The sequence below is a fragment of the Hippocampus bargibanti genome, linkage group LG17 (genome assembly GCF_051943395.1).
Source record: "Hippocampus bargibanti isolate YZ-2025 linkage group LG17, ASM5194339v1, whole genome shotgun sequence".
In the NCBI taxonomy this organism is placed as follows: Eukaryota; Metazoa; Chordata; class Actinopteri; order Syngnathiformes; family Syngnathidae; genus Hippocampus; species Hippocampus bargibanti.
This window is the reverse complement of record NC_142750.1, coordinates 14,949,033-15,093,211: the sequence shown is the minus strand read 5'-3', so window position 1 is coordinate 15,093,211 and position 144,179 is coordinate 14,949,033. Positions and strand designations below refer to the sequence as shown.

The window sequence follows — 144,179 nt, the reverse complement described above, 5'->3', positions numbered from 1 at the left end:
CTCTTCCCTTTCCTGTTGTTGCGCAAAAGGGGGCACTTCTTTTTTTGAGGCAACTCAACAAAACGTGTTTTATCTATTGAGTGTGGCTCACATCTAGAGAGGTGACAATATAAACACACACCATGATGAAAGAAATATTGCGGACATGAGTTCTTTGTGCCTTTTTTGTTCTTTTTATCTTGCGCCAACTATTCATCTCCATACCCAAACACCTCATCCGGTTTGGCTCTTTTATTTAAACTATTTGCTGAAGAACAAAGACTATATGATCCATTGGTTATCTGATCTGCTCACAAGGGTCGCGGATGTAATGGTGACTTTCCCAGCTTGTAGTAGGCAGGGTACAACTGTTTTACAGCCAATCAGTAGGTCCACATAGACAAAGAACTATTTTCACACAGTCACACTGAGGGACAATTAAGACTGTACCATTAAACTGCCATGCGTGTTTTTGCAATGTGGGAGAAGACTCAAGTACCCAAAGAAAACCCACAGGGGCACGCAGAGAACAATCTCTTAGACTTCAGAACCTCAAATAGCCTCTGCTCCACAGACCTGAGGCACTGGCAGTGTCACGTTTCTGGTCGGCGAACAACGGGTGGCACTGTCGGCCCCGCCTGCAGGTGCACAGGTGTTGGTCGTTTCAATCAGTGGCAGTTAAAAGAACTCCCGGCACGACCATTCGGGGGTTGGGTCATTATGTTTGTTGCACCCTGTTGGATTTGTATCATCTAGGCAGATTTTTACTCATGGTTTTCTTTGATAGTTTGTACTCTTCTGTTCTGATGACTTTGATGTTTTAGATTTTGTTCCTGCTGACTTTAATACAATTTGTCAAATACACACTGCCGCTCCCTCCTGCCTGCTTTTTTGGGATCCAACACCATCACCACCTCACAAACCGTGACAGGCAGGTGCATAGTGGTTGGGGAGCTCAAAAGAGATAAGATGGGATTGGATTGGATTGGATTGGATTGGATTTGCCTTTATTAGTCGCACAGTGGAGAAATTTACATTTCACAGCAGCAAAGTGATGAAAGGAATGAAAGTAGAAAAACAAAATACATGAGCTGCTGGAAAGGCAGCCACTCTCGGGGCGCCGTCTTGAAGTCAAAAGAACAAAAAAAAACTAAATAACAAATAATATATGGGTCATATGGGGGATATAACACCCTATATGACCCCAATGAGACTAAAGCGGTCTGGAAAATGGATGGATGGATGGATGGATGGATGGATGGATGGATGGATGGATGGATGGATGGATGGATGGATGGATGGATGGATGGAATAAGATTTAAGCCATGGAAATGAATAATAGAAGTCAAAAGTACTGGGAGCCAGTGAAGGGACGTCAGAGTAGGTATCATGTGCTTCCTCTTATATTAGTACTAGTAAACAGGGGAGCAGCAGCATTTGGGACCCACTGGAGGTGCTTGATGGCTGATTGGATGACTACAAAATGAATGAGAGTATTTCAACAAACGTGATGAAGGCATGGTTTACCGTTTCGAAGTGCTCTTGAGGAAGGAAACGCGAAGCCATCTGACTGGAATAAAAATAACACACACATAAAAAAGGCGGAATGTACAAAGAACAATTTGGCCAATTCAGCAGGGTGGAATCTACATGATAACTTCCATTTTCTTTTCATTGAAATTAAAAAAAAATATATTCAATTCAAGAATATGAACTGCCATACAGAAGATCGAAAGGAAGGCCTCGGGGGAGGTTTGTGGATGTTGTGAAAGAGGACATGAAGGTACTGGTGTGAGAAAAGAGGATGCACAAAACATGGTTAGATAGAGGACACTGATTCGCTGTGGCAACCCCTGAAGGGAAAAGCCAAAAGGAAAAGAAGATATTGAATTCAAGAATGGTGAATGATAAATGATGGGAACAGCAAAATTTACTGATGCACACACTGCTGGGAATGTGTATCAAATTAAAAAAAAATCTCACCTCATTAATTCCAATACTATCATAAAAAGGAGGAATGCTGTATCCCATCGGTGTGCCCGTTTCCATTCTGCATATGAACCTTTTAAATATGTACAGCAGTGACGTGCGGTGAGGTTCATGGCTGGTGAGGCACTGACGTCATCACAGTCAGATTTACAAACATGAACTCCATAGAGTAGCTTTTTACCATTTGATTGGTAACAGTTAACGTGTTTTGTTTAAAATGAAATGTCAGCATTCTTTATATAATGTATACAAACTGTAGCATAGAAAAAAGAATTGAAAAAATATTATATATACAGTAAAGTCTCGTTATATCGATATTCAAGGGAGTCCGAAAAAATATCGATATAATCGGGACTATCGATATATCCGACCCTGTTTGCATGTAATTTTCTCCGTGCGTGCATCGGAATAGTATCGATATAACCGGGACTATCGATATATCCGATATCGATATAACGAGACTTTACTGTATATCGTGTTACCTTTACTAATAAATGAAGTCCATGCGCCGCTCCTTCTGAAGAAAGGCACCGATAAATTCTTTGAAGAAGCCTTCCTTATCTTTCTTCAGTTTGAAAAGTCTCTGTCTGAATGGAGATCACTGCCAGTGAAGAAAGTCGTCCTTGATCAGTCCTGTTTCGACTGTATGTTTTCAGTCTTTTCAGTGCTGAGAATGACTGCTCCACTTACGCTGTAGTAGCTGGAACAGTGAGCACGAGCTGGAGCAACTTTGTCGCTTCAGGAATAGTTTCAATGAGGTCCTTCTAGGCCAAAAAGCTGAGAAGCTGTCCAGGAGATTTGCATTCATCCCTCACCGTTTGTGAGCTGTACAGTCCAGTGTTGGTCTTCCTTTAATTATTATATCCTGCTTTGATAGAAAGTCCGGTTTAGAAAATTCTTTCAATTTGGGAAATGTAATCCTCCATTAAAATAAGGCCCAGCAACACGAAAAAATGACTGGATGGTTGCACTTAAGTTTCTAACTGTTTACTGTAGCTTGCTGTCACTAATTCTATTATTATGCAGCCGAGGAGTCGCAAGAAGAATCTCTGGAATCACCAGCGCCCCCTGTCATGAGGCAAGAGAACTGTGTGCCTCACCTACGCATACAGTTTTGACAAAATAAAATCAAATAAACACTGTAGTACAGTGTTTATAATGTACAGTAACTGTACATTATATACACCAGCTAAACTGTAGAAATGTGGTTCATATACTAAAAGCTTTTGAACACTAATAGAGATATGCAGACTGACAGCAATGCGGTCTCGCTGCAGAGCAAGCCAGCACAGTTAGCATAGTCATTGCGCAATCCATCGTGAGGCTAAGCCGGCTGCTGCCTCACAGCTCGTCTCTACTTCGTATTTGAACGGTAGATGTGCAAATTCAGCGATCCAAAAAAAAAATCCAAAAATGGTGACGTTAAATAGAAAAGAACTTAAAAGTACAAATCACTAAATAAATATAACTGTTTAATTTATTTTTTCATTTGATATTTCCATGATGCCTCACCTGCCTCTCCTGACTATATCATGATCTGGTTGGTGACCACCAGGTGGCGCTGTTGGCCCCACCTGCACCTGCACAGGTGCTGGTCGTCCCGATCAGTGGCAGACTGCCACGTTCGGATTGGCGACCAATGGGTAGCGCTGTCAGCCTTGCCTGCTGCCTCGCAGGTGCTGGTCGTTCCCAATCAGTGACACTCAAAAGTACTCCCGGCACGATCATTCGCTGCCAGGTCATTGTTGAATGCAATTGTATGCTTTGTATGCAATTGTATGCATTGTGCATTGTGTATGCATTGTATGCTGTGCATGTGTTTGTTTCACATTGGCGGACGTTTAATCTTGGTTTTCTTTTGATACTTTTTTCCGTTCATATGACTTTGATGTTTTACATTTTGTTCCCGTTGACTTTATTTTAATACAATTTGACAAACACAACCTCCTGCTCCCTCCTGCCAGCTGTTGGGGATCCGCAACCGCCATCACCACCTTGCAAAACGTGACAGACTGCACGTCATTGATGTACAGTATGTAAATATTGGACTATTGTATAGTGCCATAGGTTATGGTTTGTGTTGGCTTTTATTTGACTTTATTGTACTGTACTGCCAAATATTTTGTTGATGTTTTAATTGGAATCGTAGAAGTCATTAAAATTAGGAAAAACAGATTTTCGAGCTGGGTGGTGGCAGCCTCAGGCTGTGGGATTATTTTTTTTTCTTCAGCTGCAACCGGGGTCGTAGTCAAGGCGCAAGGAATTATGAACAGTTCCAAATACCAGTCAGTGTTAGCGCAAAACTTTCATACCTCTGCTCGAAAGCAAACAATTCGGAGGCAGTTGAAAAGGTGGCTGGTGCTTGCTGACTCCCGTTTTATGTGAATTTGAATGTGCTTGCTTGATTCGGAAAACACAGCCACATCCCATTTGTAGTAGGTACATACAATTGTTCAATCACACAAACACAGTTGTTTGCTTGTATTTTGACTTTGTTTCTCTCAAAGCTCAATTTTGTTTCAATTGGGTGATGCAGATTAGAGATCACATGAACAGTGGAAAGCGATTTTAAAAGGATTTTGTGATTGGTCTGTGTAGGCTTTTTATGTTCATTGTGGGGAGGATAGAGACATGAAGTGATAGTTAGGCTCATAATATGCAAAGTTATTGCAAAAATATATGGAGGCAGTGAGAATATTAACCAAGGAAATTTAAATCATATTATTTGGGGGCAGCATAGCAAAATGACAGCATGGTCGTGTCTCAACCCAGGCGTTGGTGGCTCGAACTCCACCCATCGCTCCCATGCCGATGTATCCTTGAGCAAGACTGCAAACCCCCGAATTGCTCTTGATCTGACGCTGTGCCATCTGTCGGTGAATGTGGTAAAAGTGAAATGCACTTTGAGTACTGGAGGGAGAATAGAGCTGTTTAAGTGATATCCCTTTCACCCATTTTACAACATTTTATACTATTTTAGCAGAGGAACTGCCAACATAAAGTAAGATGGAAGTACGGGTCACCAGAGCAGTCTTGGTTTGAGAAAAAACACACTTTAGCAAAGAATGCAGCAGCAAAGGAACACAAGATATTGCAAAAGAAAAGGCAGGGAAGTGGCTGTTTGCTCGAAACAATTTGATTCAATTTTCCGCTCAATAAAATACAGCCATCAGTTCTGCATCTCTCTCTCACACACACACACACACACACACACACACACACACACACACACACACACACACACACACAGACGCACACACACGCACACACGGAGAGGGGACAAGAGAAAGTCTGTCTCTTGAGAGGGGTTTTAATTGAAGCAGGTTACGGTGGTCTCGTGATGAAATTGAAAAACTTAATCAGCTGTAAAATGGTGTCGTTTTTCCTTCTGGCCTTCCTGCTATCGCTCGCCTTCACTTGCTCTATATCAGTCTAATATTAGATGAAACACAGGATAATTTGTAGCAGTGGGTGTGGGTTGGTTTGTTTACTGTGTGTTAATTACAAATATTTGCATTTAATATGATCGATGAAAAGGTTTCTTCAGCCTTCATCTGTACTTTTTTGAAGGTGTCGGATGTTTCGCTTCTTATCCAAGATGCTTCTTCAGCGAACTAAAGTCTTACTGGTAGTATCGGCCCTTTATATATATCACTAATGTCCAGACATGGTGGCGCCGGACACTGCTATGATAGGTAGGCACCTATCATAGCAGGTTGGGGGGAGCAGAGGACCACTCCCTGCGGCCCCACCGATAGTTCCTACATTCCTGACTAACGACTGGCCTGATTGCCCCACTCCCTCCCATATCACCTCATCAACATTACTAATGTTGCCTAACCTATGTTGCCTCAGCAGGCTATTGTACAAACGATCCAAATTGAACCTCTTCCCACCATATCGGTTTAATGAAGGATTTAGCTTTTTTCATGTAAATTGCTTCTTTTACTCCCCTTTCAAACCATCTATGTTATTTCGCTAAGATTTTAACCTCATTGTCATCAAATGAGTGGTTGCTAGCTTTTAGGTGCATATGTATTGCCGATTGAGGCCCACTAGTATTATCGCTGCGATGTTGATAGTCTTTTTTTGAGAATTTGTTTAGTCTCCCCAATGTATTGCTCTTTACAATTTTCATTCTTACAATGTATTGAATAAACTACATTACTACAATACATTGTAAGAATGAAAATTGTAAAGAGCAATACATTGGGGAGACTAAACAAATTGAATAAACTACATGACTTCAATACCTCGCCAGTTGGGACCATACGACAGAACACTGGATTTGGACCCTTGCTAAAGGTGGCTAGGCTACTTAGGAAGGACATCAAGAGGGGTGAGGCCTAGAAACACATGGAAAAGAACTCCGTCTTCAGTTTCACCTCAGAAGAGACTTTCACATCAGTAGAGACACTATTATGATTTAAGTATTGGAAGAGACGCTATTCTAGCCTTTGTTGCTTGTGAATTCCCCCTGAAACCCTTTATTAAAACCTTTGTTTACATTCAAACTTGTCGCCCATTGCGCTCCTTGTCCTGTCCCGCTCGTGACATTACAATATATACAGTAAAGTCCCGTTATATCGATATCGGATATATCGATAGTCCCGGTTATATCGATACTATTTCTATGCACGCACGGAGAAAATTATATGCAAACAGGGTCGGATATATCGATAGTCCCGGTTATATCGATATTTTTTGGGACTCCCTTGAATATCGATATAACGAGACTTTACTGTATATATATATATATATATATATATATATATATATATATATATATATATATATATATATATATATATATATATATATATATATATATATATATATATATATATATATATATATATATATATATATATATATATATATATATATATATATATATAGGTGATATATATGTGTGTATGTATGTATATATATATATATATATATATATATATATATATATGGCCATGAATGTATATATGTGAGCATATCATATTAGTAGATTGTGAGCTATCGGTAGCTCACAATATACCCATTAGATTCCTATTGGGAACTGCTATATTGAGGGAATGGCATTTTATTGGGTTTCACACAGGTATAATATTGTTATAGCTTCAAAAGACTTGCAGAAAGCAGACTCTCTGAACATAAACTAAAATCATATCCTGTGAGAATTTATTGATGTATTTATGCATTTTGCATGCAGCCAGAATAAATAATTTCACGCTGTTTGGTTTGTCCTGCTCTGTAGCAACATTGCCACCGCTGTATGGAGAAGTACAGTGTTTGAAACAATGTTTTTATCTGACACTGTCTTTCTTTTGCATACAATAAAACAACTAAATAGGCAACAAACAAGGCCCAGGTGGAGAAAAGCAGATTGGCCACCTATTTGAGATTAAATCACATCAGCAACAGCAAATGAAAATGGAAAGAAAGGAAGATAGGAAAGGAAGGAAAAACAAACGATAAGCAGCGAGTGACTGGGAGAAAGGAGAGAACAGAGATGAGCTCAACTGTGTCCGCATCTCATTTTCAATCTCGACCCAATTAATTGGTCTGAATTAATCTCACAGTAGGCCTTGCGCATGCACACCGCGCACACGCAAAGACACTCGAGACCTTAACATAAACACAAGCGCTTGCCCTCACATGTTTGGAAACACACAGACACCCATGTGAATGAGCAGACAGACACAAACGAAGCCTGCTGTGAACAAAGTGGCAGGTTGCACAGTTGGACATGAAATACTGTCCAATAGCATCATCCATCTGCTTTCTTTACCCCTCCTCTGCCTCCTTTTCTCATTCGCTCTCCATCATCCATCCCTCTATCATTATACTGTCATCGCTTTCTCCCTTGTCTTCTCATTAGAGGTTCCCTTCATTTCACCCCAACCGACAACCTCCCACTCTCGACCTCCACCCTCACCCGCACCCCCTCAATTGTCCTTCATGGAAACACAGTACGTCTCCAAGAAAACAAATCTTGCATTTGCAGATTCAATGATGTAGATTGAATCATACTAAAGTACTGGATATGCTTCATGTGTCTTAATTTTGTGTTTAGCACACCAAAGATTTTCTACCCTTGTGTGCATTAGTGGGTGGATGGATGGATGGATGGATGGATGGATGGATGGATGGATGGATGGATGGATGGATGGATGGATGGATGGATGGAGGTGCATTTTCTCCACTAGGTATTTACAATACACTGCAACAAAGTACTTAATTTGATCCCGTAATTTAATTCACGTGATTAAAATGTGGTTAAAGTGCCAGAATTTCCCCCTGCTCTCCTTGAAAATGTAATGTAATTTCATATTTTAATCCTGTACCATAGCACCTAATAAATAACGTCAAAATACTTGTTTTCTAGTGTGTATTTTATTTATTAGAATTTATAATTGCATCCTTAAAAGACAACCGACGTCTCGGGACAAGTTGTGTCCATAATTTGTAAAATGGCTTCAAATGACTTCTACTGAGCCTATTTTACAAAGATTCCACCGCATATAGCTATACTTTACGTTTTAAGACTCGCACTGAATATTCCGGAAGTCTTGTTGTTGAGTTGGTGACGAGTCCTTACCCTACGTCACTGAAGGAACGCCCCTGACCGAAAAAAAGGACACATTGTAGCAGTCCTTCCATCATGTCAATGCATTGTGCTGTACTGGTCTGAAAACCTCGTGTTGGACCAAAAAGAGTCAGAAGAGGGCGACAAAGCTCCGTGTAAGGAACCAACCAGCCCGTGTAAATGGGCTGATTAATTCCTTACACGCAGCCCCGCCGCCATTCTCCGCCTCCCCTCTGGTGCTACATCGCCCCCCCCCTATTGCCTCAAAATGGCACGGAATAAATTCTTTAATCGATTGCAAACATGTATGCTTTCCTCTTCAGAACTAGTTGAATCATATTCATAACTGGATGAATAACAAGAAGGCATATTCTCCGAATCTGAAACGATTGTTTTGATTCCACAGCAAGGCAAGGCGTCTTGGCGTGACATCACGAACAAGGGGGCGGGACCTTCTGAAACTGGCCACTTCCGGGTTCATTTTTTTGCAGATTTAGGACACTTTAAGTCATTTTCATTGGTGTTTTGCATTTGACTAAAAATATCATACTGCGTGTTTTGGGTATTTTAGATGCTATAAAATGTTTTCTGATGTCAGTTAGGAAACAAAAGAAGTGATGTCGGTTGTCCTTTAAGTAGTGTATATGAAATATGTGTGCACTGACTGAAGTGAATCAAATGGTCCTCTCAGTTGAAGAACAGTCAAAATTAAATGACGATTGATTATTTATATTTCTAATTAATGTACGGTGTTGGTGGACCATGTAACATTTTATTTCTGTGCAAGTGTTTTTATGTGTTCTTTCATTACTGTCCCAAACCATTACATTTAGTTGCCTAGCAACAAGTTGCCATCAATTTTTCATCGCCGAAAGTACCAGCACAATACAGTCCGATAGACCTTTTCGTTAATAGACTCCACTTTGTTAAAGAGTCCACATCAAAGTACAAGTTTTGAGAACATTCATGTTGATTTGCTTGTTTGTTTGTTTGTTTGTTGTTTATTGAAGATAGATAATATAATAATAATACAGTTACAAGTCTAAATCTTAAATCAGGAAAAGAAAAGAAAACTGGCATCATACAGCATACTTACATGTTCACAGGAGTAAGAAGAATTCAGAAATGTATTTAATATAATTTAATAATAGATTTTTCAGAATTTTATTAATTGTTATATGTGTATTGTATTTATCTGTTTTTACACACACACACATATATATATATATATATATATATATATATATATATATATATATATATATATATATATATATATATATATATATATATATACACACACACACACACACACAGTCAAGCGCATTTGTTTTACGATTTTCTCATTCATAAAAGATATGTCATGTCATTACTACAATAATAAATTCATCATTGTAATTCTGGTATAATATTATATTTTTCGAAAATATCAAATTTGTCATCTTAATTATGATTTATGTCATTTATTTTATACTTGTCTCTTGTATTTGTTTTTAATTTGCTCCAGATACCAAACTTTTTTAAAACTGGTATTTTTCTTACTTTTTACGTTTCTATAACTTAAATGACACATTTTAAATGTGTTATAATAGTATTATATACTAGTGTTGAGCTTTCTCTACAAGAATAGTAAAAATTTGACATCATACACTTTGATTTGTTTTAGCATAATGATGTAATTTGGGGGTTCAGATTAAAATGGGTGTTCTCTTATATTACATTACCTTCATGAGACGATTAAATTATAATAAACTTTCGAACGAATAGCATTAAATTTGACTGTTATGCAAATGCCTGAAGACCAAAATGTCAAAACAGATCAACCTGAAAACTGCTATTGTATTTACATTATTTTATTTGTTTTCAAGGACTCTCTTCTTCGGTTTTATCGAAACCAATCCAGTACGTATATAAACAAACATGATTGAGTTTCTCACCCTGATATTAAATGACTACATATTAATATCAGAGCAGAATATTGTTGTCACACAATGCAACAGAACAAGTACGTCGCAGCATGACAGACGCCACTATCCCAGTGTGGAAATTCCATTTTTGTGATTCTGATGCCACCTGCTGGACAAGGGTCCTCTGACATCACCTCAAGTCATCAACAATGTACATCGTGGGCCATGTTTTCAAAGATAGGAACTATACTACACCTCGTTCGGACGTGACAGAATACATCGGCCAACATGAATCCCGCCGATGGAGACACGTTCACGTCCGCATTGTAACATCAAACGGACAGCTTGAACCAGCTGGTACAAGAGATCGCGGAGCTCTGCGGTACAATGTCCATGCTGGCTCACCACCTTGAAGAGGTTGAGACACGCGCCGCGACTGTGACGGGGCCCCCCGCCCCCTCAGTCAGCCATTGCGGTCCTCCCCTACCACACCCAGCACGTTACGGAGGTGAGCCCGGGCGCTGCGCCCATTTTCTCATGCAGTGCTCGTTGGTGTTCGACCAACAACCCTCCGCGTACGCCAACAACAAGGCCAAGGTGGGGTTCATCACCAGCCTGCTCACGGACCAGGCAGAGTCCTGGGTGCTGGCGGTCGGGAGTCCCAACCCGAATTCTGCACGTCATACCCGGACTTCGTGGCCGAGCTCCGCCAGGTGTTTATATATACAGAGAGACCTCAACTTACGAACACCTTATATTACGAACTTTTCATCTTACGAACGCCAAATTTATGAAAATTAAAACTTATAATAAGCACTATTTTCATATTACACAACCACCACATATATATATATATATATATATATATATATATATATATATATATATATATATATACAGTAAAGTCTCGTTATATCGATATGGGATATATCGATAGTCCCGGTTATATCGATACTATTTCTATGCACGCACGGAGAAAATTACATGCAAACAGGGTCGGATATATCGATAGTCCTGGTTATATCGATATTTTTTCGGACTCCCTTGAATATCGATATAACGAGACTTTACTGTATATATATATATATATATATATATATATATATATCACTTTGTATGCAGCAATGACCGTTTCAACATGCTCTATGAGTAGATTCTACAGAACTGGAACCATGTGTCATCGGACTGTATGAAGCAGAAAACCCAGAGTGAACCCACATAGGCACAGGGAGAACTTGCCGCCTCCACACAGGAAAGCCAGAGCGCTAATATAATACTATACGTTTAAAATACAATAACATTTGTCTATCATGTAAAACTTTTCTCCCTGTGTGCTTCTCTCCTTTTTCTGAATTTCTCTTTGTCAGTCTTGTCATCGACCTTTTGAACTCATGACCGGCTGGTAGAATTACTTGCATGCACACACACACAGACACACACAAACATCCACACAGACACAATCTTTGTCCAGGGTGGTCATTCAGTGATCATTTGACATACGGACACATACGCATGGATCCAAAACCCTGAGGTGAGGTCAGTGGCTGGCCACAGCGTCTGTCAAACGACTATGGTAACCAAGGCAAGAGTCACATCACGGTCAAACAATTGTTCTCAATTCACTTGATCAGTATGTCTATATAATACATGCACAGGTTTTTTTTGTTCTTTTGACTTCAAGACGGCGCCGCGAGAGTGGCTGCCTTTCCAGCAGCTCATGTATTTTGTTTTTCTACTTTCATTCCTTTCATCACTTTGCTGCTGTGAAATGTAAATTTCTCCACTGTGAGACTAATAAAGGCATATCCAATCCAATCCAGATAGGCGCATTATGTTAAGCAGATATGTAGTCGGCAAATTTATTGCACTTCATTGTATATAGTATGATGTATTTTACGGTGCATGCAAAGTGCCACTGCTCTTTCGATAAATTACTTTATGTACAGTATTCTGTATTACTGTTGTTGTTTACCCTTTACTTGCAACAAATTGGAAATCATAGCATACATATTTGTGGGTGTGTGGCTGTCTGCCTTTTTTTAACAATGATGTCTCGTACTTGTATTTGTCATTTTTAAGACTTGATCAAAGGGCAGCAGTGTGAATGCCTTCTTGGGAGTCATGAGTCGTGGTGTTTATGATTACTCTTCCTGTATTTTCTGGTGACCTTGATAAGCCTGAAAACTCACTCACTCACCCACACTCACTTAGACGCACCTAGAATAGATGAATGTTAGAAAACACTTCTATCCATCATGACGGGACACAGAAATAATTTTGGGGGGGTAGAAAATTCCAAAGATTGTGCTGAAAGAAAATTCCAAAATCTACTTGAAATGCTAAATTGCCGGGCTTTTTTTCCGATGCCATCTAATGTGGGCTTCAAAATTTTGAGGATTCGTCATGATTGGAGCTATAATTGTGCTTTTTTCTCCTCACAGGGCACATGGTTCGAAAAATGCAGGAATCGCTGCACTCACCAAAGTGAATCCACCACAGTGACCTGGCCTTCACCTCACCTCTGCTTTGGGGTAATGACCCAGTCTTCAACCCTGAACTTTGACCCCAGTTAGGTTCAGCCAGGGGTCGTCTTTCTCGCATGCATAGTTCAAAACGGGGTCAGATTGAAGCAATTCAATTGCCATGAGATCCACGAACCTTTTTGTCCATCTCACACACTCCTTGACCTTTAATATCTTTTGAGTTGGAAGTGATTTGTCCAAAGAATTACATTACATCGGACCACATTGGAGGGTTTTTACACTAGTGTATACAAATTAGTTTCGCATATGAGATTGATACTGTCAATCGATCTTCCAATGTTATTGATAATGCAGCAAACATAGTATGGCGTACCAATTAAGTATTTATCACCTCTTGAGTGGACACAAGCATGTTGGAAATTGTGACAATTATAATTTCAAATGTTGTGTGTTTGTTTGCATTGACATTCCCTTTATTGCAGATATGAGCTACACATATACGTAGTAACTCGCTGCATTGCAATATTGTCCAAGAGTTTATACATTTACTCTGCGCACTTTTGGAATTCCATTGATGCGCATGTTAGCATGTGCAATAAAATTACCCAAAAGCCATTGAAATGTGGCTTTTGTTCATTTCTATTATGCCTTGTCAAATGCAAATGGTCTACTATTATAAATAAATCTTAAAAAAGTGATGGAGAGTTTACAGATACAGGCAAGAGCATCACACACACACACACACACACACACACACACACACAGCATACGCAATTTGTTCATACAAAAGAAACAAAATTAAAAGATAAATGTTTTGAAATTATGGAATGTTTACTATTTTTAATGTTATCAATATTATTGACAAGATGCATGTGTGCAATCGTATGTCCTATTAGTTATTTTTACATTAATCCAAACAGTTAAACAAGAGGTTTCTGATCATCAATTGCTGCTGTGGACTGCAAATTTCCTCATTGTGGGACGAATAATGGTTTTCTGATTCTGATTCTGATTCTGATTCTGATTACATTGTTGAATTTATTGATATGAACAGCAAAATATTTCTATTCAATGCTTTCACAAAAAAACTTGAGTTTGATCCATTAATTTCATGCAACATGAAAGGACATTTTCATTGACTACATTTGAACAAAGACAACTCGACAGACAAAACAAGTGCATTATCTACCTCTCTTTCAAGCAAAGGCTTTAAAATTGTGCTTTGGCAAGTGGTCGGCGCAGGGAGGCATTACAATACAACAGGAAGCATGGGAAAGAACAATAGCACAGCAATGGAATTGTACATCTGCCCACTCTTGGAAAGAATTTGGGTGGAAGAACATCATTAGATTTTTTAGAGTTCCGGCTCAAGGGCATGCGCAAGGATTAAGTACAGCTTGCTGGAGATCCTGTGGCAACAACAAAGCTTCGCATTATTATGTTTTTTGAGAATGCCCGGTCATCTCCAAATACTGGAAAGAAACAAGAATGACGGTGGGTAGGACTGTGGGAAAAGTGGTTCCTCCAACCTTCGAAGCCCTGGATCTGGGTCTGGAATCTGATTTAATTCTTAATTCTGCCCCGAAATACATATACAACATCGTGCTGTTAGCATGCAAGAAAGCAATCACGAGGAGATGGCGAACAAAAGAACCCCCCAACAGTCAAAGACTGGATTAAGGTGGTGGGTGAAATTTATGAAATGGAAAAGATTACTTTCATTGTCCGAGGCGAGCGAGAGAAATTTGAGAGACTATGGGATACCTGGGAAATTTTTACAGCAACCTAAGTGCTTATAAAGATATTTAAGTTAACCAATGAACCCCAATCCACTCAAGATCAAAATTGTTAATGATTGCTATTATAATTACTATTACTCATTATTTTTATTTTTATTACTATTATTTGTTTCTGATTTTTTTTTTTTTTTCATTCATTTGTTTTACTTTTCTTTCTTATACGGCACAGTGAACAGGAGATTGCATCAGCAGAATTGCAAGAAATGTAAAACGTCTTATTGAGATGGTCATGTGATCTATGTTTTGTTTTGATGTCTTGACCAGATGATGCTCAATGTGACCATGTTCTCCCTCTTCTAACTGTTCAAAAAAAAATCAATTAAAAAAACCAAATGTGCTTTGGTTTGTGTTTTTAAAAATAAAAATAAAACTACACGTTTTCATCACACTATTTCAGATAACAAACATGATGAAAAAAGACACACTCGCGCCCCTGTGTATTTCCTGTCTTCTTTTAATTTATTTGGATGCTTAGAATTGAAAATGTTCCAGGGGAAAGAAGCACTATATATCCGAACTGAGAGATGAAGGGCGGCATGCATTGTTGGTGGGTTCAGCAACAGGGTAACGACTCCCTGCCTATTTTCCATCTTGGACACATAACTTGAGGGCAGAGTTTCACTTAAGGTCTGTGGGGAATATAGCTCCCAAAATGAGCGAGCTGAGCAACAACAACAAAAATCTGTCAGAATCAAGTTTAGTATTTTGTAAGACACAAAGCACATTTTTATTTTTCTACCACGGTCTGACACCCTCTCTCTTATTCTTTGTTACTCTTGATCTCCCTCCATACTTTGCCGGGTCATTTTTAGGTCAGAAGTAAAAATGAGACTGCTGGCACTAATGATATTTCGGTCTTTCTGTTTGCTGGCCCCTCACGTCATACAATTACAATTATCTGCAATTTACACATTCTTCACAACAATCTTACAATCCTCATTAAAACTATCCTTTTGAGATTGCAAGTGTGCCAGCATTTACTTAAGTAGCCATAATTATTGTGAATAGTAGAAGTACAGTAGTTAGTACTTGTAGTAATAAAAGTTTCTTGAAGAATTACACAAAATGGTAAAAGCAAATGGTAGCGGTATATCTGCGGGGCTCTGCAATTAATAGTAAACCATATTACAATCAGTTCATGAAGCGTTTATTTTTGTCATGGTTGTATTTTTTTTTATTTCCAGTAGGTGGGAGTGCAGGACTCTTTATAGCAGGGGTCCCCAAACCTTTTCCTGTGAGGGCCACATAACTTTTCCCTTCTCTGATGGGGGGCCGGTGTCGGTTTGTAACAGAAAAAGTGAGACGATCGTAGGAGAGCTTAAAAAATGTATTGTTTTCCAGAAAGCCACACATAACCAAATATCCCTTTCCAGGTTTTTCACAGAAAAAAAGTCAGGAAACAAACAATAACACTATTAATGAAATAAATAATAACTAAATAACTTTCTCTGGGTTCTTCATAAAAAAAAACAGGAAATAGATAACACTATATGAAATAAATAATAACTAAATAACTCTCGCTGGGTTCTTCATAGAAAAAAAGCCATGGAACATTAAGTTTGTGTTATGCCATGCACAATCTTAACAAATAAAAGTTCGCTCAGTTGTCAGAGCAGAATCTCTCTGACACATATGAGCAGTCTCTTAAAGTTGTTGTGTTCCTTCCTTATAATCCTTTTGTAGGTTCCAGTAGGCTTGTAGACACCGCTGTTTGCAGCTCTCTCTCATCAACTTCCCTGTGAAAACCACAAAGGAAGCAGGTTGACAAAGTCAACTAAGTGATACAGCACCTACACCGCACAATACATTTCACTACCAGTATGGCTGTAAAGATGGATTTTATCCCACTAGATTTTATTATGATTATATTTGTTCATGCTCAGAATGACTCATTCAAGTCAGAAAAGTGAATTTGTTTTACTTTTCTTTCTTATATGGCATAGTGAACAGGAGATTGCATCAGCAGAATTGCAAGAAATGTAAAACGTCTTATTGAGATGGTCATGTGATCTATGTTTTGTTTTGATGTCTTGACCAGATGATGCTCAATGTGACCATGTTCTCCCTTTTTAACTGTTCAAAAAAAAATTCAATAAAAAAAAACAAATGTGCCTTGTTTTGTGTTTTTAAAAATAAAAATAAAACTACACGTTTTCATCACACGATTTCAGATAACAAACATGATGAAAAAAGACACACTCGCGCCCCTGTGTATTTCCTGCCTTCTTTTAATTTATTTGGATGCTTAGAATTGAAAATGTTCCAGGGGAAAGAAGCTCTATATATCCGAACTGAGAGATGAAGGGCGGCATGCATTGTTGGTGGGTTCAGCAACAGGGTAACGACTCCCTGCCTATTTTCCATCTTGGACACATAACTTGAGGGCAGAGTTTCACTTAAGGTCTGTGGGGAATATAGCTCCCAAAATGAGCGAGCTGAGCAACAACAACAAAAATCTGTCAGAATCAAGTTTAGTATTTTGTAAGACACAAAGCACATTTTTATTTTTCTACCACGGTCTGACACCCTCTCTCTTATTCTTTGTTACTCTTGATCTCCCTCCATACTTTGCCGGGTCATTTTTAGGTCAGAAGTAAAAATGAGACTGCTGGCACTAATGATATTTCGGTCTTTCTGTTTGCTGGCCCCTCACGTCATACAATTACAATTATCTGCAATTTACACATTCTTCACAACAATCTTACAATCCTCATTAAAACTATCCTTTTGAGATTGCAAGTGTGCCAGCATTTACTTAAGTAGCCATAATTATTGTGAATAGTAGAAGTACAGTAGTTAGTACTTGTAGTAATAAAGGTTTCTTGAAGAATTACACAATGACAATGATAATAGCGTGTAAACATAGGTAACAGTAAAAGCGAATGGTAGCGGTATATCTGCGGGGCTCTGCAATTAATAGTAAACCATATTACAATCAGTTCATGAAGCGTTTATTTTTGTCATGGTTGTATTTTTTTTATTTCCAGTAGGTGGGAGTGCAGGACTCTTTATAGCAGGGGTCCCCAAACCTTTTCCTGTGAGGGCCACATAACTTTTCCCTTCTCTAATGGGGGGCCGGTGTCAGTTTGTAACAGAAAAAGTGTGACGATTGTAGGGGAGCTTAAAAAATTTATTGTTTTCCAGAAAGCCACACATAACCAAATAACCCTTTCCAGTTTTTTTACAGAAGAAAGTCAGGAAACAAACAATAACACTATTAATGAAATAAATAATAACTAAATAACTTTCTCTGGGTTCTTCATAGAAAAAAAACAGGAAATAGATAACACTATTTATGAAATAAATAATAACTAAATAACTCTCGCTGGGTTCTTCATAGAAAAAAAGCCATGGAACATTAAGTTTGTGTTATGCCATGCACAATCTTAACAGATAAAAGTTCGCTCAGTTGTCAGAGCAGAATCTCTCTGACACATATGAGCAGTCTCTTAAAGTTGTTGTGTTCCTTCCTCATAATCCTTTTGTAGGTTCCAGTAGGCTTGTAGACACCGCTGTTTGCAGCTCTCTCTCATCAACTTCCCGGTGAAAACCACAAAGGAAGCAGGTTGACAAAGTCAACTAAGTGATACAGCACCTACACCGCACAATACATTTCACTACCAGTATGGCTGTAAAGATGATTTTATCCCACTAGATTTTATTATGATTATACAGTAAAGTCTCGTTATATCGATATTCAAGGGAGTCGGAAAAAATATCGATATAACCGGGACTATCGATATATCCGACCCTGTTTGCATGTAATTTTCTCCGTGCGTGCATAGAAATAGTATCGATATAACCGGGACTATCGATATATCCGATATCGATATAACGAGACTTTACTGTATTTGTTCATGCTCAGAATGACTCATTCAAGTCAGAAAAGTCAGCTTACCTATGTCTGTTCATCAGTGTGAACTGTGGCTCTGCATCTGGTTGGTGAGAAGTTGAAGATCAGGTTCCATTCTAGTTACAGCCAGTCTCAAGCACCGATGCAAATGTTCTTCTGTCAATCTTGATCTCATCAGAGATTTCAGCAGTTTCATGCGAGATAAGCTTTTGTCGCAGATATACGTTCTGCCAAAAACTGTGGACATTTTCATTGCGTGTTTTTTGATGTTTGGATATGTGTCGTTTGGGAGGGCGGCATAGAAGTCAATGAGACTGTTGGGCTTGAATGCGTCTTTCAGAACATCACAGTTCTGTAACTCAGGTCCAACTTCTCCATGGTTTGGTACACTTGGTCCAAAATATCCTCTCCTGTTGTAGTCCCTTTGAGACTTTGGAGGGCTGCCAGCTCCTCGCTTATCTCAAAGTTTGTGCTAACTCCACAAATAAAAATGAGCAGTTGCGCTGTGTCTTGCACGTCCGTGCTCTCATCCAGTGCTAATGAAAAAAAGTCAAATGCTTTCATCTTCTGCTGCAGCTGGGCATATACATTACTCCCAATTTCTTCAGCGCGTCTGGTGATTGTACTCCCCGACAGACCTACGGCATCATATGCATCTTTCTTCTCGGGACACAACTCCTCCGTGACAGCATCCATACATTTCTTAACAAACTCTCCGTCCGTGAAAGGCTTACCGCTGCTTGCTATCAGCTTAGCAACAGAAAGCTGGCCCGAACGGATGCCTTCTTCAGCTGAGCTTGGCGTACAAATGTATTCTGCTGAAATAGTCGTACACTTTTTAGCTTTGAGAGTTGTCTGCTCGTATTTGGCCTTGCAAGCTATGGTACTTGTCTTTGTCACGGGATTCATAGTGTCGGTGAAGATTGTATTCTGAGAATACCGCCACCGCCTCTTGCCGCCACCGCCTCTTGACAGATGAGACAAACAGCCTTTTCTTTGCATTGAACAAAAAAATTAATCGTTTGTCCACTGCAGGTTAAATACCCTGCATTCTGAATCTATTTTTCTCTTACCTAACCTTTTCGCCATTATTCAGTTCTCTGTTTGACAAGAAGGTTTACAAGAGAAAAAGGGTTCAGGACCAAACTGAGCGCCAAACCGAGTGAACCTGAATGTACCAGTGGACTCCCCTGCACTTCCTCATACGTCACTTTCTTGTGTCGTGTCACATTGTGACCAACTCCTTTAGCGTTCTATTGTGAGCAGGCGGGTTTGTATTGTTCAATCACGATCATAAACAACATACATTGATTACATTGATTAAAATAGGAACAGATAAGGATCGAAAACCGACATTTGACTTGTAAAATGTTTTTTTTTTTCTGGAGGCCAAACAAGAAAAAAAGCTGATAGCATCTCTGGGATTGTTAGGAGACCGGGCCAAACGTGCTGACGGGCCGGATACGGCCCGCGGGCCGTAGTTTTGTGACCACTGCTTTATAGCATTCCGTGACTCTTTCAATGCCATTACAGGTGTATTTGTCAGCTGATATGAGAGAACTGCCGGGCCATTTTGAAAAACATATTGGAAAGCTATATCCCGATTTATTGTTGATCATATGGACACTGATTATTTTACTGGGGAAAAAACGTTTGGTTTCTTCAATAACAATGAAAAGCACATTATACAAGTTTTTATTTTCTTCTTTTCCTTTCGGCTTTTCCTCTCAGGGATCGCCACAGCGAATCAATGTCCTCCATCTATCCCGGTTTTGTGCATCCTCTTCTCTCACACCAACTACCTTCATGTCCTCTTTGACCACATCCATAAACCTCCTCTTCGGTCTTCCTCTCGGTCTCCTGCCTGGCAGTTCAAGGCTCAGCAACCTTCTCCCGATATAGTCACTCTCTCTCCTCTGGACATGTCCAAACCCTCTCAGTCTGGCCTCTCTGACTTTTTCTCCATAGCCTGTAATATGAGTTGTCCCTCTAATGAACTCATTCCTGATCCTATCCAACCTGGTCACTCCCAAAGAAAACCTCAACATGTTCAGCTCTGCTACCTCCAGCTCTGCTTCCTGTCTTTTCTTCAGTGGCACTGTCTCCAGTCCAAACATCATGGCTGGTCTGACCACTGTTTTATATTACTTTTCCTTTCATCCTAGCTGAAACCCTTTTATCGCATATCACACCTGACATTTTTCTCCAGCCGCTCCAGCCTGCCTGGACACGCTTCTTCACCTCTTTTCCACACTCTCCATTGCTCTGGACAGTTGACCCCAAGTACTTAAAATCTTCCACCTTCTTTATCTCTTCTCCCTCTAGCATCACTCTTGCACTTGGATCCCTTTCATTCACACACATATATTCCGTCTTGCTGCGATTGATCTTCATTCCTCTCCTTTCCAGGGCTTATCTCCACATCTCTAGTTTCTCCGCCACCTGTTCCCTGTTCTCGCTACAGATCACAATGTCATCTGCAAACATCATGGTCCAAGGAGATTCTTGTCTAACATCGTCTGTCAGCCTGTCTATCACCATAACAAACAAGAAGGGGCTCAGAGCTGACCCCTGGTGGAGTCCCACCTCCACCTTGAATTCCTCAGTCATACCGACAGCACACCTCACAACTGTCTTACAGTCATGATACATGTCTTGTTCCGCTCTAACATACTTTTCCACTGCATCTGTCGTAATCTTTTTTGGCATGAAGCCTTAGTGCTGCACACAAATGTTCACTTCTGCTCTTAGTCTAGCTTCAACTACTCTTTCCCAGAGTTTCATTGTATGGCTCATCAACTTTATTCCTCTGTAGTTAGTACAACTCTGCACATCTCCTTTGTTCTTAAAAATGGGCACGAGTACACTTCGTCTCCATTCTTCAGGCATCTGTTCACCATCTAAGATCTTGTTGAATAACCCAGTCAGGAACACCACCGCCACCTCTCCAAGACACTTCCATACCTCGATTGGTAAATCATCAGGCCCAAGTGCCTTTGCCCCCTTCATCCTCTTCAGCGCCCTCCTCACTTCATCCTTGCTAATGCTTGCTACGGCTTGGTCCACAACAGTCACGTCTTCTACTCTTTGTTCCTTCTCATTTTCCTCATTCATCAATTCTTCAAAGTACTCTTTCAATCTTGCCATCATACTACTGGCACCTGTTAATACATTGCCATCTCTATCCTTAATTACCCGAACCTTTCTCTCTCTGTCTCGCCAGCCTGTAAAGATCAGTCTCACCTTCCTTGCTGTCCAGCCGAGCATACAAGTCATCATAGACCTCTTGTTTGGCCTTTGCCACCTTTACTTTAACCGTGCGCTGCATCTCCTTGTACTGCTGTCTACTCTCGTCCGTCCTCTCAGTGTCCCACTTCTTCTTTGCTAACCTCTTTCTCTGTATACACACCCTATGTTCCTGTCTCTTCTGAAAGAAAGTATTAACAATAGCCATTTCCATTCTCTTAGCAAAGTCAACCACCATCTGTCCTTCAGCGTTCCTCATCTGGAGTCCAAACCTGCCCATCACCTCCTCATCATCTTTGTTTCCTGCGCCAACATGTCCATTGAAGTCTCCACCAATTACTACCCTCTCACTTCTCGGGATGTTCTGTATGACTTCATCAAAGTCCAACCAAAATTTCTCCTTCTCCGCCGGCTCACATCCTACTTGTGGGGCAAACCCACAAACAACGTTGAACATCACGCCTTCAATTTCTAGCTTCAGACTCATCATTCTATCTGATACTCCTTTTACTTCTAAGACATTCCGAATAAACTCCTCTTTTAAGATAACCCCAACTCCATATCTCTTTCTGTCTTCACCATGACAGAACAATTTAAACCCTGACCCTAAGCTTCTAGCCTTGCTCCCTTTCCACCTGGTCTCCTGGACACACAGTATGTCGCCCAATCCTGCCGCCCCACCGACCGTATGACTGTGCCATTGAACTGCAGCCAGGGGCTCCACTGCCGGACTCCAGACTTTTTCATATCTCTCAACCGGAACGAGAAGCTTATATAGACACTTATATAGACTCCTCCCTTGCGGCGGGACTCATTCGTCCGTCACGTTCTCCTCTGGGCGCAGGGTTATTTTTTATTGATAAGAAAGACGGATCCCTGCGCCCGTGTGTCGACTATCGGGGTCTGAACGACATCACCATACGTAACAAATACCCTCTCCCCCTCATGGACTCAGCCTTTGCGCCCCTTCAATCAGCTACATTTTTTTCTAAATTGGACCTCCGTAGAGCATACCACCTGGTCCGTATCCGTGAGGGGGATGAATGGAAAACAGCGCTCAAGACGCCATTAGGGCATTTTGAATACCTGGTGATGCCGTTTGGAATCACGAACGCGCCCGCCGTCTTCCAAAATCTAATCAATGATGTGCTCAGAGACTTCCTCAATGTTTTTGTGTTTGTATACTTAGATGACATTCTCATTCTTTTTCGATCCACAGAGGAGCACCGGCAACACGTCCGATGGGTACTGGCGCGGCTCCTGCAAAGCCGGCTCTACGTGAAGGCAGAGAAGTGCGAGTTCCATGTCCACCCTCAACATGTTCAGCTCTGCTACCTCCAGCTCTGCTTCCTGTCTTTTCTTCAGTGGCACTGTCTCCAGTCCAAACATCATGGCTGGTCTGACCACTGTTTTATATTACTTTTCCTTTCATCCTAGCTGAAACCCTTTTATCGCATATCACACCTGACATTTTTCTCCAGCCGCTCCAGCCTGCCTGGACACGCTTCTTCACCTCTTTTCCACACTCTCCATTGCTCTGGACAGTTGACCCCAAGTACTTAAAATCTTCCACCTTCTTTATCTCTTCTCCCTCTAGCATCACTCTTGCACTTGGATCCCTTTCATTCACACACATATATTCCGTCTTGCTGCGATTGATCTTCATTCCTCTCCTTTCCAGGGCTTATCTCCACATCTCTAGTTTCTCCGCCACCTGTTCCCTGTTCTCGCTACAGATCACAATGTCATCTGCAAACATCATGGTCCAAGGAGATTCTTGTCTAACATCGTCTGTCAGCCTGTCTATCACCATAACAAACAAGAAGGGGCTCAGAGCTGACCCCTGGTGGAGTCCCACCTCCACCTTGAATTCCTCAGTCATACCGACAGCACACCTCACAACTGTCTTACAGTCATGATACATGTCTTGTTCCGCTCTAACATACTTTTCCACTGCATCTGTCGTAATCTTTTTTGGCATGAAGCCTTAGTGCTGCACACAAATGTTCACTTCTGCTCTTAGTCTAGCTTCAACTACTCTTTCCCAGAGTTTCATTGTATGGCTCATCAACTTTATTCCTCTGTAGTTAGTACAACTCTGCACATCTCCTTTGTTCTTAAAAATGGGCACGAGTACACTTCGTCTCCATTCTTCAGGCATCTGTTCACCATCTAAGATCTTGTTGAATAACCCAGTCAGGAACACCACCGCCACCTCTCCAAGACACTTCCATACCTCGATTGGTAAATCATCAGGCCCAAGTGCCTTTGCCCCCTTCATCCTCTTCAGCGCCCTCCTCACTTCATCCTTGCTAATGCTTGCTACGGCTTGGTCCACAACAGTCACGTCTTCTACTCTTTGTTCCTTCTCATTTTCCTCATTCATCAATTCTTCAAAGTACTCTTTCAATCTTGCCATCATACTACTGGCACCTGTTAATACATTGCCATCTCTATCCTTAATTACCCGAACCTTTCTCTCTCTGTCTCGCCAGCCTGTAAAGATCAGTCTCACCTTCCTTGCTGTCCAGCCGAGCATACAAGTCATCATAGGCCTCTTGTTTGGCCTTTGCCACCTTTACTTTAACCGTGCGCTGCATCTCCTTGTACTGCTGTCTACTCTCGTCCGTCCTCTCAGTGTCCCACTTCTTCTTTGCTCACCTCTTTCTCTGTATACACACCCTATGTTCCTGTCTCTTCTGAAAGAAAGTATTAACAATAGCCATTTCCATTCTCTTAGCAAAGTCAACCACCATCTGTCCTTCAGCGTTCCTCATCTGGAGTCCAAACCTGCCCATCACCTCCTCATCATCTTTGTTTCCTGCGCCAACATGTCCATTGAAGTCTCCACCAATTACAACCCTCTCACTTCTCGGGATGTTCTATATGACTTCATCAAAGTCCAACCAAAATTTCTCCTTCTCCGCCGGCTCACATCCTACTTGTGGGGCAAACCCACAAACAACGTTGAACATCACGCCTTCAATTTCTAGCTTCAGACTCATCATTCTATCTGATACTCCTTTTACTTCTAAGACATTCCGAACAAACTCCTCTTTTAAGATAACCCCAACTCCATATCTCTTTCTGTCTTCACCATGACAGAACAATTTAAACCCTGACCCGAAGCTTCTAGCCTTGCTCCCTTTCCACCTGGTCTCCTGGACACACAGTATCAGAATCAGAATCAGAATCAGAATCAGAATCAGAATCAGAATCATCTTTATTGGCAAGTATGTAGGACACACAAGGAATTTGTTTCCGGTAGAACACGCTGCACTAGTATCGTTGTCAAAAAAACTGCTAAGTGGCACTATACAGTTCCATTGCCTCTCACATGAAGTTATGCCCTTCCGTTATGCCCTTCCGGAACGTGCCGTTGGTATTGGGCCTCCCTTGGCTCAGTACCCATACCCGTCGATTTCCTGGGAGGGCCCCATCATTCAGGGCTGGAGCCCCTACTGCTACGCCAACTACCTGCGGTCGGCGACTGCAGGGCGAGACGTCTCCCACGGTGGACCGCCCGAGGCCATCTGCCTCAAGGGCATGCCGCATACCACGACCTGCGGGAGGTGTTCAGCAAGGACAACGCCCAATCCTGCCGCCCCACCGACCGTATGACTGTGCCATTGAACTGCAGCCAGGGGCTCCACTGCCGGACTCCAGACTTTTTCATATCTCTCAACCGGAACGAGAAGCTTATATAGACACTTATATAGACTCCTCCCTTGCGGCGGGACTCATTCGTCCGTCACGTTCTCCTCTGGGCGCAGGGTTATTTTTTATTGATAAGAAAGACGGATCCCTGCGCCCGTGTGTCGACTATCGGGGTCTGAACGACATCACCATACGTAACAAATACCCTCTCCCCCTCATGGACTCAGCCTTTGCGCCCCTTCAATCAGCTACATTTTTTTCTAAATTGGACCTCCGTAGAGCATACCACCTGGTCCTTATCCGTGAGGGGGATGAATGGAAAACAGCGCTCAAGACGCCATTAGGGCATTTTGAATACCTGGTGATGCCGTTTGGAATCACGAACGCGCCCGCCGTCTTCCAAAATCTAATCAATGATGTGCTCAGAGACTTCCTCAATGTTTTTGTGTTTGTATACTTAGATGACATTCTCATTCTTTTTCGATCCACAGAGGAGCACCGGCAACACGTCCGATGGGTACTGGCGCGGCTCCTGCAAAACCGGCTCTACGTGAAGGCAGAGAAGTGCGAGTTCCATGTCCACTCTCCGTCTTTTCTGGGGTTCGTCGTGGAGCAGGGGCAGCTCAGGGCTGACCCCGCCAAAACTAAAGCGGTGGTAGAATGGCCTTCCCCGAAGACGCGTAAGCAGCTCCAGCGGTTTCTGGGGTTTGCCAACTTCTACCGCCGCTTCATTCGCGGTTATTGTCAGAAGGCACTCCCCCTCACTAACCTCACGTCCACTAAGGTTCCCTTTAGGTGGACGCCCGACGCTGAGGGGGCGTTCAATCGCCTCCGACTAGCCTTCACTAACTCCCCTGTCCTGCGTCATCCCGACCCAGACCTCACGTTAACGGTTGAGGTTGACGCATCCGAGTCCGAAGTAGGGCCGTCCTGTCCCAGCGCTCTCCCACTGACCAGAAGCTACGCGCATACGCCTTCCTCTCCCGCCGGCTCAGCCCCGCCGAAGCCAACTATGACGTCGGCAACCGGGAACTGCTGGCGGTCGTCCTGGCTCTGCAGGAATGAAGACACTGGCTTGAGGGAGCAAAACACCCCTTCTCCGTCTACACGGATCATAAAAACCTGGCGGCCATCCGGTCTGCCAAGAGACTAAACTCACGACAGGCTCGATTGTCACTCTTCCTCAACCGTTTCAACTTTTCTCTCACCTACTGCCCAGGGTCGCAGAACACCAAGCCTGATACCCTATCCCGCATTCATGAGCCGGCAGAAAGGGAGGAGATCACCGCCAACATCCTGCCGGCCCAACGCATCCTGGGCGCCCTGCGATGGGAGGTTGAGAGGAAAGTTCAGCAAGCCCAGGGGACGGACCCCATCCCCAGGGGCTGCCCCGCGCATCGCCTGTTCGTCCCCCCTCCTCTACACACTGAGGTGCTCATCTGGGGGCACACCTGCAAGATAGCATGTCACCCGGGGGTCAACAGGATGATCCAACTCATCGCCCAACAGTTCTGGTGGCCGGGGTTCAGGAGGGACATCACCCTCTTCGTGAAGGCCTGCCGGCCTGCGCCCGTGGGAAAGCCTCTACCGGTACCGTCCAGACCCTGGTCCCACATCTCCGTCGACTTCGTGACAGGCCTCCCCCCCTCCCGTGGCAAGACGGTCGTCCTCACCATAGTGGACCGATTCTCCAAGTCGGCCCACTTCGTCCCATTAACCAGGTTGCCGTCCGCCATCGAGACGGCTCAAATCCTGGTTAACCACGTCATCCGTCTCCACGGATTCCGACGAACATCGTGTCGGACCGGGGACCGCAGTTCGTGTCCAAGGTATGGAAGCGTTTCTGTCGGTCCCGAGGGGCATCGACGAGCCTGTCGTCTGGATACCATCCCCAGACCAATGGACAGACGGAGAGGAAGAACCAGGACCTGGAGGCGGCCCTCCGGTGCGTGTGCCTCCACAGTCCTGCGTCGTGGGCCCTCCACTTACCCTGGGTGGAGTACACCCACAACTCCCTGGTCTCCACAGCCACAGGTCGGTCCCCGTTCATGTCCGCCTGTGGCTATCAGCCGCCTCTGTTTCCCACCCAGGAGGGCCAGGTGGAGGTCCCGTCGATCGAACATCACCTCAGATGGGCCCACCGAGTCTGGAAGGAGACCAGGGCCGCCCTGTCACGCACGGCGTCCCGGAACCAGCTGGTCGCAGACCATCGTCGTCGCCAGGAACCCGGCTACCAGGTCGGGCAGGAGGTGTGGCTGTCCACGAGGGACCTTTGGCTAGCGGGGACTTCAGCCAAACTGGGCCCATGCTTCACGGGTCCCTTCCCCATCGAGGCCATCCTCAGTCCGGTCTCGGTGAGGCTCCGGCTGCCATCCATCCCATATTCCACATTTTTTTCCCTCCTCAAGCCAGTGGAAACCAGCTACTTAGCCCCCACGCCCACCCCCACCCCCCCCCCCACCTCCCCCCAGGATGTTGGACGACGGACCGGTCTACACCGTGCGGGAGATACTGGACTCCAGGCGCATGGGCAGGGGAGTGCAGTACCTGGTCAACTGGGAGGGCCATTGAGGGGGGGCACTCGTCGCCGTCCTGGGCACGCCCCGCCCCTCCTCCTCCGCTGCTCTCTGGAGACGGCCCCTCCCATCATCACTCACCTGGCCTCCCACAGCTGTTTGTCATTTACTGATTGTGCCTTCTGACTATATATGCCGATCGCACATTACCGTCTCCGTCGGAGAATTCTGGAAGCTACCCTCGCGACTACCTCGCCGTCAGGTCGGTCCTTGTCAGTTATCCTCACTTACCTTCGCACTGTTTGTTATTTTGCATGTGTGTCTCAGTAAAGACTTTTTCCTGGAAATCTCTCTCGCCGTGTATTTCGGATCCAAACTGCCCCACCTTCCTTCGTCACTCGAGTCCTGCCTTCTCGCCTCGAGTGCCGTGACACACATGGGTTTCGTCTTGTGATTAACTGCGATATTGTCATGAAAATGCGCGTTAATCTAGACCATCAGAGAAATGCGACTCACCATAAGTCTCGTCCAAGTAGTTCTGAAAACTATGGGCGGGACTTAGTGCCACACTCTGTGCCGTTGCGTCACTTCCGTCATAATTTACTAATTTTAGTGCACAACTCTGTTACACATGTATTAATGACTTGTTCGTTTTGTGTGGTTTTGTGAATTGTATATTGATTTTTTTTCAATAAATATTTATTAAAAAAACAACATCCAACCCAGCTATGTCAGCGAAGTTGACCCCAAGTTAGTCCATTTGGGAGAAGAACTGTGATGGCTTAGGTGTTGAGCAGCAGGAGCAGTTATGGCAGGTACTGTAGGAATTCAATGACCTTTTTGCTCTCAGTGAGAATGAGATAGGCCTCATTCACTTGGTCGAGCACCACAGCGACACGGGTGATGCGTGACCAGTGAAGTTTCGGCCTTGACGTCTGTCTCTGGCCCAGCAGGAGGCCGCAGATCAAGAGATCTGTGCCATGCTCAAGGCAGGGATCATCGAGCCGGGGCATCTGGCGTGGTCATGGTCCCAAATAAAAAGAGCACTAAATCACGGTTTTGTGTGGACTACAGACCGCTAATAAGGTCACAAGGAACCACGCGTAGACAAGACCTTGGATCTGGTCTCGCGTTCTGCATGGTTCTCATCACTTGACCTGTGCAGTGGCTACTGGCAAGTCCCTCTCACCACAGAGTCCAGACCCACGACGTCATTATGCACCACCCGAGGACACTGCCAGTTTAAGGTCATGAGTTTTGGAATATGCAATGCACCAGGGACATTTGAGTGTTTGATGGACACGTTGCTCACGAACATTCCGAGGCAAACGTGCTTGGTGTATTTGGATGATGTCCTCGTCCATGGTAATTCTTTTGAAGCGGCAATGGAATCTCTGAGGCTGGTGGTGGGGAGGGTTGCAGCAGCTGGGCCGAAACTGCACCCAGGTAAGAGCCACTTGGGCCATCTAGTGGACGGTTAGGGCATTAGCATGCTGGAGGACAAAGTCCGCACAATCAAAGACTGGCCATTACCAAGGGAACAGAAGCAGTTAAAAAGTTTTTGGGGACTAGTCTAGTACTACAGGCAGTTTGTGAAAGGATTGTCTTGCATTGGACCACCCTTGTTCGTGCCCTTCACCATCAGGACAGATCACACCACACTGCACTTAATGTCGTTCAGGGAACCAGAAGGCCAAGTAGCACAGTGGCTCGAGGAGCTGCAAGCATAACACTTCACTGTGGTCCATCGGCCTCTCAACCCCGTGCGGCAGTGGGTCCAGAGTGGCAGGAGGCCGCCCTGAGAAGGCGTGATGGGACTCTCTGTTGCCTCCAAAGGCCTTTGGAGCAAGTTTGATGTGTTACGCATCAAAGATGGCGTGCTGCAGCGAGCCTGGAAATAATCTGCCACCGAGGAAGAGAGATGGCAGGTGGTCATGCCAAGAGCTCTTAGACTCTCTGCACCGTCTCTCTAATACTTACAGAGACGGGACTTATCATGGGGGCACGGGCTCGGTACGGGCGATGGGACGTAGAGGATGGGACGTAGAGGACTTCTGTCGGCGCTGTGACAAGTGCGGGGCCTACAAAGTGCGTGGCCTACAAAAGATCTCTAGCCGAATCGCACACACCACTTCAGCAACAAATGGTTGAGGGCGCCCATGGAGAGAGTTGCTGCGGACATCATGGGCCCTTTCCCTGTGACGGACAGATAGAATCGCTACGTGCGATGGACTATTTCACAAAGTGGCCTGAGGCATACGCACTGCCACACAAAGAGGCGGAAACAGTGGCTGATGCGCTACTGGAGGGCATGTTCTGCCGGTTACGAACTGCAGATATCATCCACAGCGACCAAGGCAGAAATTTTGAGTCCACTGTGTTTTCTGCTCTTTGTGAAAGCCTTGACATGCAGAAAACACTCACCACTCCTTTGCATCCACAGAGTGATGGATTGGTGGAATGATTCAACCGCACCATGCAACAGCAGCTCACCATCCTCACCTTCACACACCAACGTGACTGGCACAGGCACATCCCAATGGTGCTGATGGCCTATCGGTCAGCGGTTCAGAATACCACCAACTCCTCTGCTGATGCTGGGCCGGGAAATATTGACACCGGCATAAATGGCGTTTGGAAGACCCCCAGGCAGCCCAGAGGACCAGCCGGGGCTGGAGTATGCCCATAGACTGCAGGATCGGCTGAAGGCAGCGCCGCATTCGCACGAGACCAGCTGGAGAAAGCCGGTGCACGTCAAAAGCGGAATGGGGACATGCGGAGCAAGGGGCGGGAATTCCAGGTCGAGGAACTAGTTTGGGTGTATACAGTGAGACCTCGACTTACGAACTTAATTGGTTCCCAGACAGAGTGTGTAAGGAGAAAAGTGTGTATCTCCAAAAACATTTTCCCATAGGAAACCATTAAAATGGGAATAATCTGTTTCCGGGTTTCCATAAAATATACTTTTCAACTAAATAAGCCTTACACATCTGTGTAAGCTCTCAGTCGTACAGGAGTGGTCCATCGATGAGAAGGTTTCTTCAGCCGTCATCTGTACAAAAGTGAAGGTTTCGGATGTTTCTCCTCCTATCCAAGAGGCTTCGTCAGCGAACTAAAGTCTGACTGGTCGTATCGGACCCATTTGTATATCCCTAATGTCCAGACATGGTGGCGCCGGACACAGCTATGATAGGTCCCTACTCTCAGGTTGGGGGGGGGCAGAGGACCCCTCCCTGTGGCCCCACTGATTGTTCCTACATTCCTGACTAACGACTGGCCTATTACCCCCACTCCCCCCGGTATCACCTTATCAGCATAACGACCCTCATCAGCATTGCGAAAGTTGCCTAACCTGTTTTGCCTAAGCAGGCTATAGTATGAACGATCCAAATTGAACCTCACCCCACCAGACCGGTTTAATGAAGGATTTTGTTGTTTTATAAGAATCGCTTCTTTTACCCCCCTTTCAAACCATCTATGTTCTTTCGCTAAGATTTTAACCTCATTGTGGTCAAATGAGTGGTTGCTAGCTTTTAGGTGCAGATGTACTGCCGATTGAGGTCCACTTGTATTATCCCTGCGATGTTGATAAAGTCTTTTTTTGAGAATTTGTTGAGTCTCCCCAATGTACTGCTCTTTACAATTTTTATTCTTACAATGTATGGAATAAACTACATTGCTTTGTTTTTCATTTGGTAGCCTATCTTTTGGATGCACTAATTTTTGCCTTAACGTGTTTATCGGTTTGAAATAAGTAGGAATTTTATGTTGCCAAAGGACTCTTTGTAATTTTTCAGAAACTCCTGCAATGTACGGTACTGCTACTCCTCTCCTTTTTGTATCTTGAGAATTATTGGTTTCATTCGCTATTCTTTCTTTCTGACATTTGTTGAATGACCACTGAGGGTACCCACAGTTAGTGAGTGCTCTCCTGATATGTTTTGACTCCTTTTCTCTACCTTCAGTGCTAGTTGGTATTAGTTTAGCCCTATGCTGGAGGGTTCTGATAACTCTTAGTTTATGTTGTAAAGGGTGGTTAGAGTCAAAAAGTAAGTATTGGTCAGTGTGAAAACTGACTGTAAAACTACACACAACATACCTTTTTATATGTATAATAAATGTGCTATTGTATTGTAATGAAAGAAATACACTGCATTGTATCATAAAGTCACTTTATTTACATTTATAGAATGGCGTTGGAGATCTGAGGTCATAGGGAATTGCTGTTTGGAAAGAGTTACATTCCATAAGGACTGTAATTAAAGAAATAAACTGTGCTATAAAATAAAGTTGTTTTATTTACCTTTATGATGGTCATTGATGGCTTGATGGAATGGTGTTGGAGGACGAAGGTCAAAGGGAATTGCTGTTTGGAAAGAGATGCACATTACATGAGGAGTGTAATTAAAGAAATAAACTGTGCTGTAAAATAAAGTTTTATTTACCTTTTTGGTGGTCGTTGATGGCTTATGGAAGGAGAGTCACCTTCCATAAGGACTGTTGGTAAATTAACCTCTGGTGTGGCTTCTCTTCTTTTTTCTTTGGAGACTCCTCATCATTTTTGCTGATTAACACCTGTTGCTTTCTGACTTGTAAGGTGTTAGGAAGCTTAGGCATCACATTATTGTTCATCATGTTGATGATAGTCATAGCCACAGTCTTTTCTGAATGGAACTGTTCGGTAAAAGCCTGCACATCATTCCACTTTGCCAACATTGCCTTTATGAGCTCACTTGATGCTGCAGCCATCTCCTCCTCAGATGTTCTGTTATTGGCTTTAAAAACCTCAATAAGCGCCGAACTTCCAGGTTGGCGCATGGCGATATTAGCCATGATTTCTCGCATAAAATAGCTTTACTCACGCTGTCGCCGGATAGGTGCTTTTCCTTAATCCAAATTAACAGAAGTTTTTCAACTTCTTCGATTGCCCAAGACCGTCGCTTTGAGAGCACTGAAATACCTTTTGCAAAAGACGCACCTTTGATGGCTTCTCTGTTCCGGAGAATGGTAGCAATGGTTGACTTAGCGTAGCCGTGCTCGGCCCCTAAATCACACAAACGCACACCTCGTTCGTGTTTTTCAATTATCTCCTTCTTCTCAGCGATGGTGATTTTATTTTGTGTCTTCTTGGGCTGAACACGAGCCTGTGGTGTTTTTTTTACGGTCCCTTCATAGTAAAATTATCAGCAAAAAGCTCCAAGTAGGCGATCGACGTGTGCATTCAATGTGAGGGGGTGTGGAAAGTAGCGCCGGCTGGAGCGCTGTTCGGTCATGTGCTTCCGCCAAAGATCACTCCGCCAGATCCGAAGGTCGTTTGCTTTATGGACCAGCCATGGTGGGTATGTATTATGAAAATAGTGCTTATTATAAGTTTTAATTTTCATAAATTTGACGTTCGTAAGATGAAAAGTTCGTAATATAAGGTGTTCGTAAGTTGAGGTCTCACTGTAGAAAAAAAAAGAAAAAAAAGGTCACTGCTCCAAACTAGACAGCCACTGGGACGGCCCTTGTCGGGTACTCTAGTGGGTGGGGCAGGGTGTTTATCGGGTGGCAGACCCCCCCGGGGCAGGAAAGTTGCCCTACATCGGGACAGGTTAGCCCCCTACCGGGTCAGCAGTATTCCCTTATTTGAGGTGGGGTCTGCTTCGTCCACGTCAGAAAATGTGGTGGGCGCAGTTTCCCCATTCCCACCAGTTTTGCCCCGACCGAGCGCAGGGGGAATTGAACCAGAGCCACGTTGGCCACAGAGACAGAGGCAAAGACCACAACAACGAGAGGACTTGTCGAGGGATTGTGACGTCACGGAAAGAAGGGAGGACCCGACAACTAAGGAGTCCGCTAGCAGTCTGAGTGGATTGAACATGAGCGTGAGTTGTGGGTGTCAACAACCTCTGTATAAATGTGCTAACTGCTTTGTTTTTGTTTATTAAAAGACTGACCCGCTGACTGTGTGCATCATTTGGTAGAGAAAAGGAGTCAAAACAGATCAGGTGATCACTCACAAACTGTGGGTACCCTCAGTGGTCATTTAACAAATGTCAGAAAGAAAGAATAGGGAATGAGACCAAAAATTCTGAAGATACAAAAAGGAGAGGAGTAGTAGTACCTTACATTGCAGGAGTTTCTAAAAAACTAGAGAGTCCTTTGGCAACACAGAATTCCTACTTATTTCAAACCGATAAAAACACTTCAAGGCAAAAATTAGTGCATCCAAAAGATAGGCTGACAAATGAAAAAAAAAAGTAATGTAGTTTATTCAATACATTGTAAGAATGAAAATTGTAAAGAGCCGTACCTTGGGGAGACTAAACAAATTCTCAAAAAAAGACTTTATCAACATCGCAGCGATAATACTAGTGGGCCTCAATCGGCAATACATATGCACCTAAAATCTAGCAACCACTCATTTTACGACAATGAGGTCAAAATCTTAACGAAAGAACATAAATGTTTGAAAGGGGAGTAAAACAAGCAATTTTCATAAAACAACGAAATCCTTCATTAAACCGGTTTGGTGGGGAGAGGTTAAATTTGAATCGTTCATACAATAGCCTGCTTAGGCAACATAGAATTAGTAATACTGATGAGGTGCTACGGGTTGAAGTGGGGCAATCAGGCCAGTCGTTAGTCAGGACAATAGGAACAATCAGTGGAGCTGCAGGGAGTAGTCCTCTGCTCCCCCCCAACCTGAGAGCAGGGACCTATCATAGCAGAGTCCGGCACCGCCATGTCTGGACAGTAGGGATATATATATAAGGCCTAAACTACCAGTAAGATTTTAGTTTGCTGACGAAGTTTCTTGGATATGAAGCGAAACGTCGGACACCTTCATTAAACCGGTCTGGTGGTGTGAGGTTCAATTTGGATCGTTCATACAATAGCCTGCTTAAGCAACAGGTTAGGCAACATTTGTAATGCTGATGAGGTGATACCGGTGGGAGTGGGGCAAATAGGCCAGTCGTTGGTCAGGAATGTAGGAACAATCAGTGGGGCAACAGGGAGTGGTCTTCTGCTCCCCCCAACCTGAGAGTAGGGACCTATCATAGCTGTGTCTGGACATTTTCCTTATCAAGTCCTGCCTACCCTCTCTTCTCCCATTTATTTCAACCATTATTCATTCCTCATTATCAACTGGAATTGTTTCTATCCCACTCAAAACCGCAGCTGTCACTCCAATCCTGAAAAAACCTGGCTCAGACCCAAACGATTTCAATAACTTACGCACTATTTCCCACCTTCCATTCATCGCCAAAATCCTTGAAAAGAGAGTTGTGTCCCAGCTTCACTCTCACCTCACTCACAATAACCTCTACGAACAATTCCAGTCTGGTTTCCGCCCTCGCCACAGTACTGAATCGGCTCTCATAAAAATCACAAATGATCTTTTTATGGCAGCCGATGCCGGTTCACTCTCCATCCACATCCTACTTGACCTGACCTTTTGACACCAGCTTTTGACACCATTTCCCACCCTTTCCTGCTTGACAGACTTTCCACCCTAGGCATCACCCACACCCCACTTCGCTGGTTTCATTCCTATCTCTCTGATCGCTCACAATTCATCCAAATCAACTCGTTCACCTCACAGTCCTCTCCTGTATCCTCTGGTGTACCTCAACGGTCTGTCCTGGGGCCACTTCTCTTGATTATCTACCTACTTCCTCTTGGCAATATTTTCCGTAAGTTTGGCATTCATTTTCACTGCTTCGCGGATGACACCCAACTCTACCTCTCCAGCAAACCCGACGCCTCTCTTCCACCTTCATCCCTCTCACGTTGCCTCTCAGAAATTAAATCCTGGCTTTCCCATAACTTTCTCACGCTTAACAGTGAAAAAACTGAACTTCTCCTTGTCGGTACCAAATCCACCCTCCACAAAACTATAACAGTTTCTCTCTCACCATTGACAGTTCAACCGTGTCCCCCTCCCCTCAGGTCAAGAGCCTGGGTGTCATCCTCGATAGCTCACTATCTTTTCAGTCCCATATAAATAACATAACTCGGTCTGCTTATTTCCACCTCCGTAATATTAACCGTCTCCATCCTTCGCTCACCCCTCACACCACTGCCTTCCTTATCCACAGTCTCGTCACCTCCCGCATCGATTATTGTAACTTGCTTCTCTTTGGTATCAATCAGAAATTTCTCCATAAACTCCAACTCGTCCAAAATTCTTCAGCCCGGATCATCACTAGAACCCCCTCCTTTCACCACATCACCCCTGTCCTCCAGCAACTTCACTGGCTACCTGTCAAGCATCGAATCAAATTCAAAATACTTCTTTTTACATTTTTTACATTACATTACGCTTTGATCCTCTCCTCTTTCATCTAGAACTGCTTCATGTCATCACAAAGAGGGTACAGCAAGTCCTGAAGAATTAATGTCTCTCTGTGTCTTTGTTTTGTCATATTGTCTCTATGCTGTCATATTATTTGTTATTTAGTTTTTTTTTTGTTCTTTTGACTTCAAGACGGCACCCCGAGAGTGGCTGCCTTTCCAGCAGCTCATGTATTTTGTTTTTCTACTTTGATTCCTTTCATCACTTTGCTGCTGTGAAATGTAAATTTCTCCACTGTGAGACTAATAAAGGCAAATCCAATCCAATCCAAAGCCATCCATAACCTTGCCCCTCCCTATCTTTCTTACCTGCTTCAAATCTCTGTTCTCTCTCGGTCCCTCAGATCCTCATCCTCCCTTCACCTCCATGTGCCCTCTGCCCGTCTCACCACGATGGGATGCAGCGCTTTCAGCCGCTCTGCGCCCAAACTCTGGAATTCACTTCCACCCAACATCCGTAATATTGACTCCCTCCCTATTTTCAAGTCCCACCTCAAAACCCATTTGTTTAAAATTGCTTTCAATGTCTAATTCATTCTGCTATTTTATGTATCATTTTACTTATAGTTTTATTGTTATGTGCTTTGTTTTATTGTTTTTATTGTAAAGTGTCCTTGGGTGTTTTGAAAGGCGCTTGAAATAAAATGTATTATTATTTATTATTATTCGGGATATATAAATAGGGCCGATACGACCAGTAAGACTTTAGTTCGCTGACGAAGCCTCTTGGATAGGAGGCGAAACGTCCGACACCTTCAAAAAAGTACAGATGACGGCTGAAGAAACCTTCTCATCGATGGACCACTCCTGTACGACTGAGAGCTTACACAGACAAATATGGGAAGAAGTTGGAGTAGACAGAGAAAACCCATGCAGCCCCGGGGAGAACACACAAAGGCCATGCAGGAAGGCCAGGGCGGGATTCAAACCCACATGACCTGTGCCCAGTGTATGGAAAGCGATTTTTTTTATACGAGGAAACAATGCTTAATTGAAGAGATACATTGCTACATATAAACATGGAAAACAATAACAACTACAATAAACAGAACAACATCGACTGATTCAACAATCTGTATGGATTGGTTTCATGGAGGCCAAATCCTCAAAGAAATATTTTTAACTCATGCATGGGAAAAATGTGTTCCAATGTATTTGCGAGTACCTATTTTCATATTTGAACAATAATTGACGTAATGTGATAGATGACTTGACTTAACTAATAATCCATGAATTTGTTGTGAACAAGTAATAATGCAATGAGATGATATGCCATTTGTTATCACTTTCATAAATCCAAAGTGGCCATTAACATATATTTAACACCCCTGCATATTCTGATTTGTATTTACCTTTTGCTATGATTTATAGACGTTTTAATGATTTGAATTGTTCTGTATATAATTGTGTGATTACATTATGTTTTATGAAGCAAGATAAGATGGCGTGCTATTTTTTTCTCATTCTAAAACACTTTACTACATTTTTGTGAATTTTTAATGCTTGAATAATGAATAATTATAGTCTGTTTGAGGATTTACGTGTTCAACACTAAGTCGGACAGAGATCCAAGTGACACGTGCAAGATGGCGAACAAATCAACGTAATATTCAATCATCAACGAGGTACAGTTACGGAACATTACGACCAAGAGGAAGTCGTCCTTTCGTCATTTCCGGAATTGCTGTTGGCGGGTAGGCAGTTTGCTAGCTCCGCTGCAGAAGCTATTGTATTATTAAGTGTAGCCATTTGGATGGACAAAGAACCCAAACACCACTGAACCTTGAGTAGCTTTTTAGTTCCAACGGCTGGACCCAGGTCTGTTATTAGCTTGAAACAGTGCCGAAATCAACAATCGCTGGTTAACCCCACAAGAAGCTAATTTAAGATCACTGGAGTTTCCAACCCAGAGGTAAGGCTTTCTGCAAGAGAAACACGCCATCGCCATGTTGTTCCAGTTTGCAGGGTCTGGATGGCCCTTTTTTGGGAGTGGGAATAAAAGTTTGTCTCACATACCTGATGTAATTTTCCAAAGCTTATCTGTGTTTGGTGTTATTATGAAAATATACATAGCTGTTGTTGCAGTATGTGAAACTTGATCGCGGTAGTATATGCTTCCTGATTTAATGCAGCATTCGTACGACGCTAATTTCGTGTGATCTACATTTCAGTAACATTTAAAAACGTTTGTGCTGTACTCCCATTGTGTGTGTTTTCAAATGTGTAGGGTGAAATATCACAAAAATCTCACAATCGAGTCATACTCAACACATTGGTGTCGCACGCGCACAGCGACGTGAACATTCACGTGGTTTATCGATATCGAGTTCATTAATCTATTTATACTCTGTTAAAACTATTGTTTTAATACTCATTAAAGCAACTCCTTCATTAAAAAAACAATTCAAAGAAATTCTCTGGACGCGCCAACAAAATGTAACCCCCCATCCCCCAAGCAAATCCAATCTCACCGGAAACAGAATAAAGTGAAGTACTGCACAACTATTTTGTCAAATGTGCAGCTCACGGCACGGATGAAATGTCTTCCCTATCAAACCAACACGATGTTTTTTCAGATATTAAAACACTGTTTGGAATTTGTCATCATATTCAAAATTGTGGAAGTTGTGATATTTTAAAAGATTCAAAAAGCGGGCAAAAATGTCCCTGTTTCCCAATTCAAAACAATGGAATGACCAATGACCTCGCTCATTAAAGGTAAGAGCAAAGAGAAGCTTTCTGATTTGAGATCAGCATAGGGAGCGAGTATATGTGCCATGAGATCCATTTTTGCAGTGCGACCCTTGTCAGCCTGTCTTTTTGCTGCCAGATTCCCACAAGATCACTGCTAACCTTGTCTGCCTCCATTCTGTCTAGAACTGCCGCGGCTTGGAATTGAAACGGATTTACTTATTTAGATTTTGGTGTTGTTTTGAATTTAAGATAGCGCCACGAGTATTCCTTTACATCTTGTCTTATCTTTTGTTTTTCTCCTTCTTCCTTTCCTTTTCTCTTACTTTCATCACTTTGCTGCTGTAAAATGTAAATTCATTCACTCCGAGACTAATAAAGGCTAATCCAAATCACGGTTAAGTGACACAAAATGGCACTGTGACATTTTCTCCTGCATAGTACAAATTTGATGAGATTTTGTCAACAAATATGAAAATTACATTCGATAGGATATATAAAATGGATATGAAACCACAAGCTAACTCTCAGCGCTTTTGACTGGGGAAAGATGACTTATCCTGCCACACGCTCGATAAACATGAACATATTCTAGACCAATCGAGTACCTCAGATTTAAAATTTGATGTGGAAAGCATATAAACAATCTATAGTGCATTTTCCTGAGCAGCAAAATACCGATACAGTGACACCTCTATTTAAGAACCCCTTCAACTTTTTGGTTTACGAACATTAAAATTATGACAATTTTACCTTGGCATCCGAACTATTTTTCGGGATACATACAAAGCCGCCACAATGAGTGATGTGTTGTTTGCGAACGATCCCGTTCTCTTAACAAGAAAATGGAATCCAGCTTGTTTTGGTCCTCTATTCCCCGCCCCCAGTCATGGGTTAAAGCCACTTGATTGGTCAAGAGCGCAGCAATGGGGGGGTTACAGACAGAGATTGTGAAGCCGTTCTCCAAAAAGAAAATGGCTGCCGACTTTTTTTTGTCCTCTTTGATAGTTCAAAGGCAGAGGGTAGCTGCAAGGTTAAAATATCCCATCAATCAGGCTGCACAAACGACCCGCACAAGCCATCTGTACACTTGATGCAAAAAGCTATCAATTCAGCTAAACACAACACAATTGATGAGGAACTAGATACAATTATCACAGAGAAAGCACATACAAGGGATCATTCCTCAAGATGGTGAAAGAAGCCTATGTCATATCAAGTGTTTAATGCTGAGGAAACCGGCCACTTCATTGCATCAAACCATCAACGACCACCACAAAGGTAAATAAAACGACTTTATTATACAGCAGTTTATTTATTTAATTATAATACCATAGCGCATTATACACAAAATAAGGTATGTTTTGTGTAGTTTTAAGGCTTAGAAAATTAGAAAGTATAAAATTATGTTTTATGGGGACCTGGGAATGGATGATTCTTATTTTAATGGTTTCAGAATCATCTTTATTGCCGTAGAACGCACAAGGAATTTGTTTCCGGTAGAACACGCTGCACTAGTATCGTCGTCAAAATAAAATTGCTAAGTGGCACTATACAGTTCCATTTTGGCTACTGTTGAAAGAGTTCAAAGAGTTAATGGCTTGGGGGAAGAAGCTGTTTAAATGTCTGCTGGATTTGGTGCGCATGGATCAGTAGCGCCTGCCTGAGGGGAGTAGCTGGGTAGTAGTTGCGTAGGGTCCAGTAGGATTTTCCGCGCCCTAGTTTGGATTCTTGCAGTGTGCAAGTCCTCGAGAGTGGGTAGAGCGGTGCCAATGATTTTTTTCCGCCGTCCTAACTGTCCGTTGAAGTCGGATTTTGTCCATTTTTGTGGTGGCCCCGAACCAAACGGTGATGGAAGAACACAGGATGGATTCGATGACAGCCGTGTAGAAATGTTGCAGCACCTCCTGTGGCAGGCCATGCTTCTTTAGCAGCCTCTAGAAGTACATTCTCTGTTGGGCCTTTTTCAGGATAGAGTTGGTGTTGACCTCCCACTTCATGTCCTGGGAGACTGTGATTCCCAGGAACTTGAAGGTCTCAACGGTTGACACCAGGCAGTTGGATAGTGTGAGGGGTAGCTGTGGTGATGGATGTTTCCTGAAGTCCACGATCATCTCAACTGTCTTGAGCGTGTTCAGCTCCAGGTTGTGACGGCTGCACCAGAGCTCCAGCTGCTCCACTTGTTGTCGGTACGCAGACTCTTCGTCGTCTTTGATGAGACCGATGACCGTGGTGTCGTCTGCAAACTTTATGAATTTGACAGCTGGGTGCGTTGAGGTGAAGTCGTTCGTGTAGAGAGAGAAGAGCAATGGAGAGAGGACGCATCCCTGCGGGGCTCCAGTGCTCGTGGTTCGTGTTGTGGATGATATATTTCCCAGTCGGACCTGTTGTGTCCGTCCTGTCAGGAACCTGAGGGTACACTGGCAGATCGTGGGGGACACACCAAGCTGGAGAAGTTTGGGGATGAGGAATTCTGGGATGATGGTATTGAACGCGGAGCTGTAGTCCACAAACAGGATCCTTGCGTAGGTTCCTGTGGTGTCGAGTTGGTCGAGGATGTGGTGCAGTCCGATGTTGACTGCATCCTCCACAGACCTGTTTGCCCGGTAGGCAAACTGAAGAGGATCTAGCAGAGGTCCGGTGATGTTCTTTAGGTGGTTCAGCACGAGGCGTTCAAAGGACTTCATGACCACAGACGTCAGAGCGACAGGTCTATAGTCGTTCAATCCCGAGGGTGCTGGTTTCTTTGGAACTGGGACGATAGTAGACTGTTTGAAGCAGGATGGGACTTCACACTGCTCCAGGGATCTGTTGAAGATTTGTGTGAAGACCGGAGCCAGCTGGTCAGCGCAGACTCTCAGGCAGGAGGGGGACACTCTGTCAGGTCCTGCAGCTTTCTTGATCTTCTGCTGCTTGAAGAGCCGTCTAACGTCCAGTTCGTGGATCTGTAGGGCGGAGGTACGGTAGTTTCTGGTACCAATTAAGTTGGTAAGCCAAGGTATCACTATGTGTGGCATAATCACACAAAAATGTCATCACAAAGAATGTTGGAAACAAGTCAAATGTCACACGCAGACAGTTTCAGGCCAGCATTTGGATAAGTTACCCAGAATCAGGTGAATATACTCTTCTAAGGGTTGTACACAATCCATGACTCCCATCAACCAACAAATCATGCTTAAATAAAAATTTACGGCCAACCAACTGTAATTACTCCAATATTTAATATTAAAACACCAAAATAGCTTGTTTGTCTCATTCCAATCTGCGGGGTCCACTTCGACTGTTGGATGACCTGTCAGGTTTCCTCTCTTAGCAGCTTGATTGAAGAGTAAATCCAGCGCTTTAAAAAAGCGTCAGGCGAAGATAACCATGTCTTTTTTTAGTGCAGGTTATATCGTTTTAAAATGACTGCTTTTTGACCCGTCAATTCAATGGGCTTTTTACCCACGCTGTTTTTATTTTCTTTTTTTTTTCAATTGTCTCTTCCAATTTCTTTGGCTTAATCATAGGCTTCCTTTGATGCACCTTGAGATGGCAACCGCAGCAGTCAAGATAGGTAATACAGAAGAGGAGGGAGAGCAGACGCACCAGCAGCCGTCCGAGCTGCCCGAAACACCAACAGTAACCACTGAAGCGACAGCAACACCAGAGGAAGAGGAAGAGGAAGAATATGTGGTTGAGAAGGTTTTGGACCGAAGAGTGGTGAAGGGCAGAGTGGAATTTCTGCTTAAATGGAAAGGTTTCTCAAAGTGAGTCCAATATTATATTTCAAGAAAGGCAAAGATGTTGGGGTAATTTGCGATACAAACATCTCTAAACATCGCTTTAGAATCTTTGTTTACGTTTGGACTTCCTCATACGTCATATCCTGCCTTCCTTTACATGATGTCGCATCGACATTACGTCACATCCTATCGCGTCACACATTGTGCGCCACATAAATGCTCTCCCTTTCTAGTTCTGCGCTCTCTCTCGCCATGCTTCCTCCTTAGCCGACACCGCGATGTCTCCGCCCTCTTCAAAATTAAACCAACTTTCTGTTCTACACCTGGCTTCCTGATGATTTAACCATCCTCTTCCATCAACACCCGTAGAAGCAATGAACCAATGGCGAACGATCAAAATAAACCCGTCAAAACATGAGACGTAAACTTAGTTGATTACAAGAAAGAAATAAGACGAAACACATCAAAATATGTTTTGCTTCACATGAAACAGTTGACTAGATTGTAACTAGTTTAATTTGTCTTCGCTTGCCTGTTCAGTGAAGACAATACATGGGAGCCAGAGGACAACTTGGACTGCCCGGACCTCATCGCAGAATTCATGCGCAAGTACAAAGAAAAGGAGGATAAAAAGAAGGAGGGCAAGAGAAAAGTCATCAGTGATGGAGCAGGCGCACCGCAGGATAAGGGGGCCAAGAGGAAGAAGGAGGAGGTAAAGTTCTAACATTTTGATGCAGTATTTGGAGAGGTGTCAGTTTATCGCACCAATTGCGATCAATTAATTACAGCCCATTTAGTGTGTTCGTTTTTTTAGATTTCATTCATCTAAATTTTAATCTCTGCCATTATTGTTTCTGTGGGGAGGTTCTTTTTTTTCTAATAGCCCATTTTATGCGTTGGTTTCCTGTGTTTGAGTTGTACGGGGTTTCCTTACCACCGAAGCAGCTCTCATTTAGGCTACCACATGAATGCAAAGCACCTAGTCATGAGTGCAGCCACAGCTAACGTTTGCACAAAAAACGTTAGCGAGCGAGCAAGCCATACGTAGCAAAGCTCTTCTGCAAATTAAACTCGAGAACACCCCCGAACAAAACATAGATGAGCCCTCTGTACACTACTAGAAGTGATTGATGATTATTTCAGCACTTTTATTTTGTCACGATGAACAGTGTAATTTTTGAAATACAAACTTATAGCACCGTGATTTAAAGGTCTGTTTTAGTTACTGTTTACTTGCTGAATCGAGTTCAGTGTTGAGTGTTTGTATTGCTCAGAAAATTGGTCTTACTGTTTTTGATAAGTCAAACAAAGCACTTTTAAGGACCTGGTGTTCTATTTTATTTTTTAAATCTTTGGAGATTCATATAAACAAACAAAACAGTGATATTCCCCTTCATGGTCAAAGCTAAAGTTGCAGCTAGGTCTTTGACCACTCTCTAATACAACAGAAAGTAAATGACCTGGACTGTATCTGTCCAAGTCTGCACAATTAAAAATAGAGTAAAAATAGATTAATCGGATCACTTAATGAAAGACTTCATTTATTCGCACGAATCACCTGCTGGCAGCACCAAGTATTGGTGTCTATCGACCAATCGCGCTCATAGATAGTCGCGATCTGCGTCTGTCAGAGATATTCGATCGGACACTAAGGCTCGAACACAGGAAGATTGTCTTTTACTGCCGGCAGGGCACGCAGCCATTCAAGACAGACGCCCAAATTCTGCAGCCCTCTGCTAAACTATTCCTACAGAGTAAATGCAAATTTAAGTAATACATTAGTAAAACATGGTTTTCTTGATTTGAATACCGCACCCCTGGACGTCCCAAGCACCAACTGCTGTAAACAATAGAACATAGACCTTTTAATGTGTTGTCTTCCCCTGAATCGATACTTGCACTATGTACAGTTTTTTATGAAACAGTTTTGCACATTTACAGTATACACTTGACATTTTTATTTTGCTATGCATGGAATATCTTTTTCTCTATCCTTTCACCCCCCCACCCCATCCCCCTTTCAAATTGCTGCCGTGGACTGCAAATTTCCCCATTGTGGCATTGAATACTGGTTTTCTGATTCTGATAGACAGATGAATGAAGATGACAGGTTTCTGTGCTTTCATTGTGTACTCGAGTCAGCATATAACATATCAACATGAAACTTAAATATAACTTCTATTCTGTCTAATCTCTATCAGCATTTTAAAACCTTGATTTGAACATTCCAAATGCAAATTAAAGTTTAACGTTTTATGGTGGTGGTGTTTCGAGGTAATAAGTTGAGAACTGTTCATTATTTTAGATCAGAAAAGGTGCATGAAATTGCAAAGTGGTCCAAGATGTTCTATTGCAATGTAAAAGTGGATGTTTTATGTATTTGCTTTCCTTTTCTCCAGGGAGATAAAGTCCGAGGTTTTGGGCGAGGTCTACAGCCAGAGAGAATTATTGGCGCAACAGATTCGAGCGGCGAGCTTATGTTCCTGATGAAATGGTGGGCATGCTTTCATTTTGCCATTGATAAATACCCAAGTTATGCACTCGGCTTAAAAACAATGAGGGCTATGATTCCTAAAATAATTCGGCCTAATAGAATGAAGACATTTGGTTTTGAATCAAAAAACAAAACTGTCTGTCTGCCATCTTGTTGCTTTACTCACAGCATGCCTATCGTCATTTGACAACCGCATTGACAACTTTGGCCAAAGGTCAACTTTTCACGCAACTGATCGACCAGCTACCTCACGCGCATGTGCGCACATTCACATACACGCACGCCATCATGAGCAACAGTCATAATGGCTCAGAACACGAACAAAACAGAAAAAACAAAGTTTCTCACGAGAGTTTCTAAAAAGTAATCAGTGATTACCTTAGTCGAAACCTGACACGGCATCATGGGACGCACTTTGTCGTCGTCTTCAGTGCAACCTCACAATCGTAGTTGATATGTACCGTTTTAAAATCTTTCTCCTGGCGCTCACAATTCCCATTCTTGCCTGTGCCATCGCTGAATTGTGCATGAAACAAACTTTGAATGTGAAGAAATAAACGCCCACCCGCCTCGGCTTTCGCCTTGACCGGTGGACACCTCCCTCCGGTGCCATCACCCGGTCGTTTGCTGTGCGACAGTGAGAAACTGGCTGGCCAAAATGGCCGTTGCGGTGCCTGGCGTAGAATTAAAATTTGAAAAAAGTATCTGACTGTCGTGGTCGTAAGTCCTGGTGACCGTGAGTCACACCGGTCGTAACTCGGATGTTACCTGTATTACATATACAGTAAAGTCTCGTTATATCGATATCGGATATATCGATAGTCCCGGTTATATCGATATTTTTTCGGACTCCCTTGAATATCGATATAACGAGACTTTACTGTATATATATATATATACACAGTGATACCTCGGTTTACGAGCGTTACATTTATGAAAATGTTACCATGGCATACGAACTTTACCTTAGCATATGAACTTTTTTCCTTCACGGAGCTACCTCAATGAGTGATGTGTCGTTCGCGAACGAGCCCGTTCTTCTAACAACAAAATGGCTGCTGACTGTTTTTGTCCTCTATTCCCCGCCCCCAGTCTTCAGTTAAAGCCACGTGATTGGTCAAGAACGCAGTTGTGAGGGGGAGTGGTTTAAGCATTAAAGAGACAGGCAGACAACAGTGAGAGTTTCAACTTTGATAGTTCAAAGGGAGACTGTGGACTGCAAGGTTCAAATATCCCATCAATTATGCTCCACAAATAACCCGCATGAGCCATCTGTACACTTGATGCAAAAAGCTATCAACCCAGCTGAACAGAACGCAATTGATGAGGAACTAGATAAAATTATCACAGATAAAGCACCTACAAGGTATCATTCCTCAAGATGGTGAAAGAAGAAGGTTACGTTCCTCATCAAGTGTTTCATACTGAGGAAACCGGCCACTCCATTCCATCAAGCCATCAACGACCATCACAAAGGTCAATAAAACGACTTTATTGTACTGTACAGTTTATTTCTTTAATTATAATACCATAGCACATTTATTCTACATAAACCAGGGTATATTTTGTGTAGTTTTAAAGCTTAGAAAGTAGAAAATGTTTTATGGGGCACCTGGGAATTGATTATTCTCATTTTAATGGTTTCCTATGGGAAATTAAATTTTGGGATACACACTTTTCGCCTTACACACTCTGTCCTGGAGCCAATTAAGTTCGTAAGCCAAGGTATCACAATATATATATATATATATATATATATATATATATATATATATATATATATATATATATATATATATATATATATATATATAACTGACTGAAAGTTCTTTCACAATTTACATCCACGTTTTAACTTTCTCCTCCCCCTTGTTTTTTTTTCATAACAGGAAGAACTCTGATGAGGCCGACCTTGTCCCAGCCAAAGAAGCCAATGTCAATTGCCCCCAGGTGGTCATCTCGTTCTACGAGGAGCGTCTTACCTGGCATTCGTATCCCACAGAGGAGGAGGAGAAGAAAGAAGAGGAGAAAAAAAACTAGATAAGTGGATTTGGGAGGGGATGGGTGAAGGGTTTTAATTATCTTGTAGAGCTTTTAGTTTCTTTAACAGACATTTTGGCAAGTGTTTCAAGTCTAGAGAGTGGGTTAGTTTTTTGGTTGTTGTCGGTGGAGCGGTGGAAGTGGTAATTTCATGTGATATGAGGATCCAAATTTCCATTGATTGAAATATACTCCCAATGACGATGAATATTTTTCAAAGTCTCGCCCATTACATTGTTGAAAGTGTTCCGCTTTCTTGCCAGAAGTTTAGAATCGTTCAAAATTGTGATGCAGTGAAACAATCAAAGCTGTGACTCAATCTCACACCGTCTGTGCACAGCAATTAATTTGCATTTGCCGAGCGCTGCCAAACACATTCATTACTTGACTAAAGTTGTGTGTGAGACAAATGAAGATGGTCAACATATTCACGACGGCTGCGAAAGATGTGCATTTTCATGTCATACAGTATTTCCACCACCACTTGGCACCATTAAAAGTGTTGATTTTGAACAAATACATCTTAAGTATGCACGAGGTCGAAGATCGCTCCGCCTGACAGACTGATGTTGCGCCGAAATGCAGTTTACATGGAAGTCTGGTGTAACTGAGGGCAACATTATTTCTGAAAGGGCTTCATGGCAACGAAACGAATGACGACTTGAGGGTACCCGCCATGTTTGATTTTGAGCTGACCCAGAAACATAACATGGATACATTGGTAAATATTTCAATAAAGTACATTCCCGCTTGATTTTTGGCCTTGTGTTTTTAAAAACAAACTATAACATGCCTGCATGAGACATTTTTTTTAAGCTAGTGTTTTGCCATGTCTGCATCCACTAATATAGTGCGCCTTTGTGTGTAGGATCCATACAGAAATAGCACCTTCATCTTAATATGGTGCACCATATGGTCATGAAAATACAGTGAATCACCTTTGTCCCGTTGCCACCAGCTACCCTATCCACCACCACTTTTTTTATAAATGCCAAGGCCATGTAGTATGTCTTGTAACCTAAACACAGTGACAGCAATTTAGTTGCTGCGTGTTTGAGGCCATCGTTTCCAATGTGGTGACTCAAAGCTCATCTAGAAACATAATCGTATTTTTGGGATAATGAGTGAAGTTGGTTTTGGCCTGAGTCAAAACATACTCCAATATCGTTGCCGAACGTAAAGTCAAGTATTGTCCCCAAAGTCCTCCATTTTGAATAGATGAATCTCCCAAGGTTGAAGGATGTAATAATTTCCAGCCTTCCCCTTTTGAAAAGTCTGAAACACGGATATTCATAATGCACAGCTATACCAACATCTTTAAAAACTAATTGGTTGTACCTTTAAAGGGCACTCATTGGTAAGAGAAGACACTTTTTTCCAAATGTGTCTGTCAAGCCTCATTTTATCTTGTCACTATGTCATTATGAGAGCTTCAAATGCGATTTTAGTCAACATTTCTCATTTAATATTCGACAGGATGTTGAACGATGATATTTGATAGGCTTTAATATCGATAGGCTTTTTAGTTTAACGTCAAACTCCAGGTTGTTTTTCGATGAGACTACAACAAACCACATATCAAATGAAATTGACCCAAAAAAATCACACTTGATGCCTCTTCGCTCTGATTGTACGTTCACTCTAATTGTGTGTGCTTTTGAAATTTGTTTGAATACCGTTTTGTCATTTTGTGTCATTGCGCATCATTCCAACCGGAAAAACATTTTGAAATTCAGCTGTGTGTGTGACCAATTTTCCCTCACATAACGAGTGTTTATACTGTATGAGAAAAGACAAATGTGATGCTTCCACACTATTAAATGCAATTTACTTTCAAGCCACTCTAGTAAATACAAATAAGTGTTGTGTATGTGGACTTGTTGAAGCAGCACGCTGTCTGAAATAGCTAAGCCACTGATTGATTGTTGTTTAATCATTTCTCCAAATATAAGTGACATTCAGCTAAATTTGTGGACACCATTGTCAACAGCCATCAGTAGTTTGACCCCCATGGGAATCACATTGAAATAAACAAATCACATATGGACTTTAAGAAAAACGGTATTTGACCTTATAGTACGCCATTTGATTTTATTCCTTTTTTTGCACTGAAAAAGCTGTTTTCACATTTAGAAGATCGAGAGGCAACTCATAAAACTAATCACCCCCTGTGCAACTGTATTTTTCTGTGTATTTTTATACTTTCATTTTTTTTTAAATGCAAAATCTTTGTGAATCAGTGTTACTTCTGTATGGCTTTGATTCGTTTCTGTGGTCATTTTGCATATACCCCGTACAGTATATGTCTTGCATTGTCACCATTGACTGATCCACTTTCAAACAATAAAGTTTTTCATTTTCTGAACTGTGGATTGATTCATTTCAAGTTTATTTTACCCAAAATAATGAATCATTATTTATTTTTTGCTTTCCATAATTAGGTCTGTGTGAGCTCTCAGTCGTACAGGAGTGGTCCATCGATGAGAAGGTTTCTTCAGCCGTCATCTGTACAAAAGTGAAGGTTTCGGACGTTTCGCCTCCTATCCAAGAGGCTTCGTCGGCGAACTAAAGTATGACTGGTCGTATCGGCCCCATTTATATATCCCTAATGTCCGGACATGGCGGCGCCGGACACAGCTACGATAGGTCCCTACTCTCAGGTTGGGGGGAGCAGAGGACCACTCCCTGTGGCCCCACTGAATGTTCCTACATTCCTGACTAACGACTGGCCTATTTGCCCCACTCCCACCAGTATCACCTCATCAGCATTACGAATGTTGCCTACGTCCGAAACCTTCAAATTTGTACAAATGACGGCTGAAGAAACTTCGATTTCCATAATTAGGTAATTATTTTATGCCAGCTTTTCAAAAAACCAACAGTGGATTGGATGACTCTGGTCCAGACACATTGTTTTCAAGATATTCAAATCTGGATTACTCATGCTGGAAATGGGGCAAGGCATTTTAATGTGGACATTCTCCAAGATAAGAGATCAACAGGCGAAGAGCCTTCATGGAAGGCTTGAAGTGTTTTTGGTTTTGCGACAACACACAAAAGTAACCAACATTTCAGTTTGTAATTTCTTTAATAAACACACACCAAGCCACAGCAACAAATAAACATGAATTGGACATCTCCAAAAAAAAGGGCGGGGGGCTACATTTCCAAGACTATAAAATAAAGAGTTGTTTCTTGGAAATGACTAAAATAAATAAAAACTGAATATGAGATGGGCTCCAGCACCCCCGCGACCCTAATGAGGAATAAGCGGTACAGACAATGGATGGATGGATAGATGAATCATCTTGATTACTGGAATCTATCCAAAGGTTTGTTTCATGGGGATTAGATATATAAGTATATAAGATAAGTATACTGATGTTTTTTTTTCTTCTTGGGTATATTTTAAAGATTTATTTGCTTCATTACCGTAACAGTTGAACAAAAGTGCAAAATATAAATGTCAGTAAGTACCATAAATTGGATGGGTGAATGGATATTTTTATTTCTGAGACCAATTTATAAAGTTTGCAACATTTTATTCCAGAAATCCACCTTGATATACTCCGTTGGATCTGGATAATCCTCCCCACACAGACTTACTTTTTTTTTAAAGATATTGACCTACTGAAATATTTTGAACAACACAGACTGAAGATTTGATCCCTATTCAAACTGAAATCGTATTACATGAGCTAATTCTGTTTCGGAATACTTCTGTCCCTTTTGAGCAAGCCACTTTGAAGATACCACCCAATCCATGAACCACAATCTTGTCATGTTATTTTTGAACAAACACCCCCGATTTCAGACACATTGTGCCAAATGTAACCAAATCTTCCCCAGAACATAACAGGACAACCTCCATTAATTGCACAGGTGGGTCAGTGTTCTTTTCCATTTATGCCTTTTTTTTTTTTTGCAACAGCAAACACAGATCAGATGTGACTTGGCTCACTCTTGTTAATTTCAAGTTATTTCAGTGAACACAGACCATCAAAAATTAAAAACAATTCAAGTGGTCACTAAACTACAGGTGAAATACAAGTTGTTGAAACTGCCTCGAACATAGCTGGACGTTTCCTGTTATTTCAGTATGGACCATTTGATCTGCTCCTTGGCTGACTGCAGAACCTGGAAGAATTAAAAAGAAGACATTAGATGACATTATTCCGCATCATCGTAGACATTTCTGTTTGCCTATGGTGTATTTCTTGATACGCTACTTCGAGAGAAGTTTAAAGGACAACCGACGTCTCCGGACAAGTTGTGTCCATAATTTGTAAAATGGCTTCAAATGACTTCTACTGAGCGTATTTTAATAAGATTCCACTGCATATAGCGAGCTAGATGTGACCTTTTAAAACTCGCGCTGAACATTCAGGAAGTCTTGTTTTTGAGTTGGTGACGAGTCCGTACGTGACGTCAGAAAAGGACCGCCTCCTCACCGTAAAAAAGACGCATTGTAGCGTCTTTCTATCACGTCAATGTATTTTGCTGTACTGTTTTTTTTAAACCATGTGTTACACCCAAAAGCCGCCAGCAGAGGTAGGCAATCTCCATGGAAGGAATGTATCAGCCTGTGGAAACGGGCTGATTCATTCCTCACAGGAGCTCGTTGCCATTTTTCTGCCTCTTTTGTGGGACGTTACATTGCAGCCCAGATGCCTCAAAATGACACAGAAGGACTTCTTTAATCGATGGCAAACATGTATGCTTTCCTCTTCAGAACTATTTGAATCATATTCATAACTGGATGTGTAACAAGAAAGCATATTCTCCAAATCTGAAGCCATTGTTTGGATTCTCCAGCAATGCAAGACGTCTTGGACTGAGGGCGGGACTTTCTGAAAATGCCCATTTCGCAGCTCATTTTTTTTGCAGATTTTGGACACTTTAAGTCATTTTTATTGGTGTTTTGCATTTGACTAAAAATATCATACTGCTTGTTTTGGGTATTTTAGATGCTATAAAACGTTTTTCTGATGTCAGTTAAAAAACAAAAAAGTGACGTCGGTAGCCCTTTAAGCCTTTATGTATCCCCAAAACAAGGTCGAACCACAAGATGTAATTCACCAAGCAATGCCAAGGAAGAAGAACCAAAAGCGTACCATTTTAAATTAGTAGCAGTTACACACAAAAAAAACACCACAGCAAAAATATATCTGACTCAATCTCTCATTTGACTCAAGCCAATTTAATTTGCTTGGGAAAACCTCAACACACACATCCACACAATCTTTGACCAGTATGTTGGAGTAATTCACGATACAAACATCTCTAAACATCGCTTTAGAATACGTCTGTGTAAGCTCTCAGTCGTACAGGAGTGGTCCATCAATGAGAAGGTTTCTTCAGCCGTCATCTGTACAAATGTGAAGGTTTCGGACGTTTCGCCTCCTATCCAAGAGGCTTCGTCAGCTCTTGGATAGGAGGCGAAACGTCCGAAACCTTCACTTTTGTACAGATGACGGCTGAAGAAACCTTCTCATCGATCGCTTTAGAATGTTTGTTTACGTTTCCACTTCCTGATACGTCATATCCTGCCATCCTTTACATGATGTCACATCTACATACGTCACATCCTATCGCGTCACACCCTGTGCGCCACGTATAAATGCTCTCCCTTTCTAGTTATCTCTCTCTCGCCATGCAACAGGATTAAAACATAGTACATGAGCAGCAGTGTAGATTACTGTGAGGTGAGTCAAGACTTACATTAGTCGTCAGAGCCAATTTCTCAGTTAAGTGCTGACAGTTAGAGAAAACGGAAACACAAACAATCAATTTCAAAATATTATTCAGGCAAGAAAAATACAAACGCAACAAACAATGAAAATGTAGATTCCTGCTTTAAAGAAAACGGCTTCAGGCAGAAGCAATCAAGAACGAAATCATTCTAAAAGAGCGGAATGAAATCAAGCTATAGCATGCAATTATTTTGGCTTTTTTTAATGCTGTTATACGTGCAGTGTGATAATGACAAAAGGTGGTTCAAATTAGGAAGCAGGGCAAGAGTGATTAGTCAGCCTCTTGTGCACTTGATGACGCCAGGGCTGACTACATATCATGCTTTCAGCCATTAGTATTTGGTCAGTTGTTCAGCAAGACGAAGACTGTTGACCATGTTATCAAGTTATTTCAATGCATTATTTGTACTGATCGTTCGACGTACCAGACGCAAATGGATTGTGAAGGTTTTTTTGGGGAGCGACTGGCAGAATATTCTGTCGGAAGGTGTTTCAAATGCCACCTCTGACAGACCTTTTCCTGTATCACATTGCATCAGAGTGCATCATGTTCCGCGCCTGTCTTGTTGAGGTGGTCAATCAAAGTTGTGACCATGGGCAGTATCAGAAGGAGGAGTCCTTACCAGGCCTTTATGGCCAAAAGGATTCCAGAGGCAGCTGATAGGTATTGACTTGCTAAGTGGAATGCAGCTTCAGTGGTCGCCCAATGCCATGCCCGAAAAAAAATTGGGCATGGAAGAGTTCTTTCAGCCAACTTCTGGACAGCTTCCACCATCCAACAGCTCACGAGGGGGAAGCAATGCATGATTAATTAACACTGTTCACACTCGGGATGGGGGCTGCTGACCTCAACTCGGGAGTTGAGAGTCAGTTGGCAGAGTGCTTCGAGGACCTGCTCAATTCCACCAACATGCTTTCCTTAGAGGAAGCAGGGTCTGAGGACTCCTAGGTGGGCTTTCCTATCTCTGGAGTTTAAGTCACAGACATAGTTATTAAGTTTCTCGATGGCATAGCCCCCAGGGTGGATGAAATCTGTGTGGAGTTCCTCAAGGCTCTGCATGCTATTGACATACCTCTAACATTGCCCAGTCATTGAGGACAGTCCTTCTAGATTGAAAAACCTGGGTTTTTAAGAAGGGGGACCGGAGTGTGTGCTTAGGTAGAGAATCATGAAACACTGGACATGATGTTATTCTGTCCGTTTATGCCAATGGATGGTCCTCACATGAGATTTAGCCTTGATGTTGAGAGTGGTGTGGGAGCTGTGCCTCAGGGATGGGAAGCTTGTGAATTTGGGACACATCATCAGTAGTGCTCCAAAGAATCATTGGGTGTTTCGGCCTTTCATCACTAGAAACCCTCATCGATGGTGGCCCGCGCTTGTGTCCCATGCCCAATCAGAAGTTGAGAAGCTGGTTGGAGGGGGGTCTTAGGTTGCTGACCTATGAGCCCAACAAGGGTCCTTCCTCTTCATCCAGATCCAGTGGCTGCTTCTTTCTGCCGCTTCGGAGAGTGATCTAACTGTGTGCCGCACAGCCTGTCCATGGATGCCCAGGTCTGTTAGCAGTTTGCGCATCCACTGCGAGTTCTGTGTAACGCAGCTTCTTCAAGTCTGGTCTTAGGGTGGTGGCTGCAATCTCCGCTGGGAAAACCAATTGCTGGCCAATGTCAACCTGCATCTTCCAACCCCGGGCCAGCTGTCCAACCTCTAGTTTTGCAGGAGGATGTTTGGGCTTTTTCTCTCCCTCTCGGATAAAAGTCAATGGTGCTGTACTGGAAGTGGTGGCTCTCATGGGCAAGGCGTTGATGGTATTCCTATTGCTCTCAAGGACAACTGCCAAACTCTCCAGGACCTGGTTGTGCCTCCAGGTGTAGCGGCCTTGTGTGAGGCTGGTCTTACAACCGGTCAGGATGTGTTTGAGAGTTCCTGGAGTTGGACAGAGGTCACAGGTTGGATCTTCGCCATACCATTGGTGGAGTTTTTTTGGAGATGGGAGCACATCATTGATAGCGCTGATGATGAAGCTGATGTTGCTTGCCTGCCTTCATTTCTCCAGGCCTTCCCACCTCATCCATTGTCCCTGCTTGGCAAGAGAGACAGCCTTCGCAGTTCTTTCAGCTCCCTCTTGGCGGTGCAGCTCTTCCATCACCATTTTCCTTCTTTCCGATGTTGAGGCCTTCACGCCAAGATGGTTTGTTTGTAAGGCCAAAGCCCCCTCTTCCGAGCTGGACGTGTCCCACAATGTCGCTGTGCCTTAGGGCTGCTGTGGCCTGCTGCACCGCGATGGAGGGCGTCCATTTCCGTCCAGTTGATAGATGGGGTGCAGCTTGACTGCTCTTCCGGTCTCTGGAGTCTGTAAGGGTCATCTGAAGTCTCACTTTAGAGCATTTGTACTCTTCGGTGAGGCTTGTGATTGGAAGCTCAAGGACTCCTTTGCCATAGAGGCTGATGTTGAACAGACAGCGTGGAACACCAAGCCATCTTGGAGTTTAGTCAGGGATGATGGAGAGGGGGGTCCATACAGAGTTTAAGTCTGAGATTCAGGAAGCGCCAGGAGGTTTTCATCCCGGCCGTGGAACTGTGGACCAGTTCTAACCCCTCAATAGGATCCTACTTGTTTTTTGTGGACTTGGAGAAAGTTTTTGTCTCGGTGTCTGTGGCGGGTGCGTTGGGAGTATGTAGTACAAAGCCCACTGATACAGGCTGTGTGGCCCCTGTATCACCAATGTCAGAGCTTGACCCAAATTGCTGGCAATAAGTTAGAATTGTTTCCAGTGAGTGGGACTGGAGTGGAGGCTGCCTGTTGTCACCAATTCTTTTCATACTTTTTATGGACACAATTTGTAGACGCAGCCAGGACGTTGAGGGGCTCCGGTTTGGTGGCCTCACTATTGCTTCTCTACTTTTGGTGCGTTTGGCTTCTGCAAGGCGGAATCTCCACTTCTCACTGGAGCAGTTTGTAACTGAGTTTGCATTTGTGATGAAAATCATCACCTCCAAGTCTGAAACAATGGTCTTCAGTCAGAAAGGGGTGGAGTGCCATCTCCAGGGTGGGGTTAGGATCTCACCCCACGTGGAGGAGTTTACTCATTCACTGCCATTCCCATTTTATTTTCAGGAATTGAAAAGCGTGACGTGGAGCGTCATTCCCAAATTTGTTCGAGTTTTGATTTTTCTTGCGGGGGGGTGCTGGTAAAGTGCTGGACAGACCTCTGGCAAAGTTTTTCCCTTTCACAAGGGGGCAGCATTTGCCTTTTGTCCGTAGCGCTTTGTTACAGCTTCAGCTGTTGTTAAAGCGCTGTATAAATCAATATGTCGGTATTGTATTTTGTACAGCCACTCCCATTTCAACCTCAGACAACTCCAGACCCATATAACTTAGGAATTAACTTTTTTTTCTGATGAAAGAAGAGAGTCAAAAGTTTCTTACGCTGACTTGAATGTTTATGTAGTCCTAAAACCCAATATTATGTGGGTCCTGCAATTTGAGTGACTATGACAAAAATCCTAGCACTAGAGTGGACACATTTTTGCACATCGTCTGGCAGTGAATGAGTTACTGTAAGTATCATAGGGTTTTGTCCACGACGATGGGCAGGAAGGAGAGAGATTGACAGTCTGATTAATCGAGTGTCTGCTGTAATACAGACTTTGGATCTTGGGCATTATAGGTGAACTGCTTGCCATCCAATCGCAGTGAACACAGGATGTGTCCAAATTATCATGCTAGGTCCACCAAAGGCTGTAATTTCCACATCATGAATGGGGAAAGCTGATCCAATGGAGCGGGTGGTCAGCGGAGAGACACACAAGCTTAGCGTGTGTTTTTTTTTACTGCTATGCACTTCATTAGAAGGGTTTATTCGCTCTGTGAGGTGAAGTGGTCCTAACCAGCCTACACCTTGCCGACCCCATTATGAACATGCGACTGAGTAATGCAGTTAAACTAATAACGCTACAGATAATGCTGCTCCTGACCAACAAAACAAGTTTAGTTGTGTGTATGCCCGTGTGTGTGTGCCCGTCTGTGTTACCTGTGCGACACTTTGTTCAGATAATGAACTTTCTTCAACCTATAAAAATGAAAAGAAAAAAAAACAGTGACAGACAGAAACAAATTACAGAAAATATAAAGCACAGGCATCTTTACAAGGGTCGAATCTGTCATATTTTTTGGTTTTGTTAGCAGTGAGCAGTCATAATATTTCCACACGTTTGCATCTCAGGCCACTCCATGCTTAACACATAAAAATACGAAATAAGTTATTCATAACTACACACGATTAATTTATGCATTTGTTTTTCCAAGTCCTTAATAGACTATTTCAAGTGATCTCGTACCTCAATGGTTGAAAATTAAAAAACACTGCAGTGAGTACACGGTATACAACCCGAAGTTAACCCTGTATGCATCTAACAAATGTTTATTTTTCAAAATTTGCTCAATGTTGCAAACAGTTGCAAAGACGTTTGGCAGACATTTCCAAATAGTTTTAATCGTTCCAAAAGGTTTTCGTGTCACCATCAAGTTTTGTACATGGTCAATGTATCTGTGGATTTGAAACAAATATCAAATACAATATCAAAAACAATTTGAGACCATTAAAATCTTTGGCAAACATCTTTGCGCCCTCGAACAAACCCTGAACCCACCTCCAACCACCCTAAAAAACTCGAGGGTAATGGCCTTTTACCTTTGAGCAGGTTTTGGTGTTGTTTTTTTTCTAAAGTGATTTCACAAACCCAAGACACTGTTAAGAAAGGATACTCATCTCAAGTATCAATCTTTCAGTTCTTGTTAGTAATGGCAATCTATGACCATGCATCAATCCTCTCTCCACTTAACTACCATTCTCACCCTGGTTTCTCTGTCTAGAGCAGTTGGTTCTTGTCTGTTTGTGCCTGGAGGTTACCAGTGATGTGATCAAATAGGACAAAACCATAGGCAGGCTCTGGCACAAGCTGATGCCAACCAAAGATAACAGGGAGAAGATAAGTTATAGAGTTTAAGGGAAGGATAACAATAAGGAAAGAGAGGAGGACAATTATCAGAGTGAGATTGTCAGAGCAAGCACTTACCCTATAATTGACCTTTTGGAGGACTTGTTGTGCGTCACTCTCTAAGATCACACTATGAAAAGAATACATTTCAATTAGGGTACTTTTGAAGAATCCTAGTCAAGACAAACCGATATGTGTCCGACATTGTGAATAAACTATAATATTTACAAAATATTGATATTATATCTATAGTATTGTCACAGGAAGTTGTGCCACCAGTTTTATAGGCCTATTGTTAAGTGTGCAGATGCGTATTTAACCACTCGACGCCTGTGTACCATCTTTCTTTGTAAATATCTCGTGTTACAATGTTGGCACCTACGGCTTACTGACACAGGTGCAAAGTACCAAAGCCTGGTTCAATGACCATGGGATTCCTGTGCTTGATTGGCCAGCAAACTCACCTGACCTCAAGCCCATGGAAAATGTATGGGCCATCGTCAAGAGGAAGATGAGAAACATGAGACCAATGCAATGCAAACAAGCTGAAGGCCGCTATTGAAGCATCCAGGTCTTCCATAACACCTGAACAGTAACACAGGCTGGTATCATCCATACCACGCCGCATTCAAGCAGTAATTTAGGCAAATGGGGGGCCAAACCAAGTACTGAGTACACAAAATGATTATGCTTTTTTGAAGACTGACATTTGATTTATTTAAACTCATTTTTCTGTTTATTTCATGTGATATTCTACTTTTTTGAGATGCTGATTTTGCACTTTTCATAAACTGTAAGCCATAATAATCAACATTCTAACAAATAAAAACATGAAATATCTTGCAATGTATCGTATGAGTCTAAATAATATATTATATATTATACCTCAGCTGGAGGGATCTCTGGGAAATGGAGGCAATAAACATCAGCTTCATCATCAGCGCTATCAATGATGTGCTCCCATCTCCAAAAAAACTCCACCAATGGTATGGCGAAGATCCAACCTGTGACCTCTGTCCAACCCCAGGAACTCTCAAACACATCCTGACCGGTTGTAAGACCGGCCTCACACAAGGCCGCTACACCTGGAGGCACAACCAGGTCCTGGAGAGTTTGGCAGTTGTCCTTGAGAGCAATAGGAATACCATCAACTCCTTGCCCATGAGAGCCACCACTTCCAGCACAGCACCGTTGACTTGTATCCGATATTATTATTATTACTATTATTATTATTATTATTATTATTATCCTTTCTGCTTTTCCATTCAAGGGGTCGCCACAGCAAATCAGTGTCCTCCATCTTTAGAGGTTTGATCCGCATGTTTGTTTTGGGCAAGCTTTTACGTTGGATGCCCTTCCTGACACAACCATCTGTATTTATCCGGGCTTGGGATCGGCTCAAGAAGACATGTGTCCCTTTGTGGCTACAGAACAAGTAACTCGCTCAGTAAAAGGCTCCCAAACACAAAATGGTAATCAGCATTTATTATTATTATTATTATTATTATTATTATTATTATTATTATTATTATTATTATTATTATTATTATAGGTTTCAACAGATAGTGCTGACTGCGTGGGAAAACTCCAATTTCCATTTTACATTCATCACATTATTAAAGCAGACCAAAACATAATAGCAGAGCATTTATTCTAGGTATCAGGATTCTTACCCTCCATCAATGATTTCATCAACAATGAGAAAGGCGCCATCCACGTTTTCAAGGAAACACCTACGCTCCACATTTTTCCTATAGAAAACAAATTAATTCAAATTCAGGTTCATGATAGAGTTGAGTAACGGTACTCTGATTTCTAACATTTAAGCAGTTTGGATAATGTTGCAAAATTCCACCAGGTTCAACAATTTTCACAATTTTTGCTAATGTACATCTTGTTATGCAGATGTTCTCCTCTACGAGTTAATTACGTCATCATGATCAGAATCAAATACACAATGTCACTTACATACAGTATATTCAGGCAGAGTATCATTTAATATGTGGATTAATTACCTCAGGATTTGATTTAGGCAGTCAAATAGGCAGTTCAGTACAGCCATCAGCATCAACTTGAGTAAAAGAAAAAAGAAAGATCAGTTTAGGATGACCTATATATGGTGCCCTTAATGTGTGACAATAAGACAGACAATCTGTAAATCCAGCAGTTGATTAACCTCTCCAAAATTAACACCAAAAGAAGGCCTGCTTTTCCAAAACGTTGGTCATTAAAGTGGACATCGTGCTATTGGGAAAATATAAAATACTGTATATTTTCTTCTTATATATACCCTACTACTGTTACTGTTGTTACCGTTCACCCACCGCATTGGGTCATGTTGCGTTGTGATTACATCTGACTGCGACATTTTATGAAGCTGTTTAATTACAGCTGCTCAATTATAGAACAACTGGGATCTTTCTGGTTGCAGGTAACACTGGTCTTCACGGTCTATTTTGACCCTGTACTGAAGCCCAGGGCATAGATTCTTATAAGCTTTTAGCATTTTAGCTTCTTTTCCCAAGCTATATACCCCTATCACAATTTTCAGCTGTGTGCTTGTTTCTCTTCCGAGGATCACTGGAGCAAATCTTGCAATATTGTTAAAATAAATGCTGTGTTTTCACCAACTTGAAACTGGATGCACGCTACCTGTGGGCATCCAGGGAGTAAATTGAGTCATCTTACAATGGAAGACCACGAGAAGGGACTTGCATGCATCAACAGTGTCTTGAGTTGGAAGTGATTTCGGGACGGTTGGTGAGTTAGCTCACGGTGGAAAAAAAACAACTTTTAGGTTATTAGAGCGGATGACTTTTGAGTCATAGATGAACAGGGCATGGATAACGGCAAATTTGAATAGTGGAAGGTCTTATGTATGCTTGTAGATACTGCGAGATCGTTTTTTAGCACGTCTGTCAAAGTGGCAGTCTCTGGATTTTAGGTGGTGAATGTCAGGAGAGAACCAGGGAGCTGAGTATCATTGAAGGGGAATAATTGATTAAGGTAAGTGGAGAGTGGTGAGTTGCTGAATGATGGCACCAGTGGAGCGGACAAGACCCAGATGGAAAACAGGCAGCCGCCTCTAAGGACCGAGTTTGGACACCACTGCTCTAATTGAAATAACAGTATGCACAAGGGACTGTACAGGAAGCATGGCACATGGAAATGTTTTAAATGTAAGACAAGACTGGAGGATCTTCGTACAGTTAGGAGCCAGAGCAGAGCGATATGGAATCACTGTCAGTTGTGATTGACAGGTAGACAGTATTCATGTGGCAGTGTCAGAACAGTGTATTTGACGTCAATAATCCCTGAGCTACTCTACTTGTTTGGGTGGGCTTTATTTGTGTGGTAGAACGATGAGTGTTTCCAGAGAAGATTAGAATTATTGTTGAAACTCAGATTGTATGTTCAACCGGCACAGAGAAGACAGCTGCTCAAGGTGATCTTGCAAGAAAACATACTGACAGTTGTAAAGGGGGATTGGAGTTGGGAATGCATCCTACCTCATTCTCTTGACAGCTTCCGACCACATAGAGGAAAAGGTCTATGCTGCTTTTATAGACGACAGTCATTCCCTCCAAGAAAGCTATTTCATCTGGGACATTGGGTGGTCAGAAAGGGGAAGAGGAAAGGGAGGTGTGAAATTTTCAATCAAAACAAAATATACAGAGTATATATTCTACAGTATATATGATACATTATTAATTAAAATAACAATCATACATTAAAGAGTTCTATGTCTGTGTAAGCTCTTAGTCGTACAGGAGTGGTCCATCGATGAAAAGGTTTCTTCAGCCATCATCTGTACTTCTTTGAAGGTGTCGGACGTTTCGGCCCTATATATATATATATATATATATATATATATATATATATATATATATATATATATATATATATACACACACACACATATATATATATGTATATACACACACACACACACACACACACACACACACACACACACACACACACACACACACACACACACACACACACACATATATATATATATATATATATATATATATACACACATATATATACATACATATATATACACACACATATATATACATACATATATATACATACATATATATATATATATATATATATATATATATGTATATATATATATATATATATATATATATATATATACAGTAAAGTCTCGTTATATCGATATCGGATATATCGATAGTCCCGGTTATATCGATATTTTTTCGGACTCCCTTGAATATCGATATAACGAGACTTTACTGTATATATATATATATATATATATATATATATATATATATATATATATATACATATATACACATATATATATACACATATATATATATACATATATATATATATATATATATATATATATATATATATATACATATATATATGTATATATATACATATATATATATATATATATATGTGTGTATATATATATATACATATATATATGTATACATATGTACATATATTTATATATATATATATACACATATATATATATATATATACATATACATATATATATATACATATATATATATATATATATATATATATATATATATATATATATATATATATATATATATATATATATATATATATATATATTATATATATATATATGTGAGTGACAAAATGAACGCAATATTCAATACGATTCCAAAAGACAGCAGTGTACAAAAGAAGTATGAACTGACTAATTGTAACCTACTGTCTGCTTTGTGAGTCTTGTTGAAAATGTTCTTCTCAAAATTCCTTTGCTCCTTCATGGAGGGGTAAAGCTCTGGATCATAGTACTAAGACGGAACAGGGAAAGAATTAGAAATAAAGAGTTGAGCACATACAGCATATTTGACTCCTCATGAAAAAAAATTAAATGCAATAAATGTGGCATTTGGAAGTGTTGGAGATATATAAAGATATACAGTATTCATCCATCCATTTCCAACACCACTTATCCTTCACATGGTTGTGGGGAATTGCTGGAGCCTATCCCAACTAACTTTAACTGGAAAGCAGACCATACACTGAACTGGTCGCCAGTCAGTTGCAGGGCACATCGAGAAAAATGACAATTCACACTGTCACTGAGAGGGAACCGATCTCATGCAGCCTGCACACAGGTGTGGCGTGTCAATGTATAATTTATTAATCTGGTTGGATTGTACTGCATTGTATGTATTGCAGAAACCTCTAGGATAGTAGAGTTAGTGTTGACAGGCGATTTTCAAAAAAAAAAGTAGCGCGATTAATGAACTCATTCACTCCCAGACGTGCAAAAATGTGTCCACTCCAGTGCCAGGGTTTTTGTCATTGTCACTCGAATTCCAGGAAAACAGAATATTGAGTGTTAGGACTACATCAACATTCAATGCAGCGTAAGAAACCTTAGACTCTATTCTTTCATCATGGGACTGGAGTTATATGAGCTTGAAATGAGGGCGGCTGTCCAAAATACAAAGCAATACATACATATTGGTTTATATAGGGTTTTAACAACAGGTAAATATGGAACAAAGTCTAAACATGGAAAAAGAGAAATGCGGCACCTTGTGGAAAGGAAAAACATTGCCAGAGGCCACGGCCAACGCTTTATGGGCACCCAAACAAGAAAAAACAAAACCCGAACAAACTCAGGAATGGTGCTCTGTGTCATTTTCAATTCCCGAATAAATTCACAAATGGCAGTGAATGAGGGTATAATAAATTGGAAAAAAAAAAGTATATTAGTTTTAATTTTGTCTAAAAAAAGGGAAAAATCCAATTTTCTTTTTACATTCATTACATTATTGAGGCTTAGAGGACAACCGACGAATCTGGACAAGTTGTGTCCATAATTTGTAAAATGGCTTCAAATGACTTCTACTGAGCGTATTTTAATAGGATTCCACCGCATATAGCTATATTTTACCTTTTAAGACTTGCGCTGAATATTCTTGTTTTTGAGTTGGTGACGAGTCCGTACGTGACGTCACTAAAGGACCGTGCTTGACCGTAAAAAAAGACGCATTGTAGCGGCCCTTCCATCACGTCAATGTATTTTACTGTCTTTCTTTGGTCTGGGGACCTCGTGTTGCACCCAAAAGCTGCCAGAAGGCCAGAGGAGGGCGTCCAAGCGCCATAAAAGGAATTAGTCAGCCTGTGGAAACGGAGGTGGCCACTGGAGGTCGCCATTTTGTGCCTCTTTTTTGGGTGAGAGATTTTCCCCCAATGTTGCCTCAAAATGGCACAAATTAATTCTTTAATCGATTGCAAACATGTATGCTTTTCTCTTCAGAACTATTTGAATCATATTCATAACTGGATGTGTAACAAGAAAGCATATTCTCCGAATCTGAAGCCATTGTTTTGATTCACAAGCAATGCACGACGTCTTGGCGTGACGTCACGAACTGGGGGCGGGACTTTCTGAAAATGCCCAATTCGCAGCTCATTTTTTGCAGATTTTGGACACTTTAAGTCATTTTTATTGGTGTTTTGCATTTGACTAAAAATATCATACTGCGTGTTTTTTGGTATTTTGGATGCTATAAAATGTTTTTCTGGAGTCAGTTAAAAAACAAAAAAGTAACGTTGGTTGTCCTTTAAATATTGAAAGCTGCTGCTGCCCGGCGGATGAAAATGTGAGTCGATGATCGTGTAGTCGATGATCGTGTAGTCTGCTCCCGTGCCTCGACTGGGATCACCACCTTATCGTGGTGAGGCACTTTGCGCGTCTCCGTGACCCCGAGAGCTATGTCGGCTGGAGTCTTGTACTCCTGGCAGGGTCACCCAAGCCGAACAGGTCGGAGGGTAGAGGCCAGACAAAGAGTGATCCCAAATCCGCACCCGGGGGTAGGCGTAGGCGGAGTCCAACAGATCGGACCACCGGCAGCCCCTTGCAACCGCACTCACCTGAAGGTCGTCTCGAGTCTTCACTCTTGCCACTGGAATACAGTGGGTGCGGCCAAGTATGTGGGGGAAGGAATTGCGCGCCCCGTCCCTCACACTAAATCCACTAGTAGCGCAGGTTTCAGCTTCCACCATATAAGTCCACTGGCGATAGGATAAAGTGACGGGGGCAGGTCATGGATGTGACTGGAAGCTTCTAGCTTGATTCCTACACAGGGGCGGTACAGGATTGATGGTCGTTGCGAAGATGGGATGGAGCAACATTATCCTTCGGCAGCATCCTGTGCGTCTGAGCAGCCCTATTCAGGGTCCGCACTGCTCACCCCTTATAGGGGAAGGGTCTAGAAAAGGTGACCTAAACATTGCTTGTTCCACCACACCTGGGTGGCCCACCGCAGCCACCAAGGCATCCCCCCTCTGCGGTCGAAAACGAAATATAATCAAACCCATGACTATGAACCTGGCTTCCTGGAATGTTCGCACCCTCCTCGATGCTCGAGACGGGATGGAGAGACCTCGGAGACGAACTGCCCTCATCGCACATGAGCTGAGAAGGTACAACATCGATATTGGCGCACTCAGTGAGACTCGGTTCTCAGGCGAGGATTCACTCACAGAAGTTGGTGAAGGTTACACCTTCTTCTGGAAGGGTCTCCCAGAGAATGAGCGAAGACTCCATGGAGTTGGCTTTGCTGTGAAAAGCAGCTTACTCAGTAACATCCCTGAGTCCCCCCAAGGCATCAGTGAACGGCTTATGACCTGGCGTATTCCCCTGGTAAAAGGTCGCTTCGCAACTTTAATCAGCGCCTATGCTCCCACCTTGGATGCTGACGATAACACCAAAGATGCCTTCTACGAGTCCCTGGATGCTACCATATCCAAAATCCCTGCCTCTGATAAACTTGTTCTGATGGGTGACTTCAATGCCCGAGTAGGTACTGATGCCAGGCTCTGGAAACAAGTAATCGGAAGGCACGGGACGGGGAAAATAAACAGCAATGGCCTCCGACTCCTCACTCTGTGCTCTGAGCATCAGTTGATTGTAACTAACACCATCTTTCAACTGAAAAAGAAATACATCACATCATGGATGCACCCCAGGTCCAAACATTGGCACTTACTGGACTACATCATCACAAGGCAACGGGACCAAAATGATGTCTGCATCACGCGGGCCATGCGTGGGGCTGAATGCTGGACTGATCATCGACTGATCAAGTCCAGGCTCAAGCTGAGAATTCGACCTCCTCATAAGAAACAGCAACCCCAAAGGCGTCTTAACACCAGGGCCCTGGAGTCCCCAGAATGTGCAGCCAGCTACCGCCACAAGCTGGCAGAGGGACTTGCCAGCCTGGACAACGACACCAGTAACGGTGACCTTGATGTTGAAAGCAGGTGGAAAAAATTGAGGACAACAATTCATCAAGCTGCCTCTGAGACCATCGGCTTCACTCAGAAACGTCATCAAGACTGGTTCGATAACAGCTCAGCTGCCATACAGGAGCTTCTGGAAGCCAAGCGCAAAGCCCATACCACACTTCTCTCCAACCCTCATTCTCCACTTCTCCTCTCTCACTACAAGGCCATCCGTGGTGAAACACAGAAACAGCTGAGGATGATGGAGAACAAGTGGTGGCTCAGCAAGGCCCAAGAAATCCAGAGGCATGCAGACAACAACAACACACACGCCTTCTATGATGCTGTAAAATCCCTGCACGGCCCACGAAGACAACACATTGTCCCAGTTAAATCTGCAGACGGTTCTGTACTACTGAAGGACAAACAGCTAATACTTGAGCGCTGGGCAGAGCACTTTGACTCCCTGCTCAACCAAGTAAACCCTTCAGACACATCTGTCCTTGACTCCCTCCCAGAGCTTCCATCAGTTCCCTCCCTTGATGAACCTCCTCAGTTCACAGAGGTCCTCTCTGCAATCCGGAGCCTTAAAAACAACAAAAGCCCTGGCCCTGATGGACTTCCAGCTGAGGTCTTCAAGAGCGGCGGTTACCTCCTGACACGGAAGCTTTACCACCTCATCTGCAACATCTGGCAAAACGGGACACTTCCTCAGGAATGGAAAGACAGCAACATCGTCACCATTTACAAAAGGAAGGGGGACAAGTCAGTCTGCGGCAACAGCCGTGGCATCTCCCTACTTTCTGTTGCTGGCAAGATTCTTGCAAAAGTAATGCTGTTCCGTCTTACATCGCACATTACCGAAGACATCCTCCCAGAGACACAATGCGGCTTCAGGAAGGATCGAAGCACTCTGGACATGATCTTCGCTGCGCGCTAAGTTCAGGAGAAATGCAAGGAACAAAACAAGGACCTCTATATCACCTTCATTGACCTTACAAAGGCATTTGACACAGTTAACCGTGACATTCTCTGGACCATACTGCAGAAATTTGGCATCCCCTCCAAATTTCTCGGCATCCTAAAACAGTTCCACAGCGGCATGCAAGCAACTGTACTTGTTGGTGGCCAGCAATCTTCCCCGTTCCCTGTGGAAGTCGGGGTGAAGCAGGGCTGTGTACTGGCCCCTGCTATATTCAACCTGTTCCTGATGGCAGCTACGCTCCTCTTCCATAAGTCCATCCAGGAAGGTGGCGGCGTAGAAATCCAATTCCGCCTGGATGGTAACCTGTTTAACATCAGACGCCTACAGGCCAAGACCAAGACCCTGATCAGCGGCATCCACGAGCTACAGTATGCAGATGATTGTGCTCTGCTGGCCCACAGCCCAGCTGCCATGCAAAATGCCCTTGATACCATGTCCTCCGTCTACCGATCACTCGGTCTCGTGATCAATGTAACCAAAACGGAGGTCATGGCAAAAGAGAGTTCTCCAACCCCAGCGTTCACCCTCAGTGGCACACCCCTCAAGGTTGTCCAACAATTCAGCTACCTCGGCAGCATTCTAACACCCTCCTGTCTAATTGATGATGACGTCCAGGCCCGCATCCATCAAGCCTCCAAAGCTTTTGGCAGATTGCGTACTCGTGTGTTCGAAAACAACCACTTAAGAACTCCAACAAAAGTCGCAGTCTACCAAGCAGTGTGTGTGTCCACGCTGCTATATGGCGCAGAAGCCTGGACCATCTATCGACGCCATGTGAGACGCCTTGATGCATTCCACATCAGGTGCCTCCAACGAATCCTTGGCATCACCTGGCAGGATCGTGTTCCACACACCGACATCCTTCAACGCACTGCCTCCACCAGTATCGAGGCCATACTGGCAAAGAGGCAACTTCGGTGGGTTGGACATGTCATCCGGATGCCTAGCTGCCGCTTGCCTCGACAGGTGCTTTATGGACAACTCTTGTCAGCGAAGAGGAAGCCTGGTGGTCCTAAGCTGCGATACAAAGACCAGCTTAAACAGACTCTAAAGAACTGCAACATCAAGCCCAGCGATCTGGAGTCTGCTGCAGCGAACAGGCCACTGTGGCGCTCCTTATGCCACGAAGGGGTGACACAACTTGAAGACAAGCGCACCCAGAGGAGGATCGTGCGGCACGAGCAAAGACACCTTTGTGCTGCTTCAGTACCGTCTCGCCAGCCCGGTCCTGGCCTCACATGTCCTGAATGTGGCAGGATTTGTGGCTCCAGAATCGGGCTTCATAGTCACCTACAGTGGCATCGCCGCCAGCGCCAATAACCACTGTCCAATACCCCACAAAGCAATGGAAGCGACGTCATCCTCGACTTCGATGGACTGCCAAGAGAGAGAGAGTCTGCTCCCATCTTATAATTAACAAATCAGCAGGGAAGCTGGCAAACCAACAGCTCGGCATGGCGTCTACTACAATGAGACACTGACTTACCCAGAAGAATTAAAACAAAACAAGAACGATAAGATTTCCATATACAACATATTTCAGAGCTATAATTATGATGCTGGAATATTTATGCTCATGGCCCTTGGGCGGCCCTTGTAGGTGAAATGTATTATTCTCTTCTTTTCCTTTCGGCTTTTCCCTTCAACAGCGAATCAGTGTCCTCCATCTTCAGAGGTTTGATTGGCATGTTTGTTTTGGCAAGCTTTTACGTGGTGAAATATTTTTATTATTATTATTAAGATATATATACTATGACTGGAAGATAAAGCATCTTAAAGGACTTTGAAGTTCTGTTTGTGATGTAATGTAGGGAAAGAGATGCCCATTTCACTGAAAGACCAGAGCATTGTCATCAAATGGGGAGTATAGTTTTTGCTTTTTTGAAGGTTACTGTACTGATGACGATTTTGTTTTTGGGAGGCTTTTACTCAGCGAGTTGCTTTTTCTGTAGCCACAAAGGGACATAAGTCCTCTTGTGCCGGTCCCAAGCCCGGATAAATACAGATGGTTGTGTCAGGAAGGGCATCCAACGTATAAGCTTGGCCCCAAAAAATTGTGCGGATCAAACCTCTAAAGATGGAGGACACTGATTTGCTGTGGCAAAAAGGAAAAGCCGATAGGAAGAGAAGAAGGTAGACGAAAAGATAAAAGAAAATGTGGCCTTATGGATTGGATTGGATTGGATATGCCTTTATTAGTCTCACAGTGGAGAAATTTACATTTATTTTATTGATTTTCAGGAGACTTACAATCTTTGGTCCCACCTGCAACCTTTAGTTTCAAAGACGAGGGGGAATTTCACTGTTTGTTTTTGTAAATGTCCAAATAATTACAGAATAAAAATAAAATAGAACATCAGGTCCTTAGAAAGTGCTTAGGTTGACTTATCAGAAACAGTAAGATCAATTTTCTGAGCAATACAAATATTCAACACTGAACTTGATTTAGATCAGGGGTGTCAAACACATTTTTTTTGCCACGGGCCACATTGTACTGGTAGTTACGGTTTCCTCTTGAGGGCCGTTATAAATTTGGGGAAACCATGAGAGTGTTTCATTTCCTCTTCATATTACATACAGAACGCACTTTTTTTTTACAAAAAAATAGTTTTGAAACCTGAAGTCACTAATAATGACTGTTATTGTGGTTTACATATGACAATTCACAAAGCCCGCCCAGATGGGAGTCAAACAAGCCGCCAATATAATGGCAGCCAATCAATGTTCGCTTCAGGCGGTGGCTGACAGTGGTTTCCCCACCTTCGAAAACACGAACATAGGAAGCCAACATATAAAAGGTATACGAGAAAAAGGCAAATCACCTACAGAAACAATAAAGGCAGAGATTACAATTTTGATTCATGCAAATGAATTTTAAAGCACCAAATTGTTGTAATTATTTAACTGTGATGAAAGCTATTATTTGACACAACTCAGTATAGTATTATAATAATATAATAATCACAACCACATTTTTAAAAAAATCAATCAGGCTACATTGTATTTATTACTGTCAGAGATATTCGATCGGACACTGTGGACCAGGGGTCTCAAACTCAATTTAACCGGGGGCCGCTGGAGGCAGAGTCTGGGTGAGGCTGGGCCACATCAGGATTTTCACAAGAAAAGCACAGATAAAACATTCCAATGTTCTCAAAATCTTTATTTTTAACACACAAAAAATGAATAAAAACTAAATTAACTAAATAAATTAAGAAACTTCGTCAGCAAACTAAAAGAGCTTAGTTTGCTGACGAAGCTTCTTGGATAAGAAGCGAAACGTCCGACACCTTCAAAGAAGTACAGATGACGGCTGAAGAAACCTTTTCATCGATTAACCAGTCATAAATAAATAAAATAATTATAATGATCATAAGGCAGATACAGACGACTGGAAAAAAAACAAAGGAAACTAATTATTTTAACAAAGTTTCAAATGTCTGTATTCACAGTTCTTTAACCTTTAACTTTCTGAACATCAATAAAATATTGAACATGAACTGTCCTAAACATGGCTTCTCTTGCCTACTTCTTGCTGCTAGAGACCTGGCAACGCTTCTTTTCACAAAGCCGAGCCACATTTGGCTTGAGGGAGGAGGCAGTGGAGACTCTGAGAGTAGGGCTTGAAGATGCTCATCAGTAAGTCTGGACCTGTACTTGGACTTATTGAAGTTCAAGGTGGAGAAGAGCTTCTCACATAAGTATGTGCACCCAAAAAGACACATGGTCCGCTTGAACATTCGGGAAAGTTCAGGGAAGCTGGGGGTTAACTCTCTCTCTCAAACATTGCCCAAGCTTGTCTGCTTCTCCATTCACGTCCCTGAACTTGGCTTTGAGTGCAGAGTGGCACTGTAGGTCACAGAGCTCCAGTTGGAACACAGGAGGGGCATCTTGCACATCAAAAGACAATGGGTCCGCAAAAATTTGAAATGTGGCTTTGTGCGTCTTGAGGTCTGCAAATCTGTGATAAAATTCCCTCTGTAGCTCCAAAATGGTGGTTTGTTCCATGGTTTGTTCAGCGGTTTGTTCAGCTCCACGCACAAGTTTCATTCATATCAATCACGCACTAACATTAATCTTTCATGTCATGGCGGGCCGCAAAATATTCGTTCGGGGGCCGCAGTTGGCCCGCGGGCCGCGAGTTTGAGACCCCTGCTGTGGAAAAAAAAAAAAAGGCTCGAACACAGGAAGATTTTCTTTTACTGCCACCGGCAGGGCGTCAAAACAGACGCCCAAATTCTGCAGCCCTCTGCCAAGGTATTTATTTATAGAGAGCAAATGCGAATTTAAGTAATACATTAGTAAAACATGGTTTTCTTGATTTAAATACCATGCCCCTGGACGTCCCAAGCACCAAAAGCTATAAACAATAGAGAAGACATTTTAATTGGTTGTCTTTCCCTGAACCGATAGATTTGAAGGCCAGAGATGACAGGTTAACAGGCTGTGTCTGTTTACCTCAGATTGACCCCAAGTTTCTCTGTGCTTCAATTGTGTATTCTAGTCACACATGTTCGCTAAGCATATAACAACATCAAACTTTTAACTATAACTTCTATTCTGTCTAATCTCTATTATTTACCCTACTCTCGATATTGATTATGGTTTTCAGTTTACCTTTGAGAGAAGTCTGTTCCCATCGTTGTCAAGAATGAAAATAGCTTTCACTGTGTAGAGGGAAGGTTCCTGCAAAAAAGCAGGGTGAAAATAGTTCATTTTTGAATCGAGAGATGAAGTAAAACATCCAGGCTGCGAGAAGCATTCTTATGACTTGTACACACTTTATTATCACCTATGCACAAAAAAAATGTTGTTTTTCCATTTCTGTCATCTATCATGTAGTGGCAATTATTCTGTGCAAAGTAAGCACCATGACAGCACCCAATGTAGTTACAGACTGCACTAGACCACTTGAATTGTGCAATTCTCAACTTTTGAATTTTCAGAGATTGCCATACAGTGTATATATATTTTTTCCACCCAAAATTTGGGGTTGAAGATCGCTGGGATGGGTTCCAGCACACCTGGCGTTTTGGTGTGCGTAACAGGCTCAGATAATGGATGGATGGAATGTAGTGAACACTTATGTAGAATCCTGATTCATATGTTGATGGGACAAAAGAGTTTTTCACTTTTCCATTTGTCAGAAGAGCTTTTTAGACTCGGGACAAAGTTCTGTTATGCACTGACTAGCATAGATTCACAGTCAGAGTGTATCACAGAACTTGGACCAGACACTTACAACTTACTTCCAGCCTGTTTTATTTAGCTCAGGGGAGCAAGCATGAAGATGAAGATAAATAACAAGAAGACTTTCTTTTCTCCTTTCTTCAACACACTCATGTATAAAACAGGACTGCACTTAATGGTTTTTTTTATTAGCATTAAACTTGGAGTAAATATAGCATTATAATGAAAAATTGAGCTGTATGTGATAAAAAGGAAATTGTTTTTATTCTACAGTTATACCTCGGTTTACGAACCTATTGGCTGATGAACTTTTCGGTTTACAAACGTTGAATTTATGAAAATTTTACCTTGGCATACAATTTTTTGGGGGGATACACGCCACAATGAGTGATGTGTCGTTCGCGAACGAGCCCGTTCTCCTAACAACAAAATGGCAGCCGACTGTTTTTGTCCTCCATTCCCCACCCCCAGTCTTCGGTTAAAGCCACGTGATTGGTCAAGAACGCAGCAGTGAGGGGGTGGGGGTTACAGAAAGAGAGAGTGAGGCCGTTAAACATTAAAGAGACAGGCAGACGACAGAGAGAGAATGAGAATATTAATAGAAAACAGTGAAATTTGGACTCGTTTCAACTTTGATAGTTCAAAGGCAGAGTGTAGACTGCAAGGTTAAAATATCCCATCAATCAGGCTCCACAAATAACCCGCACAAGCCATCTGTACACTTGATGCAAAAAGCTATCAACCCAGCTAAACAGAACACAATTCATGAGGAACAAGGTAACATTATCACAGAGAAAGCACCTACAAGGGATCATTCCTGAAGATGGTGAAAGAAAAAGGCGACATTCCTCATCAAGGGTTGAATGCTGATGAAACCGGCCACTCCATTCCATCAAGCCATCAATGACCATCACAAAGTTAAATAAAATGACTTTATTACACAGTACAGTTTATTTATTAGTATAAGGTATATTTTGTGTAGTTTTAAGGCTTAGAAAATTAGGAAGTAGAAAATTATGTTTTATGGGGACCTGGGAACGGATTATTCTCATTTTAATGGTTTCCTATGGGAAATTATTTTTTGGGGATACACACTTTTCACCTTACACACTCTGTCCTGGAACCAATTAAGTTCGTAAGCCAACGTATCACTGTATTTTGATTTATATAAATGCATTCCAGATACAACTCCAATTCCAATGAAGCTGTTAAACATAAATTAAAACACAATACAACCAGTTTCAAATAATGCTCAACCTATATTTACTTGAAGACATTACAAAGTCGACGTTAAATGTTTAAACTGGGAAACTTTTAAAAGCAAGAATTGTACACAATGTTTACACCCCTCAAAGAAATTAGACATACAGTATATAAAATATATGGATCTTAGAGTAGGCACGCGGAAGGGCAGAGGTGGGACAGGGCACTCAACCAATCTCTTTGTCATCAATGGAGCTTCAGCGTCTTGTTTAGGATAAAATTTAGCTTGTAGCAGATGTGTGAGACGTAAAGGAGACTTTAGATTTGTTTTATGTTTTCAATAACTGCTTTACGTGATGTCTTAAAATAGATTATACAAATGACAGAGATCTATCTCCACCACGATGAAGGTAGTACATTGGTTAAGTCATAGAAATATATAATCTTGCTTTCTTTTAACAAACAGAAATATATAATGTGTCACGTGTATGACCACTCTGTTTTCTATTCATTTGCAAAGCCAGATATTGCTATAAGCTAGTATGTCTAAATTCGTGAGAAAAGGCCACCAGCTGTCAATAGTGTAAAAAAAATATCGACACCATTAAACTGTCCTGTTTGATAGGAAACAGCGAAAACCAAGTAGTATAGTGTGAAAAGGATTTTGATATTTCACTAATAAAGTTCCTCATCAGTATCAGCGGGACAAATTTGCTTATTTGCTACGAGATTCTTCAGCAACTCTTCCAATACGTACTGAGTGACCCCTTGAAGTATGCTAACAGTTTGCTTGAAAATAGTCTTTTGCAAGAAATCGAACGTGCTGACGGCCATCGATTTAGTTGGATATATTTTTCATAGCGTATATTTCTTCATTCCTGAATATTTTTTGACACGTTGCCAGATGAAGTATACTGAATGTGAATACACAGAGATGGAGAGAGAGTGGGTGGGGTAGAGAGGGAGAGACAGACATAGAGAGAGAGAGAGAGAGAGAGAGAGAGAGAGAGAGAGAGAGAGAGAGAGAGAGAGAGAGAGAGAAGAGAGAGAGAGAGAGAGAGAGAGAGAGAGAGAGAGAGAGAGAGAGAGAGAGAGAGAGAGAGAGAGAGAGAGAGAGACAGAAAGAGAGAGAGAGACAGAAAGAGAGAGAGAGAGAGAAGAGAGAGAGAGAGAGAGAGAGAGAGAGAGAGAGAGAGAGAGAGAGAGAGAGAGAGAGAGAGAGAGAGAGAGAGAGAGAGAGAGAGAGAGAGAGAGAGAGAGAGAGAGAGACGTGGACGTGGCACAAACTGCTCTCATTTAGACGCAAGCAGACATTCTTTCAGCTCGTGGAAATAATGCTAGCCCGATCCCAACGCACTTGGTAGCAATATGGTCTACATTTAACATCTTGGGAACTGTTACGTTCGCCCAAACAGTGTGAATAATTGGATTACGACTGTTGCTCAGCCACACTATAGCGAATGAGTACAAAAACGCCACATAAGGAGCTTTGCTACTATTTTTTTTCTGCGTACAGTACGGAATACAAAAAAAATCACAGCTGTTCGACAACCCAATTCACACAAACTCGAATAACCACGATAGATTGTACTTAACTCCGAGGTTGCTACCGTATGCTGCCTGCCAACTACAGCTGTCGTGACAAACAAATGTTTAGCTGATATGGCTACATAATTCAATATATATGTCAACAGCTCTCCACCAAAGTGAAACGCTTGTTTGCAGCTCCGTGAAACAACCGATAGCCTCACCAGCGACTTGGAATCCATTGCCGACGCGCTCTTTCGTTCGGTGTGTTGACGTGGACACCTCTGAGCTGTCAGATCATCTCGCCAACTGCTGCTCGATTTTCCTTACAGGGCCGCCCTGGTGCGTTCCCGATCACGCCGCAGCCAACCAGATACAACCATATGCGCGAGGAGTTTAACAGGGGGCGCTCACGACCTCGCTCTACGGGATTTGGGAAGAGGTGTGTGCAGAATCTTAAATCACAATAATTTTGCCACGAATATGTTAAAATAGCGAGGTCAAATAATTCATGCTGTGACACGGGTCTGGGGAAATCATTAAATGGAGCATTCCCCGGAAACGACCTCACAGTGGAGCTCTTCAGCCGATACTGTTATGCCCTGCGTGGAGCCAGGTGCGGCGCGCAACGTGCGACGGAGGAGGACATGCACTCTTGAGTGCTTCCTTTCATTAGGACTGCTGAACAGCAAATGAGCCCTGAATACATGTGAGCAACTGCAAGATAACATTTAATCGTCTCTGCTTGATCTGTGAACAGATAAAATCTACAATGACTAAGAGAAAAGGCAGGGCTACCGATGCTAACACCAAAGCTAACGTCAGCCCTGTACCCCTTAATGCTGCTACTACAGGATGTGAAAGTGAAAATACTGTTTCTTTGCCTCCTGTATGTCGTCCAAAAGAAAGTCACGCCATGATTGTTGGTAATATGCACGATTACCTGGGGGGGGAACCTACTGCGGCTTCCAATGGGAGTGTGGTGGGAGATTCGTTCCCTCCGCTTCCACTCTCTCCTGCGACTACCTCTACGACAGTTTCCTCCCCGACTTCACCAGCAGCTAAAATAGCTCGCAATATCCGAGGTCCAGTTCCCCAAGACCTCATGGCAATTCTGCTCGCTGAATTTGAGTCTCTGCGGCAACTAATGAACACAAGAGCTGATGCCCTAGAGGCTATGATTAAGATGAACTCAGTGACTATTGCAAAAGTACAAACAGAGAGTAAAGAAAATACGAAACAAATAAATGGCTTGAAAGTTTCTCTGGACCAGATGCACGCAGAGACGGTTGCAATAAAGGATAGATTGGGAAAACTGGAGTCTCACCCACGCAGTTTAAACAAAGACATGATAAACCGCATTTCCAAGTGGGAGACCTATCATCGACGTTGGAATCTTATCCTCCATGGACTGGAAGAAAGCAACCAGCAAAATATTCGCCAGGAGACCATACAAGTGCTTCAGGGTGTGCTGCCTGAGGCCAAGGACAAGATCCCTGGTGTGGTGGACACCATCCATCGCCTCGGCCCGAGACGCCCAGACAGCTCCAGGAGTCGCCCTATAATGATCCAGTTTGCCTTCAGGATCCACAAAGAAGCCATCTGGGCAGCAGCGAAAGCGGGTAACTCCTTCCTCCAGGCTAAAGGTCTTCGGCTATCCCTTGACTTCCCACCAGAGGTACGTGAGAGGAGGCGTCTGTTGTGGCCCCAAGTGGACAAGGCCAGAAAGGAACATAAGCAGGCCCATTTTGTGGGAGGCCGTGCCTTTGTGGATGGGGTTGAGATCTTCCCTCCCTGATATTTAGGAGGTTCTGACTGACTTAACCTCTAAGTATTCTCCAATACCTGTAAATAATTTTTGATTTACCAGGCTGTTAAGCTAATAGTATTAAAAGAATAATAAATAAATAATGAATAAAGCAGTTGCTCTCGAAATAGAAATTTAATATTCTACACGTTATGTTACACATCATACATTATGGGCTTATTATGTTTAAATGTACTACTTTTGGTTATTCAGCAGTCCTTAGTCTCTATTTCTTTTCCAATAGAGACTGTGCTTCACCAAATCTTTGGTGTGAACACTTTGTTTTTGAAGTGATCCCGTGGATTGCTGTTTGAGTTTTCTATATTTAGTTCTTATTAAAAAATATTGTAATTTCTTTTATATTTTACTTTTCCTAGCTTAATCTTTCACTTCTTCTATTTTCCTTGTCTATTTTCTACTGTTCTCATCCCTATGTCCCTTTCCCTTCTCTCCTTAAATGCCAGGGGTTTGAGGAACTCCTTGAAACGCAAAGCTGTATTTTTGTTTCTCAGAAAATTTAAGTGTGATTTCTTGTTTTTACAAGAAACTCATAGTACAACAAATGACGTCAGTCTCTGGAAAAGTCAATGGGGAAGAGATTTATGGGGAGCACACAGGTCGGAAAAAGCAGCCGGTGTCACAGTTCTAAAAGAAAATTTCTCTGGGGAAATTATTGGTCATGACAGTGACCCAGAAGGTCACTATATCATACTTATGTTGGCAATCTCTGATAAAAATGTTATCATGATTAATATATATGGGTACAATTCACGCCCTAAAAATATATTATTGTTAGAAGAAATTGATAAAAAAGTCGAGTACTGGTTAAACAAATATCCAACTGCCTATTTAATTTTGGGTGGTGATTTTAATGTAGTTATGAATAACAAACTAGATCGACTTCCACCACCAAGCCAAGCAGTCTCCAATCTATACCTCATCACCTTCATGGAGAAATACAACCTATATGATGTTTTCAGAGAAAAGTTTCCCTCTCTAAAAACATATACTTGGCACTCTAAGGACCTTTCAAAACAGTCTAGACTGGATTACTGGTTGATATCTAAAACAATCGCTGCGGACCTCGTTGAAGTAGACTACCACCCAGCACCACTGTCTGATCATAAAATAATTACGCTTAAGGTAACCTTGACACCAGTTATGAATATTCCTAAGGCTTTATGTTGGAAGCTGAACAATAGTCTGTTAGCCCATGATGAAGTAAAGGAAAATATAAACAGGTTAATAAAATCTCATTGGGACACAGCTCTTCTTCAAAAATCTTTCAGCCTCCAATGGGAACTTCTAAAATACGAAATTGGTAAATATATGAGGAAATATAGCAGCAATTTAGCGAAACACAGAGGAGCGGAAGAGGATGATTTATGTGCTCAAATAATGTCTCTTTCCAGTCAATCAGCAACCCTATCTGAGGATGATCACGCCAAGTTAGCAGACTACCAAAATAAACTTGATGATATATATAGACGAAAAGCAGAGGGCGCATTCATCAGATCCAGGAGGCGTTGGCTGGAAGAAGGGGAAAAATGCTCATCGTACTTTTTTAACTTGGAAAAATCTAAATCTAAAAAGCAAACCATTGACACATTAAAAATTGATAACAAAATTGTTTCAGACTACCACAAAATCTCCTCTTTCTGCTCAAAATTCTATGGTAACCTATATACTTCCAACCATATGCAAGCAGAGCCAGTGTCAATTTTAGAGTCCATTACGTCCAATAAAACTATTAGCATTAATGAGAAAAAACGATGTGATCAACCAATTAATCTAATTGAAGTGCAGGATGCAATTAAGCAGCTCAAGATGAATAAATCTCCTGGAAACGACGGGCTTACTTCAGAATTGTATAAAACCTTCTCTGAACCTTTGGCTCCTTTTCTGCTCAATGTTTTTTCTGAAAGCATCTCAAAAGGCTCCCTCCCCTGTTCACTCTCTCAAGGTCTTATATCTCTCATTCCAAAACCAAAAAAAGACACATCATCTCTTGAAAACTGGCGCCCTATCTGCCTATTAAATACAGACTATAAAATTTTGGCCTCCATTCTTGCAAACCGAATTAGAAAATCCTTACCGCATATAATTAGTGAAACACAGTCAGGCTTCTTGAGTAAAAGACACATTGCCAATAATGTTCGTCTTGTATTGGATATTCTTGATTATCAGGAACTTATTAACCACAATAGTTTTATTTTATTTCTCGATTTTTACAAAGCCTTTGACACCTTGGAACACCGTTTTATTTTTCAATCACTTAATAAGTTTGGTTTTGGAAACTACTTTACTCAGGCTGTTAAGACACTGTACACCAACTGCAACTCCTCAATACTGCTTAAATATGGTACGTCCCCTCGCTTCAACGTCTCCCGTGGCATCCGTCAAGGTTGTCCCATTTCTCCCTATTTATTCTTACTTTCAGCACAAATTTTATCACTGTTGGTCACTGAAAGCGAGGTCCAAGGGATTGAAGTAGCGGGAAGGCAGGTTGTGATTAGCCAGGTGGCAGATGACACCACACTCTTCCTGAAAAATCCTGAGCAAATTCCAAGGGCCATAGCTCTGGTTAAAGAGTTTTCCAAAGCGTCAGGTCTTTCGCTTAATATAAATAAATGTGAGTTGTTAGCTGTGAAATCATGTAATGAATCTATGCTATACAACATACCTGTTAAAAATCAAGTGACGTACCTAGGTGTTGTCATAGCCAAAGACGACGAAGAGCGTTGTCATTTGAACCTCGATCCAATAATTGATAAAACCAAGAAGCGCTTTAATCACTGGTTACAAAGGGATCTATCACTAAACGGAAGAATACTGCTAGCAAAAAGTGAGGGAATCTCTCTGTTTGTATATCCTACAATGGCTTTAAATGTGGATCCAAGCACATGTAAGACAATGGACAAAATAATGTATAACTTTGTATGGAAAAATAAAACTCATTATATAAGAAACTCAGTCATATCCAGGACGGTAAAGGAGGGAGGCCTAGATTTTTTGGACTTTACTTCTCTAAACTATACGTTTAAGATTAACTGGCTGCGTAATTATCTGTGTAGCCCTGATGCAATCTGGAATTTCATTCCAAAATCCATGTTTTCCCGACTTGGTGGTCTGTCTTTCTTGCTGAAATGTAATTATAAGGTTGAAAAATTGCCTGTTAACCTATCAAAATTTCATAAACAAGTTTTATTAGCCTGGTGCCTAATGTATAACCATTCTTTCTCTCCGCATTCATGTATGATCTGGAATAACTGTCATATTTTGTACAAAAACAAATCACTGTTTTTGTCGAGATGGATTGACTGGGGTATCATTTATGTAAAGCAACTTTTTAACACAAACAATATTTTAATGAACTATGCTGAGTTTCTCAATACGCATCAAATCCCTGTGACCCCTAAGGACTTTGCCATCGTTATGGATGCCATCCCAAGTGGTATCATAAGCCTGTTCAAGGGTCACTCCGCTACTCCCGACAGACCACCGCCAATTCCAGTGACAGAAACTGCCCTGGGGAAACTCTGTTTCTCATCAATTGCTCGAAATCGGAACTGTGCAATTCGACATTTGTTTCAAAAATCCTTTGTGACGGTTCCCTACGTTGTTCATCACTGGAGAACGTATGTCCCAAATATTCCATGGGAAAAGGTTTGGACCCTCCCATATAAATTTTTCATCACCAACAAACAAAGAGAAATAACATACAAACTTTTGCACCGTTGCTATCCTGTTAAACATAAGATACGGTCCTTACAGGATATATCATGTACATTTTGTGAAGCTGAGCCTGAAACTGCAACTCACCTCTTCTGGGCTTGTCCCGAAACTACTCGCTTCTGGAAACACTTTGTCAAATACGTTCAATGTAAAGTCACTTCTCTGTTCATATTTCATTACAAAGACATGCTGTTTGGATATTACAACAAGACCAACGATAAATATTTTATTATTAATTTATTAGTTTTTCTTGCCAAACATCATATTCATAAATCTAAATTTTGTGGGAGGAAACCACTATTTGTAATATTTCAAAATGAAATGAAACTATATCAGAAAACAATTCAACCATCTGCCGACCCAAATGCTATCAAAACACATGATTTGTTGATGAAATATGGCATAGGATGATGTGCTTGCCGAAATCATCTGGTGTCCCCCCCCCTCTCTTTCTTTTGTCAATTTCACTATGTTGTGCAGACTCGATGGAATGTTAAAACCCCTGGCACCCCCCTTCCCCCGCTCTCTCTCTCTTCTATTTTGTTCTTCTCTCCTCTTCTTTCTTCTTGTAAAATGATTATCTGTCAGGAACTTCTATTTCCTGTGCGATCAGGTACTGTCTCATACGCGATTATGTCACCTAATGTATGTTGCCAACTATTTGGAAAATATCAAGTATGCAGAAAGATTTGCTGAGACGCACCTCAGATGTACTTTTAGAAGCTCCACAAGCTATTCAAAGCCAATGGTTTTGTTTACTTTTGTTGTGTTTTGTTTGCAGTGTTGTTTGTTTGTTTCTATTACTTTGTATGTTTGCATGCCATTTGAATTAAAAAAAAAAAAAAAAAAAAACAAAAAAAAAAAAAAAAAAAAAAAAAAATGTTATGCCCTGCGTGGGGATCATTTAAAGGACAACCGACGTCTCTGGACAAGTTGTGTCCATAATTTGTAAAAATCGTTTCAAATGACTTCTATTGAGCGTATTTTACAAAGATTCCATCGCATATAGCTATATTTTACGTTTTAAGACTCGCACTGAATATTCCGGAAGTCTTGTTTTTGAGTTGGTGACAAGTCCTCACCCTACGTCACTGAAGGAACGCCCCTAACCGAGAAAGGACATATCTTGCATCACCTCAATGCATTTTGCGGTACTTTGTTTGGTCTGAAAATTTCGTGTTGATGGCGAAATTAGAAGAAAACACACAAATAACCGGATGGTGAATCCTTGTGTGTTGCGCCAAGACTTCTACGGTGTATTTGATGTTCGCTTACAAAACGTCCCAGGAGACAATTTCCACAGAGCTTTGTCGCCATATTCTGCCTTTTTTTGGGTACTGTGATGACTAGAGTTTGTCACTATATATCTCTCCAGATGCATCAAAATGACCGGAATAAATTCTTTAATCGATTGCAAACATTTATGCTTACCACTTCAGAACGATTTGAATCATATTCATAACTGGATGAGTAACACGAAAGCATCTTTTCCGAATCTGAAGCCATTGTTTGGATTCTCGAGCAAGGCAAGACGTCTTGGCGTAACACCACGAACAAGGGGGCGGGACCTTCTGAAACTGGTCACTTCCGGGGTCAATTTGAAGTCGTTTCTGGACACTTTAAGTCATTTCTATTGGTGTTTTGCATTTGACTAAAAATATCATACTGTGTGTTTTGGGTATTTTAGATGCAATATAACGTTTTTCTGATGTCAGTTAGGAAACAAAAAAGTGATGTCGGTTGTCCTTTAAATAGACGAAACACATAGTTTAACCACGTGTGCCAGCCTGCTTGCTCTGCTCGCTGTGGCGCAAGTTTGCCCTAGTTACAATGCAATCATACTCAGGTGGAGGATTAACAACAGTGTTTGAAACTTTCAAAACGTCTCGGCCCGGGTAGCCTACAACGTCTTCAAGGAAAAATTTTTTTTTTTTTTTTTTTCAAATCAAACGTTTGTTTTTTTCAATAAAGCAAAAGCTACAAGCAAACCGCTACAAGCCAAGTGGACTCCTCTTTCTAAGCACCTTTCAAAACTCTCAAGTGCACTTTACAGTCACGGTATAGTCCGAAGCACAAAACAGGCTTCTGATTGGCTGCTGTGCAGAGTATGCAAATTGCCAAACGAACATTCGTTTGGCAATTTGCATATTCGGCTATACCGTGACTGTAAAGTGTACTTGAGAGTTTTGAAAGGCGCTTAGAAAGAGGAGTCCCTGTGGCTTTCAGCAGACAATGCAACGCAAACATTGCATAGTGCACCATGACAACAAAAGACAACAGGAGCAAAATCTTCAGCAAGGTATATTTACCATAAATTAAGCAAGGGAGCATTTGTGGTAGGTACTTCCTTAATTTAAAAAAAAATCCTTTATACTTCGCAAAGATGTGTTGTTTTTTTTTTTTTTTTGCAACTATATGGCCGGGCAGGCAAATTTTCAGAGTTGTCAGCCCTGGTGTCTGCTAACTTTTCGTCATGTGTCATGAGTTTCAGACAATGATTAACAAGTCGGTGTTGAAGACAGACGGAAAACTGGAAGTCCGACATCTACTCTGAAAACAATTCTTGGTACAATTACAGGTTTACACATCCATAATTTTGACTTAGAATCATAAATGCTCCTTCCAATGTAGTTTGGATGAAAGGTAATACAAAACCAGCAGTGATAAAACATTTTATTTGTATAGTACTTTTCTAAATACTCAAGACATTTAACAAGGAAAGAGAAAACATCGATGACATTAATAAAAATAGAAATAAATGTAAAAAGAAAAAACAAATGTCCGTAGGATTTTGGGATTTTAACAGAAATGTGACCGAGCTACATACGGGATCCACCGTGGAAGTTTATCAAACAAACCTGGATCTCGTGGCTGTCACATCCAACTACAAACGTACAGTATGTGGAATTATTCAGCAAACTAGCTGCGAAATGAAACTCCACCCTGGTGTTTTTCTCATCATATAATAAGTCATTTTAGGGGTAGTGTGTGGGTCCTGAGCTAAAGAGAAACAACCCCCCCCCCCCTCCCTAAAATGCAATTGTAATGTGGGCAGAAACTGGCTCAAGTGCAGTCACAACAACATACTAGCTGGTACAGGCTCTGAAAAGTACAACGTTTAATATATGTGTAACAAGTATAAATTTGTTTTTAGAGTGCTTTGATTTGAAAGCTAACTCAGTGTACTCTTGGATTTTAGGTACAAGCCGTAAGCCAAATGTAACTTTATAAGCGTACATCTTCTATGAAGTAAATTTACAATTTGTATAAAAGATTGATTTTAAGAGCCCAAGGGTGATCAGACTAGTCTGGAAAATATCATTGTAACGACAGAAGTTCCTTCATGTTAATCTATGTGTAAGACTAAAAATGTAGATTTTATTCAGGAGTCCGGATGTGAATAATGTACACTGTATGTACATTGTGGCTCAAAGTTGAGGGGTGTAAGAGTACTCCGTAACATTTTTTTTCGATTGCAGAAGTTCAGAAAGAACAAATGGGAAAAGGTTGTTGAAATGCCTAATCTTTAAATCTTGGATTGAACAGTGAATGGAATATTCCATTCAAATGTAGTTCATAATTGTAGAATTAGCAGAAGCATATCTCATGAGGAGAAGGTGTGGGGGAGTCATTCTTAATGAAATCACAGATGTTAACTGATGACCAGTATGCATCATACATGAGGGGCAGGATGTAAAAAATAAAAACAAAAAACTAACTATTCAGCAATTATCTCAACTAGTTCAGAACAGTTGCCATTTTCCATTCCCACAAGCATGTCCCAAAATTAGCTCACTCTGGAATTCAAACGGTGGTTGATGTTCTCAGTCCTTAAATGTTGGAAGCGGCAAAGTCAAGGGAAAGAAGAGAGAGTTATGTTGGATGAGCTATGAAGAGGGATGCTGGTTCCTGAATTTTTATTGATTGTAGAGTGAGCGCTGCTCCCACGGCATAGCCTGGATGGTACGTGGCACAGGTGAAGGCTTGAGTGTTGTCGCTCCGTTTGGATGGAGGGAGTGCCCAATGGGGTTGATAGTGGTGAGGGGCCGCTGAGGTGTCAGGGAGAAAGTGTCCTGGTGCTTCGGCTGTGGTGGAAAGGGTCACAGATAATGTCGAGGAAAGAAGAATGACAAGAGGAAAAGAGGGTGATGGGTAGAGAAATGAGGAAATTAGGGGGGAGGGAGACAAAGTGAGACCATAGACAACAAAAAAAATAATATTGTGCCTCAATGTATTCAATGTACACTGCTCTCCTACTATGGCCTTAGCAGAATGCCATACTCATTTAATACGTCTTTGTAAGCTCTCAGTCGTACAGGAGTGGTCCATCGATGAAAAAGTTTCTTCAGCAAAATGCTGACGAAGTTTCTTGGATAAGAAGCGAAACGTCCGACACCTTCCAAGAAGTACAGATGACGGCTGAAGAAACTTTTTCATCGATACTCATTTAATTGCAACCAAGTCGTGTTAATTTAATGGGGGATAAATGTTTAATATTACAACACATCATTAAGTCTGGTATTATATCTAATTTGAATTTGTGATAGGCTAACATGTCATAAGTTGCTAACATTCCATTAGTACCAGAGTACCGAGATGAGGGGGATGAGGTAAACGCTTCAGCATACTCCAGCGCTTTGTGATTGCTCAGAGCTGTGGCTGTTTGGCATGCTGTTTTTCCAAAGTGGTAGGAAGTGAACTAGTCCCCCTGTACTGCACAGCTAAAAAGTGCATAGTCGGCACGACACCCCATTTTATGATGGAAATTATCTCTTTTGCTGATTCGCATAGTCTTTCCAAATGAAACTTGACATCATTTTCAAGTCATCAACCATTAGAGCAGGCGCCGGGAACCCTTTTGCGCACTCAATCGCTTGCTTTCTGCTTTCTCGCAGATGTATATTGTTGCAAACGTAGCATGCGGCTTGTCAAAGTGGCACTGACTGTTTCATCGATGGTATTGTTTCATTGCAAATTAGAATCACAGCGCAAACTGCCCTCTCCACAAAGGTCAATCCTGTGGTCCATGCAACCTCAAATGTACAATACTCGTCATCTTTTGTACTCGTCTGGCTTATTCAAAAGGGGGCGTTTACCTGTTGCAACATTCACGGCACCTAGGTCACTATCATCCAATCAAAATTGCGCTTTCAGTCAACTGCAGCTCAAACAGGAAATGAACAGCGAAAAAGCGAGAATCCGTATTTAATTTTATCTGCGAGCCAGATGCAATTATCAAGAGCCATATATGGCTCGCGAGCAATAGGTTCCCCTTGCATTAGAGAATGGAAATGTTTTTTACACAAACTTTCCAATTGTCAAATGTTGACTTCTTATTATTTTTGTCAAACTACATTCATTCAAATGGACTGAAAACAGTCATTTGTTTTAAAAAATAAACAGGAATATATATTTTTTTAACTATTTTGCTTGGTTAATGATACAGAAGACTAAAAATTTGATTGTAACAAACAACCAATTGATTTTTTATGTGTATAATTTATTTTTTTAACAAATGCAACATACATACGGTATAAATGTCATTTGAGTCATATCGTCTTCGCCTTTGAAAATGTGTGCCCAGTTCGTTTGCCGTCATGGCATTCACTGGATAGGAGAAGCTTCAAGACAATGGCTACTCAAAAAAACAGCATTTCAAGCCATGGATCAACAACCCCTACATCTCCTAAACATGTAACCAACGGCTTTTCGAAAGCTGCACTGCCACAGATTTTCAGTCTCGGATTTGTTACTTTGCTAATTTTTTTACATTTTGTTTTATGACAGGATTTTGCTGCTGTGACTTATAATCAGTGTCATTTTGCTTTCTGGAAATTACAGTGTAGAATACAACTCCGGCAAAATGTTGATAATTTCCATAAACTCACGCTGAACTCATGCCATTAAGTCAGGCATGTCCACCTCGGGCCCGGTGTCCAGTGTCCTGCATGTTTCCCAGCTCTCCTGGCTGCAACACACCATATTCAGGTGATCAGCTCACCGGCCAGCTCTGAAGCAGCATTAGATCAATCCTGATTATTAAATCAGGTGTGTTGCTCAAGGGAAAGTTGGAAAACAGGCAGGACAGTGGCCCTTGAGGACCAAGCTTCTCAGGAGGACCAATCATTATCTCATGAGGACCAATCATTATGACTGCCACGGGAATTGGGATGGGTTTAATAATGTTCTCTATGGAGGGTTTAAGTTTGTATTCCCTGGCAACAGGTGCCCTGTGACTGATGCAAATATTCATATCTGGCATTTGTGTCCAAACAGTACATTTCACTATGTTCCTGGTGGACAGAATCATCTTTTAAGTCTTGAGTCTGAATAAATTCTCTTTTTCCTGATGTTAGGCAGACAACAAAAAGCCGCTAGTCAGCAGATAGCAGATGTTGTTTTTCTCTCCTACCATGAGATTGGTGCTCAGCCTAGTGTATCCCAAGCTCATCTCCTTTACCTCAGGCACCAGGGGCTGGAGAAGAGAGTAGGAGGATGGCGCTGCAGTGCTGGAGGAGGAGATGTGTTTGGAGGAGGTTGAGCTCCTCATACTTGACTGGCTGCTCTGGGACGACGAAGTTCTGGCGCGGCCCTGTTTGCAAAAGAAAAAAAACAGTGTGTGTAGTTATCCATTATCAACGAAAATTGTATTGGATTGGATTTGCCTTTATTAGTCTCACAGTGAAATGAAACCACAAATACCAAATATGTTTCCCTACCTGGTGAGGATCAGGGACAGATTGGCTCGCGCGACCACCTTGACCTCCCTGGGACATTGGGGAAACGCAGTGAGAGGGCAGATGTTCCTGTTGACTGTGCCCTCCGTGCTGTGATTGCAGTATAGAGGAGGAATTGTTCTGCTGTTGTTGCCGCTGCTGACGACGAGGTGTGGCAGAGAAAGTTGAACGACGACTGCCAGACTGAATGGGAGGAGGAAAGAAAAGAGGAAAATGGAGTGATTTATATCATTGGGGGGAAGCCCAGGATTCAATTGGTTTGCATGTCGACTCACGACTGCAGTACAGCAGTCTTGCTTCAATTGGCTTTCTTCACCATTGAGGTTCATTATGAGAGGAAGTATAGCTCCTTCAAGCCAAGAGCTCCCAGACCGCTTCGTCACCCCCAACACTTACAAGTCCCATTGTAGGGGCACCAGTTCACTGACCTCTTGGACTAAATTTCACTGAAACTTGTCAAGGCAAAAACTTTGATGCCATGGCTTGATCGACACATCGTATGCTCGGCGACAACAGACACCCAGTAGAGACTTGGGTCAGCGGGGCTGTTTAGGTGGTGCATGAATGCACACCATGGACAGCAACTGACATTGAAGCATACAGTATGGCTCTTAACAGACTGCATCCAGAAAATGTAATGTTAGGTGACGCCAATAGCCTACTTTTCCGTGATGTTACCAACCGCTGACCATGCCGCACAGTGATGTTTGGCTGCCACAGTGCCGCATTTTTGACACCAATCACAGCCTTTCCCACCCGGGTGTGAAATTTATCTGACAGAGTTGCAGGAGAGACGATAGGACATGAGCTTGCTCCTTCAAGACATGCCAGCGTTGAGGTTTAGCGCCATACTAGACCCTCGTTGGCTCGGTTTCTAATGCTGGAGAGATGTCTTGACCATGTATATATATGTGGACCAGTCTGGGCCTCAGCCTTTTTCATGTGGTATCACTCATCTCCTCACTAAGGATGTAATGATAATGGCAATATCCTGACATTAAAATTGCCCCAACATTGTGGTCCATCAGGAGTGGTCCATCGATGAAAAGGTTTCTTCAGCCGTCATCTGTACTTCTTTGAAGGTGTCGGACGTTTCGCTTCTTATCCAAGAAGTACAGATGATGGCTGAAGAAACCTTTTCATCGATGGACCACTCCTGTACGACTGAGAGCTTACAAAGACGCACAATATTATTTTTTTAAGGTATGGCAATGAACTCACTGCAGTCGTGTTGTCTATGGTCTCACTTTGTCTCCCTCCCCCCTAATTTCCTCTTTTCTCTACCCATCACCCTCTTTTCCTCTTGTCATTCTTCGACATTATCTGTGACCCTTTCCACCACAGCCGAAGCACCAGGACACTTTCAAACTAAAGCCTTACTGGTAGTTTAGGCCATATATATATATATATATATATAAAATCCTCATCTCACCCACCATGGGTGGTGTCTGTCCCCATTTCAGCTCGGGTCCTCTACCAGAGGCCAGGAAGCTTGAGGGTTCTGCGCAGTATCCGTGCTGTTCCCAGCACTGCGCTTTTCTGGACCGAGATATCCGATGTTGTTCCCGGGATCTGTTGCAACCACTCGTCGAGTTTGGGGGTCACTGCCCCAAGTGCTCCGACCACCACAGGCACGACTGTCACCTTTACCTTCCAAGCTCTCTCCAGCTCCTCTCTGAGCCCTTGGTATTTCTCGATTTTCTCATGTTCCTTCTTTCTGATGTTCCCATCACTCGGGACCGCTACATCCACGACAACGGCTTTCCTTTCCCCTTTATCTATGACCACAATATCTGGTTGGTTGGCCATTACCATCTTGTCAGTCTGTATCTGGAAGTCACACAGGATTTTTGCTCGGTCATTCTCCACCACCTTGGGAGGTGTTTCCCATTTTGACCTTGGGGTTTCCAGTCCATACTCCGCACAGATGTTTCGGTAGACTATGCCAGCCACCTGGTTATGGCGCTCCATGTAGGCTTTCCCTGCCAGCATCTTACACCCTGCAGTTACGTGTTGGATTGTCTCAGGTGCCTCTTTGCACAACCTACACCTTGGGTCTTGTCTGGTGTGGTATATCCCTGCCTCTATGGCTCTGGTGTTCAGGGCCTGCTCTTGGGCAGCCAGGATGAGTGCCTCTGTGCTGTCCTTTAGGCCAGCCCTCTCTAGCCACTGATAGGACTTCTTGAGATCAGCCACTTCTGCTATGGTTCGGTGGTACATCCCGTGTAGGGGCTTTTCCTCCCATGATTGTCCCTTCCAGCACCTCATCCTCTGTTCCCCATTGACTGAGACATTCTCTGAGTACATCATCTGTTGGAGCCTTCTCTTTGATGTATTCATGGAGCTTGGATGTTTCATCCTGGACAGTGGCTCTCACACTCACTAGTCCCCGGCCTCCTTCCTTACGGCTTGTGTACAGTCTCAGGGTGCTGGACTTGGGATGGAACCCTCCGTGCATGGTGAGGAGTTTTCGGGTCTTAACATCCGTGGTCTGAATCTCTTCCTTTGGCCACCTTATTATTCCTGCAGGGTATCTGATCACTGGCAGGGCATAGCTGTTTATTGCCCGGGTCTTGTTCTTGCCATTGAGCTGGCTTCTGAGGACTTGCCTCACCCGCTGGAGGTATTTGGTCGTAGCCGCTTTCCTTGTTGCTAATTCGAGGTTGCCATTGGCCTGTGGTATACCGAGGTACTTGTAGCTGTTTTCAATGTCTGCTATTGTTCCTTCAGGGAGTGAGACCCCTTCAGTGTGAACTACCTTGCCCCTCTTAGTCACCATCCGACTACATTTCTCCAGCCCGAATGACATACCGATATCACTGCTGTAGATCCTGGTTGTGTGGATCAGGGAGTCTATGTCCCTTTCGCTCTTAGCATACAGCTTGATGTCATCCATGTAGAGGAGGTGACTGATCGTAGCTCCATTTCTGAGGCGGTATCCATAGCCTGTCTTGGCGATTATCTGGCTGAGTGGGTTCAGTCCTATGCAGAACAGCAGTGGGGAGAGTGCATCACCTTGGTATATGCCACATTTGATGGACACTTGCGTTAGTGGCTTGCCATTGGCTTCAAGTGTGGTTTTCCACATCCTCATCGAGTTTGCAACGAAGGCTCTCAGGGTCCTGTTGACCTTATACAACTCCAAGCATTCATTGATCCATGTGTGTGGCATCGAGTCATATGCTTTCTTGTAATCAATCCAGGCTGTGCACAGGTTGGTATGTCGGGACCTGCAGTCTTGAGCGACTGTTCTGTCAACCAGCAGCTGATGTTTGGCACCTCTAGTATCTCTACTAATGCCTTTCTGTGCTTTGCTCATGTATTGATCCATGTGTCCACTTATCTTAGCCGCAATGGTGCCTGACATGAGCTTCCATGTTGTGGAGAGACAGGTTATTGGCCGATAGTTGGAAGGAACTGCACCCTTGGAGGCCAAGATATATATATATATATTATATATATATATATATATATATATATATATATATATATCCCTACTGTCCAGACATGGCGGTGCCGGACTCCGCTATGATAGGTCCTTGCTCTCAGGTTGGGGGGAGCGGAGGACTACTCCCTGCAGCCGCTCCACTGATAGTTTCTATCGTTCTGACTAACGACTGGCCTGATTGCCCCACTTCGACCGGTATCACCTCATCAGTATTACTAATCCTATGTTGCCTAAGCAGGCTATTGTATGAACGATCCAAATTGTACCTCACCCCACCAAACCGGTTTAATGAAGGATTTAGTTGTTTTATGAAAAACTCTTTTACTCCCCTTTCAAACCATCTATGTTCTTTCGCTAAGATTTTAACCTCATTGTCGTCAAATGAGTGGTTGCTAGATTTTAGGTGCATATGTACAGCCGATTGAGGCCCAGTACTATTATCCATGCGATGTTGATAGTCCTTTTTGGAGAATTTGTTTAGTCTCCCCAATGTACTGCTCTTTATAATTTTCATTCTTACAATGTATTGAATAAACTACATTACTTTGTTTTTAATTTGGCAGCCTATCTTTTGGACCCACAGTTTGTGAGTGCTCTCCTGATATGTTTTGAATTGAAAAGTAAGTATTGGTCACTGACCTTTTCGATTCTAACCACCCTTTACAACACAAACTAGGAGTTATCAGAACTCTCCAGCATAGGGCTAAACTAATACCAACAAGCGTTGAAGGTAGAGAAAATGAGTCAAAACAGATCAGGTGATCACTCACAAACTGTGGGTACCCTCAGTGGTCATTTAACAAATGTCAGAAAGAAAGAATAGGGAATGAAACAAAATTCTGAAGATACAAAAAGGAGGGGAGTACCAGTACCTTAAATTGCAGGAGTTTCTGAAAAACTACAGAGTCCTCTGGCAACACAAAATTCCTCCTTATTTCAAACCGATAAACACTTTAAGGCAAAAATTTGTTCATCCAAAAGATAGGCTGCCAAATGAAAAACAAAGTAATGTACTAGTTTGGTCAGTAGGGATATATACAGGGCCTAAACTACCAGTAAGACTTTAGTTTGCTGATGAAGTTTCTTGGACAAGAAGCAAAACGTCCGACACCTTCAAAGAAGTACAGATGACGGCTGAAGAAACCTTTTCATCGAAACATTAAAAGCAGTATTTCTGTGAAAAATACTACACAATTTTCCATTCATATAGTTCCAGCACCCTCTGACTGGGGCCCACAGTACACATGAGAGCTGTGGACAGCAGTCGCTGAAGGTCTGAGGTTTAAGAGTCATTGCACTGCAGCATGTTGCACGCAAGCCAACAGGCTCTGTGACAGGTTTTATTGTTTTATGAAGCTGCACGCAGGGGACGACCCTATAGACAGTAAGTGGGATGCCCATCTTCTGTTGGTTATGTTAGGTCTTCAACCATATCCAGACTTCATCTGCTGAGCTGGCATACAGCCATCCACTGCATGTGCCTGGGGAATTGGGGCCTCCGTAATATTAACCGTCTCCGTCCCTCGTTCACCCCTCACTCCGCTGCTATCCTTATCCAGTCTCGTCACCTCCCGCATCGATTGTGACTCACTTCCCTTCGGCGTCAATCAGAAATTCCTCTATAAACTCCAACTCGTCCAAAATTCTTCAGCCCGGATCATCACTAGAACCCCCTCCTTTCACCACATCACCCCTGTCCTCCAGCAACTGCACTGGCTCCCTGTTAAACATCGAGTCAAATTCAAAATAATTCTGTTTACATTCAAAGCCATCCATAACCTTGCCCCTCCCTGCTTCAAATGTCCGTTCCCTCTCTGTCCCTGAGATCCTCATCCTCCCTTCACCTCTATGTGCCCTCGGCCCGTCTCACCACGATGGGATGCAGAGCTTGCAGCCGCTCTGCTCCAAACTCTGGAATTCACTTCCACCCAACATCCGTAATATTGACTCCCTCCCTATTTTCAAGTCCCACCTCAAAACCCATCTGTTTAAAATTGCTTTCAATGTCTAGTTCAATCTGCTATTTTATTATTTATCATTTTACTTATGGTTTTATTGTTATGTGCTTTGTTTTATTGTTCTTATTGTAAAGTGTCCTTGGGTGTTTTGAAAGGCGCTTGAAATTAAATGTATTATTATAATTACTCGTAATTGCACCAGCCTCCTGGTCTGCAAAATCACTGTAGGTTGCTGACATCTGCACCTTCATTCCGACACCTCGCCAGACTCCCACAGTTCTATCTGCCTGTGGAACTACCATTAACCAAGTGTGTCTTTGTCTGCCTGAAAATCTCAGTGTGGTGTGGTAGTTGGGACTGCCTGAACTGGACAATGATTTTTATTTATTTTATAAGCACATATTTTTACGGTTGTTGTGTGTCCATTTATGGCATAATGTAATTGAAAGTGCACGTTTTAATGATCCACCATACCCTATGGATTGGATTGGATAAGCCTTTATTCGTCGATAGTTTACTTCAATAATAATAATACAAATACATTTCATTTGTAAGCGCCTTTCAAAACTCTCAAGGTCATTTTACAGTCACAGCATAAGTTTTTTTTCCTGTGGGTTAGCAATGGCAGCCACACACGCCAGCTCAAGAGCTCTGGTATATAAAATATTGTGCACAATTTAGTGTAATGCCAATTATGTTCAGCACTTTTTAGGGATGCAGAAAATCTCATCTCTCTCATCTCATTTTCCGTACCGCTTATTCCTCATTAGGGTCGCGGGGGTTGCTGGAGCCTATCTCAGCTGTCTTCGGGGACGAGGCGGGGGACACCCCGAATTGGTTGCCAGCCAATCGCAGGGCACACAAAGACATACAACAGTCACTCTCACACTCACATCTAGGGACAATTTGGAGTGGTCAATCTGCCTGTCATGCATGTTTTTGGAGTGTGGGAGGAAACCAGAGGACCCGGAGAAAACCCACGCAGGTCCAGGGAGAACATGCAAACTCCACACGGAGTCCGGACCGGGATGCGAACCGGCGACCTCTGCACTGTGAAGCCGGTGTGCTAACCACTCGACTACCGGGCTGCTCGGATGCAGAAAATATATACATGAATTGATTCTTAAAATTATCAGTTGCAGACAGTAATTGAAGAAATGTGTGTCTTTTTAATTTTGATACAGTCATATATAACACCAATATGGCATGTTCTTCCAGTACCGTGCAGCCCTGGTGGGCTTGCTGATGAAAAATGGATCGTCTTGACAACATAAGTACTCTTGGAGTGGTAGAAAAGGACGCACGACAATCAGAGACATGTGCCTTTGAGAATATGAGACTGACTATTTACCACCATGCACGAAGACTCAAATTTATTCAAGAACATATATTGGCTTTTAACACCCGGACAAACGTGTGACGTCAAGTGTAATTGTTTTGGGAATATCACTTAAACACCATCTCATACCGACCTACCTGGCTGGGTGTTGCAGCACTGCAACGGTGTTGAGCCAGCTCTAGCATTGTCCTGTAACTCTTGGAGCAGGAAGGGCAGTCAAATCGGTTCGGCCCATCATCATGGATCCTCTGGTGGTTCCGGAGATACCGTGCCAAACGAAAGGCCTTCCCACAACGATCGCACATATATCGCTTCTGACCATGGATTCGCATGTGGTTACGCAAAGACATGTAGTTGGTGTAGGGTTTGCTGCAAAAGTCGCACCTGTGTCAAGAAAAACATGTTAAATGTAAAGAGATTAGCAGAGTATTGGTAAATCGCGCACTGTGAATATTGGTGATTATATCTACATGGAAAGAGCAAAATTGATTAATACCCCCAATCGTATATTTTCTATTTTTTACATAGATAAGGCGCACATTCAATGAATGAAAAAAGTTTTCCAAATAAAATACAGTGATACCTTGGCTTACGAACTTAATTGGTTCCCAGACAGTGTGTGTAAGGCGAAAAGTGTGTATCCCAAAAATTAATTTCCCATAGAACACCATTAAAATGTGAATAATCCGTTCCCAGGTCCCCATAAAACATAATTTTCTACTTTCTAATTTTCTAAGCCTAAAACTACACAAAATAAGGTATATTTTGTGTAGTTTTGTATAATAAATGTGCTATGGTATTATAATTAAAGAAATAAACTGTACTGTACAATAAAGTCATTTTATTTACTTTTGTGATGGTCGTTGATGGCTTAATGGAATGGAGTGGACGGTTTCATCAGCATTAAACACTTGATGAGGCACATAACCTTTCACCATCTTGAGGAATGACCCCTTGTAGGTGCTTTCTCTGCTATAATTTTACCTAGTTCCTCATCAATTGTGCTCTGTTTAGCTGCTTTTTGCATCAAGTGTACAGATGGCTTGTGCAGGTTATTTGTGGAGTCTGATTGATTTTAACCTTGCATTCTACACTCTGCCTTTGAACTATCAAAGTTGAAACGAGTCCAAATGTCACTGTTTTCTATCCATTTTGTCACTCTCTCTGCCGTCTGCCTGTCTCTAATGTTTAAACCACCTCCCCTCACTGCTGCGTTCTTGACCAATCATGTAGCTTTAACTGATGATTGGGGGTGGGGAATAGATGAACAAAACAAGCCGGCTGCCATTTTCTTGTTAAGAGAACGGTATCGTTCGCAAACAACACATCACTCATTGTGGCAGCGCCGTGTGTATCCCGAAAAATAGTTTGTATGCCAAGGTAAAATTGTCATAAATTTAACGTTCGTAAAGCGAAAAGTTTGTAAACCAAGGGGTTCGTAAACCGTGGTATCACTGTATAGAAATGTATAAAAGTTTTCCAAATATGAGGCACACCACATTATCAGGCGCTTTATCTTGGTTTACGCACTACTTCTACCAGGAGTCAGTGGCTCCTGACAGTAGTTGCAAGATTTATTGTGGCTCAATATTACTTCACATATAAGGCGCACCCGCATATAATGCGCAGGGTCATCTTTTGAAGAAAATGAAGGCTTTTGGGTGTGCCTTACACACCGGAAAATACAGTACAATGATTTGAAAGACCCTTGTGGTTGTTGAAAGAGTAGAGCTATCCTAAAACTGAAACCAATTAACTTCTCTACATTGTCCAAAGTTGCTAGACTCCATAAGTGACGTGCATCGGATCGAAAGAGTCCCATGAATGCAAAGGGAGGGTTGCTACTGTTATTAGTGTTAGTTAGTGCATAAACATGGCTACACTCATGAAAGAAATATTGGGACAAAAAGGGAAATGTGGATTATCAGAAAAACCTGTCCGTTAGACATCGACCGTCATGTCGTCTACGCTAGCTTAACTAGGAGTTCAAAGCATCTTTGATCTCTGATATCAGTTGCATTGTCGCTGGTTCGTTGAAACCAAAAGACGCGCGCGTGTGTACATGTTTGCGCTAACGCCTTCTCATTCATGAAGATTTTTTTGTTTTTGTCTGCGCTATTTGACTGTTGCCGCTGGATAGCCCTGGGGCGCTTGTGGGGTTTTTTTGCACCTGTAATGGGCAGCAATTTGCACAGCCCTGTTTTGTTCAGCAGAGATGTTGGTGCTGTTGCACAGTCTGTGTGGGTGCGGCTGAATGGATAGCCGCCAGAGTTAAGAATGACGAGAGAGGAGCGTGCAGCGGGGATGCATATTTGGAACTGAGAGTCGGAGCGTGGAATTAAAGTTGAGTTACATTGCACAGGAGAAGTGAAACCATCTTTTTAAATCATTGGACGCTATAACCTCTTGTTTACTTTCAAAGTTAACTTCTAGCAGACGTGCACATTTTTAGCACGACACTTTGATTCTCTCTGCTTTCATCTAGAACTGCTTCGAACTTCAACGTATATGCTGGAAAAGTGGTCAAGATTACATGACTGTCGCGTTTTATGTGAATGTCCGCATTTTATGTTATGTGTTTTGTTCCATTGTTTTTACATTAGAGTCAAGTCAAAAATGTCCTTTATAATAATCGATGAAAATGTTTCTTCAGCCGTCATCTGTACTTCTTTGAAGGTGTCGGACTTTCGCTTCTCATCCAAGAGGCTTCCTCAGCGAACTCAAATTTGCCGGTAGCCCTGGCCCTATATATATATATATCCCTACTGCCCAATCTCCCTTACTATAGTGGAGAGCGCAACATTTTGGAGGCACCGCTGGGATCTTTGCGTTCGAGTGTTGTCTACTCGCCGTGGGTAGAAGCTCGCGCCGAATATCCCCAATCAACCCAGTCGGAGTGGCGTCGCCGTTTACTGGTTTGTTTCTACATGTGCTCTAGTTGCATCTCTGTGCGTACAGCCACCACTAGAGGGCACTGGAAGACTTTGAAGTGAATCCGGCCAGCTGAACTGCGTCTACCCTCTCGAAAATGGCGTTAGAGGAATTACAGTTGGACATCAAAGGCAAGTTATTTGGACTGAATTTTCAACAGTTGTCAGAGTTATGTGCTGAAATCCAAATATCTGGACTGGAAAGAGAGCAACTTACAGGAAAGACTCGAGGCCAACTAATTAATATTGTGTCAACCTACATTGAAAGAGCTGAATTAGAGCTAGAAGATGAAGGAATGTCAGATTTGCTACGTGTAAAGGACTTGATTGAAAGTATAAAAGATTTTGAACTAGGAATAGCCAAACCAAGTGAAAAAGGGCGGGATGCAGTGCGTAAGAGAAGCATAGTGCCCCAGACACTGCCCCCTGGCGCAAAGATTTCAAAATATCTGGACAAATAGGTGAACTCGGACAAAAAGATAAACTCACATTTCCTAATTTGGTCAGACAGATAGAAAGTGGGCTCAGTAAAGGCTACCAGGGGGATGAGATCATTGATGCAGTGGTTCGTGCCATAACACCAGGTCTGCAGTTGAGAAGCTACCTCGAAGGGAAAGAAAATCTCACCCTACCTTCTTTACGAAGGATTCTCCGATCTCACTATCAAGAGAGAGGAGCCACTGAATTGTACAAGCAGCTCTCATCGGAAGTGCAGACTAATAAAGAGTCCCCACAGAAATTTCTACTGCGTGCGATGGATCTTCGTCAAAGGATTCTTTCTGCATCTCAAGAGGCTGAATCAGGGGTGAAGTATGATCCCACGTTGGTCCAGAGTTTATTCCTGCACACAGTTCTGACGGGGTTACAGAGTGACAATGTAAAGAGTGATATGCAACCTTTCCTCCTGCTAACCACCACATCAGATGAAGTACTGTTAGAAAAATTAAACATGGCATGTGCAAATGAAAAAGAGCGACAGGAAAAAAAGAAAAATGCTGCTGCACGGGTGACAACGCTGAACACTGTCCAGTTAGATGACACACCAGTCCCGATTGGGAAGAAGACAGTCTTAAAGCAGAATACTTTTACTGTGCCGAATGAACTCCTTTCAGAGATCAAAGAGATGAGGTCAGAGATGATGCTGTTAAAAGAGCTGCGTGCAGAAGTGTCCCAGATCAAAGAGACTATTCAGAAACCAACAGCCACTTCTCAGCCCACCAGCGGAGGACCTGAACGCCTGCCTGACCACTACCCTGAACAGGTCACCTTCACTCCACCTTCACAATATCAGGTAGATCCACCAGCCAGGCACTACTACAACCAGCACTCCCCATCAGCTCTTCAGCAGTACCACCCAGCACCAGGCCCCAGGTCGATGAGGGGGGCAGCACAGTTCCAGCAGCGGTTCGCCCCTCAGCAGTACTACATGCCCCTTCGCCCTCAGCCCAGGTGTTATTCTTGTATTCAGACAGGTGAAGAATATTGTCAGCACTGTTTTAAATGTGGAAGTAGTGAACATTTCAGAGCAGGCTGCAAAGCACAGAACTCAGCTAGGAACCATGCTTTAAACTAGAAAGGGTTACCCCAGTGGGACATGGTGTGACCACAGAGACAGATAGGTCCCAGCGTTACAGTGGTGCTATGAAAATGGAATGTAAGCCCCACACATGTGGCCCCGTTCAGAAGAGATATAAGCAGTCATTTGTCGAGCGTACAGATAAGAAACAGTGTGGCAAATTACCTTCGGTCAGGGAGTTAGTGGGGAAGAAATGTCTTATTCGGTGCTTTTTGGGTAACAAAAGGGTTGAAGCACTCTGGGACTCGAGGTCCCAGGTGTGTGCTGTAGATGAGTTATGGAAACAAACGAACTTACCTGACGTGTCATTGAAAAATGTGAATGAGCTTATTGACCCTGATAACACTCTCAATATTGTGGCAGCTAATGGAACGGATATGCCTTATGTAGGATGGCTTGAGATACCATTTAAACTTGGTGCTAATGATCCAGGGCTACTTGTACCAGTATTAGTACTAAAAGGTGACCAGCAACAGTGTCCTATCATAGGGTTTAATGTCATTGAGCGTCTTGTGTTAGATAGCCTCTCTAATGAGTCACGAACAGGGGATGCAGAAAAGCTCTTGAAATCGGTTAGACTAGCTTTTCCCCACCTTAAGCGCAATAAAGCTGCCACTTTCATAAAAGCAGTTAGTCTGGGACAAGCACATGAGTCCCGTGTAAAAACAACAAATGAGAGATTCACTATAGCCAGGCATAGCTCACTTATTATTCCATGCAAAGTACAGGCTAAGCCCTTTAAGGAAGATGTTACATTAGTTTTTGAGCCAAGTGAAAACCCACAGTGGCCAGATGGCCTCGAGCTTTGTGACTCGTTGGTCTCAGTAAAGGCAGGTTCCATCCCTAGGATAGTTGTTAGTGTCCAGAACCCTACTAATCATGATATTAGGTTTCCAGTAAAGACTATTATTGGTACAGTGCAGTCAGTAGGGTCTGTCTACCCAGCTAACATATTTAAAAGGGACCTTCCTTCAGCGGTTGTCAATGAGGTCCATGTCCAGAATACCACCATCGCTCTCAGTGAGCAGTGGGACCCCCCAATTGACCTTTCTCATTTGGACGAAGATAAAAGAAAGACCGTTCAGCAGATGTTGAGAGAGGAATCGGCATCATTTTCAAAATCGGACGACGACATAGGGTGTGTGGAAAACCTACAAATGGACATTTTGTTGAAAGACACTGAGCCCGTTTCAAAGACATATATGTCTGTCCCAAAGCCAATGTACAGAGAGGTGAAAGATTATTTACAGGACTTGATAGCGCAGGGAGGTGGCGGTACCAGACCACAGCCCGGATAGGTCCCTGCTCTAAGGTTGGGGGGAGCAGAGGACTATTCCCTGAGGCTACACTGATTACTTCTACTGTCCTGACTGATTATGGTCTATGACTGACCTGATTGCCCCATTCGCTCTGGCATCACCTCATTAGCATGACAAAGCCTATGCGGTAACGATCTAAGAAGTCTTGTAAGCATGATCCAAATTAAACCTTACACCACCATGGTGATTTAGTGAAGGGTTTTGCTGTTTTATAAAAATAGCTTTTTTTACTCCCCTTTCAAACCATCTATTTTCTTTTGCTAAGATTTTAACCATACTGTCGTCAAATGAGTGGTTGCTAGCTTTTAGGTGCATATGCACTGCAGATTGAGGCCCACTAGTATTATCCCTGCGATGTTGATAAAAAATTTTTTTTGACAATTTGTTTAGTCTCCCCAATGTATTGGTCTTTACAATCTTCATTTTTACAATGTATTGACTGAACAAATAGTCCTCTGCTCCCCCTAACCTTAGAGTTGGAATTTATCACGGCAGCGATCTGGCACCGCCACCTCTGGACAGTAGGGACATATTTAGTTCGCTGACAAAGCCTCTTGGATAAGAAGGGAAACGTCCAAGACCTTCAAAGAAGTACAGATGGCGGCTGAAGAAACCTTTTCATCGATGGATCACTCCTGTACGACTGAGAGCTTACACAGATGTAAGGCCCTTTATAATAATGTTTTTTTTGCCAGGGATAGGATAATGTTTATTTTATGTATTTATTTTTTGACCGGGAGAAACCAAAATCAGAATCATTATTACTTTTACATGCACTGCCTAGCCTGGGCATAGTCTAGCCAACTTGGGAAATTTGTTTTGGTCAGGTCATTCACTTATTGGTAAAAGGGTCAATGTCTGATCGCAACCGTTGCTCCCTTTGAGATAATTCCGCCAATGACAAATAATTGCACTGTTGCAGGACCAGACCAAAGGCAATGCCCTGGAAAGTTGATAATACCACCTCATTTAGGCACTCGTTAGGGCTTACTCTCAGATAACCAGAATGACCTGCAGGAGTGATTTATTCAAAGTAAGGCCACTTATCTGAAATTTATTCAGAATATATATTCTGTCATTCTCCTTCATGTATCCACATACCCCGTTTACCTACTAAAATGCAATTTTGGATTGGATTTGCCTTTATTAGTCTCACAGTGGAGAAATTTCATAGCAGCAAAGTTATGAAAGGAATGAAAGGAATGAAAGTAGAAAAACAAAATACAAGAGCTGCTGGAAAGTCGTAATGTCATAAAAAACAAACAAACTTTCAAGCGGGATGTTCTTGATAACTATAAAAATAGCTTTAACTTGGGTGCCAAGGTAGTCGAGTGGTTAACACGCCAACTTCATAGTGCAGAGGTCAAATCACGCTCCGGCCTCCCTGTGTGGAGATTGCATGTTCTATCTGGGCCCACGTGGGTTTTCTCGAAATTGTCTCTAGGTGTGAGTGCGGGAGCGAATGGTTGTTTGTCTCGGTGTGCCCTGCAACCAATTTAGTGTGTCCCCCGCCTAGTATCCGAAGACGGTCGGGATAGGCTCTAGCGCCCCCAGCCACGCTTGTGAGGATGAAGCGGTCAAGAAGATGAAAGAAGATTTAACTCGCTACCTGAAGTCACCGGTCTTGTGAGTGAGCTTGTGGTTGAGCAGAGAGCTGGCATGTTTGTAGGCGCAGTTACACAAGTCACAGACATACGGCCTCTCATCTGAATCCATGTCATCCGATGTGGGTGTTGCTGGTACCGGCACTCTGGATTCTATGGAGAGACTGGAACTGGAGAGAGAGGCTGAAGAGAGACTGGAGCTTGAGAGTGCAGCTGACGATGAAGGGAGCTGATCACACCAGTTGATCGTCGAACTTGACTGTCACAAAAGATTAAAAAAGTTTAAGTGAAGACAGTGTTTCCAAAACTTTAGGCTCATCAACCTAATTTTACATAACATTTATCTCATGGCACAACAACACACCCGGCGGAGGGTAAAAAAGGCACAAAGGTTATATGCTGAATTAATGACCTCATCTCAATGGGCGCTTTGCACACGGTGCTCCGCCACATCATATCCATTGTGGATACGACAATTTGTTATGTTTGAGTTTGGCAAACTATAACGGCCATGCACCTCAGTTGACAGGGAAGGATGAGTCCAGAGGTTCTAGACAAACTTTTTGCACTGGTGTAAGCCACTCAAAAAAATAATATTTGGCCAAAATGTAGAATTCCAGATGTTATTGGTGGTGTTTAATAAATCGGAACAAATCACCTAGTTTTGAAGTAGTGGAAGGGACATTAAATTACATTAAATTGAAGAGACTAATATCATGACATTTGTAGCGTTACTCTTACCTGCAATCAAGCATGCCACCTACTGTCATCACCGGATTGTTGTATTTGTCATCTGATTTTTTTCCTGGGTCTTTATTACAGCCTCACGAATCAGTTGTTTGTTTGTTTTTCTCTGGACATTTATTCCTTCAGTCTCCTCTTAAGGAGGGAAAATGCATGGTGCGTCAGTCATGTATATTTTACTTGCAGGCCACGTTGTAGTCATGGTCGTGCTATATTCACACTGGATGCATTTTTAAGCCTTGCGCTATAGAGAATCAATGCAGCCAGCATGCTGTGACGTGGTATGAGGACAGGCAATGAGGAAGACAAATATGAATCATTGTGGATCAGAAGAATGAGCGAAACACCTGACATTCTATTTGCAGAACATTATTACATTGAAAGTTCATTCATCCATTATCTGATCCACTTACTGTATCCACACAAAGGTCACAGTTGTGCTGGAGCCTATCCCAGCAGTCCATAGGGAGCAATGGACTGCTGGGACAACACAAACTGGGTGATTATATTTGCAGTGCGCCTTGTGGGCTTGACCATGGTCAAAGCAGGCCCCAGATGCTGTATTAGTTCTGTGGTCAAGCATTATTTTAAAATATTGTTTTATTTTATTGTAGAAATACAATACAGTATGCTCACACAACAAATTTGTTTGCAGGTGAAACGAAGCAGAAACCTTAAGAGCCTCCAAAGACAAACAAGACTTCCATCCATACATCCACCTATTTTCCAGAACGATTTATTCTCATTAGGGTCACGGGAGGTGCTGGAGCCTATCCCAGCCGTCTTTGGGCACTAGGCGGGATACACCCTAAATTGGTTGCCATCCAATCGCAGGGCACACAGAGACAAACAACCAGTCACGCTCACACCTATGGACCATTTGTAGTGTTCAATCTGCCTGCGATGCATGTTTTTGGAACATGGAAGGAAACCAGAGGGCCCGGAGGAAACCCACATGGGCCTGGGGAGAACATGCAAACTCCACACAGGGAGGCCAGACCGGGTCTTGAACTCACAACCTCTACAATGTGAAGCCGGCGTGCTAACCACTCGACTACCACCCCAAACAAGACCTTCCATGATTAATGTTGCCTTTATAACTTGATAAAATTTAGGGATTTTTATCATCTTCAGTCCATAGTAACATCAAAAGGTTCAGAGACTCTTGAGAAATCACTGCATGGAAGTGGCAAAGCCAAAAACTAACATTAAAAATCAGTGGCCTTTAATCCCTAAGGCAGCAGTGCATTAAAAAAATGTGTACATGGACTGAGGAATACGTCAATGTTGGTAAACGCAACTCAGCGCTCCATCCGTAAGAAAATGTCACAACCTTACCATGGAAAGCAAGCGCCATTTATCAATAACACCCAGAAAGGGCGTTCTCCTGTCTGGGCCTTCGCTCATCTAAGATTGACTGATGGAAAGTGGAAATAATTCCACAAGTAAAGCTCCAACAATTTGTGTCCTCGGTTCCCAGCAATGATTGAATGTTGTTTAAAGATAAAGGTGATGTAAGACATATGCCCCAGCTTTTTGTAACATATTAATACCAGAAAATTCAAGGTTAATGATTCATTCTTTGTGAAAACAAACATTTTATTAGTTTTAAGATACGTTTTGGGCTTTGGAGTGTATTCATAAGTTCAACATTATGAGCATTCACACAATTGTTCCAAATGCATTGGAAATGTATCATGAAATTTATTGATAAAGTCATATTGAGCTATCATTTGAACAAAAAAAGAATTTTACAAGCAATGTTTAGGTGAGAAATGCAACTTTGGAACATTGCAATGTCACATACATCCGTAGATATTCTATTTTTTTAATAACATAAAACACATCATAAATCAAACCAATAAATTACTGGTAACACAAACACAAATATGACAAGGATTAATGCCCTAATAAACAAATGAGGTGCATTTTCATCACATAATACATTGCATTTTAGGAAACAAAAAGTTGGCCCCTGCTGTTTGGGGGCATGGGGGTTGTGGTGTCAGGACCAGGGCTGCCCACCAATAGCTAAAGTCTACATAATGTATGCCGATTGAAATGCATTCAGGGGGAACACACAAATTATATGTGATGTATTGTCATTGTTGTAATTAATCTGAAATTCCTATCTGCTGTGCCCCATCTAAACACACTGGCACGCACATTTAAAAATGGAGTGTATTATTGGGCAGGGTTGGGGAAACACGTCAGATCGCAGTTACAAACTGAAGCCTTGCATGACAAAATCCTTTTTGAGAGTCCCCAGTAGGATTACTTCTACTCTTGTTTCCAGTTGGTCCAGCATCGTTTTGTTTCTTGGAGATCACAATGTTCCGCTCGCATACGGGCTAAACCCAAAATCATTCTGATATCAGCGACTGGTTCAGGGAAAGTCTTCTCATTTAATTAACGCGAGAGCGCGCGCACGCGCGCGCGCGTACACTCACACGCACGCACGCACACTTACACAAAAACAAACACTAATGTTTTGTTCGTGCGGCACCTCGTTAAGCAGAGACTCTACAGCTCCCAACAAGATCCATCTTAAATGTTAGCAATAGCTTGTCTTGATTATTTTCCACTACATTTGACAGTCGCTACATTATTCCTGGCCGGCCGCGCGATGTTTACTTGGTACAGAAGATTCACTTTCTGTTGTGCGAATTGTCTTTGTCTAGGAAACACGACCAATGTAATATTAAAATACAAAAGATTGATTGGAGCAGATACTGAAATAGGCCACAAGCCGTCCCGGTGCCTGAGCAAAAGGCTGATGAAGATGCTCATACAAACTACAGCGGATAGTTTAACAGATAGACGTGAAACGCACAGATGAAAAATATACTTCAAAATTAGTACGACTGAGAAACGGGTGTATGTGTTTCATGTTGTAAAAAAATAATCAGATTCGTTCGCCAAGATTTTAGGCAGTGAGCATTCTTACGTCGTGTGGATCCTTCTTCCAGAATAATTGGGAGCAGTGGCCAAAAGACTCTGTCGGTGTCACATAATTCACTCCATTTCTGTCAGGAAAATCTCCATGTGAGCTGCCGGTATTAGTCCTAGCATACATCGTTGTTTATGAAGTCCTTTGTATTTTATAAATAATAATCCAAGCCGCTTTGTCAGTATCTTCTGTAAAGAAAAATATTTCTTCTCTGAAATAACCGTTTTGGCGGTGGACAATGGAGGAATACGGTTCACTACTGCCTTCTGTTGGACTGGAGTATGATAAAACCAACAGAAACGAGAATTAGAATGCAATCCAGAATACGTGTCGACTAACAATTTGGATTCATAAAAAAAGTTCATATTTTAATTTCCTTGACCACCGTGCATTAAAATTACAAACCGTTAATTGTCCCTCATCATACTTTGATGCAACAGCAAAGATAAGAAATAGAACCCTACGGTTGAAAATCAAACAATTTCCGTTATTCGGGTTATTTTTGACCAAATAGAAAAATAACCTAAACAGGTTTCTTTGTGACCCAGCCACTCTGTTGTTGCTGTTGTTATATATAAAACAACTAGTGGAACCCGGATAAATATAGAGGGTTGTGTCAAGAAGGGCATCCGGCGTAAAAGCTTGGCCAAAACAAACATGAGCATCAAACCTCTAAAGATGGAGGGCACAGATTTGCTGTGGCGACCCCTTGAAGGGAAAAGCCGAAAGGAAAAGAAGAAGAGTGGAATCCGGAGAAAACACACTCACACACAAACACACGCATACACGCACACACACACACACACACACACACACACACACACACACACACACACACACACACACACACACACACACACACACACATATTTTCTTTTCCTTCCTGCTTTTCCCTTCAGGGGTCGCCACAGCGAATCAGTGTCCTCCATCTCGCCCTGTTTTGCGCTTCCTCTTCCCTCACACCAATGACCTTAATGTCCTCTTTCTCAACTTCCATAAACCTCCTCTTTTGTCTTCCTCTCAATCTCCTGCCTGGCAGTTCAATATCCCAACATATTCAACCTCTCTCCTCTGGACATGTCCAAATGATCTCAGTCTGGCCTCTCTGACTTTCTCTCCAAAACCTCAGGTGAGCCTCACCTTCTTCAGGCTTTGGCCTGTGAGACTCAATGGCATCAATTAGCTGAATCCCAGAGTTGCTCCGCGCTCCTTTCCGTTTTGCAACGACTCCAAAGCGGCACCCCAAGAGAACCGAAAGCTTTTACAAGAGGGGTTTTGAAAGTCATGAACATGTATCCTCATACAGTGAATTGCAAGGCATATTTCCAACTCGAGAGTTTCTACCCCTTCCAAAGACATCAAAGTTTTGAGACCCCAAGAAAGGTCAACTGTTTTCGGATGTTTTGGGTAAGTGTGGATAATCGGCCTTTCTCAGGCACACATTAATGTTCAATTTCATCTAATAAGTAAGTCATCAGGGGAGAGTGCAAATGCAGTCCCCCGCTACCACAAATTTTGCAGTCGAGATTCCCACATTTGGGTAGTTTGCATGGGGCAGCCCAACCGCAGTGCAATGGTTGCGCCTCAGCCTGGGTGATCCACCTTCTTGATCATGGCATCGCCCCTGCCAGCTAGGAATGACATGGAGCAGTGACACGGCCAGAGTCTGTAGCACACACACCGTCTACGATAACGGGCTCATCTGAAGCCAATCTTCTACTTCCCTGGTGGTCTCGGGCTCATGAAGCAAGTGTAAGGCGCCTGTCGGAAGGTGAGCATCCAAGTGAATTTTTCAGCAAGCATAAGTCTAAATTTCAGTTGTTTTGGGAACAGGATGTCAACAATTTTAGACAGCCTCTAAAGCAGGGATCGGGAACCTATGTCTCGCGAGCCATATATGGCTCTTTTGATGATTGCATCTGGCTCGCCGATAAATCTAAATACAGTGATACGAGCTTACGAACGCTTTAGTTTACAAACTTCGCGAGGGAACTGAAAACAAAACAACACAAAACAAAATTACAGTCGAGCAGAGATCATCGAGAAACATAAACGAGGTGTGCGTTGTGTGACTTAGCGTTGCACTACCAGTATTCTAAGTCAACCATTGCTACGTGTGACTAAGGGCGTTTCTGTGTTGTCTAAGCAACGGTCTCAGGCAATAGAAGAGGTTGAAAGGCTAGCAGGGAACATTGTGAGTGAGGGTATTATCGCCAAGAAAACACGGCAACTTCACTCGGATAGCATCAAGAGACAAGCTGGAAGTTCGTCATCCATTGACAACTGCCATCACAAAGGTAAATAAAACGACTATTATATAGTACAGCTTATTTCTTTCATTACAATCCAATAGCACATTTGTTATACATAAAATAAGGTATATTTTGTGTAGTTTTATGTAGGCTTATTTAGTAAAAAATTGTTTTATGGGGACCTTGGAACTGATTATTCTATTTTTTAATGGTTTCTTATGGGAAATAAATGTTTGGCAGACGAACCATTTGCCTTACACACTTTCTGGGAACCAATTAAGTGCGTAAGCTGAGGTATCACTGTACATATTCTGTTTTGCTGTTCATTTTCTGTTTGGGCAGCAGTTGTTATTGATGAAGGTGGCTGTTGATGTTCAAAGAGCAATGTTGATTGGATGATACTGACCTAGATGGCCGTTGATGTCAAAACGCCCCCTTTTCTTTTAAATAAGCTGCAGAGTAAAAAAAAGCCGAGTATCGTACACTTCAGATTGAATGGATCGAAGGATTCGCCTTTGTGGTGAGAAAAGGTTCTGCCATGATTCTAATTTGTAAAGAAACAATACCATGAATGAAACAGTTGAATATCAGTGGCACTTTGACAAGCCCCATGCTAATGTTAGCATCAATATACTTATGTGAAAGACAGCAGAAAGCAAGCGTGCAATCTAATGAGCAGTGTGCTGGCTAGCTAGCAGTAACTTCGCCTATGGCCCCAGCAAGTTGACTTTCATTCTGATCATTTGGCTGGATTTTTTTAACAACCATCTTGATGATGAGTATTATCACAAAGTTATTTTAAATAATACATTCTGACATCTTGTTGAAATCACGTGTGTGCGTGTGAGTGTGCGAGTGAGGCTTTCACTAAAAAACATTTCTAAATATTTTACTTTTATGGCTTTCTTAGTCAAAATGGTTCCCGACCCCTGCTCTAAAGGCTTTGACCCGTGACTCTTATTGTCATCGATTAGCCGAATCCACCCTCAATTTTCCAAGACCCGCCACCAACTGCTCCTTTCCGTTTTGCGAAGACTCTAAAGCGAAACCACAAGGGAACCGAAAAGTTCCACAAATCGGGTTCTTAAGTCACAAACATGTTACCTTCTACGGCAAATTGTTGCACATTTCCAGCTCGAGAGTTTCTCCCCTTTTCAAAGTCATCAAGGTTTTGAGACCGCAAGAAAGATGGCACACTTCCACCAGATGTTTGCGATGAGCGTGGATAAGCAGCCTTTCTCAGACCCGCAATAAATTTACTTCACCTACAAGTGAAATGCACCGCACAATGCAATGTTTGCGTTGTCTGCTACAAGCCACGTGAACTCCTCTTTGCACGATGCTTTTAATAATAATAATTATACATTTAATTTCTAAGCGCCTTTCAAAACTCTCAAGGACACTTTACAGTCACGGGATAATGTACGTTTACGTTTTGTAGCGTCATTAATTTTGTGAGCTTGTTTTGAATCTTCCTTCCGTATCTGAGGTTCTGTGCATCTACTTTGGAAAATTATATGCAAATGCATGACCTTATAGCGCTTGGGAAATTCCGGAAGCATGAAGCAGGCTTCTGATTGGCTGCCGTGCCGAGTATGCAAATTTCAACTGCGGGTAGGATATTTAATACAGCCAGCCTATGTCTGTGTGCTTGGCAACGATACACTTGTGCTGTTTGCGTGTGAAGGTGAGTTTGTAGAGCGCGCGGTCAGGACAATCTATCCATGATTTTGCGGAGTTTTACACAAGTAGATATTATTGAGCTTGAGTATTTGTGTAATAATGTGTTTTGAATGTTGAAAGTAATTCCATTTTTCAATAAATATTGATTTCTTTAACTTTGTATGGCTCATCAACTTTATTCATTTGTCGTTAGTACAACACTGCACATCTCCCTTGTACTTAAAAATGGGCACATCTCCCTTGTTCTTAAAAATGCATGTGTTTGGGTCATGGGTCAACTTTCCAGAGCAATGGAGAGTGTGGGAAAAGAGGTGAAGAAGCGTGTCCAGGCAGGCTGGAGCGACTGGAGAAAAATGTCAGGTGTGATGTGTGACAGAAGGGTTTCCGCTAGGATGAAAGGAAAAGTGTATAAAACGGTGGTGAGACCAGCCATGATATTTGGACTGGAGACAGTGCCACTGAAGAAAAGACAGGAAGCAGAGCTGGAGGTAGCAGAGCTGAAGATGTTGAGGTTTTCTTTGGGAGTGTCCAGATTGGATAGGATCAGGAATGAGTACATTAGAGGGACAACTCATATTCGAGGCTTTGGAGAGAAAGTCAGAGAGGCCAGACTGAGATGGTTTGGACATGTCCTGAGGAGAGAGAGTGACTATATCGGGAGAAGGATGCTGAGCCTTGAACTGCCAGGCAGGAGACCGAGAGGAAGACCGAAGAGGAGGTTTATGGATGTGGTCCAAGAGGACATGAAGGTAGCTGGTGTGAGAGAAGAGGATGCACAAAACCGGGTTAGATGGAGGACATTGATTCGCTGTGGCGACCCCTGAAGGGAAAAGCCAAAAGGAAAAGAAGAAGAGGAGTAGTATGATGACATATATTATTGGGCCTTCAGTAAGTCATTACTGAAGCTGTTGGCTGAAATCCGTGCCAGCAGACATTACTTTTTGTTTTGCATTGCCTCCTCCTGCATTGCATCCGCTGGGAAGAGCGATTTCCTCCCCGCCAACATACCCTATGCAGCCAAATGTAAGCGAGCTCGATGGATGGCCCTGAACACTTCAGCATAACCATGCACTGATTGGTCAACTTTTGTGTCAGTCGGGTAAACATCCAGTCCTTGAAACTGCCAATGTGTCTGTGTGCGTGCGTGTGCTTGAAGCACAATGGAGCCCCCTGGAAAAAGGGCTCTCCAAAAAGGTTTGTATGTACCGTTGTTCGTAACACGAATGCTCATAAGTCGGGGAGCGTCTGTATACTGATAAAGCCATTATCAAGACGGACTTTTCAAGAATAGATGGACATCATGAAGGTTGGACAGATCGGAATCAAGCAAAAATAGCAAATAATATTGCAATTTTATGAGGTTAATTCGAATCCACATGTTCATCGTAAAAATGTGAACAGTTTCATGACAGTATTTCTTAAGTTTCTTCAAGTCACAAGTTATTTCCTAGGACCAAGGCCAACGGCCCCCTCTAGTGGACATGTAGTAAAATCAGACCACACTCGGAGCTGATTGATTCAGATGCAGCCCCCTCACTACTGAAGGCCTAGGAGTGACATTCACGGCCCGCCACTGCAAATCTTTAATGGCCACAGCAAAACATTGACGTGCCAAACAACTCCACACATTTTTGCGATCACGTTGGCAACGGTTTGGTTTGCAAGCCCACAAACTAAACAAAAGCTGAACTCTTGCTCATTACTGCGTGTCGGCGAACCCGAGGTGGCCCAAGAGGAATGCAGCAATCAATGTACCAAGGCACATGACACAATGAGTGGTGGTACTGGTGGCGGTTTGCGCTTTGCCAAATGGGTTTCGGCCTCGGCAAGACTGGTGTAAAGAAGATCTACACAGATCGAATAAGAAATTGCCTTCGACAAGCTCATCAGGAGAGAGCGTGAACGCAGTCCCCCGCTACGACTAATTTTGCAGTTGAGATTCCCACATTTGGGGAATTCGCAGGTTTCAGCATAACCGCAGTGCAATGGGAGTGCTGTTGCACCAAAGGTGCAAAAGGGGACAAGCACAGGTGGAAGTCGTGTCCCAAAACAGTCGATTAATTGACCCTCACAACTGCCTTATTGTATTTGCTGTGGAATGAATTGCTTGTGCTAGGCAGCTTCTCAACACAGGAGCGATAACTGCGCTATATCGTTTTTTTTTGTTTGTTTAAAGAGTGACAAGTTGACGTTTGTATGGTACAGAATTTGATCGCAGCTGCCAAATAGTGGCCGAGAAGTTGCCGCGGGGTCTGCAACTACCAATCGGGCCTACATGACATCATAAAAGGTGACATCATTAAACACGGGTGGGCAAACATTTTGACTCGCGGGCCACAATGGGTTCTACCATTTGACAGAGGGGCCGGGCCAGGAGCATTTGGAGGCAGTGTTTGGGCCGGATATACTAAAGCATTAAATGTAGTATGTGCAAACCTCAAAGCACAGTAATAATACTACAAGCCAATTTATTAACTGTCTTTCAAATGTGGAAAATAGCCCATATCAGTTAATACATTTGTCTCAAGGAATATGCAAGATATGACATTTACATACTATTTCATAGATACTAGGAGGAGGAAATATAAATAGATTGAAATAACATACGCACTGTGACTTATCAAGATTGCGTCTGTTTTTAATACGTTTCAATTGAAGGTGCAAAGTTAAAGAAATCAACATTTATTGAAAAATGGAATCCCTTTCAACATTCAAAACACATTATTACACAACGAAATACTCAAGCTCAATAATATCTACTTGTGTTAAACTCCGCAAAATCATGGATGGATTGTCCTGACCGCGCACGCTACAAACTCACCACGGACGCCCTCGTCACGCGCAAACAGTACACTTGTATCGTTGCCAAGCACACAGACATAGGCTGTATTAAATATCCTTTAGCTGAAATACTCGGCATGACAGCCAATCAGAAGCCTGCTTTGTGCTTCCGCACTTTCCCGAGCATTATAAGGTCGTGCATTTGCATATAGTTTTCCAAAGTAGATGCACAGAACCTCAGATCCAAAAGAAAGATTCAAAAGAAGCTAACAAAATTTATAACGCTTCAAAACGTAAACGTACATTATCCCGTGAATGTAAAGTGTCCTTGAGAGTCTTTAAAGGCGCTTAGAAATTAAATGTATAATCATTATTATTAATAGCATCGTGGAAAGAGGAGTTCATGTTTCTTGTAGCAGACAATGCAAACATTGCTTTGTGCAACATGCCAAACAGTGTATGGACAAATGACAACTGGAGCAAAATCTTCAGCAAGGGATATTTACCATCAATTAAGCAAGGGAGCATTTGTGGTAGGTACATCCTTAATTAAAAAAAAACATTTGTACTTTGCAGCAATGTTTTTTTTTTTTTTTTTGGGCGATTAGTCGTCTTATTGTGTTTCAACTTGAGAAAAATGGGGCAGGCAACTTTATGCCCGGGCAGGCAACTTTTCAGTGTTGTCTGCCCTGCTAACTTTTTGTCATGGGTTTCAGACACTGTTTTTACTATCATTCGGACAAGTTCGGCGGGCCGGATTAAAAAGCTTAATGTGGCCCGCGGGCAGAGCAATTTTTAATGAGGAACAACCACTCACAACATCAGCATTTGAATAATAATAATAATAACTATTATTAGAATTATTATAATACATTGAATTTCTAAGCGCCTTTAAAAACTCGCAAGGACACTTTACAGTCACTGTATTTTTTCTTTTTTTATGGTATCTGTTGATTTGCGTACTTTCATTGTACAGTATTGTTCGATTATTTTTTGCCAAAGGTGCACGGGGAGAAACAGTCAATAAAGAGACACAGAGAACAAAGACCAAAATGTTCTGATCGAAGAAGAGCTTGAAAGCCAGGGGGCCAAAGTGTGCGTGTGTGTGTTTTAGTCTTTGGTATGAATGGTAATTGGATGCAGCCTCAAAGCAGACTTGGCAAGAACCAACCAGTGGATGAAAAGACCTTCAAAGGCACACAACGAAGCCTCTTCCAATGACTCAATGTGCTCAAAACTACACAATAACGTCACTAAAGTGGCAAACCGCTGTGGCTTTGTGCTGAGCGCATACCACCTGCACTGACCTCTACTAAAGGTCGTTTCACAAACAGACTGATGGGATCCAACTGCCTTCTTCTGGTTTGATCAGAAGAATGCAATTATCAAGGTCCTGAAGTCTTCAAAATGATGAGTTGGGCAGTCTGAAACTCTGATTTCAAGGACCACGAATAAATAGTAAGCATATAGTTCTTATAACGATACTGGCTGTTTTGCATGCAATGATGCAGATTCGCCACGAGAGGGAGAACTTGATCAATTTTTAGCTTTCATCAACAGCTCATCCCTTGCCAAGCAGTGTGGTTTTACTATTCTGTGTGCAATGTTAAAACATATAAGGACTTGTCACATATTGATTGTTGCATTGTTAGCTTCATTTTTTATTCGCACAAATACTAAAAAGGTATCATCTTTATTGGCCAAGTATGTCGAACACAAGGAATTTGTCTCCAGTTGAACATGCTGCATGAGTATCATCATAAACAAACACATGCCAAATAAGTATGCAAGGGTATTCCTTTCATGTAAGTGGTACCTCTCAGGAACAAATGTGAGTAAATTGTATCAAGTATCAAGCAGAACTAAAGTGGTCAGTGGTAGAATAAAATATGATAACAGTTGTACAGTCGGTGCAGAAAATCATGCACGCTCATACCGAGAGACAAGTTGAGCGTTCCATTTTGGGATGCATTGTCTGTTCTGAGTGGTGAAAATAGAGATCAGCTTTGGTGGTGGTCTGGTTCCTACATTAATGAAGCAATGGTCGCATTCTTCATCACAACGTCACAGATTTGTCCTACATCCCATTTGTCCATTTTTCCGACGCACTTTTTCCTCACAACAGGTCATGGAGGGTTGCTAGAGCCAATCCGGAACCGTTTGCTAGCTAATCGCAGGCCCGGGGCGAACATGCAAATCCTGATCGAACACACATTCTCTGCACACGCTAACCAAAAGAAGACCGGGCCGTGACAATTGTGGTCAGTGGAACGTATCGCGGAGATTCAACAAAGATCAGTGGCAATGTTTGCCCGCCGAGGGCTGGTTGGAGGCTCCAAGACAGGCCGCGATCCAACTCTGTTAACTCAGAACAACAGTATGGGTACACGGGCGGCAGCGATGACCTGCTTTGTCCTCCCTCTCCCCGTTCCCTGAATAGCTCTCGCACAAAGGATATCGTTATTTCTCCTCTAATGACCAGATGGTGAAGTGTTTGTCTGTCCCCCCTACTCCTCTGCTCTCACCCCTCCCCTGAAATAACGTCCTCTGTTGCGCAGACCCTGCGCAGTTACGAAACAGTCTGCTGTGTAAAACGGTGCTCTTTGAGGCTCCATCCATTTTCTCTTCTGCACTTTCTGTTTGGGGACATATAGGAGGTGCATCATAGACATCAACGACCATGCGCGCCCACACCGAGGGACAATCAACACAAAGTCCATCCTGAGAAAGAAAGGCCAAACTCGACACGACTCCATCCCGAGAAAGGCCCAACATTGGCTGTACTTCCTGGGGCTGCTAAAGAAGCACGGCCTGCCACAGGAGGTGCTAAGACATTTCTACACGGCTGTCATCGAATCCATCCTGTGTTCTTCCATCACTGTTTGGTTCGGGGCCAACAAAAAATGGACAATCATTGGCACTGCCCTACTCAGTCTTGAGGACTTGCACACTGCAAGAATCCAAACAAGGGCGCGGAAAATCCTACTAGAACCAACTTTTCAAGCAACTCCCCTCAGGCAGGCGCTACCGATCCATGCGCACCAAATCCAGCAGACATTCAAACAGGTCCGGAGATCCAGAGGTCCGGAGGTCCAACCCTGTACCTCTGCACTATGAGGACAAGGCTCTCAGCAGTTGATCGTCATGTCACCCCCTATTAAATTGTGGTCGTATGCAGGTGGCAGCACACCTGAATCTAGTTGCCAAATCGCCTGTACCGATGGGTGAACCAAGCTGTGAAGAAGCAGGGTAGAGCGACCGCGCCCATCCAAAGATTACCCCCCCCCCCCCACGAAAAAAATGAATACATAATAAATGGCCAGAAAATGTCATGGAGTGTGACAGCATGATTGGAAAGTGGCTTCCAGTGAAGCGTCTCTCAGTGATAGTACCAAGTTCAACATATAGCGCATATAATCATCAGAAGAAGACAATTGCCAAAGTTTGCTCATGACAACAACAAAACAGATGTCTCTTGCATATAATCACAGCTCGACACATTTTGGCTCTACGTTTCAAATCATGTGAAAATCTTTCTCTTTTCTGGGAGTATTCCGCTTCATATTTGTGGTCACGTAATCACTTTTTCTTGCCGTCTTGTGTTATCTTGCTTTAATCCATGTGCCCTAAATCATCTCAGCCGTTTCCAAATCTGTGGTTTCAGGAGGCCTATGTAGGCCACAAGATGCTCTCCATCTGCTCTTCTGCGGCCAAAAGCTTCAGGGAGAGCACTGCAGGAAAGAGAGCCGCATCGGGGATTACAATGGCACACAGGCTCCAAGCGGAGGTGAGATTAAAACCCGCAAATCGTTGCCATTCATCCATGTTTACTCTGTTTCAAGCGTGTGTTCTCAAGTTTCAAAAAAACTGTTTCATTCACCCATTTTGAATTGTTGACAAGGCTTTGGTCACGTTGTTCCATATTTGAACACAGGTGTTAAAAATCAAGCTATCCTGTTTATAGGTTTATGTCAACTCCGGTGCGAGCCGGAAGGCTTTTGGAGAATGCTGCGTCCTGGCGGCGAGGTCACTTTGCTTACTTCAACAGAGATTTGCACTCTCGGTCCTCATTTTCACATCCGGTGTTAAATCTCATATAGTACTTCCACTAACCGGCATGAGTCAAAAGCGCACACGTATGGACAGAAAGATCGGAAGACCAATGTGACTCGGAACCACTTGCTCATGATCTGAGGCGGGATTTCGTTCGGTCTTGAAATGAATTTGAGAAATATAATTGCGTTGTTTCGACCGGTGCTTGGAACGAGTGGTGCTGAAATAAAACTGTCAACAGAGGGATTTCGTCTTCATTGAGAGATTAACAAGGGAAGGAGTCCTGCCTTTTCTCTGCCACTGGCACCTGTGCACAACAGAGAGAGAAAGAGAGAGAGAGAGAGAGAGAGAGAGAGAGAGAGAGAGAGAGAGAGAGAGAGAGAGAGAGAGAGAGAGAGAGAGAGAGAGAGAGAGAGAGAGAGAGAGAGAGAGAGTAAAAGATGGTAGGGGGGGGGAGTTGCCAGAGTGGATAGCAGTGAAATGTCCTTCATCTAAACCAGACATAAACTGGCAGCACAAAGCCCCAGCCGCGACGAAAGCAACGGACAAGTGCATTTTTCTCAGCAAAACGTTTGTTGTTGGGGGAAAAATACTTGGGATCTATTCTAGTGGAACATACATTCCGACTAAAAGCAGGTAAGCATATGTGGTTCTTTAGTGACTGTATTTATTTTAAAATATAGACTGTACTTGTTGCTCTCGCAACACTAAAGATCACAGGATGATTTTTTTGTGACTCAAAGCACTGCTAAGTCCAGTTAAAAAATGTGGAAAATGTAATTTCAGTGGTATATTCTGTTACGATAGTTTCTGATGTTTCATCGGTAAAACGCATTTCATTTCAACATATGGTTGAACATTTTTTTTCCTTATTTTTGTCTTGAAAAGTGTGTCATTTTGGGTAGTTTGGAAAATGGTTTTTTTAAGGATCTGGTCTAATTTGTAGCGGCATTGATCAGCATTATTATGATTATTATGGTCATGATCAAACACCACAATGTCACTGTGGCAGGGGGCGGGTGAGAGACTTTCCCATACAGTATTATTTTATCTGTATCCGACAAGTACATTATTTGAAATCCTTCCACAGAAACTGAACTCAAACAGAATTTCTCTGTGGCTCAGACCTATCCTGAGGCAACACTGGCCACTGTTTTATTTAATTTGTGTTCGGCGTCCTCCCCATGAGAGCAGCAGCTTGTCAGATTACACAACGACGCATGTCATCCATCTGATCACGGTGTCTCAGTCCCACCTAATTAGGCTCACCCTATTAATAGGTCACCACATGCGGAGCACATAGCCTGTTGGACTTCTCAGACACTTGAACCAAGTTGACAACGGGGACGGCTTGTGGACAAATTAGTGACAGCGTTATTTCGATGTTTAGCTGGGGAGGTCATCAAATGCATTATAAAGGACGTTGCAGTGAACTCACGGGGTATTTGTTCCAGAACCAAAATTTGCAAAACAGATATTACAAAAAATATATAAAACTCAGGAGTAGTTTTACCTCTCCCACATACCTTAACATTTTGAGACAAACTCCATATAACTCAGGAATTAACTCTTTTTCTCTGATGAAAGAAGAGAGGCTAAGGTTTCTTAAGATGCACTGAATCAACACACTGTGCCTCCTATTTGCAAAGCATGGACTAACAAATACTTGCTTCTTAATACATTTGTTTTTATCATATGCTGGAGTTCATTTTTCTATTTGCTATCTATTAGCTGTCTATTAGATATCTATTTGTTATCTATTAGCTAACTGGCTGGCTATCTATTAGTTATATGACTAGCTGTCTGACTGGCTAGCTGTCTAGCTGGCTATCTACTGGCTATATATTAGCTAGCTAGCTTTCTATCTATTTGAGTTACTTTTGGGTTAAGTGAACGCTGGCGCCTGTGGCTGCCACTGCTAACCCAGAGAAAAATTTATCCTGTCACTGAAAAGTGACCTTGAGCGTTTTGAAAGGTGCTTATAAATGAATTGGATTATAATAATATAAGAAAAAGAAAAAGAATACATTTCATTTGTAAGCGCCTTTCAAAACTCTCTGTCACATCCTCCTTAGTGCCAGGAGCGCACCCCTCCCCTCCCTGCTCTCCAGACTCACTCACCTGTTGCTCATTTCCTTGATTGCGCCTTCTGGCTATGAAAGCCACCCGTTCCCGCTCGGTCCGCGCTGGTGTATTCTCTGTTGTTACCCTGTCTCCCAGCAGTACACAGGTTTGTCCCGTTTGTCCACTCGGTTGTCTTACTCCCTGTTTTGCCCTGAGTGTCTCAGTAAAAACCTTTTCTTGAACTGACCGTCTCCTTTGAGCCAGCGTGGACACGGTATGGCGGAGGTCCGACATACCGTGTCCACGCTGGCTCAAAGCCTACAGGAGGTTGAGACACGCCTCGCCACCCTGACGGCCCCTTCCTCCCCTCCCGTGAGTAGGCGCAAGCTTCCCCTACCGCACCCCTCACGCTACTCAGTTCCTGATGCAGTACTCACTGGTTTTTGAACAACAACCCTCCGCCTACGTTGGCGATGAGGCCAAGGTAGCCTTCATAACCAGCCTGCTCACGGGCCAGGCCGAGTCCTGGGTGTTGGCTGTCCGGGAGTCCCAGCCTGAACTATGCTTCTCCTACCCGGACTTTGTGGCCGAGCTGCGGCAAGTTTTCTACCACCCGGTCACAGAGTGCGAGGCGGAGGGACTCCTCCACGACTGCGTGCAAGAAATGTGTTCGGCCGCTGAATAATCCATCGCCTTCCGCATCCTGGCTGCCCAGAGTGGCTACAACGATCGAGCGTTGAGAGGAGTGTTTTATCGCGGACTGAGCGCCGCTCTCAAAGACGAGTTGACCACCCGCGACGCTGGCACCACCCTCAGCAAGATGATCAATGTAGTCATCTGCCTGGACCATCGCCTCCGGAAGAGGCAGCGAGAGCAAGGTACTCAGCAGCCCAGCGAACCCGGAAGCAAGCAGCGGACGACCACATCCGGCGGCAACGAGCGGTCGCAACGCCAGGAGGGGTCCCCCGAGCCGATGCCGATGGGGAGCGGGAGCGATCGTGCCAACCCCGGGGTTCGTCACACTCAAGGCCCTCCGCCGAAGACCTCCAGCACCTGTAAGTCCCCGTCTAAACGGCGACCATTGGAGGCGGCGAGCACGGCGCCCGTTACGCGGTTGGAGTTGGACGGCGAATTAATTGGCCCGTCCAACTCCCAGGCGATACGGGCGCTAGTGGATTTGGGGGCGGATGAGTGCTTCATCGACCCCACCCAACTGGCAGTGACATTGGGCTGCGACATCGAGAACCTAGAAATCCCTTATGAGATTCTTGACCTTGACGGCCGACTATTAGCCAAGGTTACTCGCATCATCGCACCTCTTAAACTCCGGCTGTCAGGTAACCATGTCGAACACCGCTGATTCCTGCTCATGCCCTCCCGCAAAGTACCACTCGTGCTAGGCCTCCCTTGGCTCAGCACCCATGACCCATCATTATCGTGGGAGGGCCCCACCATACAGGGTTGGAGCCCCTAGTGCTACGCTACCGGTCGGCTACGGCAGGGCGAGACCCCTCCCGTGGCGGCTCGCCCAAAGAGATCTGCCTCGAGGCCGTTGCCGCATTGTTATTATGATCTGCGGGAGGCATTCAGTAAGGACAGCGCGCAATCCCTGCTACCCCACCAACCGTATGACTGCACCATCGAACTGCAGCCATATTTCACACCCGGAACAAGAAGCCCTGCGCACATACATTGACTCTTCCCTTGCGGCGGGACTCATCCGACCCTCGCGTTCTCCGCTCAGCGCAGGGTTCTTCGGTATTGAAAAGAAAGATAGGTCCCTGCGTCCGTGTGTTGACTATCGGGGTCTGAACGACATCACCATTCGCAACAAATACCTTCTCCCCCTCATGGATTCGGCCTTCGCGCCCCTCCAATCGGCCACCATATTCACTAAGTTGGATTTGCGGAGCGCATACCATCTGATTCTCATCAGAGAGGGGGACGAGTGGAAGACCGCATTCAAAACGCCCTTGGGGCATTTTGAATACCTGGTGATGCCGTCCGGACTCACCAACGCTCCCGCCGTATTTCAAAATCTCATCAATGATGTGCTCAGGGATTTCCTCAACGTGTTTGTCTTCGTGTATTTGGACGACATCCTTATATTTTCTAAATCCACAGAAGAACACCGGCAGCATGTCCGACGGGTCCTGGCGCGGCTCCTGCAAAACCGGCTCTACGTGAAGGCAGAGAAGTGCGAGTTCTACGTCCGCTCTCTGTCTTTTCTGGGCTTCGTCGTGGAGCAGGGGCAACTGCGGGCCGCCAAGACCAAAGCGGTGGTAGAGTGGCCAACCCCGAAGACGTGCAAACAACTCCAGCGATTTTTGGGGTTTGCCAACTTTTACCGCCGCTTCATCCGTGGTTATAGTCAGAAGGCACTCCCCCAAACCAATTTCACCTCCACCAAGGTCCCCTTTAGGTGGACACCCGACGCGGAGGGTGTGTTTAACCGCCTCCGTCACGCCTTCACCAACCCTCCTGACTTACGTCGCCCCGAGCCAGACCACGCGTTGGCAGTAGAGGTCGACGCATCGGAGTCCGGGGTAGGGGCGCTATTATCCCAGCGCTCCCCGGTCAACCAGAAGATCCACCCATGCGCCTTCTTCTTCCGCCGGCTCCGCCCTGCAGAAGCCAACTATGACGTGGGGAACCAGGAACTGCTGGCGATCATCCCGACGCTGCAGGAGTGGAGACACTGGCTCGAAGGGGCCAAACACTCCTTCACCGTCTTCACCGATCATAAGAACCTGGCCGCCATTCGGTCCGCCAAGAGACTCAATTCGCGGCAGGCCTGATGGACACTGTTTTTCACACGCTTCAACTTTACTCTCACCTACTGCCCAGGTTCGCAGAACACCAAGCCTGACGCCTTATCTCGCATTCACGAGCCGGCAGAGAAGGAGGAGGACATCGCCAACATCCTGCCGGCGCATCACATCCTGGGCGCCCTGAGGTGGGAGGTAGAGAAGAAGGTTCAGGAGGCCCAGGGGGGTAACCCTTTCCCCAAGGGTTGCCCGGTGGATCGCCTATTCGTCCCCCCCGCTCTACGCACCGAGGTGCTGCAGTGGGGACATGCCAGCAGGGTCGCCTGTCACTCGGGTGTCAACAGGAAGATCCATCTCATCACCCAGCGGTTCTGGTGGCCGCAGTACAGGAGGGACGTCACGGACTATGTGAAGGCATGCCCCGCCTGTGCCTGCGGGAAGGTCTCCCATCAACCCCCGGCGGGACTTCGCCAGCCGCTACCGGTCGCCTCCCGACCCTGGTCCCATATCTCCCTGGACTTCGTCACGGGCCTCCCCCCTTCCCGTGGTAAGAAGGTTGTCCTCACTGTTCTCCAAGTCGGCCCACTTCATCCCGTTAACCAGGTTGCTGTCCGCCATCGAGACGGCCCAGCTCCTGGTTAACCACATCGTCCGTCTCCACGGGATTCCGGCGGACAGTTCGCGGTCCCCGGTCTCCCGTCCATCCAACACCACCTGAGACGGGCCCATTGCGTGTGGAAGGAGACCAGAGCCGCCCTGTCGCGCACGGCATCCCGGAACCAACACATCGCGGATCGTCGTCGCCCCCAGGCGCCGGTGTACCAGGTCGGTCAGGAGGTGTGGCTGTCCACGAGGGACCTCTGGTTCGCCGGGACATCGGCCAAACTGGGTCCACGGTTCACGGGTCCCTTCCCCATCGAGGCCATCCTCAGCCCGGTCTCAGTTAGGCTCCGGCTGCCACCCACGATAAGGATCCACCCGGTCTTCCATGTATCCCTCCTCTAGCCGGTGGAGACCTGCCCCCTAGCTCCGGCACCCCCGCCCCTGGATGGTGGACGGCGACCCAGTCTATACAGCGCGGGAGATATTGGACTCAAGGCGCATGGGCAGGGGATTGCAATACCTGGTCGATTGGGAGGGCTATGGGCCCGAAGAACGTCAGTGGGTTCCCCGCTCCTGGATCCTCGACCCATCTCTTACCCGAGCGTTCCACTCGGCCCACCCCTCCACACCGGGTGGGCCGCCAGGGGGCGTCCATTGAGGGGGGACACTGTCACATCCTCCTTAGCACCAGGAGTGCGCCCCTCCCCTCCCTGCTCTCCCCTGCTCATTTCCTTAATTGTGCCTTCTGGCTATAAAAGCCACCCGTTCCCGCTCGGTTCGCGCCGGTGTATTCCCTGTTGTTACCCTGCCTCCCAGCAGTACGCAGGTTGATCCCGTTTGTCCACTCGGTTGTCTTACTCCCTGTTTTGCTCTGCGTGTCTCAGTAAAAACCTTTTCTTGAACTGACCGTCTCCACCGTGTATTTCGGATCCAACCCCTTACTATTTTTCTTTGTCCCTCGAGTCCTGTCACCACTCCTCAAGCAGGAAACTCTCAAGGTCACTTTTCAGTCACTTTATCAGTTTTTCTGTGGGTGAGGAGCGGCAGACACATGTGCCACCGTTAACTCAACCCGGAATATCTGAAATAGATCAAAATCTAGCTGATAGTTATTTGATAGATAATAGATAGCCAGGTTTTGAGTGACCTTGACAAAAAGGTCTTCAAAAGAGTTAATAATCATATTTGCAGTAGTCTACAACTGATCTTAAACTGGTTTTAGAGCAAGAGATTTTCACAGTCTGGGACGAAAAAACTGAAAGTGGGAAGCAAGTTTTCAGAGTTTTACTGCATGGGTGTCAAACTCATTTTTGCCGTAAGACAATTATTATTATTATAGCTGAATGCTAACACATGAAAGGCCAATTTGGTGAATGTTGTGATTCTGAGGTACTCTGCAACTCCTTGTGGTTATAGACGCGATGGTCCTTTTGCGTCGTCTTCTGTTGATATGCGCATATTGGACAACCGTGCTGATCGTGGGAATCAGCGCCGATGGGGTGTGTCTTCAAGATGGCAAGCACAAGGCCACACCCGGCCCAGAACCTCACCTGAGGGAGTGTACGCTCTATGCAGACAGTGAGTGATGCGTCACCTGCCTTCTGGCTTATTTGGTGAGCGGTGCGAGTCTTCGATGGCACCTAAATTGACTGATGGATGCGGTGTCCACTGTTTGGTAGGGAGTTGCTGCACGCAGGAAGACATCCGGGACATCTTCCATTCTCCCTCTACCGGCAATCAGAATGAACCCTGGGACAAGTGTGGGCCACTGAGTCCTATGTAAGTTTTTGTAACACCCCCCCCCCCCCCCAAAAAAAAAAAACACCAGGTCATCACATGAAACCTGAAATGTATTTCAACAAGAAAATATATCACAACACGACAATGAATAATAATAATAAGAATAATAAGAATAAGAATAAGAAGAAGAAGAAGAAGAAGAAGAAGAAGAAGAAGAAGAAGAAGAAGAAGAAGAAGAAGAAGAAGAAGAAGAAGAAGAAGAAGAAGAATGCAGAGGCAGCCTGGTAGTCGAGTGGTTAGCACACCGGCTTCACAGTGCAGAGGTCACCGGTTCGCGTCCCGGTCGGCCTCCCTGTATGGAGTTTGCATGTTCTCCCCGGACCCGCGTGGGTTTTCTCCGGGTCCTCCGGTTTCCTCCCACACTCCAAAAACATGCATGGCAGGCAGATTGAACACTCCAAATTGTCCCTAGGTGTGAGTGTGAGAGTGACTGTTGTATGTCTTTGTGTGCCCTGCGATTGGCTGGCAACCAATTCAGGGTGTCCCCCGCCTCGTGCCCGAAGACAGCTGAGATAGGCTCCAGCAACCCCCGCGACCCTAATGAGGAATAAGCGGTACGAAAAATGAGACGAGATGAGATAATAATACATTTCATTAATAAGCGCCTTTCAAAACTCTCAAGGACACTTTACTGGATATTTTTCTGCGGGTGAGCAGCGGCAGCCACACGCGCCAGCGTTCGCTCAACCCGGAAGTAACAAAAAAAAAAAAAAAAAAAAAAATCTAAATAACTAATAATATGACAACACAAAGACACAGAGAGTCATTCATTCTTCAGCACTTGCTGTAACCCTCTTTGTGACATGAAGCAGTTCTAAATGAAAGAGGAGAGGATAAAAGCGTCCTTTTCAGCAGTGGATCAGGGACGTCATTGTGGAATGTGCACGTCGACTACAAGCTAAATCTTGAAAGTAAACACGCAGCTATAGCATCCATTGACGAAAAGAGATTGTCACACATCTCCTGTCCCACATAAATCCGCTTCAATTCCAAGCCGCGACAGTTCCACATACGAATCGCCGCTCTGCGCTCCTTTCTTCTTATTGCGGGCTCTTCAAGCCATGCATCCATTCAGCCGCAGAATATCCAACAGCACCAACCTTTCCGCTGAACAAAGTGAAGATGCTGCCCGTTACATTCCAGTATACAGTTGACATTTTTATTTTGTTATCAGAATCAGAATCATCATTGCGGGACGAATAAAGGTTTTCTGATTCTGATTACAGGCGCAAAAAAAGCACAAAGGCCCCAGAGCTTTGCAGCGATGACAGTCAAATGGCACCGATATTCCTCCCATTCAAAATCATGCTGCCGTAAAGGCGCAACCGCTCAGCACAGTCTCCTCCTTCATGACTGTCGTGGCCAAAAATGCTGAAAAACAATCTGTATGCGTTCCACACGACGCACAACAACCCAAAGTGACAAAAGAAAACACAAAAACAAGACAAAAACAACAAAAAAAAGCAAGGCTCATGAAACCACTACTTGGCCTACTTGGGCGCCATCTTGAAAAAAATAACAAATTACAGAGGACTACAAACCTTTGTGAATGTATTGGTACAGTGTTTCTGGTTTTGGCTGCCAGTGGAGGCCGTATTGGCCACAGAGGAAAAATGAATCCTAATTTGTCTCATGACGTGAACAATGACTGTTTCCACTTTCGGCTTAGGTGTGAAGGCTTCCTGAAGCGCGTGTCATGTTTCTACCGCTGCTCGCCAGATGCTGCCCACTGGCCTCACCCCCATCGTCGCTCTTACATCCAGGCTGTGCCTCTCTGCCACAGTTTCTGCCGCGATTGGTGAGACTGACAAGCGTGTCGTCGAAGAGGCCGAAAGGCAAACGAGTGCAGATGAAAAACTAACCTATCCCGAGGTGATCAGAAGTGGTGAATTGTATGCTTTTTTTTTCTCTGCAGGTTTGATGCCTGCAGAACAGACCTGACATGTGCTCGTAATTGGGCCGCAGACCCCAGAGGACGCAACTGCACGGGAACCTGTGTTCAGTATCAGCAGGTATGCCATTGTCTGTGGATACTGTAGGTCAGTGGTGGCCAACCCGAGGCTCGTGAGCCGCATGTGGCTCTTTGGCTGCTTCAATGCGGCTCCCGGGCTTTCACACGACAACCAAAACGCCTCGCCGATGGTGCTTCCATTCAAACGTTTCTGAATACACAGAACAAACTGCATCAGCCTATCGTGTGCGTGCGTGCGTGTGTGTGTGTGTGTGTGTGTATGTGTGCGTGCGTGCGTGTGTGTGTGTGTGTGTGTGTGTGTGTGCGTGCGTGCGTGATCTCTACCTTTGCGCAAGCTTCTTGACCCAATCCCCCCCCCCCCCCCTCCCATGGAAACCCAAAGTCCTGTGGCGATGTGGAATGGCAGTGGGCACAGGCCAAGGATGTGGCTGGAAGTACCTAGCCAAACCATGCACACAGGCGACAATGGAGTGATGGTCGTTGATAGTGCGGGATGGGGCAGCGCATCTCCTCGGCAGCTTCCATTGTGTCTGAGCAGCTCCACACTGCTCACCCCTGTGATGGGGAAGGACCTAGAAAAAGTGGTCTAAAAATTGTCTGCTCTCCACACTCCGGACGGTAAACCGCAATCGTCGAAGCATCCCTCCTGCGGTCGAAACTTCAAAAAACGAATCACAAAAAAACTAAGTATTGCTTCGTGGAATGTCTGCACGCTGTTGGACCTGGCTCAAACCGCTGAGAGGCCCCACCGGAGGACAGCACTTGTAGCCATGGAGCTCACAAGATACAACATCGACATTGCAGCCCTCAGCGAGACCAGACTACATGGAGAAGACTCCCTGACAGAGGTTGGTGCAGGGTATACCTTCTTCTGGAAAGGGGTCCCCGAAGGCAACCGCCGTATCCATGGAGTTGTCTTTGCTGTGAAGTCCCAACTGCTGCAATGCATTCCGGAATCCCCTATTGGCATCAATGAAAGGCTGATGACCTGGCGCATTCCCTTGGCAAAGGGACGCTTCGCTACGCTCATCAGTGCTTACGCACCAACTCTGGATGCCAACCACATTGTCAAGGACGAGTTCTACGGAGCTCTGGACACCATCCTGCAGAAAACTCCGGCCACGGATAAGCTCTTCATCATGGGAGATTTCAATGCGAGGGTGGGCATGGAACATCTTGTATGGAATAAAGTTATTGGCCAGCATGGAGTGGGAAAGATGAACACCAATGGCCTTCGGCTACTCTCCCTCTGTGCAGAGCATCACCTGGTCATTACTAATACCATCTTCCAAATGAAAGACAGGTTCAAGACCACTTGGCAGCACCCCCGCTCCAAACATTGGCACCTCCTGGACTATGTGATTGTCCGTCAGAAGGACATACAGGATGTCCTTATCACCCATGCCATGCGTGGAGCTGAGTGTTGGACTGACCACCATATGGTCAGATCCAAACTCCTCATACGCATACATCCCCGTCGTCCAAGGACAGCTCCCAACGGAAAGCTCTGCTGCACAGCACTGACCAACCCCACCATCAAAGCCAACCTTCAACGTCTCCTTGCCGAAAAACTCGACAAGATCCCAGAGGAACCGGTCGACTGGCAAGCTCTGCGTCAGGCTATTTACAGCACAGCCTCAGAAGTGCTTGGACAGTCAAGGAGAAGACACCAGGATTGGTTCGATTCAAACTCGGATGAAATACAGTCCATTCTAAAAGCAAAACATGAGGCCCACAAAGCTCTTCTGTCCTGTCCCACATCTCACACCCGGAAAGCAATATTTACTGAAGCAAGGGCAGCAACCCAGCGGGCACTCCGTGTCATGGAGGATACCTGGTGGTTGCAGAAGGCACATGAGATCCAATATCTGGCAGACTGTAACAACACCCAGGGTTTCTACAATGCCATCCAAGAACTGTACGGCCCTAGAAAGCAAAAACTTTCTCCAGTGCAATTTGCTGATGGCTCTGTGCTCCTTAAGGACCGCCATGAGATCCTTGCTCGCTGGGCAAACCATTTCGAGACCCTTCTCAACACCACCAACCCCATCAACTCAAAAATTCTGGACAATCTTCCAGACCTGCCGCCAATCATGAGGCTCGACACCCCACCGTCCTTTTTAGAGACCAGGCAAGCCATCATGAGCCTTAAGGACAACAAAAGTGCTGGACCTGATGGAATCCCTGCAGAAGTTTACAAACACGGAGGTTATCTCCTCACGCGCCGTCTGCACCTCCTTATCTATAACATCTGGGAACACGGGAAGCTCCCACAGGACTGGAAGGATGCCAACATCATTGTAATCTACAAAAAGAAAGGGGACAAAACAGCGTGTGGGAATAGCCGAGGAATCTCTCTCCTCTCCACCGCAGGGAAAATTCTGTCCAAAATCATGCTCAGTAGGTTGGTCAAGCATCTCTCAGAGTCTGTGCTTCCAGAAACGCAGTGTGGTTTCCAGAAGACAAGATCCACCACAGACATGATTTTTGTATTAAGGCAGCTTATGGAGAAGAGCAGAGAACATCACCTGGACCTCTACATAGCCTTCATAGATCTCAACAAAGCATTTGACACCGTCAACCGTGAGTTGCTATGGAAGCACCTCTCCAAACTTGGGGTTCCACCCAAGTTTCTTTGCATTCTCCAGCAGCTGTATGACGGGATGCAAGCCAGAGTACTCTTCGGAGAGCTCCAGTCAGAGCTCTTTGGGGTGAACGCTGGGGTGAAGCAGGGCTGTGTCTTGGCTCCAGCACTCTTTAATATCCTCCTTTCTGCCATCACGTGCCTATTTCACAAAGGCATCCGACATGAAGATGGCATCCGCGTGGAATTCCGCCTCGATGGAAACCTCTTCAACATCAGACAGCTCCAGGCCCACACAAAGACAAATATCTGCCACATCTGCGAACTTCAGTATGCTGATGACTGTGCTTTACTAGCTCACAGCTCAGAATCTATGCAGCATGCTCTCAATACCATTTCTAACTTATACCAGTCTTTTGGTCTCCAGATCAACATAAAAAAAAACAGAGCTCATGTTCCAACCTGTGTCGCGAACTCCCACACCACCCAGCCTTCACATCAATGGCATTTCACTAAATGTAGTGGATTGTTTTACATACCTTGGCTCCACTTTGTCCACCAATTGCTCCCTTGACATTGAAATACACAATCGTATAAATAAAGCCTCATCATCGTTTGGACGTTTACGCAGCAGAGTGCTTATGAACCGTAACCTGAGAATTGGAACCAAGATTGCCGTATACAGGGCAGTATGTCTGTCCACTCTCCTCTATGGGGCAGAAACATGGACCAGCAGGGGGGGAAAAGCGACGCCTCAAGGACTACACCAGGGACCTCCTCAAACGAGCCAACATCAACATCACGGAGCTCGAAGCTTTGGCCTCAGACCGACACACCTGGCAGACCACTAGTGCCAGGATAGTCTCTAAAATACATCAAATCCACATAGACAGACAATTAGAGAGACACATGTGTGTGTGTGTGTGTGTGTGCGTGCGTGCGTGCATGTGTGTGTGTGTGTGTGTGTCTGTGTGTGTGTGTGTTTGTGTGTGTGTGCGTGCATGTGCGTGTGAAGAATTGCTGAATTTATTTACTTCTTCCAGGTGAGCATTTTGCTAATTGTAGTTGTAGGTCCGTGCCCAAGTTAGCAGCAGTTCTTTCTCTGTCCGCCAGCGAAATTGGCTCTGGTGCTTGAGACAGGCACTTCATCCCAAATAAATTTGTAAACATGAAATGTAATTTGGTTTCCATGTCCCCTTCTTCCTGTGAAGATGTATCAACATGGCAGAGACCTGTGCGAAAGCCTGTGGGGTGACGCCTTCATGACGGTCGAAGATGCATCTGAGGAGGTTACAGATAGTGGCGCCAACGACAGCCCCGACGGCCGCGTTCGGCCGTGCGGCTGCCTGACCCTCAGCGCTTCGGATAAAGACGTAATCTCTGCGCTACGGGCCCAGCAGGACACCCGGGAGGAGCTTGATACCACCAAAAGTGGGCTGCCTCCGTGTATGTCTCCATGTCAGAGCAGGCCGCCCCTGCAGACCAGTAGCGGCAGAAAGGGAAATTCTGTCCTACGCAAACGTTCGGTCATCGTGGACGACGGGGAGGGAAGTGGAAGTGGCCTGTAGAAAATCAAAATCAGTCCATGTATTACAGATAATTGTCTAGCGCTTATTATACAACATGGATCAAAGTGGACCTCACTCCTTTCACTGTGTTCCCTAGTTGTCATTGTCATATTTACAGCATGTTGAGATGACATTTCATGGATGTGGCGGTTTGATTATAATCTGGTTATGTTACGTAGCTCAATTTCAATTTAATATTCGATGTTTTTTAAGTGAAAGTTTGTGTAATTTTCGTACATGTTGTAAATAAAGAAACATTTGTCAAAGGCAATTTCTTGTTCAGACTTGCAATGAGCATCATAATTCAAATTATCTTGGAATGTTGACATCCTTTAGCTTCAACCTCACGTGTCAAATAAATAGGAAAGCATTTGACAGGGAAGAACAAGATGGCATCAGCCCTTGTCATGATGCTAAGAGAAATGTTAATAAATCTGCAACTATTGTGGTTTTAGGATTTATTTATGTGGCTGCTAAAGCAAATCTCACGTCTGAACACTGGTGTATTAAAGGTATTAAATCCAATGGCGAGTCGTGCATTTCACACCTAAGCCTTCAGTAGTGCTACATCTGAATTAATTCAACCCTTCATAACTATTTTATGACCATACAACCTTTGCTGCAGCTGTGACTGTGACTCATAAAAAGTGTGATGTGATTTACTACAAGTGCACTGGAGGGTACCATGAGCCAGGAAATAAGGCCTGTGTGAAGGCCTTGGTGTCGCCAACTCGAAATCTGATCGGTAAAAGCAACAGTTTTATTTACACTTATTTTATGCTACAGGGCCAGGTATGTTTCTGATTCTGGTAACAAACAAGGCCTAAAGTGTGATTGGTTAAATCCTTAATTACGAAAGCACACATCTGTAAGCAAGGCCTCCTCTGCTGGCCTATAAATATCTGAGTCATAGACTCATGTGAATTATATTTTGTCCAGGAATTCTTATTAAATAATTGCAAATTGTCTTTCAGCTTCCTTTCATTGCTTTTCCCCTGTCGTGCCGCTTCCAGATGTGTGTTTTCATATTTAAACATTTAGCCAATCACATTTCAGCCATCATTTATTACCACATTCACACTCAGTTCTGCAGGCCCTGGAGCATAAAATAAGTGTAAATGAAACTGTTGCTTTTACCAATAATATTTTGAGTTGGGAACCCAAGGCTTGCAGGCCCTGGAAACGTCATGGGTTTTTGCAAATCATAATTGGCTAATCACATGATTGGCTAGTCACTCAGAAATCATTGTATCACTAGGCGCTACTGATAAGCACATACTGACCAAAGCTAGCACACCGTATCTGTAGCGAGCTGCATAAGCAAATAAATATTTGTGTTGATTTAATAGCGGTATTGTCAATGGCTGAAGGAGTAGAAGAAATGGATTTGGTTGTAGACATAGTGTTAAAGCCATTTTCAAGGCGGACTTTTCAAGAATAGATGATCATTACGGCATCATTGGACAGCTAGCAAAGCTAGCAAAGTTTTATGAGGTTATCGTGAATCCACGTGGTCATAGTAAAAAGTCAAACAGTTTAATGACACTATTTCTTAAGTTTCTTCAAGTTACAAGTCATTTCCTGGCGGGCGGCACCCTCTAGTGGATATGTTGAAATATCAAACCACACTGGCACCTGATTGATTTCGACGTAGCGCTCACTGGCCAAGGAGTGACATGCATGGCCCACCACTGCCTGCAAGTTACTCAAAATCAGAAAGCAGTCGTTACATACAGATAGGCGATCTCGGGGTTCAGGGCGGTCTCCGATTTCACATTAAATGAAAAAAAAAACTACTTCCCTGTCAATGTTATGCCATTTCACGGGGAAGCGGAAGTCTGTCCTTAAACCTTTTATAAGTGGCTTGCAGTGTAACAACATCTCCACGAGATGGCAATGTGCCCCTTCAAAAATATTTCCTTCCCATCGAGAAAATGAACAGGGCCGCCCTTTTCCAGGCTACAATAGATCAAATGATACGATTTTTAATTTTCAGAATTTAAAAAAAAATCTGCTGTGAGTGTTTCATCATACCCGGCAAGCTTCATCTTGGTATTAATAGTCAGAAGATAAAATGCCGTCTTCGTTCTGTACATACTATAGATTATGTAACATGAAGTGTTAAATAGACGCTGAGCAGGCTCAGTAGCTGCCCAATGATTACAATATGTCGTTTTGTATGAAACATTGTTGTTGTTGTTGGTTGTGAAGCTGGCAACAACACGTTCTGCTCGTGAGAACAGAAAGGGACTCTGAGAGGAAACTAAACCCACCCAAATCTTTTCCGACGTCACTGTTCACATCACAGATGTTCCCACACACGATCGGTGTGGGTTGTGGGCCGAGGCGTGCGTAGCGCCAGCGAAGCCGTAATTGCCTTGTTTTTTTTCCCTTTCAGTGCGCATTATTATCACGTAAACTCGTCTTGTGCGTAAATTGAGCCTCTGCCACCGAGGCGGTGACACTCGAGCCTTTATTTTCGAGTGCGAGATGACAACGTGAGGTTTCTGATCGCAATCGGTGTGCTCGAGGCGACCTGTTTGCGTTTAATAGTGTGACACATTCGGTCAGAGTGTTTAGACCCACTTACTTTTTTTCTGTTCTGGCGAAAATTGGAAAATAATATAGAAAAAAAGAGAAGTTGTGTGGGTGGGCCGTTTCCGTTACCGAATAGGATGGCCATGATATTGATGGACAGGGAATATTTCACATGATCCTAAAAACGTCCTCTTCATAATAATAAGAATGATTTCAGGAAGAACTGTTTGTGTCGTGCCTGTGTATTTTTAACTATTGCAGATCCAGCCAGACTATTTATATAGGCAGAAACCCCCTCCGGTTTTACCAAGGTCAATTTATGCACTCAGCATCTTCTGGCCAACTGTCGCCGAAGCTGTTTTGATATACAGTACTTTTTTGGGCTTCGGTCATCTTCCGTTGTATGAACATCACTATAGCGGTAAATTCGTTGAGGGTCTCTGTTATTCTTACCCTAATTTATCCCGAAACGCTTGTCTGTGAGGTTTACTCATCCACGGGATTTCCCCCGCCCCTTCACATCATCTTCATTTGAGCCCCGTTTTATTCTTTTTATTTTCTTATTTTGCCACGCATATTTGTGCTCTGACGCGTACACCCTCATTGTCGTCCTTGGCTTCTCTGAAAATCCACGCAGATGCTCCTTGTAGGATCCCGACGCCCACTCATGCCTGATGCCATGCCAAGTGGTTGAGACGCATTCAAGAGCCCCGGCATTCCTCAAAGTCACTGTCACTTCCACCCCATCTGCACTACATTATATACCGCTGACCCCAGATGGCGTGAACAACAGTGTTAACCCCCACCCCTATCATTTACTATAGTGGATATGAAATCGTTAGCCTTTGGCGTGTTTTCCTATTTACTCGCGGTGTGGTTTGACAGGTGTTGAAATGTGTAAGTATTTGTCTACATTTTTTTTTTGAGGGGGCGGTCTCTCTCTTATTCAAAACATAATATATACAACTATATATAAATATATATAGTTAAATAGCCGTGATACTCTTTAGAGAAAGGATGCCAACAATCGGCTTCACAGCCTGTTTTACACGTTTTCCTCTTTTAACACACACAATTGAAATAATCAGCTCATGAGCAAGTGTTGCAGAAGGCCGATAACGATCTCCATCATGTTATTCAAGGGTGTCAAACTCATGTTTTGCCACAGATTATAATTACGGTTTCCTCTCGGGGGCCGTTACCAATTCGGGTAAGCCATTAGAATGTTTAATCCCCTCCACATATTACATATAGAGTGCGCAATAAATTAATGAATAACTGGTTTTCAAATTTGAAGTAAAAAATGATGACTTTTATTGTGGTTTACAGATGACAGTTTGACATTTTGTTTTGGACTTTAGCAAGCATCATAGAATTTTAAGTTTGATTTGCTTTCGCGGGCCAAATAAAATGATGTGGCGGGCCAGATTTGGTCCCCGGGCCTCGACTTTGACACCTGTGATTTAATTGAATTGTATTTGTTGGAGAAGGGAAATGCATACCACCGGCCGGATAGAGAATCTTAAAGACTGGATTTGGTCAACCCTACTTTAGAGAGAGGTTCCATATTCGTTACCATCAAATTGGATCATATGCGTGCAAGGTTCATTAGTGATGTACAGAATACACTATTTGCATATATGTTACGGTCAACTTTTGCCAAACACCAATTTTACTCATGTGGCAAGTCCGGTCATCTGAAACTGAATCTTTTATTGCTTCCCCCTGAACTAGTACAGATGCTTAATTGCTGTTTTTTTTCACCCATGGTCCAACAAGAAGCCCTCTATTCAAACCCCGAACCTCAAAACTGTGCCCACATTGAAGACCAACAACCCTTTTTATCGCACTTTCTTTCCAGTAAGTGTTTGAACTCTTTCTGTGGCCAAAAGGTCTGGGGATATTTCTCAACTATGAAGGTCAATGATGTCAATGCGGCGCATTGAGAGTCTCACGCATGTAGTGACCTTTTCCCTCACATTGTTTATGAAAAGAGAACATCAACACAATGCCGTCATGTTTTGGAGACTCTTTACTTAAATACATGTCACACATTAAAAAAACAAAAAAAGGACATTGTAAACATCGGACAGGGTTAGTTTGCCTGGGTCAACCGGGGCAAACAACAATAATTTACACAAAGAAGGTATGCAGCGTTTGATGACAATCCCATCAATGGCAAATATACAAAGATACGTTGATAAGCAATTTGTGCCATTTAGTAAACTATATATAATAAGGGCATTTCTTGCCCATTTCAAATGCCACGCGGCTAAAGTGTTGAAAGGTTCTTTGAGGGTGTCCAGCATCCAGAAGTACCATTTCAATCAGTCTTTTAGCACAACACGGTCGTGTACAAAGTCCTCGTTGCTGCCTCGCGTTGTTGCGGTGCTCTATGCGCAGCGTGACTCCAGTGTGTATCACCTTAAAGTCATTTTGAAGTAGTCTTTGCGTTTAAAATGCCTCCATCTTGCTTGTGAGCATCAGCTGACAGCCGCTGCTCACGTGGGTCAGAACCTTCTGTTTGAGCTGGGCCACCTGGTCCCGGAGGACCGAGGCGGCGTTCGACAGACCCGCGTTGTCGCTCTTGAGACCTTTCACCTTCTCCTCGAGGCGAGCGATGCGTTCCAGTTTGCGCCGCCGGCACTTGGTGGCCGCCAGTCGGTTCCTCAGCCTCTTGCGCTCCGCCTTGATCTTCTCTTGGGTCTCCAGGTCGATGGGAGACATTGGGGGCGAGCCGTCGCTACTCAGGAGATCCGGCACGGTTTGGGGTTCCTCTTTGAGAGCGACGAGGCGTTGCGGGTGAAGTCCGGATCCCGGGTGGGGGTTCTGGAAAGCGGCGTGCGCGGAAGTGTGCGGGTGGCTCTGGTGGTGGGGCGGCAAGTAGCTGATGGTGGCCATGGGGTAGCTGGGGGCGGACGAAGAGAGGCCGTTGTTGGGGCAGTAGGCGTTCAGCGTTGTGTAGATGGGCGGTTCGGGTTGCAGTCCCGAGCCAAACACGCCGGGAGCCGACGGCGAGCATGTGGTAACTCCGCTGGCGCCGAGGGAGGACGCCGAATGAGGCATTTGGTTCATCTTGTGCAGCTCATCCAAAGCTTTTACAAAGCCCTCGGCGAAGCCCTCCTGTTCGTCGGTGATGCTCCGATTGTAAAAGTACTGCCCCGGGGTCGGGGAGGTGATCACACCGTTACTGTTTTGGATGATGAGCCTCTCGAGCTCCGGGGATGCGAGCTTCAGGGTCCCCGCGTCCTGCTGACCCCCGTGGTATGGGTCTGTGTCGGCCCTCGGGTGCGATTTCAGGTTGCGATAGGGCTCTGTCAAGTTCAAATTCATATTCTGCTTTAGCAGCTTGTAGTCGTGCATGGCAGCGTCTGAGTGGCCGTAAGCCGACAGAAAGTCATCATGATAAAAAGGCTGTTCCATCTTTGTTGACATAAAGTCGGGAAAGGAAGCTTACCGGCTGCTTATTGAAACAGTCTCAACAAATGTCAAAAAGTCAGCAGCGAACGAGCATCAATTCGTCTTGTCAACAATGTCCGCACAACAGAAACTCGCACTGAAAAAAAAGTCCCACAAATCAAGGCAAAAGCAACTCCAAACTCGCGGAGTTCTGCGTGAAAATGTGCGCGTTGCTGCGTGTGAAAGGGTGCTCGGTCGGCTTCATCGGGCGCTTTTATAGCCACTGGGACACACGGCTGCTGTCAGGCTATTGCTCCGCTGTGATTGGCCAGTTTCTACGGAAAGCACGCCTCTGTCAGTGACGCAGATGCCGGGAAGAAGCGACTGTAAATAAGGCTGGAGGCAAGACAGCCCTCGGCGTGGGTTTCTGAGGACATTTTCGACATAAATACAGACCCCGAGCTTTATTTATAACTTTAATCGAACTGATTAGTAGTTTAAAACTGCCCGTTTGACACACAAACTGGCGGTGGAATTATACCTAATTTGATTTGAGTTTTAATTCTTGTCACAAACACGCACGAGTGTTAAATACAATACGCACAACCCTGTTTTATAACACATGATTATCCCTTCTTTTGTTGAATTGACGTGAATTATTTAAATGTTCATGAAATTTAAAAAGGAGTTACCCGTGGAAATGGTGCGGTCTTATGTGGAGGAAGTCCTCATTCCTAATATGGGCATGGCTGACGTAGTAGTTCCCTTCCGGGAGAACCGGGAACCCACTCCCTCCAGGACTGCATTCCTGCTTTTGTGCCATCCGTGTGCTATGTAGTAAGGGACTTTTTCCATCTGCAGGGAGAGAAAAGACCTCGGATATCATGTATTTTTTTTAAATAAAGTAGATACATAAAATAGTTTAAAACGACAATATCACATAATTGCGAAATTTAAGATCAACTTTGCAAATAAATTGATATGGATTGAATGTTACTTCAAACGTGTTTTTCTGAATGCAATTTTGGGAAATTGTTGGCTTTTTTTGTATTTTTGAATGCATCTGTAAATCGTGAACACTGATGTATCTCTCTATCTTTTATAACTATTACATCAGACCTGCATGTCTACCTGAGCGTATGTATGCATCTGTCGCAAGATGGATATATTTGACACCAGAAGTCAGTCCTCAAGTGCAGCTGCCATGCCTGTTTTCAAGCTCTTGCAGGAGTAACGCACCTGTAGCTAGTTGTCTAGCTGGCTGTATATTGGCTATATAGCTATCTGTCTACGTGGCTATCTATTAGCTATCTATTGACTACTATGTAGCTAGATAGCTTTCTATCTATTCGAGTTACTTTTGGCGTGTGTGGCTGCCGCTGCTCATCCACAGAAAAAAACTTATCCTGTGACTGAAAAGTGACCTTGAGAGCTTTGTAATGCGCTTATAAATGAAATATATTATAATTATTATTATTCAAATCATCATGATCATTTTGCCGCTTCAGAGCTGGCTGATGAGTCGATCATTTGAATCAGGTGTGTTGCACCGTGATTGCTGGAAAACAGCAGCGGCGCTCCAGACCTGTTGTACACTGATGTCAGGTTGGCTGACGAGCATGTCGCATTGTTCATTTTCTCAATTTCATTTATTGTCCAGTGGCTTGCGTTCATCCGTAGCTGCAGAAGAAGTGTTGTCCAGGTAGTTGTCCAACACACAATGTCTTTTGCCTCGTTAAGCACATTTTTCACCAGTCATTGTGACTGATGAGAATCCTCGAGAGGAAATATAGCGGACACTGTATTTGGTTTGTATCTTGACAGTGTCTTATAATAATAATAATAATAATAATAATAATAATAATAATAATAATAATAATAATAATAATAATAATAATAATAATAATAATTAATGGGTTTATTTTGATTGTTCGTCCCTGCTTCATTGCTTCTGTGGGCGTTGATGGCAGAGGATGGTTAAATCATCAGGAAGCCAGGTGTTGAACAGAAAGTTGGTTTAATCTTGAAGACAGCGGCGACATCACGGTGTCGGCTAAGGAGGAAGCGTGGAGAGAGAGAGAGAGAGAGAGAGAGAGAGAGAGAGAGAGAGAGAGAGAGAGAGAGAGAGAGAGAGAGAGAGAGAGAGAGAGAGGAGAACTGGGAGAGCATTTATATGGCGCACAGGGTGTGACGCAATAGGATGTGACGTAATGTAGATGTGACATCATGTAAGGGAAGGCAGGATATGACGTCTCAGGAAGTCCAAAACGTAAACAAAGATTAGAAAGCGATGTTTAAACATGTTCGTATGGTGAATTACCCCAACAACAATAATAATAATATATTTCATTTATAAGTGCCTTTCAAAACTCTCAAGGTCACTTAACAGTCACAGGATCCGTTTTTCTGTGGGTGTGATGAAAGGCCTCCAATGAGTCTGAGGAAAAGCTATGGAGGCATGGCCCCCCGTCTTTATTTCCATTTGATTGAAAATGGCCTTCAAAGCTTGTCAGTGTGGATTTATCCATCCTTTTTGCTGACACTAGTAGTAGTTTGTAATGGTTTTGTTTTCCTCAACAGATACCAAGAACCATACCGCGTCATCATCCCAGATTGCCTTGCGTATGCGAAAAATGGTGGCCATTGTGCACTAACTTATTTTGTAAACAAACTTTTTTTTAACAGAAAAGAAGTCATATATTTCAAACAATGTGCTTTTTTTGACATCTGTTTGTCATTGTGGTCAAGGTTGCTTCTTAGGACTATTTAATCCACTCCAACATTGTTATTAATTTGCTTGTCTATGGCACTTTGCATTGGTTGTTAGCATTAAGCTAAAAGACTGTCATAAGGAAAAACTACTACAAAAACATACAGCTAAATGACCATATTCCTGAGAAACTTTGAAAGTGGATGCCAGCCTTTTTTTGGAAAATGATTGCTAATAGCGATGTGAGGAAATTGTCTGGTCTTTACCAGGACTGTTTTAATTCTATTCCTCCTCGCCAGTCTCCATGGGAATATGGATAAACAGAGAAAAACAACACACTTCCTGGCAGTGTTGTCCATCGACTTTGCCACCTCCCTTATAAATGCTATTCTCTGTGCAGCAGCTGTTCGTTTCAGCCGCTGCTTCGCTGCGTTGGGGTTGAGGTTTTATTCAGAGTTGCGGCCGAGGTTGACCGCAGTCCCAGTGACATTTTGGCAAAGTACATTTTATGGTCCAGAGTGGTGAGTGTTTACGGGAAGACTCATGCAGTGGCATATTGCCATCATGCTAAATCTTGGTCAAAACACTCCTACTACCTATGCCCTGCGTGTGCGTGCGTGTGTGCGTGTGCGTGTGCGTGTGCGTGTGTGTGTGTGTGTGTGTGTGTGTGTGTGTGTGTGTGTGTGTGAGAGAGAGAGAGAGAGAGAGAGAGAAAAATGGGTGAACGCAGAGGCAGATTTATACAATGTGTGTTATGGATTCATGACTAAGACTGTTGATGTCCAGTCGTGCTTGAAATTCAAGTCTAAACATTGACATGTGGTGTTTCGTTGGAACACTTCACTTATCAGATTCCAGCTTTTGTGAAAACCCAAAAAAATGCATCTGATGTCTTAGTCACATCTTGATTAGTCACATCTTGGTTTGGACTGTTTGGATTTGGAGAAGCGGCGTGCGCACAAGTATAGAAAAAGGCTTCAGGTTCTGCTTTCTTTGTCTGCAGACGGGATTTGTTGTTCCGTCGGGATTTTGTGTTGGTTTTTTGTTTGTTTGTGTGTGTTTGGTGGTGGGGTTTCGGGGGTGGCCGAAGGGGGTGTTCAACAGGGTTCAAGGCAAGATGAGCTGCTTGGCAACAGATTTGGTCACATGGATGACTGCCAAAAACAATCGAGCGTTACCTGCGCCTATTCCTGAATGAGCATGGAAACAGCAAAGCCCCGAGGTTGTAAAGAAGCCTTTTACGTAATCAAACCGTACTTGGACTGCATGTGACTTTGGGTGGAATATTCTTCAAATTATCTTCACCGCATGTTCGAGTCTGCAAAGGGGGGAGGAGAAAAAGACTGATTCATTAAAAGGATTCACCGGAAATGTATCTTTTGTTTCAGTGATTGACCCTATTTTCCGGTGTATAAGGCTCACCGGAGTATAAGGCGCACCCCCAATGAATGAAAAACGCTTTCCGAATATAAGGTAAATAGATAGAAAGTTTTCCAAATATAAGGCACAGCACATTATAAAGCGTTAAAGTAAAGGCTGGGGTTACGCACTACTTCTTCGACAGGAAAATGGATGTGTCGTGGCTCAATATTACTTCACATATAAGGCGGACCTGCATATAAGGTGCAGGGTCATCTTCTGAAGAAATTTAATACACCGGAAAATACAGCCATTTCGCTTCCGAAAGACAAATTCTGTTGTCTTCAAATGACATCTTGACATCGGAATGATAAATCTAAATAGTCCACAAGCGGAACTCAAACCGGTGACAGTTCCGAGACCCGAACTTAGGACCTCTCGGTCATTCTGACCATGCACATTTTTACCTTCCTCGTTCCAAAATCTCAGTTGCTTCCTTTGCCCTCGCAGATTCTATGTTTGACAAAGCAGGCCTTCACAACGAGGTGCTTATACTGGAGATTGAGCTTTCCTCACCTCCTCCACTCAAACTGTCCCCATTGTGTCCCTCGCCACCTCTGCACAACTCGTCTTTTGTCCGAGGCAGGCGGCAGTGCGCCCGTCGTCTGCGTCTTTGCAACACTGAGCCATTTCCCTTCATCGAGACGACTCGGTCCATGTGACTCAGAGCTGCGCGGGCACGACCGAGGCCAGATGGAGGTCAAAGCTCCAAGCTCACGCCTCACTTCTTAGTTCTCCCCTCTCCCCTCCCCTGACCTTCGCAACTCCAGCAAACACCCACTCAGCAGAAAAGAGCAGCGCGTTTTCGATTGGCCAGCGGGTGGGCAAGGGGAAAGAGAAAAACACGCTCAGTCTTGATGAGGTTTGTTTGCAAAGTGCCCTCTTGACGGAAAGGCTGACGCCCACATTTTGACATAATGGGGCCTCTCAAGCGTGCGCCATGTTGGTTGGTCCCCTTTGTGAATACGGCCGCTTTATTGCCGGGTCTAATAATAGAATGATCTATCATCATTGACATCATCGCGCCGCATGATGCTGGGGCGTAAACCGTATGAAGACCAAACCGCCGGCCGTCCAATCTATCAACGGTCAGCCACCAAAAACCTCAAATGGCCCCATTTGAAGGACTTCGATTTGAAATGCTCGGTTGACTTCAAGTCTGGCATGTTTTCGTTGCGCATCAAATGGAAAGTGATAGTGACAATATGCTTAATATTGGTGTCGCAGTGTGATTCAATGTTTCACGGAATGGAAAACAAGGGTGTCCTAATTATCCCCTGGTATTTCCCATCGCGCTGTCAGCAAGGTAAGATGTTGTTTAGTATGAAACTGCATCCGAATTATAATATAGTCATAGCATAAGAGAGCGCAGTCTTAGAGACACTGAAATAGAATGACATCGCCATGAAACAGTGTGCTGCTACAACTGTGTCCAAATGAGCTGTTAAAAAATTGCATCTGTGACTAATCCAATCATATACTGTACTGACATATTTTGCTTCAAGCTGATTTACTTATTTATTTATCTAAAGTGATACCTCCGCCTACGAACGTAATTGGTTCCCAGAAAGTGTGTGTAAGGCGAAAAGTGGGTCTTCCAAACATTCATTTCCCATAAGAAACCATTAAAATGAGAATACAGTAAAGTCTCGTTATATCGATATTCAAGGGAGTCCGAAAAAATATCGATATAACCGGGGCTATCGATATATCCGACCCTGTTTGCATGTAATTTTCTCCGTGCGTGCATAGAAATAGTATCGATATAACCGGGACTATCGATATATCCGATATCGATATAACGAGACTTTACTGTAATCCATTCCCAGATCCCCATAAAACATTATTATCTACTAAGTAATCCTTAAAACTACACGAAATATATCATATTTTATGTATAATAAATAGGCTATGTATTGTAATTAAAGAAATAAACTGTACTTTATAATAAAGGAGTTTTATTTACCTTTGTGATGGTCGTTGATGGCTTGATGGAATGGGGTGGGAGGTTGGTAGGTGGGAGGGAGTTACTGTTTGGAAGGAGAATCACATTCCATAAGGACTGTAGAAAAATAAATAACTATACAGTATAATAAAGTATAAAGTAATAGTAAGTGATAATAAGTAAAGTAAAATAAAGTATAATTTACCTTGCTTCCTGTGTAATGAAAGTTTGGTTAGGCATCTTTTTCCAAAAAAGGACAGTTTCATCACCATTAAACACCTGATGAGGTTTATCGTCAGAACTGGCTGTCTCACCATGGCGAATGACACTATGAATCCCTGTACGATGCTTAAAGTTCTCGAACCATCCGTGGCTAGCCTTGAAATCATCAATGGATAACGAACTTCCACGTTGCCTCTTGACGATATCCGAGTGAAGTTTCCGTGCTTTCTCTGCGATAATTCCCTCACTCATGCAGTCCCCGGCTAGCTGCTTTTCATGAATCCAAATCAACCGAAGTTTTTCAACCTCTTCTATTGCCTGTGACCGTCGCTTAGACAACACGGAAACACCCTGAGCAACGCACGCATCTTTAATCGCTTCCTTTTCCAAAGGATGGTAGGAATGGTCGACTTAGCATACTGGTAGTGAAAAGGCATGAAAGGCACAAACGCACGCCTTGTTCAGAATCACTATCAGAAAACCTTTATTCGTCCAACAATGGGGAAATTTTCTGTCCACTGCAGCAATTTGAAAGGGGATGAGGTGTGGGGGGGGGGGGGGGGTGAAAGGATAGAAATCAAGATATTCTAAAGCATAGTAAAATAAAAATGGCAACTTTATACTGTTGTCATGATGCTAAAAGAAATGTGAAATAATTTTGTGTTTCATGGATTTTGGATGGGAGAAAGGTGCGCATTTCTCCCCATCCAAAACAGTTGAGTTGGGCGACCACTAATTGACTCTGAGAAGGTGATTGCAACCACCTGGGAATGGCCAATTGCCTCTGGGACCTGATTGGCCAGAAGCTCAGGTGAAGCACCTTTAAAGCCAGCCTGAGCCAGTCACTTCGAGGAGGAGGAGGAGGAAGAAGAGGGACAAAGGACAAGCTGGAGAGCGGTGTCACCTGTGGTCTGTTGAAAGCTGATATCAACTTCAAATAAAGAAAACTCACAATACCCTTCCTGCATCTAGCTGAGTGAACTTTTATCCTCTTTCCACCTGCTTGCTGTCTCGCCGCACGACATTGTATATGTGCAAAACAGTTTCATAAAAAAACTGTACATAGTGTGTTAGAGCACATTCAGCTTTGGGTGAGCGTGGTTGGCGCAAAAAAAAAAAAAAAAAACGTTGCATCCATTCTGAGTTTCAAATCGGCTCCGCTCATAAATTTGTCCTGTCAGTATTTTGCTGGCAAATTAAATTGTTCTTGGATTCCTCCAATCTGCACGTGTTTGATCCCCATCCATGCGCCAAGGAATTCTGGAACGTTGCTCTGCTCATTTATGGCTTGGCTCAGTCACGGAACCAATGCCGCTGTGTTTCTTATGGTTTCATTGTGTGCCGTATGGTGAAAATTTGGGTTTGCGCTTCCATTAGAAGGGGGGTTAACACCAAAATGATTTCAAACGAATACATTCTGTGTAGGCTCACTATTCTAAACATGGGTTTCTGATTAATATTGTGCATGTGGAATAACCAGCAAAATCTACATGTTTTTGTCTATCCCGGGCGGCCATTTTGCCACTTGCTTCGACTGAAAATGACACCAGAGATGCTCAGGGCTCAGATAATAACCTTATGGCGCACACCGTGGCATAGCTTTGCTATAGAGACAGAAAATGGTGCAGAGAAATCAATGTATACTTAAATGAGGAGTGCTGACCGATGTCCCTTCTAAGATGGCCGCTACATTTCCAACAATGGGAATCACACAAATAACTTCAAGTCAGAATCATCATTATACTAATCAAGTAGTTCACCTTAGATGACAAAACTGAGCGTAATATCAAAGTGCCACCATCATTTTGAGAATAGGCTATGAAAAAGCATGTTTGAGTCGCTGTCTCCTGACCCTCAAAATAATCATGTTGACATTACTTTCATTGGCAAGAGTTTACAGGTGTCACAAGGTTGGCAAGTACGCTGGAAGTCAATCAAAAGTTCAGCCCTTGTTGTCGCTAACAATGCGGTTACCGACAATAACAACTAATAACAGGTGTCACACCTTCAGATGTTCCTCCCAACACCCAAAGTGTTGTGGCCGGTACACTTGACGTTAATTTCTTTTCACGTTAGAATAACCTGACCAGGAGAAGCAATAATTACAAGCTGAGAAACACCAGCAGCGACTAGTGTGGAAAAATGTCTTTTTGCTAACCCGATACTTCTATGCTCGTCTCAGTCGAACCGCCATTTAAAGGCTCCCTTTTGGAGGGTGAGGAAGTTTTCAATCGAATGCAATTGGACACCCAGTGAGGTGTCAGGTGAACGTCTGCAAGGTGAACAACGCAAGCATATGCTCTTTTCAATTATTTTGGATGAGTCACATTCATGTTGCTATTGTCTTTACAGCTCAAACGTCATGCTAGAAGCACTTCTGACACTGACACAAATTATGTTGTTGTTTATTGTCTGTGGTGTGTTTCATC

General features: G+C 43.3%; 5 protein-coding genes, 1 long non-coding RNA gene and 1 other non-coding gene across 10 annotated transcripts in view; 3 read left to right on the top strand and 4 right to left on the bottom strand.

The window, feature by feature from the left end:
- Positions 1 to 38,036: 38,036 nt before the first annotated feature.
- Positions 38,037 to 49,667, top strand: LOC148885953 (chromobox protein homolog 1-like). Its single transcript, XM_089019394.1, has 5 exons — positions 38,037 to 38,261; positions 42,553 to 42,792; positions 43,309 to 43,480; positions 45,168 to 45,262; positions 47,152 to 49,667. Exons 2-5 carry the CDS (start codon positions 42,563 to 42,565, stop codon positions 47,300 to 47,302), a joined length of 648 nt encoding a protein of 215 aa, XP_088875520.1. The 5' UTR covers positions 38,037 to 38,261; positions 42,553 to 42,562; the 3' UTR covers positions 47,303 to 49,667.
- Positions 49,225 to 75,624, bottom strand: copz2 (coat protein complex I subunit zeta 2). 3 transcript variants are annotated; one of them, XR_016118123.1, is made up of 10 exons: positions 75,467 to 75,624; positions 71,940 to 72,008; positions 62,802 to 62,886; positions 61,567 to 61,658; positions 60,073 to 60,128; positions 59,731 to 59,808; positions 58,136 to 58,187; positions 57,915 to 58,018; positions 57,091 to 57,129; positions 49,225 to 51,439 (listed from the first exon to the last, which is right to left on the bottom strand). XR_016118123.1 is itself a non-coding variant. In XM_089019395.1 (10 exons), the coding sequence occupies exons 1-10, from the start codon at positions 75,482 to 75,484 to the stop codon at positions 51,392 to 51,394; spliced, it is 570 nt and encodes a 189-aa protein (XP_088875521.1). In that variant the 5' UTR covers positions 75,485 to 75,623; the 3' UTR covers positions 49,225 to 51,391. The 3 variants fall into 3 exon arrangements, 2 of the variants coding, with proteins under 2 accessions (XP_088875521.1, XP_088875522.1); XM_089019395.1 differs by lacking the exon at positions 57,915 to 58,018 and adding an exon at positions 53,024 to 53,056 and having other exon boundaries at positions 75,467 to 75,623; XM_089019396.1 differs by lacking the exon at positions 57,915 to 58,018 and having other exon boundaries at positions 75,467 to 75,622.
- Positions 75,625 to 83,439: 7,815 nt separating this feature from the next.
- On the bottom strand, positions 83,440 to 105,614 carry LOC148885951 (uncharacterized). Of its 2 annotated transcripts, none has more exons than XM_089019307.1 (6): positions 105,387 to 105,614; positions 101,701 to 101,954; positions 94,404 to 94,650; positions 87,504 to 87,704; positions 87,197 to 87,376; positions 83,440 to 84,869 (listed from the first exon to the last, which is right to left on the bottom strand). In XM_089019307.1, the coding sequence occupies exons 1-6, from the start codon at positions 105,513 to 105,515 to the stop codon at positions 84,702 to 84,704; spliced, it is 1,179 nt and encodes a 392-aa protein (XP_088875433.1). In that variant the 5' UTR covers positions 105,516 to 105,614; the 3' UTR covers positions 83,440 to 84,701. The 2 variants fall into 2 exon arrangements, with proteins under 2 accessions (XP_088875433.1, XP_088875434.1); XM_089019308.1 differs by having other exon boundaries at positions 87,245 to 87,376; positions 105,387 to 105,613.
- Positions 105,615 to 106,866: 1,252 nt separating this feature from the next.
- On the bottom strand, positions 106,867 to 107,028 carry LOC148885950 (U1 spliceosomal RNA). Its single transcript, XR_016118172.1, has one exon. It is a non-coding gene; the product is annotated as a U1 spliceosomal RNA (small nuclear RNA).
- A 9,595-nt stretch (positions 107,029 to 116,623) lies between these two features.
- rtbdn (retbindin) lies at positions 116,624 to 129,788 on the top strand. Its single transcript, XM_089019408.1, has 6 exons — positions 116,624 to 116,794; positions 123,010 to 123,171; positions 123,273 to 123,372; positions 125,063 to 125,191; positions 125,309 to 125,405; positions 129,161 to 129,788. Exons 2-6 carry the CDS (start codon positions 123,015 to 123,017, stop codon positions 129,515 to 129,517), a joined length of 840 nt encoding a protein of 279 aa, XP_088875534.1. The 5' UTR covers positions 116,624 to 116,794; positions 123,010 to 123,014; the 3' UTR covers positions 129,518 to 129,788.
- A 4,281-nt stretch (positions 129,789 to 134,069) lies between these two features.
- Positions 134,070 to 135,680, bottom strand: junbb (JunB proto-oncogene, AP-1 transcription factor subunit b). The gene has a single exon (XM_089018976.1). The coding sequence runs from the start codon at positions 135,488 to 135,490 to the stop codon at positions 134,510 to 134,512; it is 981 nt and encodes a 326-aa protein (XP_088875102.1). The 5' UTR covers positions 135,491 to 135,680; the 3' UTR covers positions 134,070 to 134,509.
- A 5,129-nt stretch (positions 135,681 to 140,809) lies between these two features.
- LOC148885947 (uncharacterized) overlaps positions 140,810 to 144,179 on the top strand; it is an 11,466-nt gene continuing 8,096 nt past the window's right edge. The window contains exon 1 of the long non-coding RNA XR_016118091.1: positions 140,810 to 140,889. This is a non-coding gene — a long non-coding RNA (uncharacterized LOC148885947). The remainder of the gene's footprint in view (positions 140,890 to 144,179) is intronic.

Coding starts and splice junctions, on each gene's coding strand:
- rtbdn (XM_089019408.1), top strand. CDS start 123,015: ATGGTCCTTTTGCGTCGTCTTCTGTTGATATGCGCATATTGGACAACC. Junction 125,192..125,308: donor CACAGTTTCTGCCGCGATTG/GTGAGACTGACA, acceptor TTTTCTCTGCAG/GTTTGATGCCTGCAGAACAG. Junction 125,406..129,160: donor CCTGTGTTCAGTATCAGCAG/GTATGCCATTGT, acceptor CTTCCTGTGAAG/ATGTATCAACATGGCAGAGA.
- LOC148885951 (XM_089019307.1), bottom strand. CDS start 105,515: ATGTATGCTAGGACTAATACCGGCAGCTCACATGGAGATTTTCCTGAC. Junction 94,651..101,700: donor CACAAGACCGGTGACTTCAG/GTAGCGAGTTAA, acceptor TTCTTGACACAG/GTGCGACTTTTGCAGCAAAC. Junction 84,870..87,196: donor GGCTGAGCACCAATCTCATG/GTAGGAGAGAAA, acceptor TTTCCACCACAG/CCGAAGCACCAGGACACTTT.
- LOC148885953 (XM_089019394.1), top strand. CDS start 42,563: ATGCACCTTGAGATGGCAACCGCAGCAGTCAAGATAGGTAATACAGAA. Junction 42,793..43,308: donor AAATGGAAAGGTTTCTCAAA/GTGAGTCCAATA, acceptor TTGCCTGTTCAG/TGAAGACAATACATGGGAGC. Junction 45,263..47,151: donor CTTATGTTCCTGATGAAATG/GTGGGCATGCTT, acceptor TTTTCATAACAG/GAAGAACTCTGATGAGGCCG.
- junbb (XM_089018976.1), bottom strand. CDS start 135,490: ATGTCAACAAAGATGGAACAGCCTTTTTATCATGATGACTTTCTGTCG.
- copz2 (XM_089019395.1), bottom strand. Junction 60,129..61,566: donor GAAGCTGTCAAGAGAATGAG/GTAGGATGCATT, acceptor CTTTTACTCAAG/TTGATGCTGATGGCTGTACT. Junction 57,130..58,135: donor TCCAAAAGGTCAATTATAGG/GTAAGTGCTTGC, acceptor TCATTTTTATAG/GTTGAAGAAAGTTCATTATC.